Source organism: Pieris brassicae, chromosome 7 (genome assembly GCF_905147105.1).
Source record: "Pieris brassicae chromosome 7, ilPieBrab1.1, whole genome shotgun sequence".
NCBI classification, from domain to species: domain Eukaryota; kingdom Metazoa; phylum Arthropoda; class Insecta; order Lepidoptera; family Pieridae; genus Pieris; species Pieris brassicae.
In genome coordinates, this window is record NC_059671.1 from 10,070,390 (window position 1) to 10,214,568 (window position 144,179).

At 34.6% G+C, this 144,179-nt stretch overlaps 4 protein-coding genes across 4 annotated transcripts in view; 2 read left to right on the plus strand and 2 right to left on the minus strand.

Annotated features, from left to right (window-relative positions):
- Nucleotides 1–1,186, minus strand: part of LOC123712162 — a 90,424-nt gene extending 89,238 nt beyond the window's left edge. Inside the window, exon 1 of the mRNA XM_045665139.1 lies at nucleotides 1,083–1,186. The gene's annotated coding sequence lies outside the window, so the exon portion shown is untranslated. The remainder of the gene's footprint in view (nucleotides 1–1,082) is intronic.
- A 13,936-nt stretch (nucleotides 1,187–15,122) lies between these two features.
- On the minus strand, nucleotides 15,123–105,553 carry LOC123712637 (probable chitinase 10). The gene is made up of 19 exons (XM_045665862.1): nucleotides 105,404–105,553; nucleotides 57,235–57,313; nucleotides 55,414–55,616; nucleotides 47,147–47,384; nucleotides 44,286–44,465; nucleotides 33,474–33,597; nucleotides 32,199–32,380; nucleotides 30,517–30,644; nucleotides 28,879–29,003; nucleotides 28,380–28,493; nucleotides 22,707–22,906; nucleotides 20,926–21,143; nucleotides 19,544–19,698; nucleotides 19,042–19,213; nucleotides 18,037–18,153; nucleotides 17,265–17,400; nucleotides 16,768–16,940; nucleotides 15,966–16,167; nucleotides 15,123–15,571 (listed from the first exon to the last, which is right to left on the minus strand). The coding sequence occupies exons 1-19, from the start codon at nucleotides 105,404–105,406 to the stop codon at nucleotides 15,357–15,359; spliced, it is 2,964 nt and encodes a 987-aa protein (XP_045521818.1). The 5' UTR covers nucleotides 105,407–105,553; the 3' UTR covers nucleotides 15,123–15,356.
- Nucleotides 74,601–77,626, plus strand: LOC123712638. The gene is made up of 2 exons (XM_045665863.1): nucleotides 74,601–74,956; nucleotides 75,054–77,626. The coding sequence occupies exon 2, from the start codon at nucleotides 75,317–75,319 to the stop codon at nucleotides 77,432–77,434; it is 2,118 nt and encodes a 705-aa protein (XP_045521819.1). The 5' UTR covers nucleotides 74,601–74,956; nucleotides 75,054–75,316; the 3' UTR covers nucleotides 77,435–77,626.
- A 5,693-nt stretch (nucleotides 105,554–111,246) lies between the features above and the next one.
- Nucleotides 111,247–130,763, plus strand: LOC123711929 (androglobin-like). The gene is made up of 28 exons (XM_045664799.1): nucleotides 111,247–111,382; nucleotides 111,773–111,961; nucleotides 112,879–113,010; nucleotides 113,767–113,896; nucleotides 116,814–117,016; nucleotides 118,299–118,428; nucleotides 119,629–119,777; nucleotides 120,419–120,563; nucleotides 120,843–121,000; nucleotides 121,223–121,267; nucleotides 122,208–122,306; nucleotides 122,807–123,192; nucleotides 123,768–123,980; nucleotides 124,052–124,358; nucleotides 124,473–124,721; nucleotides 124,800–125,143; nucleotides 125,468–125,741; nucleotides 126,010–126,180; nucleotides 126,260–126,361; nucleotides 126,515–126,561; nucleotides 126,630–126,750; nucleotides 126,862–127,070; nucleotides 127,720–127,792; nucleotides 128,013–128,049; nucleotides 128,316–128,369; nucleotides 129,192–129,321; nucleotides 129,891–130,051; nucleotides 130,630–130,763. Exons 1-28 carry the CDS (start codon nucleotides 111,272–111,274, stop codon nucleotides 130,749–130,751), a joined length of 4,491 nt encoding a protein of 1,496 aa, XP_045520755.1. The 5' UTR covers nucleotides 111,247–111,271; the 3' UTR covers nucleotides 130,752–130,763.
- Nucleotides 130,764–144,179: the final 13,416 nt, after the last annotated feature.

Consider the following 144,179-nt stretch of genomic DNA (forward strand, 5'->3'; position numbering starts at 1 on the left):
GAGTAACAGTCAGTACAAGTGCTTATCATATGAAGACATGTTTGTATATAATTTTACTTTTTCCGGGATTGAACAGAAGACCTCCGTATCATTTTAATATATAATAATTAAAAAACGGGACACTGGTATTCAAAAGTTTAAAGAGTTGTAAGATTACCTGTGGTTAAATTTAATCATTAATGCAGTTATATAGTTAATATAAGTTAAGTAACATATATAAAGACACACACACACACATTTTTTTTTTATAGAACAGGAGGCAAACTGGCAGGAGGCTCACCTGATGTTAAGTGATACCGCCGCCCATGGACACACATATATATATATATAATAATAACATATATCATAAAAATACATAAATGGCGCTACAACCTTTTTAGGTCTGGGCCTCAGATTTCTGCATCTGTTTCATGATCATTTGTTAATCGAACAGACAAGTAGGTGATCAGCCTTCTGTGCCTGACGCACGCCGTCGACTTGTTGGATCTAAGCCAAGCCGGTTTCCTAACGATGTTTTCCTTCACCGTTCGAGCTTATTAAAATGCGCACATAGAAAGACAGTGCATTGGTGCACAGCCGAGGATTGAACCTACGACCTAGGGACGAGAGTCGCACGCTGAAGCCACTAGGCCAACACTGCTCTTAGTAACATATATATATTAGTTAATAATTAAAAGCGCAAACCAAATGTAAGCAATCATCGCATAGTTGAAGCCAAAATAAGCCCTTTACTTTTTCACACTCATAAATTGAGATAAAACTTTCTCATTTCCGAGGATATCCAATCGACTTCATATATTCTTTATTGGTAACAGATGTGTCACTTTTATTTCAGAATCCATAAAAAACTCAAGTTACAGTTGGCATCCCTAATTTCATGTTAGTTATGAACTCTTGTTGATTAAAGATAGTTGGCACTCAGCCTCAAAGAAAGTGTTTAATTTTTTTGATCATCCCTCCGTCAAACGATACTATCTATATACATACTTATATGTTTTGAAAATTCCAATTATAAAACTCAGAAGCTATTAACGCTAACAGGAAAAATAACAATATTATAAAAATAACTTTCTGTAACTTACCTGTGTTATTTTAATCCTTTTAATGAAATGGTTCACACAAAACACATAACACTCGTTTTGAAAACGAACGTCGTATATTATAAGACGCGCGCGCACGCATTGGAACACGCCAGAGTACTGATCAAATGGTTTGGCGCGTCTCAGGGATGTCAAGAAATAAATGATGTAATTATTGTATAAAGAACAAATTTTAACTTTGGACAAACACTTAAATGTCTTAATTAACTAAAAATATATATTATGTATATTAAATATATAAGGTATAAATATAGTAAGGTTGTAAATATTTCGTTATACATTATATATTCCTAGTTCAGATATTTTTTAAGATATTATTTGGATAAGCCTTAGCAGGGTGAACATAGGGGTTGCGATGCCCCGAGTCCTCCCTACGGTTCAAAGTTTGGATATTCATATTGTATGTATCTTTCAAGAAGAACAAAAATCAATTTCTTAAGGACAATTGAGTTTATTTTCAACACGCCCTTACAACTGACGCCCAACGTTAATAACAAAATATATAAATCAATGGCACTACAACCTTTTTAGGTCTGGGCCTCAGATTTCTGTATCTGTTTCATGATCATTTGATAATCCAATAGACAAATAGGTGGCCTTTTGTGTACACACGCCGTTGACTTTTTGGGTTTAAGGCCGGGTTCCTCATGATGTTATGCTTTACCGTTCGAGCTAATGTTAAATGCGCATATAGAAAGAAAATCTATTGGTGCACAGCCGGGGATCGAACCTTCTTACAAAGAAAAATGCGAATTGAGTATGGGATAATGATCAAATGCATTCAATTTACTACTGAAGAAGCATTAACTACTTCAATGATGAATCATTTACCTTAAAAATTGGTGCAAGTAACTGTAGTATTGGAGCAAATTTATTGCAGGGGACGGACAATAATGAACATGTTGTAGAATATGCTAGTAGAAAAGCGGAAAAGAACTACACTGTGATTGAAAAAGAAACTTTTGTCTTCTGGGCGGTATCTAAATTTAGAGGATATATTGAAGGAGCGAAGTTTTTAACTATAACAGACCGTCAACCATTAAAATGGCTTGTGAACTTAAAAACACTTACAGGCTGTTTAGCAAGATTGGCGCTGCAATTGCAACCATATGAATGGAAAATATAATATTCTACAAGGCGAACAAATTATTTTGCAGATATGCTATCTCGTCCTCGTCCTCAAGTAAGATTTCTTTAAATTTAGCAGAAATAGTACCCTACAGTAAAAAGCCCTATAACTTTATGGAGATGGGCCGTTATACAGATGACAGATGGACTGATCCAAAAGGAAAAAGAAACAGTGGCAGACCAATAGAGCGATGGGCCGACGGGATCGAAAGGGTAGGTGGAAAACATTGGAGGAGGTCTTTCGCCAGGATTTATTCATATCCATTTTTGTTAAAAATATGTCAATAAGATTTGGATGAATAAAGGCTTATTATTTATTTTATTTCCTAAGTATAAGTAACTAGTTAGCATTGTATCTCATCTTAGTATTTTCTGGAATGCGACGGGTGACAGCCCTAGCTCACCTGCATTAGAAACACGATCACTTTAGTGTTTACGTAGTATTTATTGGCTAAATTTATTTCCTGAAACCAGTCGGTCGTAAAATTTTTCTTACACTTTTTGCTCCTGCTTTTACAATGTTTATAAGGCATTTGGTTAATCTATTATTACTTTCATATGAAATGATTTTAAAGTAGATTTTTAAATCGATAAGCTCCTACTTTTTGCAACTAGTTTTTGGAATGTCTTACAGAATTCATTTGAAAGACGTTATTTTTCTAAACTATTTTTTATGATTATAACTCATTATTATTTTCTTGATTAAATAGTTAATAGTTGCAAAAATTCTAAATACCAATAAGCCGAAGACAGAGTTTTTTATCCTAGTTAATGTAACGTACTAGTCCCGGATTTGATTACTACAGAAATAATAATCGTTTCATATGATTAATCCCCTGTTGCAAACAGTCACGTAATTAAAACAATAATTTCTGAAATCTCAAACATACATCTTTGTAAAATCATAACATACATATACCATATATATATATATATATATACATATACCATATATATATATATATATATATATATATATATATATATATGGTATATGTATGCATATATATATATCAATTGAAACAACACAATTTAGCTTTGCCCCGCGTATTACCGTAAAATCCTACACGCATCTTGTTTTTAGATTTGTTAATTAGTCGTTATATTTGTTAAAATACTATCAACGCTTAAATCAAATCAAAACATTTATCAAAACAACTCCAACTTTACAATAGTGTAGATGATATTATTCAATTACTTCAACTAATATAAACATTTGTAAACGTATCTATAGAACAAGTAGGAGCTCTGTTAATCATCACCGAAACAACGACCACATTGTTTATGTAACCACAAGCGACCACAATTAGCGGAAAACCAAACAATATCTAGTATAGACAGATTTCTTACTCATGAGATAATTTATCGATAACAATCAAACATCCAATAATAATATTATTAAAAAAGATCTTTAAAGTTTTAGATTTTAGATATTCAAAGTATCAAAAGTCCACCGGAATAATCCCAATACAGTTACACGAACGTATCAAAATGTTTGACCTCCAGAAGTTTATGTCATCGTTCAAAAAGTAAAATGGAAAGAATAACCCGCAAACTACAAGTTAAAAAATAACTGTTCACTTTGCTTAAGCCCGGGTGAAAGAGTATACCAGGATCTCTTTCATTATCCCCAGGAATCCTTTATGTTGTCATCAGCTCATCCAATACAACAAAACAATCATTTTAATACATTTCATTCGGAATTACGCAACATCAATAACATTTTCAAATAGGGCAGACAAGTTAAGTCTCGACTCTAAATCTTACCTATAATCGAGGAGTTTTTCATCCAGTAAACTTGGTATAAATAATCACAATATCACAAACCATTCTTCTAAAATAAAATTACGTCATGTTAACATTATGTTGTTACGGTTATAATATGAATGTCGTATTGAAATTGCGTGGTGTTTAGATTTACGAAAGACTCAGGTACTGCGCCTGATGTTGTATACAAAAATAGTATTTCAAGTTATATATTATGTAAAATATTTAGTTACTGACTAGTGAGGGCTAAAATAAGTTTTTTTTTTAATGGACCTTTACAGCTCACCTCGGGCTGTTTTGGCAAGCATAGCACGGCTGAATGGGCGTTTTCTCGCAACTAGCGCAAGGGCGTTTCCTGACAGACTTGGCTTGGGTCGTCGTGGGGTGGTCAATCGCCTGAAGGGCAGGACGGAAGCTAGCTGGAGTTAGCGAAGTACGACGTCTTCCCTGGTGAAATATGTTTTTTTACCCTTATCTGATTTTGAATATTATTTGTCATCGACTTACTTGATTTAATGACCCCTGGATGAGGCTCCACGGTGACGCCACGTCTTTTTAGCTCTCTTGGCCTCATGTGTACGTCGCCAGGTTTACTTGCGCTTTGCTTGCAGGTTCCAATCAAGCGCCTGCTTTAGGATATGATTAGTATTTAATAGGCATATCCATTGTTCCATTCCTCCATCCTCTGGCTATTCGTGGTAAATTAGTATGAACGCGCTGTTACCTGTAGTTTTAACCCTAAATCGGTCGGTCTTAACCTATAAACTTTTTTACGTCTCTTTAAATGGTCTGTTTTGTTTTTTCTTATCTAGTTTTGCACTTCTTACGCTCACCTTATTTTATTTTCCGTACTTTAGATATCACTTAAACGCGATAAGCCCGTAACTTCAGTCATTATTTAAATATTGAATATATTAAAATCCCTATCTACTACTTTGTTCACCCATTTAACAGAATAAGCATTTTTAAATTCTTCAAACATTAACGAAATGCAAAAGTTATCGAACCTGGACAACAGATTTGGCGAAGTTTCCTATATATAGAATTAAATAAATTCTATCTACGTCTTTCAGGTTGTTTTCTTGTTAAGTTTAGAGATTTCTAGTTATTTAGATAAATAGCAATGTAATGGTGCCATTAATATCACGCATATCACCCAACCTAGCCGTTTTCTTCGTAATCACATTGCGCTTCCAAGACCTATCGTTACAAAGCGACACACATTTTATTTGCACAAACGTTGTAAAGTTCAAGATAATTTATAAAACATCTTGAGATAATAATGAATTGGTGTCAGGTTACGATATTTATAATTATAAAATATAACGGATTATTACACTGTCAAATTTCCATTGGGATCTTCTTTCAAATCGTTTTTCCCTTTATTCATAAAATTCACTTGGTACTTTAGTTATACGGTGCAATATTAAATATCTATTTGATATAATAATATAATGATCCAAACGATGTTATCTCTACATCGTTTTGATTAATTTGTTAGGTATATTTATTAATTTATTTCGTTATACTAACTATCTACTATAAATAAATATATCGTTTATACATTTATTTATAGTAGATACCTAAACATAACAATCAAATATACGGTATTTACAATTTCCTTAACACAGATAGTAATAAAAAATATTAAAAATGAATAAAAAGAAAATTATAACGTATTTAAAAAGTTTGGTATCTGTGGCAGTGTACTTTTAAGGCTGGCAGTATTTCCTCGTATTGCGATACTCTTTCGTTGAGCGAATAAAGGACCATTATTTATAATTAATGAATGTATATTAAAATAGACAGATTGTTTTAGTATATGTTACATCTCCCAAAAAGTTTCCAGTAATGTTTTATTTATGGTTCTAATCTACGTCTCAAACATCGTAAAAGCTCACAAATTATCGGAAAAACATGTATCAAAATATTTATTAAGGTTTTTATGACACTTCGAAAAGCCATTTACAGTCTGGTACATTAATAAATAGATAGTAACTTAGGTATATAAGAAACTGTATATAAACATAGAGATAGTTTAGTAGTTTGATTTTAGTGAAACACCAATTGTTAAAGGAATGCTTAGTTATTGTATGAAATATTTGACTAAGAATTATTTTTTAATTCACTTATGTTGCTGAATAAACAAAATCCAGTAGGTAGTAAAGCAAATAGTGCTAGTTAATGCTATATAAAACAAAAGAATAGCGGGGAATGATTGGAAAATGCTAACAGACACATGTGGAGGAATTTTGAGGATGCATTCACTCCGTTGAATGTCATGTAAAGTTAAACATAATGATATGGACTAAATGTAATCTGTAAAATATAATGAATAAAGGCTATTTAATTTTATTTTCGTAATATACAAATTTATTTAGTGTTTTGGGATAGTTGTGATTCTTAAAGACTAAGAAACTTATGATACGAACATTTTTATTCCCATATAAAAAAATCATATATATATTAGAAATTATCAACGTTTAACCTGAACAAATTTTTCAAACTGAAAAAAATGTATTCTAAAGTGAAACCCGTCTGAGTTTTTAGACTGCAATTAGATGATAGATAAGCAGAGATGGGAGAGTGGGTTCAGCGTGCGACTATATACCTCAGGTCATAGGTTCGATCTCCGGCTGTACACCGATGGACTTTCTTTCTATGTGCTCATTTAACATTCCCTCGAACGTTCGGAACAACATGAGGAAACCGACTTGCCTTAGACTCAAAAAGTCAAAGGCGTGTGTCTGGCGCAGGAGGCTGATCACCTACGTGTCTATACAAACTATGATCCAGAAACTAATACAGAAATCTGAGGCGCAGACTCAAAAAGGTTGTAGCGCCACTGTTTTTTGTTTGAGATAATGATACCGAAAACATGTTTATCAGAAGCCAGTACAGTACAAATCTGTAGAATCACTTTAAAAATTGTTATTAGCTTTATTTACCATTTCGCAGTTTCGCTCCACATCAAGATCTGATAAGAGATTCTTGCCAACGTGTACAAAAACACGTTCGTACCATGTTTTTATGCACTTCCGTATATGCGCTTTTTAATAACGCCATGTTCAAGATGAAAGCAAGTATTGTAGGTTGAGGAGTTAAAAATAAATTGTAGCAGATAAATTTGTAACATAACTTTGGTTAAGTTACTTATATTCTTTATAGCTAACTGAAATGGACCAGACATAGGCTGACGAGGATGTTCTTTATGACGATAAGTATTTATAACAAAGTTAATTCCGTATGTCAATATCATAAAATCAAAGTTAACGCGTTATACATTCTCAGAGTTAAACAATGCATAATCCAGTTAGGTTAGTGTGTGAGTATGTCAGCGCACTCATTAGTTAGAATTAGCGGTTCGTATACTGTCATTGAGATTCTATGCTACGATGTACAGTTTGCCGGTGTACAATATACTTACGTCTGCACCGCTTCTTTGTGATGCATACCAATATCGTCAACGGAATTACATACAAAATCGCTATTACTAAGACCTTCACGTCCGGCTGGATGCTGGATCATCTGTGCTTACTTAAAAAACTAGTAACGCTAGTTATGTAAATATGTAACCTAACGTAAGATACTTTTGGACATTAAATAAAATATAAACATGATCTTGTTGCCCCTTCCAGAAGGTAGTTTCGTGTGGAGAAGAATGCGCAAGAAACCACACACTTACGCTTTTAAAGTAGTTTTAATAATATTTTGTATACGTTAGTTAAATAATTATGTGTGAAGGCAATGTACTCCTAGAACTACTATATATTATTATTTACAAATTAAGCAATTATTGCATTGTTAGTATATATACACTAAACTAATTTCTATAGTATATGTCAATTACTATAGTATATATTTATATTGGTTAATAAAAAACAGCGTAAACGTAATGGCAACAATTATACACTTGTAGCCAGTAAAATCTAAAATTTTGGTAGTGATAAATTAGCCCTTTACATTCATAAATTGTAATATAACATCCTCACCGATATTGTTAATAGGTGACAGATCTGTTACCTATAGAACTTAGTTTTAGGAAACCATAAATAAAGTTACTGTTTTTGGTAGACCCCTTATTTATGGGATATCTTTCTAAAAAATTTAGGAAGCAACAGCTGATTAACAACTACCCGGACATGCTTCGATACCTGATTGCAAAAGGGTTTCTCAGCCCCAAATAATTGAGGGCGTAGCTGGTCTTACAGGAAGAGATCCTGTTTGTAATAAACAAATCTGTCAAGAAGCCTCGCCTATTGTTAGAGACAGTTATGATTGTCAAACAAAATAAGGGATTTAGATGCTTATCCGGGCAAGATAAAAACGTTCAACTTGATTGTCTATACGTTCCTATACCTGTTTTAGAACCCAAAACCGGCTGCAAAGTGATGAAATCACCGTTATCAATAAAATGCTGAAGGTCGCAATGCAAGAGAGTCTAATCATGAACTCTGCGCCAAGAAGCCAATAAAATTATTGTGGCTGTGCATTACGAGATATGAAATAAATTTTGCTCTTTTTTGGTAGTTGCTATATTACAGTAACCAATAAAAATATTTTTGTTCGTACGTTAGGTTAGATAAAAACCCCGTTTTGAGTAATGGCCTCGTACCACGATTATTTTTTCAGATCATCTTCCCAGTGGTCTAAGGGCCTCCCCTTCCGCCTCTTGCCTGGTGGTCCTTTCTATTGGGTAACTCATTTGGTCCACCTTCTGCTAAACATTTTCGCTACATGGCCAGCCCAAAACCATTTGACTTTTTGAGCAAAATGCGTATGTAACTTTAGTGACTCTTATCTTTGTGTCTCATTTTGACCATTTTGTTTATGTTTGACATGCTTCACTCTAAACCTCTTTGACATACATTGATTTTATTCACGTCTTGTGTAAATAATTTCCAGGTCTGGCTTCCATAAGTTAAGCTGGGTAGTAGATATGAGTACATAACTTAAGCTTTGAGAGTTAATCAGCTTCGAACGTAGTTAATCAATTCATAATCTAACTAAATCTGAATTCATAGTTCAGTTAAAACAGAACGCTGACTTTGTTCTCAAGTCAGGTTAAATTTGATACTACAAAGTATTTACGAATAAAAACCTTTCGTTTGGACATGTCAACAATTTGTATGGAATTTTTGTCGCACAAAGGACAACAGGGAAGTAATATTTCATACAACAACCATATGACAATGCAAAAAAATTAAAACAAACTGGCTTGATTCAATACATATACATTTTTAAAAGCTTTATGAATTATTATAGTACATTATTTAATTTAAATTTTATATATTTTTACAGTACAAATAACACTTTTAGATTAGATTATGACGAGCAGCGGGTTCAAGTCTACCTACCCACTAAATATTCCATCAGAACTACCCTGCGTTCCCTGAACGCACTGTCCAAAGTCAAGGTGGCGCAACAACTCCATTTCCTCAATCGTTAATTGAAAGAATCTCAATTATTAACGAAAGTAACAATAATAATCAACGGTCAATGATGGTGACTCGATCAGAACATTTCCTGATAATCCGAGCATTGTCCGACTTGATTATCCTAACTTCATTCAGTACCGTCCATCCAGTACTCCTTCACGGATAAGGGCCTCCTCCAGCTTTTTCCAAATATCTTTGTCCTTTCTGGCCTTGTTTCTCCATTCGCTTCCAGCTAACGCTTCTAATTGTTATATCCATCTTTTTTGGGGCGCCTTCTTCTTCTTCTTACATTTGGTCATTCCCATGTAAGGGATTGGTTAATAGGAATTCCTATTAAAATTAAACACTGACATACTGTTTTTTTCCTAAAATTATTGAAGGAAGTCGAAAAAAGCCTTATTTTTGAAGTAATTGTAAAACAAACATTTTTGTAACTTTAAATCCTCTTTTACAAGGAATTTACATAGCAATGTCAAGTTCTTCAACTTCAAGTTGAAGAAAATGGTTTAATAAATAAGTTGTAATATTAAATGAAGCAACTTTGCCAATAAAATATTCATAATAAGATAGATAATAAAATCTTGCGGGTGAATATTTCTGAAAATGAGCACAGTGTACTTAAAACAGTTGTATCTCTAAATATTTTTGTTTTACCTTATGTGTCCCGTTTTATTATTATAATAGCCTTTGTTTTCACATACTTGTACACTTAATCACATTTATATTACTATCTCATTATTTTTAGGTATCTGTAATAGTTATAAATATCAAAAATGGTTTATGTACCTCTTCCTACATATTTCATTTGCAATATCTTTTTGAACATTAGTGAAAAGACCGTCGTAAGCGATGTCATTGCCCACCGCCAAATCTAAGTATATCTTTCTAAGTCACATGGCGCACATGGACAAGAACCGACAAACCCACAGGCTCCTTGAGATGGAAATCTCGGCAGAGGAAAATCCCTTTTTTGGTAAAGGTCTTCTCTAAATCCCGTCATTCCTGTCACCGTACCACTCTCTACTCTCATTTGGTTTATCCACCTTCTAAGTTCTCTCCCTTCGTTACGTTGATTGTACCATGGGACCAGTTTGGTACTTTTTTGCTCTGTACTTATATTTCCCTCAAAATTTAATAAGCTTTAGTTATTGGAACTTTACTGTATAAGTTCAATATTTAATGTTTGTTCTTAGTTGTTAGTAGGAACTAATGACATGTGTGACTCCTGTATCAATAAACCTTTACGATTGGACATACGAAGGCCATACTTAGCGCTAAGTCACGGCCTGAATCAACTTACTGATAAATCGAATTAGCATACGAAGTTCCACTCGCATCACCTCGACGTCTGCCTTTCCACAACTGAGCGTTTTTAATGAAGTTGTACCGAACTGAAGCATATCCGAATTAATTCGACTTCCTTGAAAAAAAGGGCGTACCAATTCTTAAAAGGTATTGAGAGTGTTCATATGCGACGGTATATATGTCAAATATCCCCCTGTTGTATACCAAAACACTTGTTCTTTTCCTAAGTTTCTTAATTGCAAAAACTAAAACACATTCTTTAATCTTATATTTTGTATCTCTGACAACTTACGTTACGGTACGGGGACTGATGGGTTAATTTATAAATTACATTGCTTTGGGCGTTAAATACACTGCCTACTGTACATTTATCTGTGCACTCCGAGTCCGTAGAACTTTTTACAACGGTTCACGAAATATGAGATATCTTGAGGGATTTCTCTTTCTTGAACTCTTATAAAAGACCTTATTTGATTGTAAAAAAATTTGTCCGAATTATATTAAGGACTACAATTTTTATCAGCTATATATTATTATAAATCCTCTTAAATGTAAATAATGAAGTACTTAACATCAAAATATGATTTATTATTATTATTTAAGTTTATATTACAGAAACAGAAGAAGAAAGAGAACCGACGAAACTCTCCGTCACTTTATGAAATCGCCAAATTTTTACACTTGCAACCTTTACATCATGCTCATCATCACTTGTTAAAGCAGTTTATTTTAGTAATTAATTAAAAAAGAAAAAGACAACCAAACATTTCACCGCCATCATCAAGGCGCGGTGACTTACATTACTAAGGGACCAGTACCACACTTTTGTCTGTGTCAGAAAGTCTATTTACTAAAGAACGTTTTATGACGGCAATATAACGAATCGTCAAACTGCGTGGAATGAATGAATGAATGAATTTTTTTGAACAAACAAGTTCTCACACCTGATAAATAATCTATTGAATTTACATATTTGTATATTATATAACTAATCTTCCTCGGTGTTTGCTTGTCTTCCGACATATGCCTCCTTCAGATGTTTCCGCAGACTGACTGCGTGGATAGCCTTGTTGTGTGTATATACACATCTTATTAAAAAAACTAAATGGGGCTAATAACTCTGAACTAGTGTGATTACTAGTATTGTCTTTTGTTAAAATAGCTTTTACACATTAAGAAAAACACTTTTTGAACGGATTAAAGCTATGTATTATTATTAAAAACTTATGATTATTTACATAATTCTAGGTCACCGTGACCACGCACGCTGAGAAGCACGCAAAACGTCGGAAAAAATTATAAGTTTTTAATAATAATACATAGCTTTAATCCGTTCAAAAAGTGTTTTTCTTAATAGTGTGATTACTGTTAAGTGGTATATAAAAAATGCAATATTAGTATGGTTTGTTTGAGTAAGTAGTTTATAAATACTTATTGGTAGTGACATGAACAATTGCTCAAAGTAAATACTAAGCAAGAAAATCGTCGTAGCTTTGAATAATTGAATTCTGTTACGCCCGGAGGCTTTGTCAAAGAAATAATTTCATTACGAAAAATCTGTAATGAGCGAAGACTTACAATTTCCTTATAAATCATAATTTAAGATAGCTCAAGGCGATTCGTCAACCTCCGACGTTATTTTTTCATTATAACCCCGAAATATTGGGTTTGATTTTTCTGGAAACGCTGTTATGAAATTAAATATAATTTATTTTTATAGCATATGCTATATTCTTTTTATAGCATATATATGCGAAAATTTGTCACAAATTTTAAAACTACACACCGGGTTAACCCCAATTAAGGATGATTTCACAACTGACCTAAACATTTGATATCTCTGTATTTAGATTAATATATTACGTTAAATAAGTACAACTTGAACCTTTGCTTTGCTTGTTGTGTACCTTTAATGGCAGCATTTCCTCGCTGTATTGCGATACGTACTCGTCGAGCGAGAAAAGCTCCTGCTCTGGGGTTACCTGTACTATCCGGCATCAATTTAAATCTTTAAATAGCCCAGAGATATTGAACAGAGAGCAAACGGGCAGGATGCTCACCTGATGCTAAATGATACCGCCCGTCCATGGACACTCAATGCCAAAGGGTGTGCGCGAGTGTTCACGAGTGCGTTGCCGGCCTTTTAAGAATTGGTACTCTCTTTTCTTGAAGGACCCTAAATCAAATAGGTTCGGAAATACTCCAAAGGGAATAAAATCCCTTATTCTTGAGCATTAATTATTTCGACCGCGCCAGCTTTTGTGCAAGTAGATCAAAGACTATCCATCCGGCCGCTTGCAATCATTTCTAACGATGCCTCTGGGATCCAAACGAAAGAAAAATCGACATTCATATTTATGTATTATGCACGTTTAATTAATACAATGTGGACCTCCTGCTTTGGATTTTTCATTCGGTGAAAGAGGAAGTAGGTACACTCTTTGATTACGCATTTGACGCATATGAAATTTCATCATTATAATTTTTAAATTTACATGGAATGATAAACATCCATCTAATGATTTGGAAAAGTATTACGCTAAGTATACACTTATAGAATAATTGATTTCCAAAGCATTAAGATATTCGTAGCAGCTGTTCCGTCTAGGTCTGGTCACGCGCCGACAGTAAATTATGCGACATTTGCTGGCACTCACAATTATTATTGTTTTGTATTGAAATATGGAAAGGAGACTTCATTAAAAATATTTTCATTTATCAGCTAGCAAGAAATTTCGCACATGCGAAAAATCCATTGGTGTACAACAGGGAGATTCAAATGAGGGGTTATGTTGGAAGTTGAACGTTTTTATCAATAGAGGCCTAATCAGTACTCTATCTTTATGGTTGTTGTTATCTATTTCAGGAAAGTATAATTAGGTAAACGAGTATTACTAATATTGTACAAAATATTATCGCCGTAGAATGAAAACATCCTTGTGTGTCCAATAAAATGTGTTGCAAAAATTTTAAATAAATTACGTATTGGTTATACGAAGAAAGTCAAAAATTACAGAATATTAAAACAGTCGTAATAGTCCTTTACGACTTTGTTCCCCGGGGCAAGCGATATCGTAGATTTATATCCATAATTGATGACCAAAAGAAGCTAGGCGCGCAATTATCGGCCCTAGTGGATTTTTTATTTGCGCAATATATTCATAATCAACGAAGAAAATAATTAAGGAAATGTATACAGAAATCTACCACTAAGGGGGTGTAGTTCCGCTGGTTTTTATGATCAGCACCATCAATCTTAAAACGGATGACGTGGTAGTTTTGTCTTTGCAGCTTGGGATAGGATATTTGGAATAAAACAGAGGAAAATTTTAAATTTTTTATTTAAAATACGCTTACCTAAATACAATATTTACAAATCTTAGTTATTCGCCTACTTAGAATAATAATGTCGAGTCACTGTTATATTAGGTTAGGCAGTATTTTAGCTGATTCGAGTATTGAAATTCAACCCTAAAAGGAATTGTTTAGAAAACGTAAAATCTAACTTAAAGTAACGAGAAAATTTTATACACATATGCTTTAGTTTTATCGTTAAATCTCTAATTCTAAATAATTTACATATATACTTTAAAAGGAATATTTTTTCAACATATATTTTCGTGTAATAGGTTAATAAAACATAGAAAAACGTGTTAATCAAGTGGTCAACTGTGTTGGTGTTTATCAATAGGACAAATTAGTCAATATATTCAAATTAACTTTGACATCTCTATGTATAATTTCACGAATTATATAAAATAAAATTTTCTTACGTTATATATGTGGAAACACTATACATTACAATGTACTAACAGTAAACTTAATAGTCGAATTTGCCTAAGTTTACGATAGTATAAAAATAAGTACAAAACTCAAATAAAAATTTACATTATATCACACGAACTGTCATTAATAAATATTTAAGGTGGAAGAAAGGTGCATTTGTAGAAAGTGATGTAATCATTTTTTATGTATTAACTAGCTGACCTGGCAAACGTCGTTTTGCCATGTATATTATTTCCAGGAAACATTTTTTTTTGTTGAAAAGAAAAAGCTATCTGCTATAATAAAAATAGGGGTTGATTGTAGAGGGGTGACAATTGACGGTTGTATGTATTTTTGTATGTTGTAGTAAAAAAAATTAAAAACAAAAAATATTGTCTAAAGATAAAAAATAAATTTTTGGGGTAGTAGTAGCCGATTCTCAGACTTACTGAATATGTATAAAAAAATTCATATGCATCGGTCGATCCATTTCGGAGGAGTATGGGAACAAGCATTGTGTCACGAAAATTATATATATATGTATATAATTAATAATATATATATATATATATATATATATATATATATATATATATATATATATATATAGATATTTTGCATAACATCCGCCAGTACAGCGTAATAATACACTCAGATTTTTATAACAAAAGAAAAACCATCAGGTTTAAACCGCCCTAGTTAGGTTCCTATGACGTCTAAAACGAGTGTTAAAATACTTTGCCAAACCAAGCTTTGCACCAAATATTTTTCATTTGAATCAAGACATCTACTTTCTACAAATGACATTTAAATTCATGTTGTAAGTTCTACTTTCCTATTTCTACTAGTTTCCTTATCTCCTAGCAGCTGGCGCTTGTGTGTGGTGCTGGCAACCTTCGACATTTTCTGGCCAATCGCAGACGTTCTCGTTGGGATTGAACACAAGGTTAGAGGGGCATGGCATGTGGTGTTTCCTCTCTCCCTCGCACATGTAGTACATTGTACAATCTGCTTTGTCTGGGTGATATGAGATGTGGCCATCTTCTTCTTCGCAGGTCACTTCGTTGGCTGAGAATAAAGGTTAATGGAAATTGAGGCTTATAGCAGAGCAAGACTTGACTGTGTTAAGTCTAATTAAAAAGGAACTTAAACATAACATTATTTGAAGAATAGCTTCAGAAGTTTGTTAACAATATAAGTATAATTTTAAACTAAACCATACCTAATAAAATCTCATGATTACGAAAACTATTTTTTTTAATGAGTCAAACGAGGAGCCGCGCCAGTTCTCTTTGAAAGGGTAAAAAGCCGCCAACGGACACATGCAACGCCCCGGGCGGGATAGCGGGTGGGTTGCCGACCTTTCAGGCCCATGTCGTGTCGGTTTCAGAACGAGATTTATAATTGATTATAAATATGGCTATTCTGTCACCAAGTGACAATGCTCAAGTTAAAAACTTACGATTTTTAGTAGTGTACTGCCCGCTTCCCACTGAACTTTCATATGGTCCATCATACTCCAGTCTGACTTTGTATTCACCGAGTTCCTGTTTCATGGCTGTAATGAGAGGATACTTTCCGGTACCACATGACCCCCTGAAGTCGTCCATATCGATAGACCAGACCATGATTCCACCGAAGCCTTCTTCTTTAAGCCATGCCATCTAAAAACATCACGCATTATAGAATCGAACCATTTAAGTTCAAGTTTTGATATGTTCATCTCATTTATTAATCAGTACTTCATTGGGGCGCCACTGCATGATACATGTGACTTGGTCGATGCGTAATTAATATTTTCGTTAAACTGCGCCCTAGCAACTTATACGTAATACAAATTCAAATACATTAAAACTGATTAAGGGAGCGTTCAAGTTTTACGTCACGCAATTTTTAGAGATTCTTGACCCCCCCTCCATGAAACGGGCCGTATCGTTTCTACATCCAATATTAAAACGTTTCGTAACCAACCCCAGTAACTCTTTACACCTAAGACTTACCATTATGTGGTGTAAAGTACTGGAAAGTGGAAAATAATATAAACAATAACGCGTAATTCAATCCCCGCCCACCATCGTAACATTATACAAGAGGACCCCCCCCCCCGAAATTAATTAAGTAATACTTGAACGCTCTCTAACGTGAATAACAATTGTCTTTAAATTAAGGTAACTTTTCAAATATTTGACAATACATTTTGCTTAAAACTATAGAACATTTTGTTGTTTTAAATTCAATATCTGTTAATGAACAGTTTTTATTACCTTCGTCTTAAGTGATCTCTCGTCATCAAAACCCACCCACTGATCATCTCTGTAAGCGAATGGCACCATCTGTTCATTGTCCCAGACAAGAGTAGTATTATCCTCTCGAAGGAAGTCACAGATTTCGTAATAAGACATGAAGCCAGCTTCATTTGTGTATCTTCCGGTTTGACCTGTTTTACAATAAGCTTAGAAACTTCACGTAAATTTTTAAGTAACGTAGCAAAATAATTTTTTAAATTCATTCTCATTGCTTTGAGACGAGATTTTTAAACGGTTTAGTAACTGCAAATAGTGGTTCTCGGTTTGAAATACTTGGAAAACATGTTTAAAAGGTGAAAAACATTTTCTTGGTACAGTTTTCATGGTTTTTAGTCACAAAAATTGTAGTAATTCCAAATCTAATTTTCTAAAAAAGTCAAAAGTTTTTTTTTAAATCTTAGCTGCGGCTTGTTTATATACATGGCTAATATTATGGTAATTATTGGAAACCTTACCTCCACCAGACGCAGGCGCGCCGATATCGAATTGGGTGTCATTGATGAGAGTGAATGATCTTCCATACGTCGGCATACCAATCATAAGCTTCTCTTTTGGTGCACCTTGTCGGACCCACTCACGCGCAGAATAGTCCTATAATCAATCAATTATAGATTAAAATAGCCAAATATTATTTATAATGGCGTCAGAATGGTTCACGCTTAATCCTTGTAAGAAATAAGTTTAAACTAATGCATTTTGTTATCACATATTGAATGAAGGTGAAATGAATATAAAATTTATTTTTTTAGTTTTGCTCTACGACTCTTTCACCCGGTAGATAACATCTCTTATGTAGAAACATTTTGGTGAAGGAAAACATCGTGAGGAAATCGCCTTAGACCCAAAAAGTCGACGGCGTGTGTCAGGCACAGAAGGCCTACCTACAGAACCTACTTGCCTATTAGATTGACAAATTATTATGAAACCGATACAGAAATCTGAGACCCAGACCTATTTTATTTTATTTCAGATTTAAAATATTGTAAATATAATATCTTATTTGTTTAGTTATGTTAGAATGTCTTGGTTGGGTTTGTAATCCTTAATTTAAAGAGTTTTTAATTAAAAATCATAATGTAACTTTATAATTTCCGTAGCTTAGTATAAACGCACCTAACGTATCATGACCTGAGATTTCCGAAGAAACAAACACCCAGAAGTCTGATAAAAGACATTTGTCTACCCTATATCCTCGGACTTCATTTTTATGATATACCAAATAATTACCACAGTAAGTTTCTTCTGGTAGCTGGTAGCGCTCTCAAGAGGGAAGAGTGGACTATTGTGACCAACTTGTCGTTCCCACTGTCCATGGAAGTCATATGTCATAACGTTGATGAAATCCTGAAAATTTGGAATAGGATTATAGACATGATAGTTTTATTGTGAAATAAATGAAAAAAATGTATCTTTACTTCAGGCGGCAAACTGATAGGCTCATCTGATGTTAAGTGATATCGCCGCCCATGAACACTGACACTGCCAGAAGTACGCTCTTGTCTTGAATGATTATACTTGGCTTTTGTAGATGACACTTGCGAATTAAGTTTAGTTAGGTCTTTATACAAAAGTCCTGGGATTCATTGTCGCCGAAACAATAATTTGTTCGGCTTAGATTACTGAATCGATCCCATCTTAAATAAATGAAGCCCATTAGAGCTTTATATAGATAAGTAAACAATTTTCGTCAAATATACTTAAGGAACATTAAAAAGCTAACTTGGCAACATTCATGAAAATTGATTAGAAACGGAAGTTTTCGGGTTGCTTCTCAGAAGGTAATCCATTAATCATTTACTCAATTCGAAGAAATTATTGTAATGTACTGGCATCGAAATATTTACCGTGTAATAAAGTTGTAGGTAACATTTATTGTAATACAGCTAAGTAAGAAAAAATAATTCCATTCGACAGTTATGTAACCTAACATTAGTTAAGTTACATATATATTTTAGTTAATTAGAAGCGCAAACGAAATGTTAGCAATAATTTCACACTTATAAATTGTCACATAACATACTCGTCTCCGAGTATGTCCAAACTTGATTCTATAATTATTTTAAATTCGTCCCAATTTTGTATTTAATTTTTTTTTAAATTATTATTACTATGTAGGTTAAGAATTGTAAAAATTGTATATTTGTATGTGGGAAAAAATATATGTAACTGTTATAATATAGTACTTAATGACTCCCTAGTGTTAACAAAAATGAACGAAGATGAACAACTTACCAAGTATTTAGATATTTCCGGTACATCATAACCGGCTGCAATAGCTTCGAAAGAAGCTGGGACAGCTGCTGTTAGCAGAAGACGCGGTTGACCGGAAGATTTCGCTTCACCTTCGAATGCTAAACGTAGTTCTTTTAGGAGGGATACGAATGCTGCGCGGTCGTCGGCTCCTCTGCAATGAATAAATATAATATATATACAACCGTTGGCCCAGGAAATTAAAATAAAATATCTGGATAGGACCAACATTTGACAAGTTAACATATAATATTAAGTTAACTCACCTGATGTTAAGCGATACCGTTGCCTATTGACACATTGCCAGAGGGCTCGCAATTGCGTTGCCGATATATTTTATTTCAAAGTTAAGAAGTAAAGATTCACGTTTATTTATTGAGTCACCAGAAAATACTTTATTTCAATTTCTTTATATTGATAAATACAGTAAAAATTGCCCAAAACGTTAAAAAATAAATATTACGCTATTAAAATTTTTATATACCTTGGGTACTCCCAGTCGATATCAAGGCCGTTGAATTGGTAATCCCTAAGGAATTCAATAGCTTCATACACAAACTGGTTCATTCTGAATACGTTGGAGGTGAGTTCTTTGAAAGGTGTGGATCCGAACGCCCATCCTCCGATGGCTAGAAGGATCTGAAAATCGGGCAGACAATAAGCCACAAGCCCACCCAATGTTTAGTAAAATGCGGCCTATTCGAGGGCTGGCCATCCAGGAGAAATGTACCCATGTTAAACTGTCTATTTAATTTAACGCAATTCATAGATACCAAATCCCAGAGATTTTCTGACTCATCCTAGCATCGCAATACAACGAGGAGATGCTAAAATGCTGTATCCACTCTATAATACCGTTCACAGGTCGTTCTCGGTCAGATGAAATCTTCGTAAATAATTTGGATTCGAGCGGAACTGGATCGCTACCGATAGTATGCCTAAGTTGTTTTTCACTACATTTTTACCAGATCAAGAACAGACCATGAATCGTGAACGGCATTATAGTGTGGAGCTTTGAGAGTGCCACTAAGACCAAAATTCTTAAATTTAATTTACTGATTTTATGTATTTCTATCATTGTTTTAATGCACAGGTTAAGTTCAGGTTCGTATGGTATCCTAAATAGTCTTAAATATCATACAATAATTATTAACATTTCTTAGTATAAGTATTAGTTGTGTTACTATACTAGTATAGTTTAAATAATCCTAATCCTTGGGATTGATTTGCTCCAGTTCAAACCATTTGTATGACTCAAAACTTGGCGATTAAAAAGAGTGGCGGACGCCCTTGACATGCGAACTGGTAGTTAATGTCAATTTAACATCTTTTCTATTGATATGTTCATAAGTTGTCTTGTTTACCTATATTGATAAAATTATTTTGAGATACAAAATCGAAAAATTAAGGTTAGTTTTGTTACAGTTCTAGTATTTGTATTTGTATGGCCATTTGGGAGCCTTTTCCATATTTTTCATTATGTATCATTACATATATTAATTATTATTTAATTGCTAAAAAGTTACATAAAGGTGTAAAGGTATAACATATAACCAATTTGAATTGTGCAATGCGTGGTCAGTACATTTATATATTTAAATCATTTTTGCACGAAATTAGCAAAAGGATAACTTATGATGATGACTTGAAAAAACATAACTCTTAAAATTGTGTAACATTACCGATGAATGCCTGTTATTCCTATATTTATTTAAACTAAATATAAACAACTAGCGTAATCTATTTTTTAAATTTGAGAAGTTTGATACATATTTGTATTCAATTTAATAGATACAATAGAAATATGTTTCATTTAATAAATATAATTAAATATTAAAAGATTTTTGATGGACTAATTATGCTTACTTTCAAATTAGGATTTTTCTCTCTCAGTCCAACTACTTTGTCGTACATGTCAGCATCTTTTTCATCCCCTTCTGTCAGCTTATGATCTTTCAGAGTTGCGAAAGCATAGATAACGTGTGTACATAGAGTTGGGTCGACGTTCTCTGGCATAAAGCGTCCAGCGCTAGGTCGTTTTGATGACCATGAAGTGAGGTAACACAAAATTTGGGGGTCACGTTCTGAAAAAGGAAACATATTTAGAAATCACATTAAGAAAAGTTATATACTAAGATTGTTTATATTAAAGGGGGGCAAACGACGCTCATAAAGGGCAGTCATCGCAGCCCATGGACATCCATTTTTAGTGGGCGCATTGCCAGCTTTTGAGAGAGGAGTACTTACTCTAACTTTGAATAATAAAATAATGAAAAGCTGCCTACATATTAATATAATTAATTATATACACATTTGGTTCAATAGTATCCTATTGCAACTATATTTTTGACGCCTTTTCAAATTCGTTATAATAGATATCATAATCAATGGTAAAATAGGTTTATAAACGAAAAAAAGCTAATCAAAGATCACTATAAATCGAGGAAGATTTGAGATCACTCTCACAACTTTATGAAATTAGACTCATCAATCACGAAATTGGCATTTTCTTCTTCTTAATCTTTATTAAATTATTTTCGAAATAGAATAGACGTTAAGATTAATAAAAGGTTAACTCAGCAGTAACAGTTATTTGTTAATATTTGGTAAATATAATTGTAAATGTGTGTCGTAATGTAAAATATACAGAAAATTAACCAAAACACATCGTGTAATGTAAGCTCCAGTACTTAAACTCTTTGTTTCATAAACTTGACAAGCCTAAATCACAAAACATCAATTCTTAACGAACCAATCTGTGCTGGCCTATACGCCCTACAATTACCACGACAGCTGTAGACTTGGTTTTAAAACTGGAGCTCTTTAAATTCTGGTCGAGCATTCGAGTGTAAAAGCACTCGATGTTTGGAACTTTTAGCAACTATGTCGACAGACTTTGTTCGCCGAGAGTTTCTTGCCTGTTATGTACAAGTAAGTACTGAGAAGTGACCCTTGTGACACTCCGTACCACGGCATATCGCTCGTATTTTCAAGTATAATACGTAATATAAAACTTTTATAACACTGAACATTGTTGCTTCAGCTTGACTAATTTATATCGTGTTCCTTAACTTTATCACGTAAAAGGAAGTTTCTAATTGAATAATATGTTAATACTGTGTGGGGTCAAAGTAGTGTTTACTTTTCAATGTAAAATGATATCATCACTAGTTTCAATTTAGAAAGTTAATGATACATAAAGTGCAAATAATGATGTCCAATTGTGAGTGTAATTAGACAAATATTGCAAGTGAAAGTAAAAAAAATATTTGCACGATATAACTGTGTATGAAACTATATTCATTTTTTAATTCATGTAATGGGGATCACCTTTTTAGAAAGGATTTCAATATGGAAATCTACACCCACATATATTTTTACTAATAATGTAATATTAAACACTTATCTGTTTGCAATATTTACAACAACGCATATTTATTAGTAACTAGTAGTCACGGTCGGTTTCAATATAGCTAATTTGATTGTAGAACCTACGAGAGATTGTACTAGAATCTATTTTGATTCTGATAAAGTTTATTCCTTGAAAATAATAAAAAAAAACACCCTCAATTACGATGCAGATGTCACTTTTATCTGTCCTACAGGTTTATTTATATGTATATAGAAATACGGTAAGAATAACTTACTGTTTTTATCAAGGATCGCTGCATTGTTGTTCTTGATTCTGATAGCCTTAGTAGGCTTCTTCACCTTGCTAAGGACATCTGAGAGGCTAATCTTAATCGGTTCTGGTTTCTCTGTTTCTTCCTCGACGATACTGGCTGCTACAGTAGACCAGTCTACGTCTTTCGCGTCTTTACCACGGGAGATACCACGGAGTTCTTCCCTGAAAACCAATATGAATTCTATTAACAACCATGGTAATGCAGTATTATCACCATATCGGCAAATTGCCGATAGAAACGTTGGCCTTGCCTCCGATTTCTGTACCAGTTTCATGATCATTTGATTTTCTTACATGCTAGTAGATGATTAGCCTTATGTGCCCAACACAGTCAACTATCACACACCTTAGACCCAATGGTCTAAGGTGTGTTTGTTCTCCCACGATTTTTTGATAACGATGATTCCTTTTTTGTTTTTTTTTTAATGTAATAGCAGGCAAACGGGCAAGAGGCTCACCTGATGTGAAGCGATACCGCCGCCCATGGACACTCACATTGCCAGAAGGCTCGCAAGTGCGTTGCCGGCCTTTCAAGAATTGGTACGCTCTTTTCTTGAAGGACCCTGAGTCGAATTGGTTCGGAAATACTTCAGTGGGCAGCTGGTTCCACATAGTGGTGGTGCGCGGCAAAAACTGCCTTAGAAAACGCTCAGTTGTGGAACGACGGACGTCGAGGTGATACGGATGGTATTTTGTATTTTGCCTTGACGTCCGATAATGAAACTCAGCTGCGGGTATTAAACCGAACAACTCTTCTGAACACTCCCCATGGTAAATGCGGTAGAAGATGCAGAGAGACCCAACATCTCTACGCAACGCCAAGGGATCAAGCCGCACGGAAAGTGATTGGTCGTCGACGATTCGAACCGCTCTTCGTTGAATACGGTCAAGTGGAAGGAGCTGGTACTGGGGAGCTCCCGCCCAGAGGTGAGAACAGTATTCCATGTGGGGCCGAATTTGCGCTTTATAGAGTTGCAAGCGGTGGCCCGGAGTGAAGTACCGTCTCGCCTTGCTGAGCACACCAAGCTTTTTGGAGGCTAATTTAGCCTTCCCTTCCAAATGACCGCGAAACTGGACGTTATTCGATATGTCAACGCCCAATATTCCGATGTTAGCTGAGGCTTTAAGGAGAGTGCCTTCAAAGAGGGGAGTAGCGACAAAGGGAGTTTTTTTAGTGGAAAACGCGCATAATTGTGTCTTCTTGGGGTTAAATTGGACTAGATTTAGTCTACCCCAGTCCGAGACTCCACGTAAAAGAGTTTCGACTTCAGACACAAGTTTGTTCCGGCACTCATCAACAACAGCCCGTGAAATACCTGCCCGGCCCGTGTAAAAAGTATCCCCAGTGCTGTCGTCCGTATAGCAATGAAGGTTGCTAAGTTGCAACATATCATTAATATGCAGAATAAACAGGGTCGGGGATAGGACACAGCCTTGTGGGACACCAGCATTGACGGGTTTAAGGTCGGAGCATGCTCCGTCGATGACGACCTTAATGCTCCGATCAGCGAGAAAGCTGGAAATCCAGTTGCATAATTTCTCGGGGAGCCCATAGGCTGGAAGCTTCGAGAGCAGTGCTCTGTGCCACACCCGATCGAAGGCTTTCGCGATGTCCAAACTTACCGCCAGCGCCTCCCCCTTGGACTCAATTGCCTCTGCCCACCTATGTGTAAGGTATACAAGGAGGTCACCAGCTGAGCGACCACGACGAAAGCCGTACTGAGAATCGCTAATCAGCTGGCTGCCCTCTAGATACCTCAAGAGCTGGCCGTTAATAATGGTTTCCATTATTTTGGAGAACAAGGAGGTTATTGCGATTGGGCGATAGTTGGACGGATCAGAGCGATCGCATTTTTTAGGGATCGGGTGTATCAAAGCTGTCTTCCAGCACTTCGGAACAGTGTTGAGGGAGTACAGGTACCGGAAAAGGCGCTAGGACCGGAGCCAACTCAGGAGCACAAGTACGCAGCACAATTGGGGGATGCCATCAGGTCCGCTCGACTTATTTATTTATTTATTTATTTATTTATTTACACTTCGTTACACTACAAAATAAAAATAAAAATTAACATAATTAAATCAAAAGGAGGGCAACTGGCGGCCTTATCGCTTACGAGCGATCTCTTCCAGGCAACCACTGTGAGTAAAGAAAAAAATAAATGTATTAAATAAGATAGGCAAGTAGTGCAAAATACATGTAATACACAGTTATTAAACAAAACTAAACAGGAATAAAATATTAAAGATACATTAAAGAGTAAAAAGACACATAAATCACGATAACGACTTATGGATGTCCAGGGAAAATAAATGTTTACGGATAGCACGTTGCCGGAATGTAACTTCAGGCATCGTAGTATCACACCGCAATAATGTCGGTGGTTCCTTCCCCTGATCATCCAAAGTTGAGTTCGACGCAAAGAGACAGCCTAGAAGATCGGCCTTCTCTTTTGCAGTATGGGCCAGTGAGTCATCCTCCCTATGTAGTGGTGTAATAGAGGGCTGACAGAAATTCCCTTGGACAGCTTTGGCAAGAGACCAGAAGGCTCGAGTTCCCGAAGGATGGTGGGCCAATCTCTCACCAAACCTGGCAATATGCTCTGACTTTGCCTTAGCGATTTCCCGTTTGAAGGACCTAGAGGCTGAATTGTATGCTTTTTTACGTTCGCCGATAGCCGCATCACAGGATGTCGCCGCTTCTGCCCAGGCTTTAAAGCATTCACGCTTACGGCGTAAAGCCTCTTTGCACGAACGCCTGGGACTTGCCACCGACCGGCACCGCAGAGAATGGAATAAAAAGTTCCATGCCCTGCAGGACCAGCGACCAGCGAGTCAGCGACGGCATCCGGAGTACTCAACGAAAAGCAAATGGGCCTCCAAGGGTAGGACGCAAAAAAAGACCGCATCCCGTCCTAATCTGCTGACTTATAGTGCCACACACGGCGACAGCCCGCAAAGCTAGGCCGTAAAGGCACAATGCTCCGTACCACACAATGATCTGATGAACCCAATGGCGGGTCAACAGAGACTTGGTCGGTCTCCGGATGTGAAGTCAGCAGAAGGTCCAACAAAGAAGGTTTATGATCATCCACATCTGGTATTCGCGTAATCGCAGAGACCATTTGCGTCAAGTCGTAGGCTAAAGCAAAGTCGTGAAAGGATCTTCCCGCGTGATCGGTGGTTTCAGAGCCGAGCCAATCGGCATGGTGGGCGTTAAAATCGCCAAGTATCACGATTTCAGCGGTAGGAATCCTTTCGAGCAGGGAATCTGTAGCCATTTGGATGTGCTCAATGAGTCGGTCAGTTTCGGTATTTCCGCTATGGGACCTATACAGGAACGCGTAGAATCGCGGATGGTTATCGCAGTCTACGCGCAGCCAGAGGTTAGATAGGTCCCTTCCTTCAAGCGTCCCGAGGCGACGAGAACAGATATCCTCTCTGACGTACACGCAAACTCCAGCCCGCGGCACAAATGAATGTTCCAATTTGTACCCCGGGTAGGAGAGGTAAGAAGTATCAGCCGGGGAGGAAATCTGAGTCTCGGTAAGAAAGAGCAAGGCCGGCTTCGCAGTCTCTAAATGATAGTGGACAGCGTGGATGTTGGAGTTGAGCCCCCTAATATTTGTGAAGTCCACGGCGAGTGTGGATGGGGGTGCCTTTGTTGGATTGCTCCGTTTGCCCCGAGACCGATAATTATTTTTTTTAAAGAACGCAGAATTGCCCCCCCCCCCCAGAATACGAAGGGCAGCCTGTGCGTCCACCACCGGGTGCTGAGTGTCCCGGTGGTGGACGCCCAGAGGGGGATTCCCCACCGCAAGCGCGTGTGGTACCCCCCTGGGGTAGATTCTGATTATTCTGCACCTTCATATTTCTTGTAGGGGGGGGGGGGTGGGCTCCGGGAATCTTTCTCACCGCACGAAACGCGAGTACAAGAAGGCGAACCTTTTGTATCACTTTACGCCGGTTTTCTGAAAGACAGACGTTTGGCTGGAGGCAACAGCATGGCACTCCCAATAGGAAGGGATTGACTGATTGCGCTGGTGAAATAACCTCTGTCACAGGTTATTTCACCAGTGGGCGATGGGGTCGTCACGTCCCGACGCCTAAAATTTATCAAATGTTTAAGTGTTAAATGCGCTAGTAGTGTTCGGCTGGGGTTCGAATCTATGACATAAGAGATAGGTAGATAGTCTTACGCTAGGTAAACTATGTATTTATCTGTAATTCCAAGTATTTATTTTTAATGAATATCACACAATACTAAATAAAAAAATATTATTAATGGCCCCTACACTTAGGTATCAAATAATTATATGAAACACTGTGCCAGTTCTATTCCTACATATTGATTGAAGAATACAAACTTTAATTAAAAAACTATCCATTTCAGATTTCTTTATATTGTAGCCAGTTGAAAACTTTTAGAGGTAATAAATCGTGGAAAACTGCTGAGATCAGCAGTTAATAGAACGAGCACACTTTAAATTTCTAAAACGTACCAACTTTTCTCTTGTTAAAGTTCGTGGATTGAATAACATTTGGAGAATCGTTTATTACTTCCGCATTTCAGTTATTCTCGACTTAGCAATTACGGGTTGGAAAATAATTAATGAATTATTTGAAACAATAATTAAAATATATTGTGTATAAACATTAAAACAATTCCTTAAAAAAATTTGTATTTAAATAAATATGGAATTTCTTCTATACACGGTACTATGTAGATATAACATATAGCAGTGTTGGATAAGTAGCTTGAGCGTGCGATTCTCATTCCCGAGTACATAGTTTTGATCTCGGCATTACACACATATACAATACATTTTTAAGTGTGCATTAAGCTCTCGCTAGAAGAGTGAAGATAAACATCGTGAGGAAACGATAATAAGGCATCCAATGCCTTGCTTACAGAAAAAACAAATGATCCTGATACACATACGGAAGTGCTCATGCGCCATTATTATTGTAAAGAAATTGTATTATTATAAAGAATTTTTGTACAGTGTGAAACTAAACAACGAACTTATTCAAAATCCTGGGTGTATATTTATTCAATATTGGTATAAAAACATCTTAACGAAATATTAAATCGGATTTTCTTTTCTATTCGATGGATAGTTTGTCATAAAATATATATTATATTGTAACAGTCGAATACTCAAATGTTTTCTATTGAAAACGAATCACACGGTGCGGTGATCCTTCGAGAGATATCAGATAAATGTATATTTACGGAACATTAACTTTTCTTCGCACCATTTCATACAAAAACGAATTGTTATCATTTTATGCATTATTATTATGGCTAAACGTTGGTTTATGTATTTATCGAACTACCAAAATTTGCCAGACACAGAAGGCTGATCAACTATCTATAAAATAAATTCAATCGTCAGAAACAGATGGTTATGATTTAAGATGAGGTTATGAGGTTGGTACAAAATTATAATTACACGATTTTTTTTATATATTGTAATCTTTTATTCATACTTTCATTAAAAATAACAAAATGTATGTATGCATTTCTAAATAGAGTTAACAATTTATAAGCCAGGTGTCCAGGCTTTTAAATTTTTAGTAAGCGCTGTGACTAACTCAGAGAAGGACTAACTAACTCGGTAAGTGCATTACATACCTCATTGCTCCTATGAGAGGGTACTTGACATTACCACCGCAGACAGTTCCACTAAAGTCATCCATGTCAACAGTCCACACCATCGCTCCACCAAATCCATTGTCCTTGATCCATCTAGAACATAATTATTTTATTAGAGCTCTGTGATGACGAAGGTCGTTAGGGAATTTTATTTTTCTTTGAAGATAGTTTATACTAACACCATATGGAATTGTACATACATATAGTGGCGTGTAGCCGTGCATGAGATTTCTGTCTATGTGCGCATTTAACATTCCTCGAACGGTGAAGGAAAACATCGTGAGGAAACCAGCTTGCCTAGACCCAAATAGTCAACGGCATGTGTCAGGCACAGGAGGCTGATCACTTACTTGCCTATTAGATTGAACATGAACAGATACATAAATCTGATGATCAGACCTATAAAGATTGTAGCGCCACTCCTTTTTGATATTATTATATAAATGATAATATAATATTCAAATTAAAAAAAACTTACCTCATTTTATTTCTGATAGATTTTTCGTCGTCAAATCCAATCCATTGGTCACCGTGTACGGCATATGGCACTTTCATCTCGTCATCCCAAACGTATGCTCCACCGTTTTGTAGTATTTCACAAATCTATAAAGTTACTTTAAATAAATCAAAGTACACATATATAAGATGAAGCGCGTTGTTTAATTTATACACAGAATTATAAAAACAAATACCTATTCGTTTAGAGGAACCCAGAATGTTTTTGGCCCAGTTAGGTGTTGTTATTACCTGTTTTCTTATGAAGATTTAATTTATCAAAGAGGCATTAACCTAAATAATATTAGTTATATTTAGGCAGGTACTAGCTAGGCATCTTAAAAATATAGGCTTCGTGATTATTTACTGTCACATAATGTTAGAAATGGAAAAGGACGAAGTGTATCTTAATGTTTAAAAAAGCCACTCAATACAACTTTCGAGACAAAAATGGAGTCTCGGGAGGAAAATCGCAAATTCTCGCTCGTTTATAATCGTGTAAATTGCGAATTAGAAAAGAGTGCTTCTTTATCAAACCGTTAACCTTGGAGGAAACTGTGTTGGCAGGCGAAACAGCCGTTTTGTCTCAAAGAATGATAAATACGCGTTTACACTGAGACGTCACGATTTGTCGTATCGGATCTTAATTTATATTATTACCTAGAAAATATTCATAATTCAGAGAATGCTCGGAATATCGCAAAATATTCTGATCGAGCCAATTGACCGTTGATTTTTATTGTTGCTTTCATTAGTCATTGAGATTTCTCCTAATACTTTTAAGATTCATAATTAAATTTGATTTGTTTTGTTATTATTTAATTGTTTTATAGTTTGGAATTTTCATTACTTAACGAATACTGTTACGACCAATCAGAGAATAGTACATCAAGTGGAGGCACCCATCTTGACTTTTGATAGTGTCTCAACATCAGTACTGATGGAGGAGTCAGTAATCATTGTGGTCATTAGGGTTTGGATATAGTTGGGTTTCGTAAATTGTGATTAAAAGCGAGACGAACCAACTGCTCGGTATAATTTAAGCTAAAGTGTCATTTGTAATGTTAAAAGGAATCAATAATGATGTCAATATCGATGGAATGACGATATTTCTCCGGCACATATATATATATATATACATAACGTTTTGCGTGTAAAAAAGAAATCTCACCCGTTACTCGGTTTAGGAGCTACAATTCTAGCATACACAGATGCAGATAAGTCATATTAATAAATCGTTTTTACATCAAGCCTTAAAAATAAACTCTCGGGTTGGATCCAGTCTTTGTCATATTTCAAGAAGACAATATATGTTTTAAAATACTTAGCAGTAAAGTTACATATACTTTAATTTCGAACAAAATATGTTTTATTTAGCATTATGAACACCTGCGTATACTGGTCCCACTGGGTTGCTCTGATGATAGAGCACGAACGTTGTTTGCTCAAAATAATATTTTTTTTATTATTTGCTGATTAAATGGATTATTGATTGTTTACCTTTGACAGTTTTTTATTGTTTTTTGAAGACAGAAGTTTTTAATTTTACACATCCTGTCGAATCGACGTAATGCAAACGGTATAGAGCAAGATTCAAGCAATAATTTTTAATTAAAATCACCTCATAGTATGCGAGGAAGCCTCCTTCCTTTGTGTATTCGCCAGCCTTGCCTCCCCCACTCGCCGGAGAATTCACTTTGAAGTTGTTGACATTTGACAAAGTGAAAGTGCGCCCGTATGTTGGCATACCTGGAAGATGAGAAGACGTTTTACTTTATATTTACATGGTACTGTTTTAAGATCCAACTTTCCAATATTACATATACATTACTCACAAGTTTCATTACTATATACAGTTATTGTAATTTACTTTGTATTATAAAGGGCGTCTGTTATAAATGCCACTTAAGGCTAACTGCCAAAACTTCTACACAAGCGCACTTATACATTAAAGCTTTTAGGATTATTTTGGGTCTGGCTTCAGTGACCTAGCATTGCCCGCTCATATTGGTTTCTTAGCGTCAGTTGGAAAATATCGGCATTACTTTTATGCACTTATCGAGGCAGTAGGAACAGTATCCTCAGTACTTGTGACTGTACTTAGTCACAAATAGACAGACAGTACAGGCGTACTTTTCGTGTAGAGTATATATTTTTTAAAATAGTTGTAGTTGAAGGTACTATAATTAGTTTTTAAGTTGCATTGTTCAAAAGTGATCTTTGTCATCTAAAGTGAATAAAATGCTTTGTACTATATACTCTATATATCTACTATATACTCCATAATCTTCATGATTGTTATGGATCTTATCAGACAAAAACCTAAAGAGTAAACGGATGGCGAGACAGTTTACAATACTTAATTATTCTATACACATAATTAATAGTCAATGTATATTGTTAATAGATGCTTGCTAGAGTTTGGCTAACATTTTGGTATGCAGTTATGACTCGTCCTTCAAAGGCTCGGCGTAGGCTTTTCGACAAAGGCTTTGCATGACCTACACACCAAACTAAGATCCTTAAGGATCACATTCTGATATAATTGAATTACTGGGTGTAATTATTTATTTTCAATTAAGTTGTGTAGACGTGGACCTGTACAAAACGCGTATGGGTGATTTTATGTAATACATACTGGTATATTGGACATTCGACAAAGACCACGATTGTTAAATTGTATATTTAACCTGTACGTGTCATGTACAAGATTATTGAATTATTACTTTGCTTTGGTTAATGAGGAAACATATAGTTACAAGACATATAATTCGAAAAGATCCGATTAGTTTTCGAACTTTGTAATTCCTTCTCTCGTAAAATACAAGTATTAAGTTTATAGAAAATAAATCTAGTTAATGAACATAATAAATATGAAAAAAAAAAATTCAGGATATGAGGTTCAGTTTAAGCGACTTTTTAAATATTTTTTTATCAAAGTTCCTAGTCATAGTAAGTATACCAGTACATGTAAAGATATAATTTTTTTTTAAATAAGATTCTTTAGATTATAATCTATTATGTGTTAACTGATGTTCATTTATATTTGTTAATCTGTTAAAAAGCCGCTAGTTTTGGCTTGTCGTTTAAATTTTAATTAAAAAAAAAATCATTAGATTATAAAAGAAAAAGAACAAAAGTGATTGTTTTCAAATAAAATAGGAACGGTTGTTTCTTAAAATACATATTTCAGCACCACATTTGAGTTTAATTCATCATATGTATCTAAATGTTAAAATTCTCTATTTATATATCTTATTCCTCTAAAAACAACTTCTGTTTCTTACTAAATAGAAAACTAACCGATAATTAATTTTTCCTTAGGCGCTCCCAATTTGACCCATAGATGAGACGCGTGGTCCACAGAGAGCTGCTTCCTCCACTCAGAGTCTGATGATGGAGAATATAGTGGTGCGTTATGACCAGTCTCCTTCTCCCACTTGCCGTGGAAATCGTAAGCCATGACGTTGATGAAGTCCAGATAGCTAAAATTGGTTTCATTAATAATTATAACTATTTAAAATAAATATCCTTGCTACTGTTACTTCTTTGTTACTGAAATTATTAATTCATGATCAAATTCAAAATTTTCTTTTAATAAAATAAAGCGGTATAAACGTAGCAAAATATACAAAATTCGGAATAAAAAAAGATAAAATAAAAAAATCTTCTTGAACCAATGAAATCTGTTCGAAATTGTCGTTAGAATAGGAGAATCATTCTTGAAAGTATTATACAAAAAAAGTGAATTGTATGAATGAAGATATGATTGTCTACATAAACAATGATAGAAATACAATGTGTGTGAGAAATTTTAACGATTGAATGCTTAAATGATTTCACAATTATAATTATTATTATAGATAACAAAAAAAATCCCAAAAATTTGTGAAATGCATTTTATACTTGCCAGAAACAAATGAAAAAAACTATGAGCACGAGCTCCCGTACTAGGATCTAACTATTCTCTTCCTTATGACATGTTAACGGTACTTAACAATAATTTACTGATATATCTTGTTATCTAAATAAGCTTATATTTTCGCTATGATTAAATTATTACTATTTCTACGTTGAAGAATATGAAAAAGACTCTATCCGACTGCAACGGTCGTAATGACTCTGTAACTCCCAATAGAAAAATGATTTCACAATGTGAGCATTACTGAAGGCGAAAACCAAAAACTTGAACAAATTGAGAAGAAGTATTCTCAAAAATGCATTTAATATTTAAAACCCAAAATTGCCTTTTGAGAATTGGCCATAACATACATCGAGTTATGTAAATAATCTTACGCTTTCAAAAAATCGTATTTAAAAATACGAATCTGACTGTAGCCATTATCAATGATCGTAATGTAACTTCCAATACGGATCCCGACATTTTTGGATGTACCATTCTTCCATCAAGAGCGCTGACTCCGAAACTATCCAACCGCGCGGTACAAAAATTGAACATTGAATAGTAATTGGGAGTTACAGGGCACCGATGCCGATTCAAACAATTCACTCTCTCTCTTCTAGTGAAGAATTCCTATTGACGCCCACTTCTTGAAAAAATCATTAGCGTCATCTTACCTAGCAACAGCAGGGACATCATATCCACTCTTAATGTTGTCGGGGCCAACTGGTACAGCAGCTGTAAGCAGCAGTCGTGGCTTCTTCACCTCCTGAGCTTCAGCTTCGAAAGCTTCTCTAAGCTCTGAAATAACAGATAATTTATTAATAGGTTTCAGTGGTACATGACGTATAAACTGGGGCGGGTTTGATTCCCAGTTACATAATCATTTGGGTTAGTACTGACTACTTTCCGTCAAAACATAACTATGAAACATACTCATTTTTATTTTTGATCGTAGTTAAGGACGTCAATAAAACCCAAATATATTTTAAGAGATCTCAAACTATTTTTCTGGATGAAGTTTGACATAGGTATTTAATAGTGACAGCCACAGTTTACGGTGTAAACGCTACACAAGAACTGTATTTATGTACAAAGTGGTTCTCGATTATGGTAAATACAGTGATGTACAATACACATTATTTAGAGATATGAGACACGAGCGAGGCACAACTAGGTATTGTGTTTGCTGCTATTCCCACACGTGTGGAGCTTAGTGTGCGGCCATAAGTCTTGGTACCAAGGCGAGTTATTCAAAAGTTGCGAGGTAGCTTAAATACCAAACCTATTATCACCCATCATCCTTCAGACCCAGAGAGAACCGTGGGATTGTGAAACAAAAAAATAGTGTCATTTTATTGTGATTGGTCAACTCACAACAATGACAATCTCTACTCCCATCATGAAGCTTTTTATAAATTCGACGAAAATATAAATGATCCTAATCCTTGAGATTAGTTTGCTCCAGTTCAAACAATTTGTATGACTCAAAACCTAGCGATTAATATTTTTTTTATATAATAGGGAGGCAAACGAGCCTGCGGAACGCCCAAGGGCAATCATCGCAGCCCATAGACACCCATTTAGTGGGTGCGTTGCCGGCCTTTGAGGGTGGAGTACGCTCGAATTTTGAAGAGTTGGAGGTCGTATCTCTCAGGGAAGATCCCCACCGGGAGTCGATTCCACAGTTCGCTAGTTAGCAAAAGAAAATGCCTTCTTAAACGGACTGTGGAAGATTTCCAGCCATCAAGATGGAGAAAAGACAGAATAAACTTGCGAACTGGCAGTAAATGTAAATTTAACATTCTTTCTGTTGACGTTCATAAGTGTACTTGTTAACTTATATGAATAAAGTTATTTTGAGTTTGAGTTTAAATTCCAGAAAATCGTTGGACCAATCACAACTAAACGAACCACGCCGTAGTTTCATGCGTGTATTGTCCTTAGAATAAAAGCGAATTTGCTCAAATTGTAAATATGTTTTCAATAGAATATCTAAAACGCAACAGAACAATTAATGTTAATAATGAAATTTAAATTGAGATTAAAACGAAATAACAATTAAAGATTAAGCTAATAAATTATTTAAGTTGGCAGGTAGGTAGTACCGGTGACCGTAGAGCTGGTGCTTATCTCGCTCAACTTTAATACTATTACTATATTCATTAGGAATATTGTTAATATACAATATCCTCGTGTTGAAATTACGCTGGTTTATTTGCTCAATGCTGAAAGGATTAGTGAGAGGATCATCCAAATAAGTGAGCGGCGATAAATTCCGTTCGTTGTTAAAGCTGTTTTGTGATATTATACTTATAGATATGAAATTCACGACATATTTTGTCTATAATGTAAGAAATAGTTAATACTACTGGTATCATTTCAAAACTCAAGGAGCAACGTCACAAGAGATAAAATAGGCGAGTGGACAAGGAATGGACTCCTAGGCCGAAGGCTTATCTTAAAGTTGGAAGTAGCTCTAAATATGGCCGGATGATATATGAAGGGTACCTGGTCTGGATAAGAGTGGCGAGGGACAGATTAGATCAGAGTGCAAGAAACTGGAGGAGCCCTGTGTGCCGCGGTACCCGTGGCAATTACTTTTGATGGGGCCCTATCAGTAAAAATCGTCACGTTGTACTCAGTTTAATTTTGATAAACTTCGAGATTTTCAGTGTACTGAATTACACGTTGTATATGTCACAATAATAGCTCCTTAGGCGAGAGGGAATGGTTTGTAGTCCCCACGTTAGCAATGCGTATTGCATCCATCCATAGAACATAATATGTCAATGCATTCATCATCTATTCGCTAGCTTTTCGGTGAAGGAAACATGAGGAAACCTGCCTACATTTACTATTAAATAAAAATAACATTTTTTGTTAGTTCGTAGCCTCTAGGGTGGGGGGCCCCGTGGCATTTTGCCAGCCCTGCCCCTCTATTCCTACTCCACTGGACAGGTCAGTCAATTAAACCGTTATAAATAGCGTGGAAAAACTTCAGGTCGTATTGTTTACGTCCACATTCCAGGGATTCAATACCAAAGTACTTGCAGGAACGTATATAACTATAGTGTCGCAAATCCTAAAAACTTAAAACTTTCTTTGAATGTTCTCTATTGCTTCAATGTATTTCTTATAGATTGGGGTGTGTGCTTAACAGTGTATGCATATTCTAGTGTCCTCCTAACAAAAGCAAATTACAGCCATTTCATATTAAAACAAATCATTCACGATAGCCATGAATATTAATTTGTTGTAAATATAATAAAAATCTTCTAAAACAATAAAACATAAAGATGTGCAAAGTGATAATGTGGCCACGAAGTCGTGCAAAACAAAACAGTCTTCATCTCGCAAATGTCAGGGTCGATGTGATTTTGTATTGTTGCATATTTATTATAATCGTCAAATGTTAGTCATATTTGTGTTGCTTTTTATTTCGCAGATTAGTATGAGATATTATTCCGTTACAATAAAAATTAATCAATGCGCTGCAACCTTTTTAGGTCTTGGCCTCAGATTTCTGTATCTGTCATGATCATATGTTACACTAATAGGCTAGTAGGTGATCAGCCTTCTGTGCCTGACGCACGCCGTCGACTTTTTGGGTCTAAGCCAAGCCGGTTTCCTCACGATGTTTTCCTTCACTATTCGAGCTTATGATAATGCGCACATTGAAAGAATATCCACTGGTGTACAGCTGGGGATCGAACCTACGACCTCAGGGATGAGAGTCGCACGCTGAAGCCACTAGGCCAACATTGTTCTTACACTGCTCTTCGTTACACTTACGAAGAGGAAATTAAAATTTTAAATTGAAATATTTACATTCTATTAATGATTATTTGAGTGAAACATAATAATTAGTACTTTGATAACGTTATAACATATTTAATTAAATAAAAAAATGTGACGGAAATTTCTTTCCAACGCCGATAAAGACGTTTCACTTCAACAAATAATAAATAAATTGGTGGCGCTACAACCTTCTTAGGTGGTCTTCTGTGCCTCGGGTTTGTGAATCTGTTTCATGATCATATGTTACGATGATTTTTTATCGCAATGACAGATAATCGTGGTCCCATTTACTGTTAGAACTTAAGCGATTGATACGAATTGTTTGTGAAGACGTCAGCTTTGATCATAGAGAATAATTAAGCTTTTCGTATGTGCTGACTGTTTTAATGAGCCTCTACATTGTTGGACAACTGTGGCAAAGGATTTTTATGCTTCTTTATCGTTCATCGGAGGGCTGCTTTATAGTAGATAGAAAACAAATACACATTGCATATAACAAGTTAGACGATTACAGTCAAGATAAAAATGCTTGGAAACATGCTGGTCCTTCATAGGACAATCAAACTAGACAAAATCAACTGGTTGTTAATCTAGCCATATAGGTTAGGTTAACTTTGACGTAACTCACGTATTGTTTATGTATGTTAATTATTTAGTTTTTGCATTATTTGTAAATATTTGACCATGAATCTACATAATAATTTAGTTATCTGCTGCATTGTTTTTTATAACACCATGCGCCTGTTTTTGTCATAGATGTGCGCATTTAACATATATGGTCTTTACATATAATTTTCCAATCAATGTATACAAAATATTGTATAAACCATTTTGAACCATGAATCAGGTGAACATATAGAGTTAATACTATATAAGTAAGAGTGACATAGTATCCATATATTGCCATATAACCTTATATTGTTAAAAAAATATAATTGCAAATGTAAGTTACAGAGAATCATACAAATAAATTAATTTCAAGAAGTTAAAGTTCATACAATTTATATATTATTTAATTATTTTATATATTTAATTAATAAAAAGCCATTTCTAGAATAAGCAGCCTCAACAACTTGCAAGTGCAAAGCTTTAGACTCGTGTAGTCGAGCCCCAAATACTAGTTTCGAGAACTAAGTTCCGAACAAGGTATTAACTTAACTAGCTGTCTCATGATTAATTCTTTGTTAAACAAGGTTGTGTGAGGGAATGAGCGACTAGTTTTGGCCTCGGTGTCGCTTACTACTTTTAATACTTGATGATTAGCCCGTTTACACTGAACTAAATTTGCTTTTATGTAATAGGAGGCTCATCTGATGTTAAGTGAGACCGTCGTCCATGGACACATTGCCAGAAGGCTCGCAAGTGCGTTGCCGGCCTTTTAAGAGCTGGTTTCATATAGTGGTGGTGCGTGGATAAATCTGCCTTGAGAAACCACAACTGATTTGATTGGTTTAAGAAAATGACGAGACGTCGGTTTTTTACCAGTGATCTGTCTCGCGCTGCTCTTCTCCATTTGTAGCCAAAAGTTGATTTAATATCGCCGTCTCATCTCGTGGGTTCTCGTCAACTACTGCGTGCACAATACTTCTTTTTTTCAGTAGTTGTTAGAGAATAATAATGATGTTAATTGATTAAACCAATTACTGTAATTTTAAGATGACGCTGGTTCATTCCTGACTGAGAACCTGACACATTTCTGACAAGACTCTTACAGAAGTGTTAATTATTTTAAAAACATACATCAAAAGAAACTAATTGAACAATTTGAATAAAATTTTGATATAATTAGCTGGCAACAATGTATGTGTGTGTGGGAATGTATGTATATTATTTCACTTGAACATGATCACGAACATGTTCGTGGGAAATAAAAATAAAATATCTTGTGTATCTGCTCATTATCTGTTATATTTTTACGCCTTTTGTTATGTCAAAAGAGAATTGAAAAGTTAAAAGTATACAAGCCTTTTTTATCATATCTTGATAATTCCGGAGATTATAACCAGCGACTATGTCCAAGGCGGTAAGTAAATAATCCCCAGTTTTAAATTTGATTAATTATTAAGCATTTTTTAAAATTAATAAATACATGCCTGCCTGCATAGGGCACGCGAAAGATGACAACAATTTTATCTAAGTTCTAGTTAAATCAGAATTTTTTTGTATAATTATAATCTAAAGTGTTATAATATTTGCAGGTAATTATAGATCAAAATATATAAATAAGTTGCAAATTAATCAGATGTTTTAGCCTTATAACAAATATATTAAAATTAAATAGAACTTACAAAACCACAACTGAATATTCTCTAATCAAATTTTAGTTCTAGAAAAATATATTGCTGCTAGTTTTTGCCTGTTGCGCCATTGCGCAAGTTTTATACTAGGCGCAACTTTAAATAATCATTATAAGGTCGAGCGCCATCACTTAATAGTTTTATTTACCGGCCCGGTAAAGAATTAAAAATGAACAATTTTTCATGTCATTTATCCAAATGTCTAATTCTCTTAATAACAAAGTTTATAAGTAATGTCTCGTATCATGGCAATTATGCGTATTTCACGGATTAATAAAAAGCACAGTCAGTATACCTAATTAATAATACTGTTCGCGGAAAGCCATAATATTTGGTTATGATATGTATATAATATCCTAACGCGGCGTTACTGACATACATTACATATTTGTCATAATAAAGCTAGTTAGCCAGTGTTAAAGCTTGGCTATGCTAGGAAGGGAGGAGGCCTGAGTTGCAACTGTCTCCTTCTGTAAGCATGTAATGTTGAAGGAGGCTGCTGAGCGATTCACGGAGTGACTGACTACCCCTCTGAGTAGCATAAGGCTTTTAGTATAGATCCACAGTCCCCGCGTCAAGCTCGACAATCATGGCGCAGACCTGCGTACGCACACTTTTAACTCATTTAAACGATGGATTCTACGTTCATTTATGCGTGATAATTAAAATGTATAATATTGTTAATAATAGCCTTTTACTTCAGACACTTTTACACGTAAACATATTTATATTTTAATCTCATGGCTTTTGGGTATCTGTGTGCCCGTTTTTACGAAAGGTCCCCTCCAAATCCCGCCACTCCAGTCTGCACTGTACCACTCTCTGCCATGTATCACTTACTGTTATCTTAATTTGGTCAATCCTTGGTCCTAATATTGTTAATAATGTCAAATGACGCTACAACCCTTAATTTTGGCCGCAGATTGCATCGGTTTCTTCAATCATTTTTATTGCTTTTATGTATTTGTATTACACACTTTGTATGTTCCTGACGTAACCATTTTCATGACGTTTAACATGCATTCTCTACTAAGTGGTGGATTTTTTCAAAGTATGGACGACTCTCCAATCCGAGTGTACAATCCATGATTGCCTTGTATATCCTACTCAAACTGGTCAAACCACCTAAGCATTCCCTTTCGTCCCTTGTCATTAAGTTCTTTTTTAAGCGTACTTATTTTATGTTTATAGACAAGGTGATCATGAACCTTCTGTGTCAGATATGCCGTTTTCCTCACGGTGTTTGCCTGCGCCGTAGAAGCTTAATGCGCACAAAGAAAGTACATTTCATTCACTGTGTCTCGTCTGTCATGTCACTCGCTTAAGCCACTAGGCCTACACTGTTTTATATTGTTATAATGTATCTATTACATGTATGTAATTGTCTAAACTTAGATGTCACTTTACGCAATTAAAACAGTTTAAGACTAGCTAACATCTGGTTCAGACTGTGCGAGAAGGACGCCAGTTATGGCAGCATGAATAATAGTTTAAGACCACAGGTGTTTCATATATTATGACTATTTTGTATATTGAATTATATGTGGTTGGCGAAAGACAACATGCCGCAATAGCGATATATGCCAAATGCTCGCTTCTAGTACTCGTGAACGTTATTATTAATATGTATGTGCGTGGTGACATCCATAACTTGAAGGAAACCGGCTTATAAGTTAATTATAATATTTTTTTGTTTATCATTTATAAGGATTTGCACGGAAATACGATTAAGTATTTGAAATAAATTAATGAATCAGAATTCTAGCAATGGTATTGCGGGTTAAGTTAATTTAAGTTTTCACAACAATTCTGTAACGAGTTATAAATTCTTAATTGAAACAGCCAAAAACGCATCTTACTCAGAGTCGTTCATTTATACTTAAGTTATTAAAGATATTAAGAATTTCATAAGGTAAATTGTTAAAAATGTTCACGTTATTTTAAATTGGAATTAAAATTAATATAAACAAAGATTTAAATTTCATTATTGGATTTTTTTATTAATGTAATTACAGGTGTCTAATGAATTAAAAAGAATTTAAAAATAACGACATCCTTACACCTGTTTAACGAATGTATAATGATTAATTATGCATTTATACATTTACGGGGTTATAAATTGTTTGAATAATTAGAAATAATGTATAATAATTAGTGTGTAATCAGGTTCCCTATGTTTGTTGTCTTTCAAGTTTGTAATATGTTTCGAAATGACATAATTATGTTAAGGCATCGTTAGAATAGCTGCGTTAATATTGGCGAATTTGAAAATCACCGTCTAGAGATTTAGAAGACTTTTAAATGATAACAAACATTGTTGAAATACAGTGCTTAGAGCTTATATTAAAAGACTAATTAAAAAATAAATATTCTCCCCTATCATTATTACATATTAAAAAACAAAGTTCTGTTCTGCGGCGTCTGCCTGATCGTAATAAATAGACACGTGTGTATCCTTTATTATTTTTGTTTATTAATTTTTTGCGTATAGTGTTTATTATTATTATCATACCCACCCTTTGATACGGTTTTGTTGTGTAATCAAAAGAGAAATATAAAAAAATAAAAACCGTAGTAGATTTTCAGTAGTTTTTGGTTAAATAAAACTAATATGAAACGGGCTTTGGTATGAAATGCTACTTGTGTATATTTTTATTATTACTATGTAGGTTAAGCATATTGTAAATACTGTATATTTGATGGTTAAGGTTAGATTTTAATATGGGACGTTAACATTTACAAAAGTTTTTGTGAACCGATCTTTTGTTCATCTTAAAGCAATTGTGCAAAGTTTGAATGGTATGAATCTGATGATACATGAGCAAATACTTATAATGATGATTGTGGCATTCAAACTGCAAGTCATATGAAGAAACCTTACAGTACGAGGCTTCGTGACAGGACTTACGCAACGTGTGCTGTGTTTCGATAAGATTGACCCTTGTCTTTAACGAACACGCCTTGTGCAAATATACGAAAATTGACTACAGAATTACTGTAGAGGGTTTTAGATTTAATGGAAATGTGATATACACTACGATAATTAGTCTAAATTTAAATGAAATCTAAGTTAATATAGTGTAGTTATACATTTCAAAGGGGAAGGTCATTAAAATTTTAGGCAAAGTGCCTTTATTGCGTAGGCGAGTATTTGGACCATAGATTTGACACCGATTTTAAATAATTTAACTTGGAAATTATTTTATGTTCTTAATAAGACATTGTAAACATTTATATGACATTTGCATGCCTTATATGGCTGATTGTGCAAATTTTTGTAGTCGACTGATCTAACCACTGTACCACTATATTAGCAAATAAACGATTATTATTATTACTATAATCAGCAACACAGAGCTTGACAGTGGCTAATGGAAAGAAATGAGAAGCCTTCTGACAGTGTGAGTCTATGGGTGGCGGGCGATATCACGTATCAGATGAGGCTTATTTCCCCCAGTTATATATTTAAAAATAAGCGTCTATATATATATATATATAAACAGTATATATGTTTGTCTTTGTATTGCATCTGTTGACCAATTATTAGATAAAACATTAAAGAAATTTGCCAGGACCCAGTTTTTATTAAAACTAGAATGTTTCGTTATTACTTTGACTCATCGGGATTTAAAATTCTGCGTTTTTTGGTGGGTCAGGAGGTCAACTACCAGGCTGTTTACTTTAAATAAAGGGATTCATGGACACCTGCAACGCCGGGGGCTAGCAAGTGTTCACCTTTCAGGAAATGGTACGCTCTTTTCTTGAAAGCCCCTAAGTCGTATTCGGAAATACCTCTACTGGCAGCTGGTTCCACAAAGAGGTGGTCCAGAGAGTGCCTCAAAAAGTTTAGTAAGTTGCCTTTTTGTATGGTCATGAAAATATCATTTTAGCTTTGTGTATACTTTTAACATGTGTATAGACAAATTCTTATACTTCCTTTTGTAGTGAATTTTGTATTTAATTTATCGATATCGATGGATGGATGGATGGATGAAATGGATCACCACTAATGGCTGTGTCAGGTGAGCGCGACCCTTTTATCGATTTTACGATCGTTGCTTTTTGATCGGAAATAGAATTATGTAAGGAAGACGCAGTGCTGACGTCAGATGCAGCTATCGATAAAATATTTGATTAAGTCCGCTTTGACCCTCGCTAGTGATGTACACGTTGCAGATATAATCGAATACAGGTATGTAAAAATTAGGTTAGTTCGAACTAGAATTCTGTGTTGTAAATAATTTATCGATATATTATTGTGACATGAACAGAGGTAAGGTGTGCATATAATCATACATACAAAGCCAGTAGCTACCATGTGTAGGCCTCAGATTTCTGTATCTGTTTGATCTGTTAATTTTGAATAGGTAAGTGTGTGATGAGCCTGTGGCTGACACACGCTGTCGACTTCTGGTTTCCTTACAATATGCCTCGAGAAAGTGTTAAGTGCGCATTTATAAATAAAGTTTACTTTTATGGGAAACGAACGCACGATCGAAGGTTTCAGTCGAACGCTCGAGCCACTAGCCCAACACAGTTCGTAAAATTATAGCTTTTTTATAATAATAATAATAACACTTATTTACTTCACAATAACACAAATCAGGAGAATAATATAATTAGTTTCTTCTTTGCGTATACTCAAGATGACATATTAACATTATTTGACCTTTTTTCATTAACAAAAATACCAGGAATTAAATATGAAAAAACAATTACCAGGCCACACATTAAAGTTCTTAACGTACTAGTATTAAAAATAATGTTTAAGAAATAGAAACAATAAAAAAAATCAACAAATGTTTTGTCGATAAAAATAAACCCATCACTATGGCAGCAGGTGCAACCACTGGCAGTCTATCGATGTTGCAAGCGTGCAATATTTCTGTATAGTTATTTCAATAGAAAACTGTTATTTTAGCCTACAACTCTATTTTCTGGATACTAGTATACATTTATCAAGACATTTCAATAAATTATTAAGTTAGCCTGCATGACTTGACATTATTCCCCTCATAATGATTAATATTTATTTACCGTCAATATCAAGAAAAATATGTACCGTAAGTATAAGGCAAAGGAGATCTCGCGTTGTCATAAATGCACAACAATGCGTCATAATTGTCGTATTACTTCAAGTTCTTGTCTATTACGTAAATTATAAAGAAAAAACCTCACTATTAAAAAAATATTTAGTTAAAAAAGAAAGTACCCACACTAGGATTCCCTGTGTCGTGGGCAGCTAGTCTCAAACCTTTAACACATTGACGGTACTTGATAAAATAATTTCTACATAACACTTACAATTTCATATTATTGTTGCAATATATAAGAATATAACAGTTTAAAAAGATGAAGAACCCTTATACTTTGTTTTAGTATGAACCTTACCTTTCAAGAACAGCACAAAGTTCTTCTTATCATCACTACCCTTGGGGTACTCCCAGTCCACGTCCAGCCCATCGAAGTTCCTGTCCCGGAGGTACGGGATAGCTGAGTAGATGAACGTCTGTCTGGAGTACCGGGTCGCTGACATCTCCTTGAATTTCTGAGTACCGAAGGACCAGCCACCTGGGAAGAAAGGTTTTCTGTTAATTTAATGATAAATAAAGACATTTGTTGAAAATAATTACTCTTAAAGTACCAAAAGGAACTCAGGAGCCACAATTACGCGTCATCATACATGACGTTATCAATAACAGTATTGTATCTAATATTACAACCAGTTCTTTGAATTGAAGACGGAAATATTAAGGTAGTTATTACTGGTTAGTTAGTTACTGGATACCCAAACAGAGCAGTCATCGCAGCCTATGGACACTATTTCATTCAAAGCGTCATTGATGTCGTCGGTCTCGCTAACTCGCTTCGCAAACTTTTGCGTTTTCCTCATCGACATCTAGGCCTATGCCGGTTCGTTCATCACATGTCCTTGTTCTTCACTATGGAGACACTACTAAAATACAAACAACTACGGTGTTTTGAACTCGAATTCGACATATGTAGGGTAAGACATTTGTAGGTGAAGTATTTTTTACATGTAGGTAGCAGATATTGTCGAAATTTATTATTAATATCTTAGTTTATGTTGATTAAATTGGTAGACTATTTAAGAATACTTTAACACATTAAATTAATTTCGTGTAATTTTAAATATTATTGAAGTACAAAAGATTAATACGTACAACTGTCATAATGCCGCTCTACCCTCCTTTTATTTCTTTATTGTGAACTAAAAATAAATTGCCCATCTTTATTTTTAAAGTTAGTTTAGTCTGTTTAGAACGATTCTGTTATAAACAATATATCTGTAGATCTAACGAAATTTTTTATTTTTGCAAGATAATTTTGGTCAATTGAATCGATATCATTGCGACAACAGATGGCGTTAACTGATCATGACTGCTTTATAGCATTTGAAAAGTTAAATTTATGTGGATAACGTAATAAATTCGCTTTAATATCATATATAAGTTTTGACATAGTATATTTCTATGTTAAATATGTGATTAATAATTGAACCAAATATTCACATTGCAAAGGAATTTTTCCTACGCCTGAGAAAATTGATTAAGTATTAACAATACATTTTCACAATCTGATTACATAGTTCATATTGTTGCATACATAGTTTTTATTGATACTGTTAAATAAGTGAAATTGCTTGTTCGTGGGAACTGGGGTACTAGTGATGGAATTTTATATCATAGTTTTAGTATGTTTTTACTATGATTACGAGGCTCATCTGATACTAAGCGATACAGAAACACACCGTCGAGAGATGTATTAAAAAATTGCTAACCATGGTAACAGCAGTAATGTTGACCTAGTGGCGTCAACGAGCGACTCATCCCTGAGGTCGTAGGTTCAATGCGCGGCTGTACACCAATTGACTTTCTTACTGACCATTTCACACTTGCTTGTACGGTAAAGGAAACCATCGTGAGTAAACCGGCTTACCTTAGACCCAAAAAGTCGATGGCGTGTGTCAGGATAAAACCCAACATGGAAACCTAAAATGGTTGTAGCCATGTAACTATTGTAACTAATAAGGCCCACCGTGTATTTTAAAGCTTAAGTCAATAATTATGTAAACAGAATTTAAGTAAATAATAATAGTCACTATTAGTTTATTTCATTTCCCAAATATTTTATTATGACATATCTGTAATAATATGTCAGGAAGTGCTCTAGGGTTGCGGTAGAAAGTTTTTTATATAACGAGTGTGGTATGTCAAGCAATTAATCTTATGTAAGTGGAATTGTCAGGTTGTCTCGTTAAACAAAACATTGCGCATAATGTCACTTTCTACTTGGCGTATTCATGTCTATATTGTGATGTATTTATCTATTAAATTTGTAGATTTTGAATCTAATTTAGTAAAATTAATAGCCGATTAATATTTAGAATTACATTTCTCAACACAGCAAGACAATTGTATCACTGTCAATATTGTCAGTTGTTAAACTTGCAAATTAAAATACAGAGTATATTTTAGTTGAAGTGTTCTGTCATAAAATGTGTCAATCACTTTAGATTATCACGTTAAGAACGAAAATGTAACATACAAAAATATATCTGCTCATATTGGGCTATGGACTTTACATTTCCCTAAGATTACTTAATAAATATTATTTTAGAATCATATAAAAATATAATTAAAATATACAACACGTTTACGTAAATCGCGTGTTTGCAATAATTGCCTTTATTAAGCGTATTATCAGTCAAACAAAAACGGTATTGTGAATCAATTATTTTCATTTGAATTCGAGAGTTTCCGGAATATTTCCGGTCGGTTTTTGTACAAGGTGAATTATTTCTACATGGCTGGACAAGTGGAAGTGTTGATTCTAATTATTGTTTGATGTTGGCATGACGAAGTGATTATATATTTTATTATACTGTCAAGAATAAATGTTATGGCAGGTTTATTTGTATCGTCGTGAATATATGCTTTCCTGTACAAAGTAGTAGCTATTAGACTTTTAAAACTGGAGCTGGAGCTTCGTTTTACGGTTAAACAAAAGGCTCATCCACTATATAAAAAAGGTTCAAATTAATAAAATTCGTATTAGCTTTTTTGGGATATCACAGGACACCACAATATCCTTGTGTGGTTGCCTGGAAGAGATCCCTCGAAAGCGATAAGGCCGCCAGTTGCCCTCCTTTTGATTTAATTATGTTCAATTTTTTTATATTGTAATGTAACGAAGTGTTAATAAAATAAAATAATAACTAAGCAACTTACCAATAGCAAGCAAAGTCTTCAGTTTTGGATTGGCCTTCTTCAAAGCATTAATCCTATCATACAATCCAGTTTTTCCATCTTTAGTCTCATCGTTGGATTCGAAAGAACTGAGTTTCCCCTTCTTCATCCATCCGAAAGCAAAGATCATGTGGGTGCAGAGGTCTGGCTGAATGTCTTCTGGTGTAAATTTCCCGAGCTTCGTACGATACTGCGACCAGTTGGTGTAGTAACAAACCACCTATGGACATAAAATATATATATGAATGTAACTGTGGTGGAAGCATATTCTGCGTTTCCTGCAACCATAAGGTTCTTCCAAAAGTCTAACCACTGACTTTTGTATTTTCGAACAAATTTGACCCTATCCCACTTACGAGTCCGTTGGCAATGTGAGTGTCTATGGGCGGTATCACTTAAAAGCAGGAGAGCCTCCTGCCCCTTTGCCCCCTATTAAATAAAAGAAAGATTAACCCGAAGTCCGACTTCAACCTTTAGCTATATCGAGGTAATGGTTTAATGTAATTTGTCACCTACAAAGGCATTAAAAAGCCATAAGATGTTGAAGGTGCCGGAGACAGCATTCAGTAAGCGCAAAGTCTTTGACAAAAGACTGGTTCTGGCCCTTGGTATCGCAGATAACCTTGGCCTGGGTTGCTCACCACCCCCCACAAGACTTTCAGCACATATAAGACAACTGTAAGTCCAGTCTGGTTTGCAATTTATTGTACCATCCATAAGACAAATAATGTTCTGTACATTAAAAGATAATGGGGATAGACGCCATACAGTCTGTTGTTAAGGCATCGTGTAATTATATTCTGTATGCTCTTCAACATAAGGCAGTATTTAGCTTCATGCCCAAACAGACGAGTCACACTAACATACTTCTAACCAAAGCGTTGTACAAACTTTAGATGGCGTATTAGTAAACGTTGTAACCCCTCGAAGCACACATCCCATTCTTGCATATACTTTCTTGCAAATGTCCACTAGATGATCTCAAAAGTTGGGCATCCAATCGCACGTGTATGGCTCGTTATATTTGTTAAAATAACGCTTATGGTAGATATTATCTTGTTAGATATGTTTTAGACAAAATTTGTCAAAACAACATGATCAAATGTTTTAGATAATAAAATATATCCCTATACTATTATATATTCTTGTTACAGATGCGAGTGGATCCATACATATATTGTATGGATATATGAAAAAATAATGCCGCATCATATGGGTATCAACTTCCATATAATTACAACTTTGACATTCCTCCAATCTCTGTAGGATATCCTGACGGCAGTTTAAATATCTTACCCATATGTCTGACCTATCTACATATTCACGGTAATGGCGCTTCTATGTGCATGAATTACGGTTCGATTTACCATAAACAAAACTTGAAGGTAAGCAAGTATGCTTTCAAAAAGCTGTCCATATCCGCGTTGTAATCGTGTTAAAAGAGCTTTGGAAATTAGTGTGTATTGTAATGCAGTAGAGCTTAGATTCTCTTAAATGTGGTTGCAAGGTCCGCACAGGCTTTCTGACAGGTAAATACAGCCTTTCTTCCTAATGTTTTATTGAATAGGATTGTAAACAACTCTATATATTAAAATTTCGGAGGAATTGTTAACCCCAATTTTGTTTACTACTTTTTAAACCTAGTTTTTGTTATAACTACAATGTAATTACATTTAGGTTAGTAAAGTAAGCGGTCAAACTGAGCGTTAATTATGGAAGTTACACTATGTGGAACCAGCTGCCCACTGAGGCGTTTCCGAACTAATTCGACTTAGGGTCCTTCAATAAGAGCGTACCAATTCTTAATAGGAGGGCAACGCACTTGGCCCTCTGGCAATGTGAGTGTCCATGGGCGACATCACTTAACATCAGGTGAGCGTCCTGTCCGTTTGCCTCCTATTAATTAAAAAAGGTCACGTCTCTGGAGATACATTAGAACATACAGATCAAAAATAGTATGTTTCTTGCAGTTTATTTTACAATAGCTTGCCAACGCTTGGCACACTTATACATGGGCAAGAAAGAATTTAATGCGACTAGCACGTAAAGGCAAACAAAAGACACGAATAGATAAAAAAATATAAAGTTAGTCTTTATATTATATATATATTATAATTGAATTTAAAGTGTAAGGGGAGCAAGTATCGAGTTACCTAGCCGGTTTATCAGATTGCTCAATCTGGATAACGGTCAAATAAGGTGATGGGATTCCTGGGTATCTAAAGGTGGACAAACAATATAAATTTAGCTAAAAGCTTGGGGAAATCAACCTGATTCTTAAATATACTAAACGCAAACGAAATATTAATAGATTCTAATTCTAGATTTATTTCTATAACTTTCCCAATGACAATAGTTATAAAAAATAATATAGTGACTGAGAGTTTGAATTGACAAAAGGACTTCGAAATATGTCAGTCTTACAAAATCAAGCAGCTCGCCTGTTTATTGTGTTTAAAGTCCGTGATAAAGCAAACAAAATTATGGATAAATCGAACGTGCAATATCGTTTGATTTGCATCAGCCGTTGAGTTTGTGAAATCGGAGCGCAAATGAATTACAAGTCAGTTTTAGGGTTATCAACTTGTATTTTTTGACATTCCAATTTTTTTTTTTTTTTTTTATAAAATAGGGGGCAAACGGGCAGGAGGCTCACCTGATGTTAAGTGATACCGTCGCCCATGGACACTCTCAATGCCAGAGGGCTCGCGAGTGCGTTGCCGGCCTTTTAAGAATTTGTACGCTCTTTTCTTGAAGGACCCTAAGTCGAATTGGTTCGGAAATACTTCAGTGGGCAGCTGGTTCCACATAGCGGTGGTGCGCGGCAAAAATTGCCTTGAGAAACGCTCAGTCGTGGAACGTCGGACGTCGAGGTGATACGGGTGGAATTTTGTATTTTGCCTCGACGTCCGATGCTGAAACTCAGCTGCAGGTATTAATCCGAACAACTCCTCTGAACACTCTCCATGGTAAATGCGGTAGAAGATGCAGAGTGACCCCACATCTCTACGCAACGCCAAAGGATCGAGCCGCTCGGAGAGGGATTGGTCATCAACGATTCGAACCGCTCTTCGTTGGATACGGTCAAGTGGAAGGAGCTGGTACTGGGGAGCCCCCGCCCAGAGGTGAGAACAGTATTCCATGTGGGGCCGTATTTGCGCTTTATAGAGTTGCAAGCGGTGGCCCGGAGTGAAGTACCGTCTCGCCTTGCTGAGCACACCAAGCTTTTTGGAGGCTAATTTAGCCTTTCCCTCCAAATGACCGCGAAACTGAACGTCGTTCGATATGTCAACGCCAAGTATTCCGATGCTGGCTGTGGCTTCAAGAAGAGTGTTTTCGAAAAGAGGAGTAGCGACAAAGGGTATTTTTTCGCGGAAAACGCGCAAACTTGTGTCTACTTGGGGTTAAATTGGACTAGGTTTAGTCTACCCCAGTCCGAGACTCCACGTAAAAGAGTTTCGACTTCAGACACAAGTTTGTTCCGGTACTCATCGACAACTGCCCGATAAATACCTGCCCGGCCAGTGTAAAGAGTATCCCCAGTGCTGTCGTCCGCATAGCAATGAATGTTGCTAAGTTGCAACATGTCATTGATATGCAGAAGAAACAGGGTCGGGGACAGAACACAGCCTTGTGGGACCATTTCAGGGCATTCACGGGTTTAAGGTCGGAACATGCTCCGTCGACGACGACCTTGATGCTCCGATCGGCTAGAAAGCTGGAGATCCAGTCGCATAATTTCTCAGGAAGCCCGTAGGCTGGTAGCTTCGAGAGCAGTGCTTTGTGCCACACCCGATCGAAGGCTTTCGCTATGTCCAAACTAACCGCTAGTGCCTCCCCCTTGGACTCAATTGCCTCTGCCCATCTATGAGTAAGGTATACTAGAAGGTCACCAGCTGAACGACCACGACGAAAGCCGTACTGATAATCGCTAATCAGCTGGTGGCCCTCTAGATAACTCAAGAGCTGGCCATTAATAATGGATTCCATTATTTTGGAGAACAAGGAGGTTATTGCGATTGGGCGATAGTTGGATGGATCAGTGCGATCGCCTTTTTTAGGGATCGGATGTATCGAAGCGGTCTTCCAGCACTTCGGGACAGTGCCGAGCGAGTACAGGTACCGGAAAAGGCGCGTCAGGACCGGAGCCAACTCAGGAGCACATGTACGCAGCACAATTGGAGGGATACCATCCGGCCCGCTCGACTTATGAATGTCCAAGGAAGATAGTGCTCTGCGAACAGCACGTTGCTGGAATGTGATTTCCGGCATTGAGTTATCACACCGCGAAATCGCCGGTGGTGATCTCCCCCGGTCATCCAAAGTCGAGTTGGACGCAAAGAGACAGCCCAAGAGGTCGGCCTTCTCCTTCGCAGTGTGGGCGAGCGAGTCATCCTCTCTGTGCAGCGGTGGTATCGATGGCTGACAAAAATTCCCTTGTACAGCTTTGGCGAGAGACCAGAAGGCTCGGGTCCCAGAAGGGAGTTGGGCCAATCTCTCGCCAAATCTGGCGATGTGCTCTGACTTTGCCTTAGCGATTTCCCGTTTGAAGGAACTGGAAGCTGAGTTATATGCTTTTTTATGTTCGCTGGTATTGGCATCACGAGATATCGCCGCTTCCGCCCATGCATTAAAGCATTCTAGCTTTCGACGCGATGCCGCCTTGCAAGAACGCTTAAACCAGGGCTGTGACCTGCCACCGATCGGCACCGCAGAGAATGGAATAAAAAGTTCCATGCCCTGCAGAACCACTTCGGCGACAGAGGCAGCGACGGAATCTGGAGCTTCCGACGAAAAGCACATAGGCCCCCAAGGGTAGGACGCAAAGAAAGACCGCATCCCATCCCAATCTGCTGACCGATAGTGCCAAATACGACGACAACCCGAAAAACGGGGCCGAGGAGGGCGCGTAGTAGGCACAGTACTCCGGACCACACAATGATCCGATGAACCCAACGGGTCAACAGAGACTTGATAGGTCTCCGGATGTGAGGTCAGCAGAAGGTCCAACAAAGAGGGTTTATGACCATCCACATCTGGTATTCGCGTAATCGCAGGGACCATTTGTGACAGGTCGTAAGCTAAAGCAAAGTCGTGAAAGGATCTTCCCGCGTGATCGGTGGTTTCCGAACCGAGCCAATCGGCATGGTGAGCGTTAAAATCGCCAAGTATCACGATTTCAGCGGTAGGAACCCCTTCGAGCAGGGAATCTGTAGCCATTTGGATGTGCTCAATGAGTCGCTCAGTTTCGGTATTTCCGCTATGGGACCTATACAGGCATGCGTAGAATCGCGGATGGTCATCGCAGTCTACGCGCAGCCAGAGGCTAGATAGGTCCCTTCCTTCAAGCGACCCGAGGCGACGAGAACAGATATCCTCTCTGACGTACACGCAAACTCCCGCCCGCGGCACAAATGAATGTTCCAATTTGTACCCCGGGTAGGAGAGGTAGGAAGTATCAGCCGGGAAGGATATCTGAGTCTCAGTAAGGAAGAATAAGGCCGGCTTCGCAGTTTCGAGGTGAATGTGAACCGCGTTAAGATTAGAGTTGAGCCCCCTAACATTGGTAAAGTCCACTGAGAGCGTGGAAGGGGATGCCTTCGGTAAATTCTTCCGTTTGCCCCGAGATTGAAACTTATAGTTTTTTGAGCAGTTTTTGCCCACCCCAGAATACGAAGGGCAGCCTGTGCATCCACCACCGAATACTGATTGTTCCGATGATGGACGCTCAGAGGGGGATTCTCCACAGCGGAAACGTGTGGTACCCCCCTGGGTTAATCTCTGTTTAAACTGCATCTTCATATTCTGGGGGAGGGGGGAATTGATGGGCTCCGGGAGTCTCACTCACCGCACGAAACGCGAGTACAATAAGATGAACCTATTGCATCACTTCACGCCGGTTTTCTGTGAGACAGTGGTACTGCCCCGGTCGTGCCTGCCCGATTGGCTGAAGCCCGAAAGCAACAGCATGGCACTCCCACTAGGCCAATTGCCGATACAGTAGTATATTGGTTTATTAAAGTATAATTTACGGTATAATTTACAAGCTTTCTAAAATACGTGATAATAAACATAAAATTAATAAATAATTTTGATTTTTGACTTTCGTAGAAATTTTTTGCAGAGAGGAGAGACCATAACATTTTTTTAAAATTGATAATCCCACTACCGTATATGTCAAGCTTAAAGCTAAATTGTGTTTATTCGCAATAATTCGAAGTAGAGGTGCCTGAACTTCTAGGGATATATAAGGGACGATGTTAAAGTTCCGCAAGTGGTTACTCTTCTGTATTTGACCATTGAATAATTTCTATAAGAACACAACACCGGCAAGAGATCTCCAATCGTATAGTAACATAAAATAATAATACATAGATAGTGATAGTATAACATCATCAATAGGTCTTTGGTTCACGCCAGTGTAAATACAGTATCTCTATATCCTTTCTATAGCACAGTGGATTGGTTACTCGTTATAAGAGTATTATCGCATATAAGGTTAATAAAAGCGTTATTAACTTAAAATGGGAAAGTCACATTTTACAATTTATCTTAATTCTTCCTAATTCGCTGTTATGCTGGTAATTTTAGTGTGTGCTTATGTTATGTTTTATTATGTATTTATTAATTTCTTTTTTGAAACACTTGTTTTACTTCAATTGTCATACATTTTAGACGAAGATTTTTTAAAATATGCAGTAGATTTAGTACAATGTAGAATGTGGTAAACTTTAATAAATAAAGTAATAAAACTTATCCAACCGTTTACATAAAGCATGGTCAAAGGTCAAACCGTGACTTTTTGAAAATTAATGAATTGTCGACAACCTTACAATCAGCGAGTAGGCTGCGTTTGTAATTGAAATGTTTGATCGCTTCGATATACGGCAAATGAGATTAAAATATTGATCGGAAGTAGACAGTGGAACGATTCTGTATTGTGTTGGGAATTGGGATTTTAATACAACAATTTTTTTTTAAATCTTGTTTATTTAGTAAGCCATAAATGGAATGATTAAGTTGGCTTTAAACTAATAACAGTGTGACTTTAACAGTTGGGATTACTACTTAATGAGTATTTCTATAATGTTCAGATCTGAGGTTCAATGAGTCTATATATGTAAGTTTCTTTACAAATTTATCTCCATATTCGGCAGTGAACGTTATACTTAGGATTTGATGGAGAAAGAAGAGAAAACCAACAATAGAGCATCGAGTTTCCTTCAAAAAATGCAACCCATATTGTTCGTTGATTTTAAACTCGAAAACTAAGTAGTTTTCTCTCACATCGTGTACAAATGGGATCGTCTCTTTTTCATGATGAAGTTAAACTGGTTACATGGGATGTGGTACAACATCAATAATACAACATTACTCTATTACCAACTTCTTAAGCTTGCCCTGTATTCTAAAGTTATGTATCATTAGTATTATTGTGTATATTGTAGTAGATAATTAGAATCGCAAATGAAATGTTAGCAATCGTACACTTCAAGCACAACCTTAGGTTTTTCCCACACTCGTAAATTGTAATATAACATTCTCTTTCCAAAAATGTCGAATAGGTCGCCTACTATCATATCCATAAGTGTCACTTTTAAGCGTCACAAGTTAAGTTAGTCGTTACAACCCCACTACCCCTAATGTTATGATAGTTATAAGCACATGTTATACAACTTCAAATAAAGAGTTTCATTTAACATATATTTGAATATCCGTATAACAATCGCCACCGAACTTAACTCTCGTAAAATTATCTTAAATCGGACTTATGAAACGTGTAAAACGAAAATCTAAAAGTTCTAAAAGCATTTTTTTTTTAAAATTTGATAAGGGCGATTGAAACATCATACTTGCAATTATGTTTCGTATGGGCTATGCTAGACGTTTACCTTTTTGCCAATTTTATTGATTATTAGTTACATGTTTATAATTTCTTATTGAGTGTTGCGTAATTTGAACTTTTTCAAGGCAAAGTATTTCTTACTATATTATAACCTAGCCTAACTGTTCCCATATTAATTTCCTCCCTATGCTTGCCACTGACATTTGTGTCCCTTTCAAGTTAAGAATATATCCAAACGAGGTACTCAGGGCTTATTATTTTAATAAAAGATTATATGACAACCGTTTTTTGTCGTCATAAATGACGCTTCGACTAGTTTTTCATTACAGAAGTTAAAAATGAACGAAATCCAAATTTTCTGAGAGATACAGAACAATATAGATAATTATTTGTACACACATACCTTATAACCATCTTTATCACGATGGTCATCAGTGGCAACGGAGTTGTCGAGTGCGGCAGAAGACTTTCTGCTGGCGATGGTGGGTCTCCCACGGATCTTCGGTCTGTTTACACTAGCCGATATGACCTGGTCCGATGACCTGGAGACACTGCTGGTTACTGATGTGTTGACTTTGCTTGGCTTACGTAATCTTCTGCGGACATCTAAAAAGAAAATCTTGTTATTATCCGAAGAAAGTTGCAAGGTGTTTCGAATGGTTGCAAGGAGAGAAAAATAAAAAATAAATAGTATGGGAAAAATAATTTAAAATTTCATTTGGCCTATTTTGGTACAGTGTACTCAATAACCCGATCGAAAATACCGCTAGTGGCTCAGTATTAATGCTACTGACTTTGTTCTACTTGTCAAGTTAGTACAAATACTACTCTTTACTACTACTCAGAAGAAAATTGTAAAAAATAAACATAGTGCAAAAATCAACAACATTTAAAACCATTATTATAATGTTATGGGTTTTTAACATTAAATAAAATAAATTAGCACATATTAGGATATTTATAAAAGGAACCTCAAACAATTAAACTAGAAAAATACAAAACTAAAATATATTAAAGTAAATCTTATCATTAACTTAACTAAATAAATGTGTGCGCCAGGAGGATTTTGGTATATCCTACAAAACCTATTATATGTGGTAACGTTTACCACATAAACAATTTTTTTAATTCCTCATTCAATAATGAACATCTAAATTTGAGGGCGTTTCCCAAAGCTAAAAAGGAAGAAAACATTTCAGATAGCTTCACAACAAAATCAAATCAAGTCTTAAAATAATGATTAGACAAAACATATCCCTCAACACAGTTATTTCCGAAATAATTCAAAATTATACATCACACCAGATACAATATGTTTTTAAAGTGTCGAAAACACGGCAATCACCGCCCGTGCCTCTCGTTTTCTCCCTACCCTCATCCTATTATAATAAAAAAAATAAACAAAAGGACAGTTAATTATGTTTTCCAATAAATTGCCTACTGTAAATCTGTTGAAAATTTCAACGAACGAAAACAAACTTTTTTTCAAACATTACTTTCAGAAAATTTCTACAAAGAAAAGCCGATTGAGGGGTTTGAAGATACTCTTAATATATATTAATTATATATTGGTTATAAGAGGAACGATATTTTTTTTTGTTTATTATAAATTCAGCGACATCCCACTATATTTATTAATGTGTAAATCCATCTTTATAAGTACTTTGCCGTCTGTAAAACTATTGGTTATTGACATGACAACAAAGTGCGAGAACTTTAATCTATGAAGCTGCTAAACAAGTGATAATAAACACAAGATATCTAGCATTTAGCTTTCACAAGACGGAAGTGGGCCAGCTGGCACGCTCCAGATCACCTCAATGCCAGATATTCTCTTTGTCTTACTTAGATATTTACTTGACAGCATTTTAATATGAGCTTCCTGAGGTGGTGGAGGTACTTATTAATTGACGACTGTGACTTGTTTAGGAAAAAACATTATTTTAAGCACGAAACAAAAGACTGTCCTGATCCTTGTAAGATGTTTATTTTTTACACTCATGAATAATTACACCTGATGCGTCACCAAACGCCTCAGTGACACAGCTATTAGAGTGGGAATTTAAGGATTCGAAGTACATTTACACAGAATTATTTATGGCACATACTCCTGATCACTTTTCCTATTTAAATTTTAAGGAAATTACTTTATTTCGAAAATTATTTTTATCTATTTCATAAATTCTATTGCTTAAAATTACAAATATTTATCGAAAACACTTACTAGAAGAATCTGTGGTGGGTGCTATGATGGCAACTAGAAGTAGAAGGGTGACTGTCCACCGTAACAGTCTCGGTGGCCACTGAAACAAGAAAAAATAATTAGCGTCTGGTATAGGAGCCGTGATGATACGATTACATGAAGATATTTTTTATGCAACAGGAGGCGAACCGACAAAAAGGCTCACTTGATTTTAAGTGATAGCGTCATAGACACTGTGCCAGAAGTCTTGCAAGTGCGTTGCCGGTCTTTTAAAAGGAGATAAGACGATATATAGAGCAATGTACGCCTAGTGGCTTCAGCGAGCGGCCCTCATCCCTGAGCTCGTAGCTTTGATCTCCAGCTGTGCACTAATGCACTGTCTTTCTATGTGCTCATTTAACATTCGTTAGAACGGTGAAGGAAAACATCGTCAGGAAATCGGCTTGCCTTAGATTCAAAAAGTCGACGACGTGTGTCAGGCACAGAAGGCAGATCACCTACATGCCTTTTAGATTGACAAATAAATGATCATGAACAGATAACTGAGGCCTAGACTTAAAAAGGTTGCAGCGGCACTAATTTATTTATAAGAAGATAAACAGAAATTACTTCCAATTTAGTCAATCTTCTGAACCAACATAGTCGAATTCTACCACATGCTCTTTGCGTTCTATACGAACAAGTTTCAAGTTGATGCAAAGTTAACATCCACGCTTAATAAACCTAATATGTTTAATTCTGAAAATAATTGTCGACGTTTTCTTTCTGCCATAGGTCGCCTTATAACAATAGACCAATTCACATTAAAATCCTTACACAGCGTTCTTTAAGGCATTTTTTGCCACGCAACATTTTATAGAACCAGCTGCTAAGTATTTCCAAACGACCCAACTTAGGGGCTTTTAAGAAAAGTTCATCACATCCTTGACCGTCAGGCACTTGCGCTATCGGTGTATAGGGCGCCTTTCAATGGTCCCACAAAAACATATACCAAGGAAAATCTAGAAATAATTATGAGTATGAAACAGTTTTCAGCGTGTAAAGGCAAAGACGATATGTAAACACATGAGTAGAGACTCATGCATAATGTATTGGTGCTAGGAATATCGAGTTATTAGTGCGGCATCCTTGTACGTGCTAACACTGTTTTTGACCTATTTTACTCGTGTAGTCGGAATTTACATTTTAAGTTCTTAAAGCATTAGGGCTTTATGCGAAGAGCTTATAGTTGAATTTATCATACAAGCCTACAATCCATTTAATTATTTGTAAAATATTATCTAATAATTATAAATTAAAAACAAAACGCTCCAACTTACTTAACTTAACGATTTGTTATTGACTTCTCCGAGTGTATGTAACTTAATTTATTTATTTTCTTAATGGTTTTCATAGCTGATACCACTCTGAATAACTCTGAAGATTTCAAACTCAAAATCGATACTTAGAGCTATATTTGATGATGTCTAAGTCTAGTCTCGGAATCGAGTAGGTCTCGACAAGTAAGTACGTAATATGTTCAAGCATAAAAATACCAGTTTAATAAACTTATTCGTCACTAAAGTGCACTTTTGTCTTTTTCAGTCAAATTGCGTTTACGGTGAGATGAAAGGAGACTGGTGAGTTAAAAAACGGTAAAATTTGTTAAGAGAGAACATCATGGAGAATGTATTATTATACAGTGGTTAGTTTCCAAAATTACACGAAGTTACATATCTGTTTACATCGATGTCAAGATGAAATAAGTTAAGGTTTACGGTAAGTCACTCATATATAACTCTTTTTTTTATTTTCTCTGCAGTAAAACATCATTTAACATTTGGATCTAGCCTAACTTAATACTAATAAGTAATTTAAGTATAACCTAATTTACATAAAAGAAAGTGACCAATAAGACTACTTACAGTCTCTAGTAATACACTCTGTTCTTGTGTATTATTTTTACCACATACCACAGGAAAATTATGAAACTCGTATATGTATTTCCTCTATTGTTCCAATAATATTCGGCGAAATGAAATAAGCCATAGTAACGAGCAAACTTCGTAATGGACGAATATTCAGCAAAAACGTAATGGAAAAGTAACTGGCGGCTTGTTCTGAAAACACTACTATGGCAATTAAGTTATGACTTTTAACGCTTGTAGGTTTCGATTTAAGATGTGAATTGAATGTGAATTAAATTATCTTGTGTTGTGTTCTCCTGTGTGTCCTTAAAATCCTCTCGTAGGAATAGTCACTTAGAAATAATAATAAATTTTGTTACAAAAATTGGTTGCGACAAGAAATTCCATGTGCAGGAGGCACGAGCATAGATTATCTGTGTAATTCGCCAATGCTTCGGGTTTTAGCTAACTACTACAATACAATTTATGAAGATGTAGACATTTCCCACCTTACCAAGGAAGCTACGAGTATGAATTTAAGGAAGCGGGAAGACGTTGACTTTATTTAGAAGTCACAGTATTTTTCTTTAAAATATTAAGTTGTTGTTAATAACATGTATTTGTATAGATGTAAGATTACATATAAATTAAGAAATAAAAATTGATGGTAAAATAGTTCTCACAATAGCCCCTGAGTGGCTAATGAGACAACAATTATTCCGTAGTACCTACATGTATGCATGAAAAATTCGTCTTTTGTTTAAAATCAAACAAAAGTCATGTAAGACCTTACGAATAGTGAATGTATGATAATGCGAAAGAGTGTGTGCTATAATACACTCTGTATTTGGACCTTCTCTACAGAATATACACTAAATCACACTTATTAATTGTTAATGATTTGTCTCTTCATATAAATACGTTAGTTAGTCCATGGTTTGGGAATGAATTCATTTGCATTCGGGGAGATTATAGGAATTTTCTTTAACACAACAATTATCGTTTCACCTGGAATAGAATACAAAGCTTAGGGTATAAGTCACGCAGGATACTGTATGTCCTCGTTATTGTCCAATAACTTAATACTTGTTGTATAAACAAGTAAACAATGTGATATTAAAATGAGTATGTAGGGTATTATTATAACGTAGGCTTTTTTTACTTTGAACAAATTGTTTGTTCAAAGTAATTTTTACGGTACCATTAAAAATTCAAAGTCGTTATGAAACATACTAACCATGAAATAAGGACAAAGCCTTAGGCTATTTTAATTTAAAATCACTACTCGTTGTACAATAGAGCTGGAACGACTGCAAAAAAAGTAATTAAAAATTCTGAATGCATGAACTATGAATAACATCTTCTAAAGATTAAATTCCTGGCGTCTTTTCAGCAGTAGGTAGAATGAGATTTGAGGCTAGATCCTACAATTAAAGGGTATACGAAATATATATTTATTCTTAGAAATTTGAAATTTAAGTAATTTTCCAAATTTAAGTTATTTTCATTTACATTTTAAGTTTTTTTTATGTAATCGGAGGCAACTGGCAGGAGGAATACCTGATGTTAAGTGATACCGCCTATGGCCACTCACATTGCCAGATGGCTCGCAACTGCGTTGCCGGCCTTTTAAGAATTGGTACGCTCTTTTTTTACCTTGTCTTAAAGACACACTATTCTAAATTATTCAGTGTGAATATTTCGTCTTAGTTTAAATATTATTTTGAATAAATAAAATATTTTAAATTCTTTATTAATAATAATTTGAATAAAAACTATTTACTTAAGGTTTAAAAAACATGTAGTAGGTTCAGTACCAGATAATAATAACCTCGTTTTGGGTTATATATAAATAACAAAAGAACAAGCGCAGATTTATTTTGTATACAGAACTGAACAGACGGCAACAATCCCACCTGATGTTAAGTGAGATGTGGCCTTTTGGAGGGCACGCCTGTCCAGGAATTGCCTAATTAACCGTCATTTAAATGTACCCATATTATAATCTCTAAGGAAAAATGGAATGGGTTAGGAGTTTTCTCTCTTTGTTTATACAACGACGAACTAAATAGTGCAGTACGGCACCTGGGGATGTCAACAGAAATGTCCTTACATCCATTCCCAGTGAATCGCAATAGTTACTTTATACTAAACAATTTGATATGACTTTAAACAACAAAATATCTTAAATATTTTTAAAACTTAACATAAAACTTCTGTTGTCTTTGGTATAAAGTAAACATACGGAGTCATAGGTCAATGTTAGAATTAGAGAGAACATGTCATAGTCAAATTAATTGACCTTTAACAGATAATATCCGATATTTATTCTCTTACGGGGTTAAAATAACGTTCATTGATTTGATTTTTAATAGTTGATGCGTTTGATAAGACCTTCGGGAAAATAGGGGTTGATACTCAGCGCAATATACGTCTCATAAACTTAGGGCCGTTTAGTAACGATTTCTTGGCATATTTGAAAGCCATCAAGATGAAATTGTCACTTGAGGTATGAATTAGAATATGGACCTAAGTCTAAGTTCGTGAGAGTCTGAAACTTAGTATTACAAAGTTTGTGATGATTATCAATCAATATTATATATTTAACAGTTTATTGATAATCCAAATCCTTTTTTAAGATATATATAGAACATATAGATAGATATGAAGAACATTATGTTCACTAATTCAATATAACATCAATTTACTAATAATTTATTGGTTGAGGTGGGTGTGATTGTGCGATTTTATGTAATAATAAAATTCTATTGGATTTGCTTATCTCCTTCGAAAAGACGGGTTTGGAGATTATATCGAATGAGTTGACTCCTTACGAAACAATTTTATTTGGGCCGTTTGTACCAAGATAATGAATATGAAACAGCTCAGTATGCCGAGAGCTATAATCGTGTACATTATATTTGATTTAGGATATTTTAGTATTCAAAATTACTTTATACATCTTGAAGCAACCTCAAAGGTTTTAAACGTTAAAGGAACATTCAACAGACAAATATGTCTGCTATCAATGTACTTTAATCAAACATAGTTTCTAATTAATTTTTAGTGTGATTTAACTTACAGTAATATTTTAGTTCAATGTCATGCCAATAAAAACAATATCATCTTCAAAGTCAGACTAATTGAGGCTAAGGTTAGGTATCCTAGAAGTGAAGCCAAGTGATATTGGATTTTTATGTCCATAATGTAAGAATTATTGTATTAAATAAAGTCGGTTTAGACGTTTAGACGACTCGCGAAGTTACAAAGAAATACAATAAAAATATGTTTATTCATTTGACAACAATTCATTATAATGTGTATGATTTGTGGCTTTTTATAATTTAAAAGGATACACAATAAATTCAAATTTACTGTATCGATTTCAAACATTTATTATATCTTATCTCTTAGTGAAATGGGTAATATGTAAGAACGCTTCGATGGACACTGAATTAACACGTAATACTTCTAATACCAAGTTGATTTATTAAAGATAGGATCCCTTAATATCCACATTTATTTTTAATCAATCGCTACAAGCTTTTTAGGTCAGGGCCTCATATTTCTGTATCTATTTCATGATCATTTTGTCAACCTAATAGGAAAATAGGTGATCAGACTCCTGTGCATCAAGCATCGAATGTTTGGGTCTAAGGTTGTTGTTTGCGATGATTTCCTTCACCGTTGCAGCGAATGTTAAATGTTCACATAGAAAGTATGTATATTGCTGCACAGCCGGCAATCGAACCTACTAATGTTACACTACTATGAGAGTCACACGCTACAACCACTAGGCGAACACTGCTAAGAAAAATTGTACCACTGGAAAATATGTACTAAAAGTTAATTCAAAAAAATATTTCCGATCATTTTTACGGGTTAACCGCTGACGGTACCGCTAAATAATTTTCCATTCTTCGCTCTCAGCTTGTCAGATTGTCAGACAATTTGATGAAGGGTTGATACTCAGTATTTCAGCGCTAATGGCTACAGTAACCATAATACGTCATCAATATTATAAAGCTGTGTTAGACTAAACGCACTTATCTCAGGAACTAGTTTACTTTTATAGGACTGTGGGCAATCCTGCCCGAACCAGTTTATCAGAACCGTATTTTATTTTATATAAAGTTAATTATTATTATTATTAGTTACATAGTTGAAGGTACCTAGTCTGTTATTTCCAACAGTCCAGTTGTATTAAATTTAATGTTATTAACGCGTGTGCAAGGCCAAATGAAAGGAAAAGGAATGAGCTATAGAGCAGAGTAGTTGGATACAGAGACAGATGAAGATTAATGATGGTAAATTGTTATCATAGTACCCAAGTTTGACTACCAAAGATTGTGTGTTCGAATACCGGACTAATGATTTTTTCTTGTATATTTATCAAAAACAGTGGAAGGAATCGAGCACTCAGATATATTAGCGACAGTCACGATAATTCTTAGTTCTGGATCTTGCCCCCAAACTCAAATGTGGACGTGACAGGAAGAGAAGTTATAAAAAATGAAGGATTTAGACGCGAAAACTTATCTGCTCAATAGTTTTGAGATTTCATACGTATTGCATTAACTGTGAATACTAATAATTCACTATGGAGCAGTGTTGTAGTTGTGGCTTAAGTGTGTGCCTCTCAACCTATTCTACTACTTAATAATAATAAAATAATATAAAATGTTCAATCCTAAAACTCCTTTCTACCTCAAAAACGATTTCAAATTTTTGAGACTTTTAGAGCTTATTCGTTTCCGAAAACTATATCATTAAAAACCCATCACGTAGCTCTTCCTTTCTTGGCGAATCCTTAAGTCTCTGCAGTGAGGCTATGTAATTCACTTCCCGTCCCTCTTCACTGAGCTCCTTCTCTATCTTCCTTTAAATTTCTTCTGTAGAAACATTACCTGTCCACATCGTATCCCTAACTTTCGTACTAACTGATGTGAGACTGATCTTAAATTATCGTGATTCGTGTGCACTTTTTCTTTTTCATATTGTTTCCTTTTTAGTTTATTTTTTGTTCCTATTTTAGTTTTAACTTTATGTATTTTTACGCTTCTTGCTTACCTTATCTCATTTTTCTTTTTTAACAGTGATTGCATGGAAGAGATCGCTTGAAAGCGATTAGGCCACCAATTAATTATGTCAATTATATTATGTTAAGTATTAATATATAAACAAATAATAAAATTGTGTTTACTCATTATATCTATATAGTTAGTTCTACGTACGCCCCAAGGTCACTTTCTAATAAAGACTCTAGTAATGATTTATCTGTCACTGGACGTGTGCTGCCACCCAAGAAATATCACGTTCCTTTAGATTAAAGTGAACAACACAATCAAGACGAGCTATGGACCACACAGTTATTATTTTACTACGTACATAGGTATGTATTAAAAAAACTTGCTTATTTTATTGAATATAGAAAAAAATATATGTTTTACATATTTTTAAAACAATACGAACAGGAGAAATAGGAGCCTAAGACGAAACGAAAGGCAATGAATGCAAAATGATTTTTTTCTTACTTCTAAGTTTTACTTGATAAAATTAAAAAGACAAATTAATGAAGCTCAGAATAACAAAATTCATATTTTATTCTTTATTCATCCAGACTCTTAAGAGGGGTGAGTTTAATAACTCTGAAAAAATCCCCTTTATAAATAAAAAGTACATTAACTACTACACAAAAGCGATAAACATCATCAATCTCCATCACGCATGATGCTTATGACTCAGCAATTGAGTTTATGGATTCTATGTGAAAGCAACAGGTAAAAGCTTGTAGCACTTAGGGAAGAAAAAATAATGTTAATTTGTAATAAATAAACTCAAAATCTACTTAGTTGGTCCGAATTCTCTCACTTAAATTTTAAATTGTTCTTAAGTAACATAGGTAATGTCGAACGACGACGGTCGGATTGTCCGAAATAAAATGAAAAATACTTGCTTTACCTTATTTATCAGAAAATAAACAGAATCGTCACTTTAATATAATCAGAAAGAGACGATATAATTATTATATATATGTCATCCGCAAGTTTATAAATTTCATAGGAAATTTATAGGATAACTTTCATATGATTCTAAACAAGAGTTACATTGTATTATTTTACGACCACATTTTCGCAAATTGATAAACCGAACAAAGTGTAAAATAATAAGTAAGCAAACCGGCATGTGCGCTCTGATTGGTTGAATAAGTCACTAACCTTCCCGTAGAATCTTACGAATGGATATCCGTTAGTTTCGTTAGATTTAGTTACACTCCGGAGGCATATATATATATATATACATATATGATAGCAAACATGAAAACAAATTAGACAATACAATATTCATAAAATCATAGAACTAATTATAACAATGAACAAAACATACAAGATAATAAAATTAATAAGAAATAAATTAATGAAACGCAGAACAACAAGTTAACAATTATTACTTAAAAGAAATGAACTGAAGCAGAGGAGTGCGGAATTAGGTCAACATCTTTAGCAAGGTACACATTATAGAGAGCCTTATGAATCTAATATTGGTTCTGAAATGTAGATAGGTGAGACCTAGCATGAATATTCAATGATAAAACGAGAAGTTCGGAGCAATTTATTACTTATAGACAAATTTTTCTCAATAAAACAATCTATTAAAATGATGACTTTGGCCCAGTGAAAGTGCATTAACGTTTTAAAAAGTTAAATGTCTGACATTTAAAAGTACTAAACCTATATATAGCATGTCGCGATACGAGTGCTAAAATTATCTTTTAAGGAAGCCCTTTCAAGCCATTACCCCTGATTTCAGTGATTGCGCGGAGTTCGGATCTGCAATGCGTCACACTACGGACTATTTAGATCGCTGTTTCCTGGCTATTGACGCTTTATTGCGAAACTTAAAAGATACTGCAATTTAACTTAATGTAAATGAAAATTGAACAGCTGAAAATGAGCTTATTAGAAATTTTAATTTAATACCATCGGGCATAGATGATGTTTTAAAAGGATTATGATATTTTGTTTATTTATCTTTACGTATATAATTATAAATATTGTATAGAAATACAGATTTAACAGTAACAGATATATTAAAGCTATTTGTAAAAATTAATGTTATTTATAAAAATATCTTTACAAAACCTGAGAGATTAAAGCTCTTTCATTAAAAGCGAGAGGCTCAAGCGAATTCCTTTAGTTTTTCTCGTTCCCTTTCCAAGTACCAATAAATCAAAGTGAATGCTGCCTAGTTAAAAATTTCATTAGATACTGTACTGTAGGCAAAGCCGTTCAGGCAAATAAATATCTAATGAGGTGCTTTTTAGAACCGTAGCCGAAATTGGCCTAGTGTTGTTCCTAAAATATCGATATAATCTTTTGTCTACGAGTACTACACGTTTCAATATATTGATGATTGATTAATTTCTGTCATGTGATTAATTCCATTTTCTCTGTGTTAAAGAAGTTTTCTTTAATTTACCAAGCCTAACGAAAACTCACAAGCCTCAATGAAAGTGAATATAAGGTGACACTTGAGGTTACAACTGTCAATATGATAATCGAACTATATCGTTTCGAATTTAAAATTATTTAGTTTACCTTAATTGGATTATAATTAATGTTCGTCCTCGGAAAGTTTTTGCGAATTGTTTAATTCAATTGAAATAATACTTATGTAAACAAAATTTAATCACGATAGACATCTTACACAATTAGTAAATGCTTATATACCAGAGATTAATAAAAAAAATATTGACCTTATTGATTCTATTTTTTTTAATATGCATTAAATCTAATATAACCCAAGAATTTCGAAGCTCTTTATTTTATGTGAAAACACACTTTTATGGGTAGCTCTCTAAAATAGAAGACCACTCTATGTAATACAAATTCCTTAAAGAACTATTTTCCAAATCGAGTAGTGGTTGACTAGAATAGGCTTCCAGAAACTGTAATTAGTGAATCTTCTTTGAACTCATTCCAAAAAAGGTTGGTTAATTTCTTCAGATCCGTAAATACGCACGCATCAGCTTATTAAGCTGGTGTTAACTACATTATTTTATTTGTAACATAAGTTTGTTTCGTGTAATATTTTTATAGTTACAGACAATGTTAACTAAATCCATATAAAATTATCGATTTTATTCTGTGAACAATTCACATCACTATTAACAGCCGTTGAAAAGACATTAGCTCTGTGGCTAGTAATTTTACATTAGCTCATTTCTATTATTGTCTGTGGCATTTGTGCTAAGTGGGGTTGCTGGGGTTGGTAGTGCAGGTTGCAGAGATTTTTGATATATAAGATGACATTTATTCTAATTACACTGTAGAAAACAAATAAATCAGTAAGGATCTTTTAAATATATTTTTTGGGCAGTGTTTAGCTTAGGTTATCTTCGTATTATTTAGACAAATGGTAGATGATGTTCATTTTAACAGTTATTTAATCTTAAGTAAGGCAACAACATACACATACATATATGGAACAGTTTGAGTATATTAAGTTATCTTTAAATAGTATAGTATAGTGTAGTATACTAGACAAAATGCCAATGAACGGAATAGTTCTTCAGATAACCAGATCAGATGTTTTCGCGTGTGCGGAAATTTTTCGATACCGGTGTGATCTTGTTATTTAATTGATTAATGTAAAATCCAATGGCAAAACAAATTTTGGTTTTCTTGGTTTATTTTTCAACAATTAAGCACAAAATATTAATAATAAGTATCGCAATACAGCGAGGAAACGTTTTCCGTATTAAAGGATCCAACATTTTTATTACATTTAAGCTATAATAAAACATCGTTTTCGTACCGTAAACATAAAATAAATCAAAGAAGTCATAATATCTTCCAATCCGTTAGACTCTAGGAATACTGGAGCAAAAGTGACGGTGGACACAATAAATTTAAAACAATATAGTAACAGTATTTCGACCTCGATCCAATTTCCACTCACGACTTGTCGTGATACCACAGAACAGCACTTGAAGATGAGAAGGTATTTATTAATAAAACCGTCAAACTTAATTTGATATCAATGTACCTTTAGCTGATTTCTCAAATTAGGCCAAACCCTTGTTACATTCTAGACTCATATAGCGAAAATGAATTTAACTCAAACATTGAATAAATTATGTGAAGGGTCATGTTTCGTACTAAATCCTGAGTCACTGATTTGACTTCAATTATTTAGCTCATCAGTCTCTTTCATGGGTTTCCCTTTATGAAGTCAGTATCACTTCACACACAGACATGTATAAACTATCTCCGTAGCTTAGTTAGTAAAGCTTTGATTGAGTATGTTTTTGGTTTGATCCTCGGTGAAAAGCTATCTTAGTGGAAAAATGTTTTTTGTTAATTAAAGCACATCTTATTAAAGCTTGCCGGAGGCCTATTTAGGTTATTTACCAGAGAAACATTAAATTTATAAAACACAAAGGTAATTGTTTCTGAACGCAACAAATGATTTCGTTTTAGAAGGACCTGATATCGTAATTCGTTTTCGTGAAAAGTTATCATTGACTTTAGACGAAGAAATAATTTGGCCCCAGTATAAACCTAGACAAAGACATTACATACGCTTCAACTATTACGGACGTCCGTTACATATGAAATCAAAAGTATTATAAAACGATAGTGATTTCCTTTACTATTTTAACGTTTACTGTTAAATACATTACATGGCACATGATAAATACCTACGTTAAGGGCTGGTTTAAGGCTGTCTTACTCGAAAGGATAAGTAAACATAAGTCTTGTTAATCCTCAAGCCTTTAGTTAATCTCATGTTTATGGAAACGAGGATCTTGAATATTTTGAAAGGATTCTCACTTCACCTAATGTTGCTCTTAATTAGTACATTGTTCGTTCCTCTGATTGATTTATCTGCCTTTTTCTGAAGTGATAAGGTAAATATAAGTGTACGAGCCAAAGCTGTACATTTTGCTCACTCAGGCTATCTTAGAATTATAAGCGTGATGATCCCTATGTACGTGCCAAGGTTCGTACATTCTTGCTCGTTTACAAGCTTGACAAATTCCTATGTTTGTACGTGCCATGGATGTACATTTCGATCACTTATAAGCGTGACGATTTCCCAAATCGTCGGAGTTACACCCCGAGAGCATAGCCAGACGTAGGCACTCTCTTTGACTGTTAAATTGTATTCATTCGGTATATAGCAATTAGCACGTCATTATTTCGCTCATATTCTATTGTAACACGCGAGTGGTAAATATAGAGTAAATCAATAAATCTCTATTATTTGAAGCATCCCGTTGACCCAGGAACCGTACATTTTGGTCCTTCGAGCTATCCGGGAATAGCGGGTCTTTCGCGTTCAGTTGATCGCGTTCGCGTTTTACTCCGTTTTCCTGAAGATCGGCGCCGTGGAAAAACATCCCACTGCTGGTTCGTTGGGTCATCAAGCAAATCAAATACCATCATCCGCATCAATAGAAAAGAGGAGAGCAACGTTTTTAAGGATCCAGACTAGTCCAAATATATCGGCGTCCTTTCAACCTAGAACAAGGCGACGGACGTCAATCTTCAACGGAGAGAGGTAAACTGCAGTAAGCCCTCTCCCAACTTTTTCAAGAATCCAGACGGATCAATATATATCGGCGTCCTTTCAACCGAGAACAAGGCGACGGACGTCAAGCGCAACATAGAGAGGCAAGCGACAGCGGTCGGTACAGTAAGTCCTTTCCAATTGTTTGAGCGCATAAAATTTGATAAATATTAGATTTATAGCATAATAACTGCAATCCCTTTCGAATAGGGGCACGTTATACAGCACTTTTAAAACAACATTTATTGTTGACTGGGGCATCTTATTGGATACAATAAATCATTATGGATAAATTATACCAAGACCAACTAAGAGTATGGGGAGATATTCAGAAATTAACAAATAACTACAAAAAGGACGGAGCAGATAGAAAAAGAAATCCCGACTACTTTCAAAGTCGACTGTTGCATTTGGAGGAATTATGGAACAAATTTCAATGCAACCATGACCGTATGCTTATAGAATATAGCCAGGATCATAAGTACTTTCAGGAAATGGAATATGAACAAAGCCAGGGATCATACCACTCAATAAAGGAAACATTGAGTCAGGCCTACCAGGACATTTTACTAAGAATGGAAAAGCCTAAGGCCAGCACTAGCGTTAGCGAGTTCGAGGAGCAAGGAACGTCTGAAAGACAAGAATCGGCCCAGCAACAACAAGGGTTTGGTATTAATACTATCAAGCAGAAGGGGTATTCCCAAAGGATTAAGGATCTGCTCTGCAAGCAGGAGGCATTTTTTAGGTCCTCCGATCACCGTTCAATTGAATGTGATATAGACTCCATTACGGAAAAATGGGAACTCGTGGCAGAATTAGAGGAAATGAGGTCGCGTTGGGACGCGATTTATAATAATCACATAGAAATAGACGCCGAGCTCGCGGGAACTTTCCCCGAATATCAAGAAAAATATTACGAACAGGGAGCCATATATAGGCGCAAAAGGAAGGAGATAAATAACAAATTGCACTCTATCACTCCAAATGAAAAATTAACTCCCCGTATAGAAATACCTATATTTAACGGCAGTTTTGAAAAATGGGTATCATTCCGGGACTTATTTGAACAAGTTATCCACAAAAATTCAACCCTCTCTAACGCAGAAAAAATGCAATATTTAAAATCAAAATTAAGAGAGGAACCAGAGAGGCTTATAAATCAATTGCAAGTTAGCAACGAGAATTATGACGCATGTTGGAAAATTATCACAAATAGATATGACAACAAAAAACATATTTTAACATCGTATCTAAATAGTTTTATGCAGCTTCCAAAGATTGAAAAGGACAACCTGGGGCAAATTAAAAGACTTCACGATGTCACTTTGGAATGCTTGAATGGGCTCAAAAATTTGGGGATTTGTGTAGAGCATTGGGATACCATTATAGTTCATATTCTGTCTCAAAAACTAGATTACGACACCTATCAAGCATATATTGCATCACTAAAGCATCCAAAAGAGTTACCAGTGCTTAAAGATTTAATTGATTTCCTGGAAAAAACATTTACTGCCTTGGAAACAACAAGCAACAAACCTCAGCAGAGTCTTGTTACAAAACATCAATATCGGTCTAATAATAAGCCGATCAACAATAAATTCGTGTCATCGCAAGTGAGTAATCGAGGCCATGACAATATTGTTAAAAACACGTACTGTAAAATATGCAAAACAGCTAATCATGTCACGTTTAATTGTAAATCTTTTATAGCTATGAATCATAGAGAAAGGCTTGATACAGTTTTAGCATTACAGATATGTACTAATTGTTTATGTGACCACGATGTCAAGGATTGTGTTTCACAAATCAGATGCAGAGTTTGTTATCAGAAGCATAATACAAGGTTACATAATGCATTAAATAGTTCGAATTCACCTAATCGCCCGTCTACAAACAGGCTTCAATATCAAAATAGTAATTATACGAGGGAGCATTCAAAAAGGGTACATACGGCATCTAAGGATTTTTCAGAAGTCCTCTTAGCTACCGCAAAAATTAAAGTGTTAGGGGTTAATGGAAAGCCTTACCTCATGCGCGCACTTATTGACCAGGGGTCTCAAATATCAATAATTAGCGAAAAGGCAGCACAGTTGTTGAAACTAAAGAGGGAAGGCTGCAATGGTGTTATCTCAGGAGTGGGGGAAAACACACAACGAATCAAGGGTCAGGTTACATTGACCTGTACTTCTATCCATACTAACTATACACTAAAAACAAGAGTTTTTATCATGAATAATTTAGTACACAAATTGCCAAATAACTCCTTTAATATGCCGTCATGGCCATATATCAAAGACATCGAATTGGCAGATCCCGAATTTAACAGAAGTAGTCAAGTAGACATATTATTTGGGGCCGATGTCTACGCCCAAATTATGATGAGTGGAATATTAAGAGGGGAAAATCTTTCACAACCAATAGCACAACAGACACGATTTGGATGGATCTTATGTGGAAAACTTAAGTCATATCAATGCAACATAATACTAAATAACACTGAAGATTTACAGAAATTTTGGGAAATAGAAGACATTGAAGAGTCCCCATCCGTCGTGTCCTCTGAAGACCAATATTGTCTTGAGTTGTATAAGAAAACAACACTGCGCCAAGCAAATGGAAAGTACAAGGTTCGACTTCCGCTAAAAGATAATTTTAAGGAAAGTTTAGGTCTGTCCAAACCAATGGCGGTAGCACAATTTCACAGCCTGGAACGGAAATTAGCGAAACAGCCAAAAACTGCAAGGCAATATAAGGATTTTATAAATGAGTATAAAGACTTAGGGCATATGTCTTTCATAGAAAACAAGGGTCCGGAGATTGGGTATTACTTACCTCATCATTGTGTTACCCGGGAACATTCGGAAACTACAAAGCTGCGTGTTGTATTCAATGGATCAGCAAAGACATCAACGGGACTTAGTTTAAACGACGTAATGTATACAGGTCCCAACCTACAACAAGACTTACAATCCCTTATATTAAAGTGGAGAAGATTCCGATATGTATACACCGCAGACGTGGAGAAAATGTTTAGAAATATTGACATTTTTGAGTGCGATCGGAAAATGCAAAGAATTATTTGGCGAAATTCACAAGGTCGACCGTTACAGGAATATGAATTGACAACCGTAACGTATGGCACAAAAGCGGCGCCCTTTTTAGCCATGATGACTTTAAAACAGCTAGCTATGGATGAAAGACCTCGGTTTCCACGGGCAGCGGAAATCACAGAGCAGGCATTTTATACAGATGACTTAATATATGGGGCCCATTCTATAGAAGAAGGATGCAGCATGGTAACGGAGTTACAGGATTTGTTGCAGTCAGGGGGTTTTACTTTAAGAAAATGGGCTTCCAATGAACCAAGAATACTGAAAGAGATTTCGGAAAAAATTAACCGAGATCAAAACCAGCAAATATTTACGTTTAAAGGAGATCTTATTTCAAAAACATTAGGGGTATACTGGAACCCGAAAGAAGACTGCTTTATGTTTCAATCGTCATTTGATTTCTCGAATAAGACGACCAAAAGAGCGCTTCTATCAGATATATCGAAGCTGTTTGACCCACTGGGTTGGTTAGCTCCTGCAATTACAGCTATGAAAATAATTTTTCAAGAAGTATGGAAGCAAAACATTAAGTGGGATGATCAAATCCCTACTTCTATTTTGAAAAAATGGAAGCAATTTAAAGAAGAAATAGAACTAAGTATTTCTAAAATAAGGATCCCGAGGTGGTTGCAAACTAGTCCGGACAGCACATTAGAGCTACATGGATTTTGTGATGCATCAAATAAAGCATATGCCGCAGTTATTTACTGTCGAATAAACAACAAGGTTTCATTGGTGGCAGCCAAAACAAAATTGGTACCCGTTAAAGGAAAAATCTCTATTCCGAGAGGTGAATTATGTGGAGCGGTTTTATTAACAAAGCTGTTTAATAAAGTTAAAGCATGTTTAGGGTATAATAAAATTAAATGTTACGGTTGGACGGATTCCATGGTAACCTTGGGGTGGATACAGGGACAGCCTGAGAAATGGAAGCCATTTGTAAGCAACAGAGTCAAGCAAATTGTTCAAGATATGCCGTCAAACACGTGGCGCTATGTTAAATCAGAGGAAAACCCCGCAGACTGCGCCAGTCGTGGTATTTCCGTCAAACAACTTGAAATGCACTCTTTATGGTGGAATGGTCCATCATGGCTTCCTTTATATAGGAATGACAAGGAAACTCAGTCATATTTTACGAAGGAAGAAGAAAAAAATCAATATTTAGTTAATATAGTACAAGGTACAGATAACACAGTAAAGGGAATAATACAAAACTGCAGTAGTTTCTCACGGGCAATCAGGATAGTTGCTTGGATATTACGGCTTTTACCAAGAAATAAGGATAAAAGGGAACGATACCTTACATTAGCTGAAGTCAAGGAAGCGAAACGGAAGATAATTCGCAACGTACAAGAAGACGACTTCTTCTATGAGATAGAAAAGTTGAGAAGAAAGGAGAGCATTAATAAAAGTACACTAATTGCATTGAATCCATATCTTGGACAGGATGGCCTTCTTCGTGTGGGGGGAAGGTTGCGAAATGCCTTCATTAGTAAAGACATGCAACATCCCATTATAATTTCACATACTGGTAGGCTGACTGACTTAATAATAGACCAAGCGCATAAGCTTACCTTTCATGGCGGCCCTCGCCTAACATTATCACTTATCAGACAGAAGTACTGGATTGTGGGCGGTAATAGAGCAGTAAAGAGGCAATTGAGATTATGTGTAACATGTGTTAAAAACAACCCTCGGATGCAATATCAAATAATGGGCGACTTGCCCGAAGCTCGGTGTAATCCGGCGCGACCCTTTAAGCATACTGGAGTTGACTTCACGGGATATATCCTAATAAAAGGTAGCAAAGGACGAGGAATCAAGTGCACAAAAGGTTACATAGCCGTATTTATATGCATGGCTACAAAGGCAGTGCATTTAGAAGTAGTATCTGATTTAACCACCTCGGCCTTTCTAGCAGCATTGAAAAGAATGGCGGCCCGAAGAGGGACTCCGGAACATATTTATAGTGATAATGGCACAAATTTTATTGGTGCCAATCGTGTACTTGACTCCGGGTATGACGAATTAAAACGAGTATTCGCAGAAGAACAATTTGCCACCACAATTACGGATATGGAAATAAACTGGCATTTCAATGCACCTGCATGGCCCTCTGCTGGCGGATTATGGGAAGCAGCTGTTAAAAGCTTAAAGGCTCATACAAAGAAGGTAATCGGGGATCAAAAATTCACATATGAAGAACTTTCGACACTCGTAGCGCAGTTAGAAACCTGTTTAAATACTAGGCCTCTATGTCCAATTTCAGAAGATCCGGAGGATATTAATTTTCTAACACCAGCTCATTTCTTAACTGGGGGCCCTACACTTTCATTATTGCCCACCGAAAATGACTTAAGAACGAGATGGTACTTAGTGGAGAAAACTTTCCAAGACATATGGAAGAGGTGGCAATCGGAATACTTGCCTACATTGACATCTCGAAGTAAATGGCAAAAACCACGAGAAAACTTAAAATTACAAGACTTGGTCGCTATTCACGACGCGAATATTCCTCCCGGAAAATGGGCTATGGGCAGAGTTGTAGAATTACATCCAGGCACTGATAATATCGTCAGAGTAGTTTCGCTAAAGACAAAGAACGGAGTAATCAAACGGCCAATTGTCAAATTAAGTCCCTTGCCAGTGCAGAACAGCAGTAAAGAAGCAGCCGAAAACGAATCAAACATATCTGCAAAACCACGGCCCATACTACGAAAGGGTCTCGGTAACGTTTTAGCGATAATGCTTTCGTTTATATTTTTTTTAACATACGTATCAGCTACGCATCCGGAAAATTATAATATAAGTACATTCAACAATAATAAGGGGTTATACTTAGACAAAATAAGTAATATGCAATTAATTCAGGAAAAATGGAGAATCGTTGTCTACTATGACATGAAACCCTATTGGGAAGGTGAAAAGGCATTCGAACAATATTATAAAACTTTACAAGGCATGTGTTCTGCCCTCGATGAAAAAACACATTGCGAAATTACTATGAATCAATTACGTCATAGCTTCGAGGAACTCAAATACTACGATCAGGTGTTGCTTACGCAGCACCCGGGCACGCGCTCGAAGCGGCGTCGGCGCGGCCTTATCAACGGTGTCGGATACGCGGCACACTCCTTATTCGGAGTATTGGACGAATCATTCGCTGAACAATATCAAAAGGATATCTCTTTAGTTAAAGAGAATGAGCAGCATTTGGCAAACCTGTGGAAAAATCAGACATCAGTTCTGGAAGCGGAGTACAATCTCATGAAGCGGTCAGAGGAAGAAAATTATAATTTACGAAAATTAATAAATCGACACGCAAATGAAGTTAAGAAGGCAATTACTACTCAAGTCACTGAAATCAATAGACTAGAGCGCATTACTCAGTTTACTCTTGACAGCATTTCAGCAACAAACGTACTTGCTAATTTAAGGAATATGCAGGAGTATCTGATTGACACCATCACCGATATTTACCATGGTCGATTTAATTTTCACCTTATTTCGTCGGAACAATTACGCAGGGAATTAAATATAATATCCAATCATATTTCAACAGATCTTTCTTTGCCAATTAATAATAGTCAAAAACAATTTGGCAATATATATAAATTTTTAAGAGTTAAGGCAAGGATGCTTTATGAGCAATTAATATTGGAAATCTCGGTTCCGCTTGTCAGCCGAGATGGTTTTGAAATCTATAATGTGATTTCTGTTCCTTATAAGAGTGACGCACTTACGATGGTCAAAATTGTCCCTATTTCAGATCTCGTCGCAATAAACAAAGAAAAAAATTCATACATACAGATGTCAGAAAATGAATTGCTATCAAGTTGTGATTATTATTCCGATATTTATTATTGTAACCTACCTAAACTGTTTTATAATATGAAACCAGAAGATAGCTTATGTAAGACAGGAATGAAAAAGCAATGTCAGTTTGAGAAAATGCCATGCGATAACGAGTGGATTGACCTGAATAAAAAGAATACATATTTATACTTTTGTTGTGATCGGTGTCCATTACATATTATGTGTGGCGATCAAATTTCTGCAGAACAATTAAATACGACTGGATTAATAAGCATAGGTCATGGTTGCATGTTACGCAACAAGAAAGGTGTCATTTATGCTCATAACGAGTATCAGAATGTGCTCAAGACTGGACCAATGGTTTATTCGCCTTATATGGATTCAATTAATAATATGATAAATGTGTCCTTATCCTCGGATGTTATTGAAAATTCAAAAAACAACTACACAATTAATAGTCTTGATAAAATAGGCACGGATCTGGAAGATATGCGAAAGGAGGCTCCCATAATTAGTAGTGTGACATTTCACGACGTACATCAGTATATTGCCTTATACTCTATTTTGGGCATCTTCGTCGTGGTAGGAGCGATTCTATTGTTGCGGAGGTTTCGTCGAGCAGGTACGGTAGCACCTGTCCAGCAGATACCATCTGGCCAAGCAACAATTCCAATACAGAAAACAATTGATGGGCAGCAGGAGACGTCGATAGCGGCATTGGCAGCAGCAGTGGCAGCCAGTCTCGCAATGGGCTCTACAGAACCCACCCGGGACCGGACTCCGATAGGTCTTAGTGTTAGTGATAGTGCCGTGGATTGGTGTAGGAAGTGTTAGCATAAGTTTAGAGACTTTAAGTACCTCCTAGAGACTATTAAGCACGTAATGGATTCATCTTGTAAAGCACTACATATTCATCTTGCACTTTTTGCCTGGGGGAGTATGTACGAGCCAAAGCTGTACATTTTGCTCACTCAGGCTATCTTAGAATTATAAGCGTGATGATCCCTATGTACGTGCCAAGGTTCGTACATTCTTGCTCGTTTACAAGCTTGACAAATTCCTATGTTTGTACGTGCCATGGATGTACATTTCGATCACTTATAAGCGTGACGATTTCCCAAATCGTCGGAGTTACACCCCGAGAGCATAGCCAGACGTAGGCACTCTCTTTGACTGTTAAATTGTATTCATTCGGTATATAGCAATTAGCACGTCATTATTTCGCTCATATTCTATTGTAACACGCGAGTGGTAAATATAGAGTAAATCAATAAATCTCTATTATTTGAAGCATCCCGTTGACCCAGGAACCGTACAATAAGTTTAAATCCAAAATATTGGGTAATTATTTACAAAATAGAAAAAAATATATATTTGTAACAATGTACGTTTTTTTTTTATAAAAGCTTGCCAATCCTCTATACATTGGTATAAAAATAGTAAAATACAAAGTAAATGAATAACCAAACGTGAATATATTGTGTGGAACCAGCTGCCACTGAAGTATTTCCGAACCAATTCGACTTGGGGTCCTTCAAGAAAAGAGCGTACCAATTCTTGAAAGACTGGCAACGCACTTGCGAGCAATGTGAGTGTCCATGGGTGGCGGTATCACTTGAGATCAAAAGAGCCTCCTGCCTCCTATTACTTAAAAAAAATTAGATAGACAAGTTTAATTGTTTCCTTTCTTAAAGGCCCTTACACAAAGGCCAACATTGATATTCAATTGGTAAAGTCAATATAAAGGTGGAAAGTTTATAGGCATGTAAAATGTTTAAATCCGGAGAAATATTTCCTTAGAAATTGACAAGTGTATAAACGCAATCAGAGCGTGTTGGATGCCGTCACGCCGAGATTAACACGACAACTTTATTTATCTATATTGTTAATAGAAAAATATGCGACACTTTTAACTAAAAAAAATATAATTCCTGTTGTAAATTATACAATATCTAAACAATTACATTATACACTAAAGCTAAATACAGTATACACATTTAAACACAGAACTCCTACTTGTACAAAAAAATATAAAATGAATTATAAGATGCATGAAAGATACCATACTTTTTATATTATTTTGAAGCATTTTTTACTTACTCAAAATTTTCCAAATTCAAAAACGTCTGCACAAAGAAACCTAGGCGTTCAGTTTCAGGCAGCTCTCTTTCGAATTTTTCGCGATTATAACAGAGTGAACAGTACTTATCCGGAGCTGGATATATAGTAGTAGGCTGATCAATTTTAAAGAAAGCATTGTTAAGTGTCTATCTCGTACCTGATCCGTTGGGTTGCAAAAAATACTGGTATTTTTACTGTATTTTATCTTGGATGTATATTTATTGCACTTTTTATTATTTTTGTAACTTGATTGAGTAAATACATATACATATATATGTATTTACTATATATATATACTGCTAATTTGTCTTATAATCTGAAGGTATACTAAACATGACTGAGTTACGTAAATATTTAACTATAAAAATACAGAATAGAAAAAAATCTTGGTCTCTGTAGTGTTCTGAACCTGCACCATTTATTTATTAAATTTATATTACGAAGTTACCTTTAATTTAATTTGGTTGGTTTAAAAGAAATGTTTGCTGGAAATTGTTTTTAATATAGGATCTAAGCCGTGAAATTGTCTTAGGCGAGCTTTATTAAAGAGAAAATGATTCAAGACGGTGGTCTATCATAGCAGTTATATTAAAAACTGGTGTTATTATAATAAATGTTTAGGGTCTTCTGTAATTTTTCTCTATATAAAACTCAGAGTTGAAGTCATAAGTTTTTAATTAACAATTTAAAATTAAGGGTTATATTTTTTTTTTGTCTTAAAATTAAAAATATATTATTTTGTGGTGGACCACCCTCAACATTTAGGGGAATAAATCCGATTCCCAGACCTAACTACACATCGCACACAAAATTTCATAGTCGGTCGAACCGTTTCGGAAGAGACCGATCACAAAGACCGGGACACGACAATTTTATATATTACTTTGTAACAATCGTAATCAAATTAATAAATCACTCAGATTACTCCATTATTTAGAAATTGTTATTATATAAATTTTATATTCAGAGTGAAATGGACAACCAATAAGACATTTTTATAGAGATTCTAAAGATATTTTATATCGTATCTGTGTGTGTGTGTACTGGACACGTAGCTGGGACATGGGTATAGCTTTACACTATTGTCAATAAAGGCCATCTTCGTCATAGTACATTAAGTGGAGCCTCAACGTCAATAATAAAAAATACATCAATGGCGCTACAACTTTTGTAAGTCTTTTCCTCAGATTTCTGTATCTGTTTCATGATCATTTGTTAAACTAATAGGCAAGTAGGTGATCAGCCTTCGGTGCCTGACGCACGCCGTCGACTTTTTGGGTCTAAGGCAAGCCGGCTTCCTCACGGTTTTTTCCTTCACCGTTTGAGCTAATTTTAAATGCGCACATAAAAAGAAAATCGAACCTATGTCCTCAGGGATGAGAGTCGCACGCTGAAGCCACTAGGCCAACACTGCTCTCAGCGTCAATACAAGCAATTATTTCACTGATCCCCGTCAACTCGCGACTGTTTCGTAGGCAACACATTTAGCGCCTAACAGGTTTGTGTTCACACCAAATTTTGCTCATCATTGTGATCCATGAACATCTGGTGCTTACAGAGGATGTCCATAAGTGAAAAGAAATAACATATATTTTCGACATACTATTGAAGTGATTTTTGTAAATTGACTACAATCGTATATTTAGACAGAGAATCTAATTCTATCTAGACAAGAGTCTAACATTTAACTGAAAACAGTAATAGACTAAACGAAGCAGTCTATTTGAACTGTGAAAGTCTAGTTAAATTTAAACTGTGAAATGTCGTTGAGAAAATCTCTTTGAAACTTTCCAATTGTTGAAACGAATTGGCATCATTCCTGTGCAGCACTGAGATTACCCCGTTGAGATTTTCGCTAAATTTCATGCTATGCTCAAGAAATTACTTTGCACTATACTATCTTTACCAATATTAATTAATTGTTTCGTATACGACGAGTTTCTCTTTAATTGTTTACACTTCATTGCACACATTATATAATAAAACATAGTCAAAGAATAACGATTTCTTTATTTGAACGGCTTTATAGTGACTGTGTGTTTCGCGTAGGTTCGAATCCCAGCTGTACACCAATTTACTATCTGTTTAAGACGCCGGTATGCTTTTCAGATTAAAAGTCGATGGCGTGTTTCAGGTACAGTTTGGTAACCTGCTTGTCTATTGGAAAAAATAATGATGACAAAAGAGATACAGAAATCTGAGGTCCATTCGGTTTTTTGGAGCAGCATATGTAATGATATCTTTTGTAGAAATGCAATTACTTTTTTGGACTACAGCTTTGGACATTCCATTACACATATTATGAAGATCTATGGAGTATAAACATTACCGTTGTTTCGTGGAAATAACGAAAAGTAAACTCGTTTCTTGAACAAGAATGAATAATCCCAAATTGAAATTATAATTAATGGTAACGCGACCAATACAATACTAACCACAAAAAAATAATAAAGAGTATTCGTAGGTACGAAAACATAGATTTTCTAATTGTCTGAGCGTCCTAGCCAGCAAGGAAGCATCTGAAGCGGTCTATCCGTTTCCACTGTCCAGCGCCTCTCTTATGACAGTGTAGTTTTGAGGACAATGAGTCTTTCACTTGATCGGTCCATCTGATTGGTGACCTGCTGCGTGAACTTTTGCCTTCTGTGTTACCAAACTCGATCAGTTTCTCCAAGTTCTCATAGTTGTATAGCGGAAATAAGATACAATTCTCTGTAGGGATATGGTAGTATTTTAACTGTATTTTTTTGTAATTTCAGTTATATTAGCGTTTTAAAAGTTTTTAAAATCGTCCGATATTAATTAAGTTATGTAAACATTTCGTACATAGCACAGTTGAACAAGAATTTTTATATTTGGCAATTTACATACATTTAAACGTTAACTTATGTATATTACAAAACTCAGATATTATTACAATATTGTAAAGGCAGTAGTGAAGCTTACTTCGTGCATAAAAATGCATTGCCATTTCAGCGTTGTGGAATTTTACTCTAGCATCGGTAACTATTCACAAAACATTAATTAATTACTTGCAATAATCTAATATTTTTGAAAAACTTATAAACGTTTTGACTTCTTGACATTGAAATTAACTATAACTATAAACTATTAACTAAAAATTAAAAGATTTTGAGTAATATTATATAAAATTATTTATATTTATAAATTTTTAGTTATTATCATTATTATTAGTAAGCAGTACTTGACTCTTCAAATTAAGCTTACGATTGGAGATTTAGACTACGATTTAGAAACATTTGGTATTTTTTACTGGGTAACAAATAACAATTATTTTTATTTTTTTTATTACTAAATAATTATGATTTTAATAGAATGAATACCTGATTGTTGTCCATATAATTAATAAAGGTAATCATTATTTAAGGATTTCAATTAGGACTTAAATTAATTAAAAATTAATCATATACAATCAGAGATTTTTAAGTTCAACATTAAAAAGATTAAAACATTTTTTAAGTACGTTAATATTATTCTATGGTAAAGGAAGTTCAAATTATTACTAAAACGGTATTGATTCATAAGCTTCACTCTACCCTCTGCCCTGTTTACAATTTACAAAGAACAGTTATACAATGACCAGTCGTGGTTTTCATCATAAGTAAAAGCAGTAGGCTGGTTATTAGTGACGTAATTAAGTGACGTCACTTTAAAGCCTTTATTTCTGATTATGTAAAGTTAAATGTTCATTGGCAGTTAACTTCAACCAAAGGTTGAAATTTGTTTAAAACTAATTAAATTTTAAAACTATTGCCATAAAAAAAATATTAAATTAAACATAACCAATATAGATTGCCAAACGTCGTAAATAGTCAACGCGGACTGCAGACAGTCCAAAATGGCACTGCCAAAATGTTTATTTTTAAATACTATATAAGATGTATTTTGGTTTAGGTAAAAACAAATAAAGAACACAAAATTGCACAACGAAAATTTCAAAGTACGCTTTATGATGAAATTTGTTTAAAACTTATTATTAAATTTAAAAACAATTGCCTTAATTTTTTTTTATTAAATAAAAAATTACCAATATATTGCCAGCCATTGTAAATAGTGAAAAGCCCTGTGCGGTTGACGCAATCAGGTCGTACGTAAATGTCAACAAGATCGGCCGACCAGTCGTCAAACAAGATTGTAATTGTAAAATCAGTTCATTCAAATCTAGACTTTTAAGCTAGAATATTAAGTTCTCTTCTCTAAACTCAAAAACGATATCCTTAAAACACTATCAGACATGCCAGTTAATCAAGCCGATTTTAACACACAGGCTTTTGATCCACACATAAATACACACCCACGCATACACGAATTCTTATATTTCTGTCTAGTTTCCGTTTTTCCTTTTTAGCATCAAATACTGGGCAATACGAAAATATGACAGGAGAAGAGGTGCCTTGGAAATGTGGTGTTGCAAGCGGTTACTTAGGATTCACTAGACAGCTAAGGAAACCACACTTTGTTACCAACACATCCTGAGTTTTTTTGAACACGCAGAGATTCAGAAAGTTAAGAAAAACTGGCAATGTGGAGGGCACCAGACCTCGAGGCCGATATCCTGCTCGCTGGACCGGTCATACCATGATCCAGGCATAAAGGCTTGCCGAAACAGTGGAGAGTACAGGAAGCGGTGCCCCTTACAAGAGCTTCAGAAATGATGATCGCGGCTGAAGAAGATACATTAACCCCACTAGACTTGAGATCGTTTCTTTAATCTACGTTAAGTTTCGCGATCAATAGCTGTTAAATATTTAATAATATGTTAAATTATAGCTATAATCATATACGTTGACTTAATTTCGTACAATACTAGTGAATAAAGTATGGTAATGTTCATTAACAGTCTTAGTGAGTAGTTTGACACTATGTTCGTGTGTGACACCGCACTTACACTTATATTCACTACACTAGTTTTAGTTAAAAGATATACATAGTTCTCTTTGGGTGTTCCTGTTATATTCAGAAGTTGGATTGCCTCAAAATTCACATGGTTAAATGGTCACCTTTTCAAGTGAGCTGAGCTAAACCGTTTTACCGTATTTAGGACTGTATCCACATTAAGAACTTTGAGAATACTTTCCTTTTTAAATATACCACAGTGCATTGACAAAGTCCTGAACCACTTTGTTCTGGAACCGTTATTATTTCTGAATTTATCTTCGCTATACTGCCTCAAAAATGTGTAAAACGATTCGAATGCTTAAAGAAATCGTTATAGTACAACTTTACAGCAATAGATGGCGCTAATATTACTATTTCATTAGACTAATTAATCATATAAAATCTGCCAACTTGATGTGGTAATCTCTTGCTAGCCACAATTACTGAAACTCCTCGTCGAGTTAAGTAAATCAATTATGACATAGGATTTTTTTAAAAGAAATAAATATAGTATAATTGACATTTTAAAAGATTATTTCTAGACTAAAAAAAAATTAAAACCACACTGGTTTCATTCAATAATTTTAAGAATTGAAACCTAAACTTAAATTTAAATTTTTCCGAGTACTGGTCAGTGTTTAGCAAGATACGGAAGTAATTGAATGTAGGTGCAGTAACAACCAGTTGTGGGACAAGCTTGACTGAAGGTCGGTCGGTGCTTAATGCTAGCACTTTATTTGTACAAAACGATAGCAAAAAGTGTCATTTTTAGTATTGGTTGGCTCAAGTATTGGTGAATTATCCAAGTCAACAACCAAGAAATTAATGTATATGTACAAACCCATTAATGTATATGTACATGATGGAATAAAAGGGATCGCGGGTAAGACAAGAGGAAGAATGATGAGGAGGATTTCATTCCATCGGAGGTTGAATACTAATCGTAAACATAATGATATGGACTTAATGTAATCCTTTTGATTTTGATCCTATTTGATTTAATAAAGATGTATATACTATTAAGGTCCTGTAACCCCCACGTCTGGTCGGTATATCTAGACCATTAAATAGATGAATAAGCATAGGAAAGCTCGTGGTAGACACGTTGATACATTGCAAATTTATGACATTCTAATTTAACTTAATGATTTTTTACCTTTTTGTAATTGCTATATACACGAGAACATTATAACGCACTAAAAAAAATTCTACACCTTCTCAAAAACGTACTTAATGTTTCAACGGGATGCGAATCCAGAACCTCCGGCTTTTATGCTATATGCTTTTTATTAACCAAAAGCAGTCACTACTCCAATACCAAAATCTTTGCTCGATTGCGTACATGGGTCATTGCAATGGCCTGCATGAAACTGTTATTCGCCCCTGCAATCGCCCCCCATTTAATATGCTTTAAAGCTAACCTACTTATATAATATTAAGGACAATATTGCAACTAACACAATAATGGACTTATAAGTGTCTGCTTTAATAAATAAATTAAACTAAAAAATATTACTCACATCCGTCGTTAGGATTTAGAACTGGTTCCATTTACTACTTAATCCAATTTTAATAACCATAACACGAATACTATACCGTTATGCAGTAAGTAATCTGGAAACATACCTGAAAAGAACAGACAAAATTTAAAAAAATATTGAGTGCACACAAGAGAAAAAATTCAATAATTAAAAAAAAAAAACACGTCCTTGAGGCAATTAAGCGACCTTTATGTATGTGAATATGTCCTAACTTCGCGTGTTTAATACATATAAAGAATCCTTATCATTGTTATCACGAACAATGTAATAAAAAACGTTCACATTCTCGCCGCCGTCCTCGTCGGTAAACGGCGAGGCCGTTCGTTACTTTCCATGCCATTTAAAAACGCATAGAGCCTTTGTAGGAAAATTTCGCTTTTAGAGAATTCATACTTCGTCTACACTAATTAAAGGAAGTTCTTTGTTTGAACTGAGTTTAAAATTCGAACGCATTAATGGATTTAAAATTTATCGAAAGCAACTCGGATTGTCTATGGATATTTCTTTATTTTTAATAACAGTAAGGCTTTTGTTTCTAACTAACACAAGTTCCAGAAAAAATGGAGCCCAGATAATACAATGTGTCTCATACATTGAATTTCTTATCCCGTTACTCGGTTTGTGTATTCAAAGTCCTTTCTATTCTTTCACCGAGAATATAACGTAAAAAGTACGACAAATGTCCGTAACGGGTATACTTTCACTGTCCGACCCCGATATTATATCGGAACAAAAGTAGTGTAACTATACATTATAATTTAGTGATAGTAAATACGGTGTTTATTAGTTCTGATACACAAATAGAAATCATGTCTATTGCTTTGTCATACGTTGACGTTTTTTACCCTAGAGAAGATACATAATATAATTGATATGATAGATAATAATATTACAATAAATAACTACAAACAAACCTAGCCTATATATTATAAAGCACATATGACAATAGAACATTATAACACATTAATTATAGATCCCGAGATGATAGTTTACAGTCAAACTTTGCCACTTTGCAGTAGATTGTAGATCGATATGAATATGATTTATAGTAAAAATGTTATAGATTTTATGAATGCTCAAAATAGAGCATATACTCATACGTTTATTATATAAAATATCGGAGATGTAACAATAAGTTATTTGATTGAAAAATCTATTACTTAAATTACCATTCACCGTTTTTTTATTTTAGATATTTAATTAAGAACCTTTATTAAGGTGTCTTTATAGCGTGGACGAGTATTTAGACCATAAATTAGTTATTAATTATAAAGAACTTAACTTATAATTATGATATTAAGTTAATGTTCTTATTGTTATTTAGACAATTAATATGACATTTGCATGCCTTTTTTATATTGCTGATTGTTTGGAGTTTTATAATTGATCAATATAAGATGACTTTCTTTACAAATAAACGAGTTTTTATTATTATACAAATGTTCGTAATCTGTCAAGCAAGTCACAACAGTCGCGTCCGTTTATAAACAACATAGTACCAGTGATAAATAAATCGCCAGATGTAAAGGGTCGTAAAGGTGAATCCTTAAAAATAAGGCTTTGTGGCGTTACCTCGTGCATTGACCCTGTAACAGAACACTGACTCGACAATACTCGGGAGTATCTCAAGCTTTTCATTACTCAATGTTTATAATTTACGAGTTCCAATTCCAAGTTTGTACCTCAAACTTTAAAGCTTATTTTAAGAGAAAAGAAAAATATTTTCAGTGTGTGTATACATTTGTAAGGTGTTTATTTATCATAATTTTAAATACTTTGTTTAGTTTCATTTTTGTATTATACACACAGTGAACTGTTAAGGCTTGAAAGGGCAGTACAGTAACCTACTACAGAAAAGCTCCACAATAATTATTTTAAGGTCGGTACCTTCAAAATCATTGTAAGGTTTGGTTTTGGTTAGTTAGATCTTAAAGTCTTGGGTTCGATTGCTGTCTGATAGACTATCTAATGAGTTACCCATAGTACTACGAGTTATATGACACCTTTTAGCGGAGGAGGATTTTTGAAATTCTTGACCTACATATCAATAATTAAAACAGAAAGTAGTTCTATATTTGTTAAAAAACTGTCTTATTGCAACAAGTTACTACTAAACTTTCATCTCTTTCTGCCAAATTATGTTTACGCTGTAATAAAAAGGGACAGCTCAATACTTTTATCAAAACAGTGTAAATCGAGTCATTTATATTTTAACGTATAATCTTTTATATTAAAATAAATGTAAATATATCAGGGACATCCTAACAAAACTGTAATTACGCTATATAACTGACTTATAAGTGGAAAATCTGTTCTTCTCATCGTAAAAGTTTCGTAAAGATGGCCTTCACTCAGAGAGCTTATTATGTTAATTAACAGTAATTGTTTTCATGTTACTGCTTAAAACCTAATTGTCCGTTAAGCATTACATAATGGTCATTTTTCTTGCTTTGAGCCCAAGGCAAGTTGAGCGAAAGTTGATTAACATTTTAAATATAAGTATGCGATTTGGTTTATTGTGTTTTCATTACATTAGTGTATTAAAAGTATCTTATTTGAATGATACATCTTATTATAAACTTAAAATTCATAATAAAATTTTAGGGACTAAAGCCAAAATCTTTAACTATTTGTATACGAAGTTGGTCTAGTGGCTTCAGCAAGTGACCCTTGCCTCTGAGGTTGTAGGTTTGTATCCAGGTTGTGCACCAATGGGTTTTATATCTAGGCCCGGCTGAAATACTTGCGTATTAGAAAAAACAAATTATGACGAAACATAAACATAAATTTAAGGCCCAGATGTTTTTTTTTATTATTATTACAATTTTTTTTCCGAGCATCATACTTTGCTTAATTTTCACTGGTAAGTTACGCTTACTTCAAGCACTCTGGAAGCAAGTATTTGATCACAACTTAATAAATAAAAATACAAAACGCGGTTGAATCAAGCAAAAGTATTGTTAAATATACGCCATTGTCGAATATTTGTTTACACAACACAAATAATGTCCTTGAATCCAACTTTCATAGTTGTATGCCACTGGGCCAACCGGACCGTGGAGTCAATGACTTTAATGTAATTCTGTACAGCCTCTTGAATCATAGATCAAGATATAATTCTGATGAGGCTATGTCTCTAATATAAGGCTAAAGATTAGGACATATTTCTGTATATGTTTCTGGCATTTCATTTGTTTTACTAATATTTTTTACTTGGTTCTAGGATCGTGTAAATTATTGGGTCTAAGGCAAGGTTTCTTCTAGGTGTTGTCACTATCAAATATTAATTTCGTGTCGAAAGGCGGTTAACGGGCAGTCAACGGGACCTAATAGTTTTACCGATTTTAAAATGTAAAACTGACCTACTGTAAAACAATTATCATCCAGTTATTAATGTTATAATTTCACGTTATTTTTTTTTAAATTAAAATGTTGACAGATGCTAAGAAGCCTCAAATAAATCTTTTCCCAAGGGCAAGGCATATTTAAGGTGAAGAAATGTGTGTCTTAAGACCCGGTCAACAGAGTGTGCAATGTCCGCGGTTTTGTAATATGATTACTGCTACATGATGTGACACAACTCTGATATTTACTACATAAGAACTAGCGTAAGGCGCAGAATAAGATTTTATCAATATAAACCCATTTTGTACGCGCAGTATAAATATTAGGAATTACTTTCTTAAGTAAACGTATTTCGGCATATTTTCATTTCATAATTTATCTTTTAGTAATTATTTAATCACCCGTCTGTGCCTTACCATTTCGAAGTCTTGCCAAGTGCAACGCCTTAACAGAACGGAATAATATATTTTTAGGATAATTCTTTGCTACACCCAAATTAACGACCACATAGCGTTTTACGCTAAGAAAATATCCCATGTATGTAGTGTGGACTCAGTTTCCGCAGATAGAAGCCCATTTGGTTCGTTAAGTCCTGGCTAATTAAGCCCCTTCAAGAAGCTAAGAAGTTTTCTGGCCACTTCACGGACCTCACGGCTCCGAGGATTTCTGTTCGTTGGGAAGTCACAGCCACTATCTGTGGCGCCAAGTACCAAGATATATTTATTAAGAAGACAATGGTCCGTAATTATTTATTTTGAGATTAATTCTGTTGAGGCTTAGAAGTCGCTAACAAAATACTCAAAATCCGCTGTCAATCGTTCAAACAGAAAGTCACCGCTCGTTGTTGAGACAATGCTCGTCACTGAGACGTTGAAGAAAGTGGTAAAAGTAGTGATTCATACCGGTACCAATGTGAAAATGTGACATGAATCACAATTTAGCACATTCACTTTCAAATAAATTTAAAGCACCCCAAGAGGTTATTGGCCAGTCTGATTTCTATCAATATTTCAATTTCTTCTTTTACTATCTTAGTTCTGACGCTCATCCCTTTTATCTAAGTTATTATCATTTTATTTTATGCTATGAGCGGCCTCATAGTCATAATTTCGTATAGATAACCATCAAAATTGAATCAAACGAACTATATAAAAGTGTTGAGTAATAATTTAAATATGTAGTATATAATACATTTTATTTACCTGTAGATAAAGCTTTATGTATGAAAGTCGAATAATATCCATAATACTATCCACCCGATTAAACAACCCCCTCCTCCTCTGTTAAAATATGACCTCGTCCATTTATCAGCATCGTTTGATACTTCTCTGCGTTGTTTTTAAAATCGGTTAAAAATATATTTTACTGCTTTATACAGATAATTTAATAAATGGCTTCCCTTCGTCTCTAAGTCATCTTTTTATCCAAAATATGTCCGAATTTAAAACAAAAAAGAGCTTAAAAGATTCCTGTGTTTGAACGTACACAAAAAAATTGTATCACTTTCTAAATTCAGATACAAAAGCACAGTACAAAGACATAACATACCTACAATTTCCACGTATGGAAAACTGTTTGAACTTTTTTTAGCAATTGCTTTCGATAAATTGTTTGCGACCAATATCAAACTATCGGATGTTATACAAACAAATATTTAATTTGGAACTATTCGACGAATATTAATTGCCACCGTTGCATATTTATGAGGACAAACTAGATTCCCGGCTCTGTTTGTGTAATTTGCCAAACTATTGTCTGAATTTGTATTGAAAATTCGCAAACACGAGATGGGGTGCAATGTTAAGTAGATATCTAGGATTAGATTGTATATTTAGTTTCCTATATTCATGATAATAAACTCACTTTACACTTGTCAATTACGAGAGTAAAATGAACTTTATTAATCTTTATTAAGATTTAGATATAAATAAATTTCATTTATTAAAATGTACTTGTACTTGTACAAGTGTAATTGAAATTTATCAACTCTTGTTTAAGTTATAAGCTCATATTTTAAACCAATAAAATAGTTTTATTTGAACATTTCCATACAAAAATCGTCACCATACTTAATTCGTACATGATGCGACAAATTTACCCAATGTTTTCATGTTCTACCAAACTAGTTCTATAAAATATTATGTCTATATGTTGATAATTATGATATATGTTGATTTTTTATATATATTTTCTTCACTCGGCAATGGTGTACCATGCAATTATGTGGTGGCGAATGCTCTTTGACACAAAGAAATTAATAAAAAAAATACAAAAAACATTTTTTGCTTTAACCCTAACTAACGTGATCACAACCGCTACTAAAAATACCCTAACCTAATGTAATTCACTGGGAACCGAGACAATATCATTAACACCATGTAATTTAACTTGTAAACTTGTAACTTGTTTAAAATTGTAACCGGCAAATTTACCAAACAATTTGTCAATCAAGATGATGAACATATTATTAATGTCTATTTCTATGCATTTTAATAACACACTGCACCATAAATAATTAATGTATTTGAAGTACTAGACTTAGCAAATGTTTCACATAAGTTCTATTCGTAGCAACGCTTAAAACACCGAGCGTCCATTTGTCCTTACCACCTGGCCTTGTGTTTCGACATCGCTTGCACAATCCTACAACTAAATATTCATAATTTGTATCGACAAAACCTTAGGATTTTGGAACGTATTAACTATTACCTGTGTTATGTAAAATATTTGTAAGACGTGTTATAATGAAATACCGAGCAATATCTATGCTAATATCAAAGCTGACATTACATGTACCAAGATCTTCGGTCAAGAGAGAGTCTTCGGTCAAATCAGTACAAATAGGCTGATTTGTTTTGTATAATTTTGTTTCGCTCATTTATTAGATCGTAGGTTCGATCCCCGGCTGTGCACCAATGGACTGTCTTTGTATGTGAGCATTTAATATAAGCTCGAACGGTGAAGGAAAACATCGTGAGGAAATCGGCTTGCCTTAGACCCAAAACAGTCGACAGCGTATGTCGGGCACAGAAGGCTGATCACCTATTCGATTAACAAATGATCATGATCAGATACAGAAATCTGAAGAATTTGTAGCCATAGATTTAGTTTATTTTTATTGTTAATGTAACACACCGATGAAGTATGTTTTTTAAAAATAAATAAACAATAGTAAAAACAAAAAATGCAGGCTATGCAGGCTTGAGATATTTTTCGTTTTTATTCTTTTTCTACAATTTCTAAATGACTATGAGTGTTCTTGTAGGTTCTGATAACCTAACAGATTTAAATTGTTATATAAATATACATTGATACAGCTCCATGTATACACTACAGTTATGTGTAACATAGTATGTAAGTACTAAACAGTTTATAATTTACGAATGGAATCCAGGTCTTAATCAAAATAATAACCTTTTTACATTCCAAATATTGCTAAATGCATATGTATGCAATTTATTATGACATCTACGTGAAGGCTATTAAAACTTAGATCTGCTTGTAATTTTAGTCACGAACTAATGAACGTTGAAATTCAGGTTGTATTATTAAATGGGTGATTGACCAATGGCCATGACTTTTTTCGCTGCATACGTTTCTATTGTGCAAATCGTGGAGTAAATGTTGTGTTACATTGTTATATACAAAGTGTTAGCGTAGTGATTAAGCATGCGTCTCTCAGCGTGTCCACACGAGCCCTGGCCGAGAACACATAGATTTTCTCTATAGATATATCGTTCGTAGGATCGAATCCAATAGAATAAGACATCTTGCAGACATGTCCATTTACAAATGTAAGGATTTAGAACTATTTTGTTTCGAAGACGTTGTGGTAACTCCAATTGAAAATACCTGAATTTCTGAATATATCAGCTCGATCGTGATCAGCTTTCTGTGCCAGGCCGTTGACAACGACTTCTGTGTTTTGTTTATGTTTTCCTTCACCGTACTAGCAAGCGTAACGTACTTTCACATTGAGAAAATTCCATTGGTGCACAACTGGGGTACGAACGCATGACTTCAGGGCTGAGAGGCGCACATTCAAGCCATTAGGCCAACTTAGCAACAATCAAAGGCAATTATAAGAATTCGTTCGTTATTTTGAATTCTTGTATAAAAAAATATTTTTAATGTTTGAATCATATTTTTTTCATACCAATTTTTATTTATTAAGTTATTTTTAGAACTGGCTACCTAGGCACCTGCCTCTTCAAGTTGAGTAGATAAACAAATATTATATAAATTATGTAAGCGCGTTATGCTGTATAATTTTGTATTAAAATCTTAAGAAACTCAATTGCGAAGTGGTAGTTGCGCCATCGAAAGCTATTTACAATTACTTATTTAATAAAAATCTTTCACCACAATCAGGAAATAACTGTTAAAGAAATTGACCTTTATTGTATAATCTACCGCAAAAATTCTATCATGGTTTATTGTGTAAATCATAATTTGCTTTTAACGAGTTGGTAAGTTAATAAAATTAAAACAATATATAACCTCAAAACAAAGAAAATTAACAAGAATCTTATACAAAAAGTAGGGTTAGAGAGTGCAATTAGATTTCTACATTTTAATAAAACTCGACGATTCGAGTGCTTAAAGAAATCCGAGTTTCCAATTCACGGCAATAGATGGTGCTAATATGCTACTCTTTCTAGAATCTAATTAATAATAATATCAAATCTGCCAACTTGACGTAGCAGTCCACTTACCACGATTAAAATATTTAATCAATATAATATAGAGAGATTGTACCGGTGAAACCAGAGCTAGTACTTTCCTCGCTCAACGAATTAGTATCGCAATACAGCGAGGAAATGCTGCCAGCGTTAAAGTTACACTGCAACAGGGACCAAACTAACTTATTTTTATAATTAAGAATATTATAAATACTGTATATTTGTATATAAATTCAGTATATCAATTTTGAAAATAAAAAAATATACGTTACCAATAGCATTGTTTCTTTATCACTTGTCTTACCATAGGTGATACGCCGTCTTCTATGTTTGGGTCTAATATATATAATGTCTGCATATAGTCTTGCTTTCGCACAAGTAAGGAAGAAAGAATCTTCTTATATTCGTACTTAAAAGTTTAAATGTGACTTTATAATAAATATTTGTCACTCCATCCCGACTCTGAATCTTACCCGGAGACCTGGAGACTTGTGTTGTGGACGAGGATATTCCGTATGTTAAATCTATATATATTGTAATTGAGAAATGATGTTGAATGGTTATAAATTAATAAGATTTGCAATAGAGATTAGCTGACACGCAAATGAACTTTGTGAAAGTGAAATTATCGTGAAAGTTAATGTCAAATGGACAACTTGCTGTTATCTACTCACCTCACGGCATAATGCATACGTACGCATATATATACTTTTTTTTTATATTACACAAAACAAAATTACTTTTTGTTTAATTAATAACAAAGTTCTTAGAAATATACGTGGTAACTCTAGCCTATCTCGTGTTTAAAGAAATGTCGGTACAAATTGTTAAACCTAAACAAAACAATCAAATTAAAAATAAATTAAATTAAAACAAATTTCAAAAGTTTTAAAAGTGGCAGTGTACCTTTAACGCTGGCGACGTTTCGAGTGCTTTTCAGCGCGCGTGACCACGTATAAATAATTATAAGTTTTTAATAATAATACATAGCTCTAATCCGTTCAAAAAGTGTTTTCTTAATGTGTAAAAGCTATTTTAACAAAAGACAATACTATGAATTATTTTATCCAATGTACTGTTTTGTCTCTTTCCGTTATTTATTTTCAAAAGCCTGACATCGCTCGGCACACTGATACATTGGTACTTAAGAAAAATAAAATTCATCTATTCATAAATTATAAAAACTAATGAAAAATTGGCAAATTTGAGATTACGCTGTGTTAAAATTACTGATTTGAGTAATGTATTTATTTTATGATTAAGTACATTACGTTCCTCGTAAAAACAAATTATATATATTAAAGTCAAAGATACTTTGATATTTATTAATATGTACTATTATTAATATTCAAAAATTCGTTACATTACTTCTTTTAATATAATTAAAAGCACACATTAAGACCCTAGGAGACTAAATTACAAAACTGCTGTCCGATGGCGATGCATTTGGCATAATCATTAAGTATGGAATAGGCTTATAAGAGTATTTAGAATATACATAGCGCTAAATAACCTGCATCATGAGCCCACCCCACATACACACCCTTACGTACATACCCTCATCTTCACACCATCACACAACACACCCGAATTATACCAAAATAGTTCGTCTAGTGTAAAAACTTCATTATTTTTGTATTTCTACATAAAATATTAAGCTGTTCTAATATCACTTGTCGCGTTACTTATGGCATTTTTGAATTATGAACCGATAAACTATTTTAGCTTAAACTTATACATTTCCTGTTTTAAATTCGAAGAAATTATAAACAAAATAGTTCTTCTAATTGTTAATTGATGCAAAAGAGTTCTTCTATCGGTGAGTTAAAGAAGAATATTCCTTCTTTGCACAATTATGTTGCAATGAAAATTAATTTCTTTTTTTTAGTTTTCAAATAACAATGGATAGTGGCAACCCCACTACCTCTACATTCTATATATTACGCTTTGCACTACTTTCCATACTAGACGAACTATTTTGCATCGGAGCTCGTATAATTAACTAAAGATATAGTCAGTGCTGGCGAGCCAGATGGAAAGCCAGAGATATATACATATATCACATTTGAATCATTGTTATATATCATTTATGTTAGATTACGAAATAAATAAATAAAGCTATTTGGTTGAATTTGCGTAGAATCTAGCGAGGTATAAAATTAAGTGGGAAATGTTATTAATGACAACTTGTAAGCCCTGACATTTGAAACCAAAGACCGTATTGGGCATCTGCATACTGACCACAATAAGACATTGAGACTCTATTACAATTGCAATAAAGTTCATATTTGAATAAATATTTAATAAAGTTTTAACTTGACACTGATAAATCTTGTTTTGACGTGATGATGTCTTTATGCGGTTAATGATAATATGATCTGACGTATATTGTAATAAAAATTATAGAAACGTTAGAAAATAGGCAATACTAATGTAGAGAAATTGTTGACACGTAGACCGTATTTATGTTGAACATTTCAGTCACTGAAAAACAAGGACAGACCAGCTTATTTTTATAGAAAATTTGTCTTTTATTGTTTGTAATTAAACAATAAAAGACAAATTTTCTGTAACACACTCTACGGAAATTAATCTATTTTAAGCTAACAAAAGGCTTCCCGCGATCGTAGCTTTTAAGCTTCATTTAGTGGGCATTTAATAATCGTAGCTGTATTCTATTTTATATGAATGGAATAAACATTAAATTGAATATTGTAGTGATTAAAAATCGCTGTTCTCAGGTTTTAGCTTGAATATATATTTTGTTATGTGTCTTCTAAAATGATCTGGTCAATATATTCATGAAGTCTACAAAGTCGTAGTATGTACAAAAAAATATAAACGATTTTAAAACAAATGGTGACTTTCACCAGTATAATACGCGAAATAGAACTAAGTTGAGTGAAAGATCAACCACTCCTTATATGGAAATTGTATTCGTTTTTACAACAATCTCCCAAGGGAAATTAGAGAATTATCACTAAATAAATTCAAAGCCCTCGTTAATAGTAAATTAATCAATAAAGCATTTTATTAATGTGACGAATACTTAAATGATCCTAATCCTTGGGATTGATTTGCTCCAGTTCAAATAATTTGTATAACTCAATATTTGGCGATTAAAAAGAGTAGCGGAAAGTTTCTTGCCCGCTCTACGCCCTTGAATTACGAACTGGTAGTAAATGTAAATTTACAATTAATTTAACTCATTTTTAACGTCATAAGTTTACTTGTCTACCTATATGAATAAAGATATTTTGAGTTTGAGTTTTTGATAACAAATTTAAGTCTAACCTAATTTTCTAATAAGGATTTTTAACATAAGAAAGTGTCCCACTGCTTACAGTCTCTATTAATGGGAAGACCTTGATATCCTGTCGTATCCTGGATTCGATTCTTGGGAAAACAACAATTGTTTCGTGACTTGCACAATTAAACATCAGATCGTATGACGTTTCATCTATTATAAACCGTTTAAAAATATTATATTTTAAGTAGTTGTAACTTATATAACTCAACGTCTGTAATTAAATACATTAACTATAAAATTGTATCGATATTAAAATTGTAGGATAAATTAAATTATCAGCACGAATGCCTCCAATCAAACAATTCGATTATATAGGAAAACGAATAAAATATGACACATGAAAGAATACAATTACTCACTGTAAGTACAGTCGACACAAAAATTTGTACTTAAAATAACATACCTACTAAATTACTGCAATAACTAACGAATGTGGGTTCGCATATAGTTTATATTGTGTTTGCAACGATGGTGTTTGGCGTATTCGCTACAAAGAACTTTAGTATTTTTTTAATGTAATAGGAGGCAAACGCACTGCCTTTAGACACTCGCATTGCCAGAAGGCTCGCATGTCCATTGCCAGCATTTTAAAACTTGGTAGCCTCGTTTCTTGAAGGACCCTTAGTCGAATTGATTCGGAATACTTCAGTGGGCAGCTGGTTCTACATATCGGCGGTGCGCGGAAAAAAATGCATTAATACAACGCTCAGTTATGGAACGACGGATGCCGAGGTTATACGGATGGTATTATATATGACGAAACTCAGCTGCAAGTATTAGTCTGAACAATTCTCCTGAACTCTTCCAGGGTAAATGCGGTAAAAGATGCAGAGAGACGACACATCTCTACGCCAAGGGATCAAGCAAACATTTATAACATCCTTGACGATGTCAACATAGTCTATTTCATGAAATTTAACAGCCTCAAGACGGAAGAAGACATAACCCTAAGTCCCTTACTGAACTTATAACCAAATAATACCCGGTAGACCGAGGCTGGAGTTGTCATGGACCTTGAAATAATAGGTGTTCGAAGTTGGACGCAAGAAGCACGAAATAGATTGCGATGGCGAAATATACTTGAGGACATCATAGCCTTTGATGATGATATAGTTTATTTACGCCATTTTAATGGTGAACTCCTTACGAGCATCTTGTAAAACATTAAAGAAATTACGAATATTTGGGAAGATTAAATGTAAATATAAAGGCAATTACGTTTATCATTGAACAATTAGTTAGGATAAATATTATCATTGATTTTTACTTTGTAGTGTTTATATCTTCAAGCTGACTAACAACATTAAGAAAAGCTTTGAAGCCTTTTTATTTTAAAGTAATAAAATATTGTATTTATATGTACCCCTATCACAGGTAAAAGCTTCCTCCAATGTTTACACAATTTTCTATGTTTAGCTAGCTCCAGCCATGTTTCTCCCGCCACCATCGCAATTTCTTCTGTCCACCTTTCACATGGACCAGACCATTTCACCAGTCTGCGTGTCCACCTATTGTAGTTGTGACCTGGCCACAGGTGCATTTCCATTTTCCAGTGATTAGTGACCTTTTACATGATCTCAAAGTAACTTCTCTCCATTCTACTTTATATTTTGTTTTGTTTTTAAATAAAATTGATTTGATTTAGAATGTACCGCAATAAAATTTTGATACTTAGCCATGTAAACTTCGTTATGTTTCAACTAATTAAACTGGAATTTACTGCACGGTATTTTACGAACGGGTAATTGATAATTAATAACACATAATACGCAGCACTATTACATTTATTTAGCTAAGTATATACATTGGTTTTTTTATATGCAAATGAGCAGGATGTAAAGTGATACATGAACATGGAAACATGAACACCCATTTCCACAAGGCTTGCAGTTCTCACAAGATAGCAAACCAGGCCTGTAAGGCACGAAAGAATTTTTGAATCTCTCAATTTAAGAATTATTCATTTTTATTTATGATTTTAAGTCAACGCTTTTAAAGGTGTTACAACAAGGGATATTAAAATAAACATAAAAGTAATTAAATGTTGAAATTTCCAATAATAGATTTATTATTATTATTAAAAAACAATTCGGTTACAGCAAGGAGTAAGTATGAGTAGAATAAAAAAAATTAAATAGAAAAAAACATAATTGCATTTTTATGCTGACGTTTCTGACCTAATAATATAACACGTGTCTCGAACGTAACGCTTCAATGGACGCACAGACGAGTCGTGAATATTCATAATGAATATTGTGTTTTATTTGTTGACTCTACTTTTTATTAATAAAATTTCCATTAAAAGATTTAAACCTGGTCTCCTTTCTTCTTGCTTGCATGACCATAACATTTCCCGATATTTTTCTTACTTTTATATGTACTCCACATTACAAAAGAAAAGGCACTACCACTCTTTGCGGACCTTGCTGACGCATCTTTGTCACATACCTAACACCGTTCATCCATTTTTGGGTTTTATCGGTAGAAAATACGTGTACACTATATATGTTTACACACGAACCAAATATTGAAAACCTAACCAATTGGCTAACATTAAACAAATAATAAATATGAAGACCTTTTAAATGGCAATTTATTTCTCAGTTTATTTCATATCATCGAAATGTTGTCGAGTCTTTAAAATCTCGTCAAATTTTGTTTGCATTTCGTTCCACGATAAAGATCCAGGCTACGTCATAAAAACTTAATGTTTAACTAAAGTTTTTCGTCTTCATCCATATTCCGTATCCACATTGTAATAAAAAGCATGGACTATGCTTTTTAAAGACCATCAAGCAATCGAATTTCATACTTATTACTACAATTTTGTCACAGCAAAGTTGTTATGATTGCAATACAAATAATAGTTATCGTCTATTTCTATCTCTTAGGTAACTTGGGCAACTTCACTTGTTACGTCAACTTGCACAAGAGATTATCGCAACTGTTTTTCTATTTTAGGCTTAATATTTATTTCGATAGTATAGTATGGCGAACTTTCAAAGTGTAATTCGTACACTCTGAAAATCTTAGCATCGAATTTTATATCTATAAATAGTTCTAATGGAAAAGCACAAAAGGCATTTAATAGTTTTAAACGAACACGTGTTATTAAGATTATATGTTGTCAAAGACCATTTAACACAAAATATGCAACATCATTGAATAGTGGAATACGATTTATAATTATAATCTTTATCTTCTTCGTAGGTCTTCTATAGGTCGTGTCATGAAAAGCCCTAACCGATACGTTGACTTGCCTCCACACTACTATATCCTCAGCTTTTCTCAGTGTATTAGGAATCTTGAGATCCATAATTTTCTTCACTTGCGTGGCGATCGACCACAGCTTCTCCTGATAATCGACAGTCTAGTGATCTTTATTTGGTTGAGGATGGACATTCAACATTCTATATTATTTTCGGTCCGCTGCACGAACCACCACCAGGACTCTGACCCGTACAAAAATATGAAAACTATCAAAAGTCTGACGAGCCAGGTTCACTGTCCAAGCATGAAAGTGCGTTTGTAAGAAAAACACTGTGTGACACATTGTTTCATCTCACCTCAGTAGACAAAAAGTTTTACCGTATGTGTCTGTAATTTTTAAGTTCTCAGTGATATGTCCTGTCAAATCGGTGCCATATACGTAACTATACCGGTACGTCCACAACTCCAAAAATCTGGAAGTTGTACCTGCAAGCTGACCACATGTGGTCTGCGAACATGTAAGTTTTCCGTCTACAGACCTCATATTTACTGTGGACAGTGAACATGTTGATAATATTGCACATAATAATAATTCCTACCAATGTGATGTAATTAATTATGAAAGATACAAAACATTTAAAATTTATTTTGATATTAACAGTTGCTCAATTTTAAACGCAGTTTTGTAAAGGTCCACATTTGATCTGGATTCGGTGGAGACTTTAATGCATATTTCATCAATTACGTAACAAGTTATAGGTCAGTGCAGCTTTTAATATGCATTATATAACTCAGAGATTTTAAAATAAAATAAAAATAAAACAATATATAACCATATTGGGTCGGACCTTTGATTTCTGTTTCATGATCGTTTGTCAATCTAATTGGCAAGTAGATGATCAGCCTTCTGTGCCTCGACTTTTTGGGTCTAAGACAAGCCGGTTACTATACGATGTTTTCCTTCACTGTTCGAGCGAATGTTGAATGCGCACATGAAATTCCACACATTGATAGCACACCCTGGGATCGACCCTACGACCTCAGGGATGAGAGTCGCACGCTGAAGCCACTAGGCTAACACAGAGTTCAGAGGTTATATAGTAAGTTGGTTTTTATTTTCAGAATCGTTACTGTCACGAAGTGGTGCAGTGCAATTACTCGAAACCCAAGACATATTTTTCGTCACCAGCGGTTGCCATAGATATTAAATATGACAGATACATCACATATATAAAATATGTAAAAAAATAATATAAAGTAATCCAACAGCTAACATTAATTACCTTAACAAAAAACAATAATTAACCTTAAAATATAATAACTAAAATATACTATTAAAAGGAGTCCCTTTCGGCAAGGTTCTGAAGATACTGGCAACGTTCCTCCTTCGAATAGCTAGACTAATTCTTTGTCCAAGGTAGCTGCCAGCGACCTGATCATCTACTTGCATCCTTTTTGCTAATGATATTACACTTTTTGAACGGATTAAAGCTATGTATTATTATTAAAACTTATAGTTATTCACATAATTCTAATTTAAAAAAAAATCCGACGTTTCGCGTACTGGTTACCGTGACCACGCACGCTGAAATGCTTTCATTAAAGCTGAAACGCTTTAATGATATTACATGCAAACTCAAACTCAAAATATATTTATTCATTTAGGTAAGCAAGTACACTTATGAACATCAAAAAGAAGTTAAATTAATTGTAAATTTACATTTACTACCAGTTCGCAAGTCAAGGGCGTAGAGCGGGTAGGGCATGGAGAACGCATATGAACAGTGACACATTTAAAAATTTACAGCTGTTTAACCATAGACTATTTTGTCCATAAATAAAAAACTAAGTTTGTTAGTACCTATGGCAAATAAATTGCTTTGAAAGCGTTATAATTTTAATTTAGTGACAAAAATCGTTCGTAATAACTTTGTAATGCAATAACTTTAAAGATTAACCAACGTGTGCACAATTAAATATATTAAAGTTGGTTAAGTTTATAATCTGTAAGATGTTGGTTAGAGAAAAGATGGATCTAACCTTAATTCAAACTGTAATAAGGTTATTTCCTAGTCTGTGTATGATATAATAAATCCTTAGTTGTATTTAATCGCGAAAAAGCGGTTAGTTATTACAGCAATAACAAGGCTACGTTTCATAATTTTAGTTTTAACCGCCATATTAACTGACTAAAATTGTTCGGATATATTGATATAGGAGGCATTGCAAGTGGGTTTTCTTAAGATCAATTGAATCCAGGCGAGGTACAGTTCCTTGATTAACTTCTGGAATACATTTTTATTCTAATAGTTCTTTCGCTTTTTAACGATTGGCGATTATCATGGTTTTGATTTAGGATGACGCGCTCTGAACAATGCTTTGGTGCTTTGACAAAACTATTGGCGAAAATTCTTCATTCAACACGTTCTACCATAAAACTTAGCCGTAAAAACGTCCGTATATCACACATCATATCTTTATTTATGCTCTTCTTATAGTCTTGTTATCTATTATTTATAAAGTTAAAATTAGTCTAATTATACTCTTTTAACATTTATCTTGATGACGGTGTTTTCATGTCTTTCTGACAATTGTATTAACGTTCTAAGTCAGTAACAGCCTCTAACACTTTAATATTTTACAACTAAAATAACTAATTTAAATGAAGATTTAAGTTGGCACCTGGTAGATAGTCCCCGTGACCCCAGAGCTGGTAATTTCCTCGCTCAACGAATAAGTATCGCAATACAGAGAGGAAATGCTGCCGGCGTTAAATGTACACTTGCCTCAGGGACCAAACTTTTTAAATTTATTTTAATAAATTTTAATTATTACTATGTAGTTTAAGATAATTGTAAATACTGTATTGTTAGGTTTTTTAAATGTTTTAAAAAATGTTATGCGTGATACAATTTATTTTGTCAACTTGCAGGAGCTAATGCTCCTTTAGATATATTAATAATTAATAATAATTTAGATATATTTTTAATAAAATATACAGTTGGAGTCTAGGTATAATTGATTCACATAAAATTTGCAAGTTTTATGACAGATAAAAAATAAACTTAAAGATAATATATGTGACCAGTCCAACGATATATCGTAAAAGCCAATGGCATCATAAAGTACGGTCACAGACACGTTTGTTATTCCTAGAAATATTACGAAGAATATGCATATTTTGTTTTGACTTCGAAAAAGGAGGTTTTTATTCGTTGGAATCTTTTTCATGTCCTCACCATTTCGTGCGAAACTAAAAACCATGTCAATCACATTCCAAATCTTGCTTTTTCAGCGAAGATAAATGCATATCCACCGCGGCGCATCTCACGTTGGGGCTGTTACTGTCTATCCATAGAAACCCTACGGTGCCTAACTATTTATTAGTTCTTAATATGATAACTATACATGGTTCTTACACACTGGTTTTAGTCTTCGAAGATTCAGGTGAGACCAAAAAACCACATCAGCGATCTTAATTTTCAAGAGGGATTCTAATTTCAATATTGAGTTTATCTACCAACTAACCTAACCTAACCTTACTAAAAGTGGTACCTAAGTGATATAATAATATATACAAAATATATGTTATATACTGTTTTATGGAATATAAAATTAATTAGATTCTTACAATTAACGTTTTGAACATAGTTTGGCCTTTACATATACTATTTCGTGACCTTTATCACGTTATGAACGGATATTTCGATACAGCCTTTTTTAATCTCGGTTGAGGTTGTTAAGAGCTGTATTAAAATCGTAATTCAAATTGGCGGATTTCTTTTGTGCTTACTAATATGTAGCAATATCTAGGTTAAAGGTAGTTTTTTTTGGTTATAATTTACCTTACAAATGTCTTCTTATATATCTTTAGTTATCATATAAAAGGTAATTTTTGTTCGCGTTAATAGTGTCAACATAAATTTTACAACATGGTATGAACATACTTAATAAAGCTGACCTCTTTTATCTATAATTATAAATGTAGTAACTTTTGTATTACATTTCACTAACTAACTAATCATATACGATGTCATGGAGCAGAAAAAAAAATATGTCCCATTCTTGCAAGTCTTGCGGCCATCAGCTCGTGAGTAAAAAAGCTAAACAACATAGAACAATCATGAAAAGCTCCGAGTATTTTAAAAAAGAAAAAGTCATATGTAAAAGACATTATAACAAGCAATTAAAATTCATATTTCAATAACATTAGAGTCGAAATTTGCATAGAGCACTGCGTTCGCGATTTCTACGTTTAGACCGCCACTTTCTCTAAGAGAAACTGTGTTTTTACCCATTGTAACGTTCTAGTGCCGATGTATTTAGAATACCTATATCAGTTTTCATAAGTTAAAAATTATTTTAAAAGTAAAAGTGTAGTTCAATATCAAACCCATTACTGGACCACTCATCTTGAATAGGTACTCTCGATATATAATATTAATAAATGGTAAAAATAATTTTCATATAAACACTTCATAAGTTTACTTAATAAGATGTTTAAAAATATTCAATTGTAAGAACGTTCTTACTATTATATGCACGCATATCCCTTATACGATAATAACGAGCGACATCTTTGCTCTATTAACGTTGTTTGTTAACCTTGTGATACTCCTTTAATTATTTTTAAAGGGTGACTGAACCTACCATCAGAAGGATGTTACCGTGTCCTATAGTCGACCAACAATTGACATACTCTCCTATCTTAGAGTTAGACAAAACCGGATTGTCGACTTCAAAATAATTTTGTTTAAGGTAATTCTTGGATTTCGTGGGCCTTTGAAGAAGTACTTCCTTTTAATAAATTTAGTAAATAAGTGGGTATTATTCAGTGGTTAAACTGTTATATACACGTCTAAGGTTAACAGCCAATATTATTTATTTCTACATACACAGAATATAGTATTTAAAACCTGAATCTTTATATATATATAAATACTTAAAAACTAGTTCCAGTCCAGTTGTCTTAAAATGTGAAGGTTAGACGCAGGTAATATCGCACAACAGATAATGAAAAGTTTCGTGATATTTCACAGAATATAAACACTACAAGATAAAAAAATATTTGCATGTACAAAACAAGTCATATGGGAAAATGCGTTTTAGTAAAGTCATCATATATACGTTGAACCAGTACGTTTTGCAATTATAATTTTGAGACTTTAGCTAAAAGCTTTGTTTAAAGTTGAAGACTATAAAAACTGTACTAATTATTTTGATAGTCCCGTTTATTTCGAGTATATTCTTTATAAATTGTTGAACTAAACAATTTACTCCGCCCTTTAAAAGGTAAAGTAGAAATACCCTCAATACATCAAAATACTTGTAAACAACGAAAAGCTTTCCAAACTCGCGAAACAAAGGTTTTTAGGACTCGAAAACTAAACTTTGAAAACCGTTTCACATGACATACCTTTTAAAAATTTTTTTAAAAGGTAAATTTCTGATTTTTACTCTAAAAGCTTGCTGCTCGATTTCTACTCTGTTCAACAAACCACTCATTTTTGCATTAAAATATCTAAAAATAATATAATCAAGTTCTAGAATAAAAAATCGAATACATTCAAGGATACGATCGATTCATTAAAACGATTTATTACCAAATCGAAATAACAAGGTCGACGTGTTTTAAAACAACCCGTTTTGACAATTTAATTTTAACATAAGCGTTCGACATAAAGCACAAACTTACCATTATGATTTCCGCGAATGTACACTCAAAACACAAAGCACTCAATAAAGTACCGCACAGACAGTCGTCAAGAAAATCACGATCACAATTACACTAACCCGAAGGTGTATATTTATATAGTGTTCATGGCTGTCCGTCTGTCACAGAGGAGAGACAGTCGTGGACTGAATATTCGCCCGAAAGTACGCTTTGCCCCGTGCGTCGTTACCGATTCAAAATGTGTGCGTGTGCGACGATCGGACCTAACTGTCTTGATACTTGCTTTGAATATTAAATGTGCTAAAAATGAAAGTGGTTTTTAATTAATTTTAATTGCAACTTTTTATTGCTTCCTATGGTGTGGATGTCTGGATTACTTTCAATCTTGAGCATGAAATCAGCATCAGCGGATGACCGGTACTTTACCTACTAAAAATTAGGTTTATTAATTAATTACTATAAAAATATCTGGTCTTGCTGCCTCTAAGGCATGCTGATTTCCTAGCGTACGAGTGTAAAATGCTCACAGCTGCGGTTGGAACCTACGACTTCAGGAATGATCGTTGCACGCTGAAGGTACTAGAACAACAGTGGTCTTTATTTATTTCCTTACAAATTGTATTGTATTTGATTTATTTTTTAGTTCATACAAAGCAACAAAACATAAATAATTTTAACATAAATTTATTATACCGTAATGTAAACCACAAATTGGAAAATGATAGCAAAATTGTATTCCGAAGATATTTCAATTAGGCCTTATCATTTCTGGCAGATAATTAAGTAATGACATTAATAATAAACGAGCATAAGCTCATAGTTGAAGGGTTTTATATAGACGCCAATATCTCTAATTAAATCAAACAGTAGAATATTTTTTTTACTTACAAACCATCGCATTCAAAATGCTCACGTTTGATATGTGTGCAATTTACAAATGACATTAAAATCACCAATAACTAATGGACAGTCTTAGTTATACATACATTTCCCATATATATTTGTACTGTAAACATTGAAATATAAAAAAAATCGCATATAATACATTCGCCTCCACTTATTAATTTATGTAAAAAAAACGTAGTTGTGCTAATAATGCGATGGTGCAAATAATGTAAGTCTAAGAACGCTCGATGAGAAAAACAAGCCAAGAAACTCACCTTCTTCTCCTGCAATAACTTATTTTCCAAATTTCAGATAAAACATTAATGGTTTTGGTCAAAAGGAATGGTTTTCTTTATTAATTAATTATATGAACTTTTATTCATTAACCAGACAACGGATTTTAATTTAATCTAATGGTCTGTTGTGATATCAATTAATTACTAAATAGTATTTTGTTGTATGTGAAAACTACAACAAGATAAGGATAGATAAAATATTATTACATATTAATTGGATATCAGGAATTAAATTATAATGATAACAGAAGTTTTAAGCCATAAGTACCAATATAGGCCCAGAAAAATCACAATAGGGGGATATTTAGCAGCATATGTAATGTATGTTTGCGATAAGCAGCTATTCTATAAAAAGCTTTTCGGTTAAAGGAAGGTGGTGGGTATATTAGTTTTGTATGCCAGCTACCCTCATTTTGCTGCTATGCTGGAGTAGCGTACGGGTGGTACGGGACTGGTCATTAATAAGTGTAGTGAGATCATATTTAAGATGTTATGGAGTACTGCCAATTATATTCATTGTTCGTTAAGATACTGGTGCTAACGGGAGGTAGTTTTTAAATTGATGAATTAAATATTGTATTTGGAAATTAGAACAAAATCCAGATTTTTTCTACTTTAATAAATTATTTTATTTGAGGAAAGTATTAAAAACATATATCCATCAATCATTTAGATTCAATACATTTTTACATGATTCCTTTCACCCTGTGAATGTCACTGTGTGACAAGGATGGATAATTATTTATCTCTTTTACGCTTCATTAAAGACCACTTCCTACATAAAATCATTTCCATTGCATTGGTGATTAATGTAAACATTTGAATGAGATTTTTAGCGAGACAATATCAACGCGCCCTTAAAGTTATCGTTAGCTTAGGCGTTACACAGCTCTCGTATTTACTGTTACATATAATCATTTGAACTTTGTTACCATAGATGCCACAATTTTTAATAAAAATGGCATCTCACTTAACATTAGGTGGAATTGTTCCAGTTACAGAACACAATTCAATAATAATTCATCATTTGAATGTACAAGGTACCGGATAGAAAATATCGAAAACTCTGTACTGATTGAGTACAGGTCTTAACGGATCCGGATGATCCAATAACAATAGCTAATGTAACAAATTAAATGCTTCCTGCGTGGAAAAGCACAATCAAAGTATAACCAGAGTAAAAATCCGCCGGGGAAGACGGGGTCTTTTACATACTTCGCTCACTCCAAAGAGGTTCCATCCTACCCTTCAGGCGATTGACAACCCCGTGGACGCCCAAGCCGACGTCCGAGTCTTGCAGAAGACGCCCTTGTGCTAGTCGCGAGAAAATCCCATTCCGACCGAGCTACGCTCGCGAGAACAGCCCGAGCTGAGCTGTCAAGGCCCTTGGCCAACAGCTGGAAAATACTGACTGAGAGCTATGTCTTTCTTACATGGATTGAAATCGGGTACAAGAAATAACTGTTTCGAAAATAGCTGACATTCCAAGCCAGCTAACCATTTTATTTATGGAGAAAGATTTGCAGCTTATAACTAACTTACTTACGAAATATAAAGTTCTTTTTACGCTACTAAACAAATGTTTACATAAAAATAAGTACTAAATAATTCACATACCATTGTAACGTATTTTTATTTTTCAATAAAAATACGTTATATATATAAACGTATATAAAGTAAAATAATACAGGTTTGTCAACATCACAGGAGACCGAAGAGCTGGCAGCTACCTCGGACAAAGAATTAGTCTAGCTATTCAAAGGGAAAACGCTGCCAGTATCTTTTGAACCTTGCCTAAAGGGACTCTTTTTAATAATATATTTTAAGGTTAGTTATTGTTTTTTTGTTATATTAATTTTAGTGCTTTATAATTGAGTGGATGAAACAACAAAATCATTTTAATCCAACTATCTATCTCTATCAAAGAAAGCAATACACTAACTAAAAATTAGTTGCAAACACTTAGGATAGTATAAATAGTATACTTTTAAAAACTTATGATACACTATATATTTTACTGAGGAACTCAGATGTAAGAGCTCTTCTTGCCGAAACCACACTTGTGTCGAACAGGTCATCAACAGTTATATTGTAAAACTTACACTCTGTCCCAACCATAAGCTGTTCCTAAATAATGTTAATAAACTATCGTGTCATTACAAGATTTTGCAAAAATTACTTTCATTATTAATGTCATTATACTGTTACAAAACGTAGTGAAAGTATTAACCGAAAATGGTAGCAAAATTCCCGACATACCTTATAACTAGTTTTAATTGACATTTACGAGTTCGTTCCGTAATATGTGCTTTATGTTTAACACAAGCTGTATTGAATGTTGCTATAAATTTTGCGTCTCAGTTTGGCTCGAATAAATAAACATTTTGTTCATCAATCTTTGCCCTTAATGCCACAAACAGTCCCTTGTCCCGAAGTTGTTTCTGGGCAGAGGAACCGTCACACACGTAGTCCTGGAATGTGGCTGTGGCTTCTCAACGAGCACTCCGAGTATTGTGTCCGATCCGTGAAACCTTATTTAATGTGACAAGCACTCATAGCCAAACATAACATAAACGAACAGATAAAAATTAAATTGTAAAAACTAAATTAAAATCGATTTCAATGTGTTAGGGTAGCAACTATTGATAAGCCAAATGAAATCTGAAAGGAGGGACGAAATGTCAATGTCATGACATAATGAAATAAAAATAACGTAATAAGTAATTAATTTGATTATACAATTTTATGTTAAAAAAATATACAATCTATGGCTATAGGTTACCGTTTATATCCGAAGTTAATTAGAGTTTAAAATATATTTCAATTAGATTACATCCACGCCTGACATGGGTAAATGTGTGAACTTAACTGTATCAATTTATCTTTAAAACCACATAATCCCTTTATCTAACAATTGTATCAATAACTGCCAAGTTACCTCGTACAGCCAGACGACCAGTTTACCAGGATCTGTCACTTTGCTTCAGTATCCCCTTCACAGTCCATTAAAACTACAGCGGAGGCGGAGGCATGGCTCAGCGAGTCTGGTCATACTAAACTACTTTCACTCGACTTGGTAAATTTTGCAACTGACCTTAATACTGGTTGCATGTAACTTTGAAACAATTATTTTACATCTTAATTGATACGTTAATTTTAAGGTTTTTATGAGTTTAGAGATAATTTAGATAGAAGGTCGCCAGTTATATAGCTGTTTGTTACCAAAATTGTTATCTAAATATTTTTTTTATCCCGAATAGTTTACAATTTTTATTTTTTTTGAGTAAAAATGAATCTTATCAACTCTCTTTGGATATGTTTTCTACGCATCTTCAAAATATGTTTTTTTAGTTATGTTCTGATGTATTGTGGACATAGTATGTTATATGAATGTCGTTATTACCGCTCCCCTTCACCATGCACCGGTTTGAAGTATGGACCAATAATGGGTACAAAATGGAACAAAACGTAAAAGGATTTTTCTCGTCATACTTGAACGATGCCATATGTAGTAAATAAATTAATTATTAAATATACTTAAGAGATCTGAATTTTTAAAAATAATTGTGGGGCAAACGAGCCTACGAGACGGCCATAAAGGGCAGTCATCGCAGCATAGTGGGTGCGTTTCCGTCCTATTAAGTAGTACATTCAAAGAAATATAAGAATTACCCAGGCTCATACTTGACTTAATTTCCTATAAATAGATAGGGCAGTTTCCGACCATAGACGGATATTCACCCAAATTAACCGAAAGTCAGGATGAAAGGAGTTTGTTTCCTAGTATCAAATACGTACGAACACCAACCAGATACAATTTAATTATATTGATAGAAACGTAACAAGAATTCAAAGATAATTAAGGCTTTCACGGCAAACCAGCTTGCTTCCTGTCCTCTAAATGTTGTTACATATCCGTTTGACACTAATTTGGCTAGGTTTTAATACAATAACTCTAGATAGAAGGTCTTTTGTAACGAATTGAGAATTACTTAGAAACTTGTACTGTATTTAGTTTAGTGAATGTGTAGGCAGGCAGAATGTAAACTCCTTTACTCTTCATACACATAATCTTTAATTTACGCGAAAACTACACATTTAAATAAAAGTCGTGAGTCACCACACGTTACTGACAAGATATTCTCTAGTCTGAATGTGGTGAGTCACTAATTCCACGAATGGTTTCGCTGCTTAATCGTTTGCTCGGTGCACCAGTACTGGATGTAATTCAGCTTTGAGAAAATTGAGATTATTTAGTTTAAGGTACAATGTAGGTTAGTCTAACAATTATTATTTGTCTTCTGCTGGAAATAAATCTGGAGAAGAAAATTTGGAGAGGCTTCTACTGACTAAGTAGTTTTCTTTGATTGACGTGAAAATGCGCTTACGCAGATTTTCCCTACAGATGTCGGACTAGTTGCGAGGAGAATGGGGCTGGGCTGGGAATACTCTGGATGTAGAGCCCTCTGCTATTCGGAAAAGTAGCGAGGCTGACCCCCCTTTGTCCCGTAATTGACACTAATTTCTAATAGGGAAGTAGGTCATCCACCATCTATGCCTGACACACACCGTTGACATTTTGAACCTATACAACCTCAATAAAACACAAATACCCAAAATTAAAAATCAATTTAAACAACCGTCAAACACGCTTGGCATTAAATCTGCCAAATTTACCTATTAGTTATACGAATACAATTTATAAATAATGTCTAAAAAGAGTGAAATAAAACAGCTGGTTACATACACTGTGGACCCCACAGAATGTCCGTTCAGGGAGTTCCGAGATAATGAATTATCCATTGATTCTTGGGGATTGGTATTTTTTCATATTTTTTATTGTATCGTCCTTCCTTATTAGTATAGTCAAGATAAATTAATTAATTTTAATGTAAATTTCATAGTTTAAAATCAAATTACTGAAAGGAGGATTAATTGGTTTCATATAATCATTAAGTACCATTGAACACATACTACGGATATGTCATAGACTTCGTGTAGAGCCGAGTATATAGATGATATTTTTTTCTTCTAAGTTTTATCACATTTACAAGGCTACATGTAACCACTTTGTATTTTTTTTCGTTTAGTTAGAAAAAAGTCTAAAATCTTTCTGATACGTCCTAATCTTTCAGTCTATATATAATTTACATATGTTAAAGCTTCCTTAAATTTTAAAGTGTACTTAGAAAAAAACAATTTGCCATAGGGTCCGGCAGCACTTCGTGCAAGTCATGTGATGAGTAAGATCCCAGTAAGTAAATCTCATGCTGATCTATCCTGGGGAGATGATCAGACACAACCGTTGCCTCGCTCTGTGCGGCAGTTCCTGCATGGATGGATCAGAGCTGAGGATTTGGCTTTTAGTAGATGGGAGGCGGAAGTAGCTGTGTTTGAGGTAATCAATACCATACGATACGGTTTATTGTATTAATCAATTACTGAAATTATTATGTATTAAATTATAATAATGAATTGATGCTAGAAATATATCTTACATAAATGTTATTTAACATATAGGAGTGACAGATGGTTCGACTCTTTTCTTTATATTAAAAAAGCGATAAGTCTTCTGTGCCTGAGTATACAATTATCTAATCAAACCTACGGGTAATATGTTGAAGTAACCTATTATACAATATGCAAAAACAATTTAACATAATCTGTGCACACCCCTGAGTCGCGTCTGATACTCTTGTTACCGAGGACGACGACGTTGCTCTACTACGTATGAGTTTCTTTGACTAGCCTCTAAAGACACCAGTATCTGTACCACAAAGAACGGTTCGGTGGCCGTCGATACACAATCTTATACTAAGATAATAAGTCCTGAGTACATACCTCATTACAATATCTTCTTACCAGGAAGAAAGGCACACAATATTATCAGCCGTAAGGATTTGGAGAAATTTCACTTAGTTTGGGAACAAAGAGAGGTTAGACTGATGCTATTACCTTGCCTCAAGATAGTTCTCAAAAACACACTAAACACTCACTATAAAATTCTTAATAGTGGACGTAACTATAATCAATTATAATTAACAAAAAGTATATATCAAAATAAAAACGCGTCTAACGTAACCCGAGTAAATCTCAACAATAATTCAACTAATAAATGTGACGATCGGCCGAGAAAAAAATTATTTGGGATCACCCTCATCAAAAATTATTAAATTAAAATTATGTATTTCGAACAGTATCATAACCTGCGTATAGAGCGGGAAGCACTCCCAATACGATAGACGACACAACGCGTAGCGCTTCAGAAAATAGTTATCATACCTAATTTATAAATTTCTTTGACTACCCTCTTAGGACGCCAGTGACATCGCGAAAATGAATATCATCGATATACAATTGAGTCACGCCCAAGTTATACTGAGATCCTCTTTCTGCAGATCTGTGCTCTCTATGTGTTTCATTCTCGAACGCGTTGACAATATTACTGTAAGTATATATTTAAATTAATATAGTTCTTGAGAATCGAATCAAAGCGATCAAAAAATGTTTACTGTAAAATAAACGTAAATATCGTGAAGATATCTTCCGCCTATACAGTTTCAAGAGACGAGACAGAATGCCTCTGATGGTTTCGATATTTGTAAATATGTGATACATGTAGTATACACTAACAATGCAATAATTGACCTGTATAGTAGTTTTATTCTAGGAGTAAACTGTCTTCATACATATAATTATTTAACTAATGTTTGCAAATATTGTAAATCCTATTTTAAAAGTTTCGAGTTTCATGCCCATTCTTTTGCATAGGAAACTACCTTCTAGATTGGTCAACTAGAATCATCTTTATATTTTATTAAACGTTCAACAGTGTCATTTTATGTGGTCAATTCAGACCTCAATAAATTATTTGACTTTTGACTTTTTTGACTCCCGTATGTAAATATTTATTAGTTCTTAAAATATGGAAGCTACGCTTAGTGTAGACTTTGAATCTTATCCATAATTTACCCTTTGAGCGCTCGCTCCAGGTCTTTAGTCCAGAAACGAGGGGCCGAGAAGCCGCAGAGTACCGTCTGCGAACGATAAAACAAATTCATCACATTTTTTTTATTTAACACTCATTATTGCAGCTTTCTACCGGTGAATGATTTTTTTAAATCAGTCACGAAAAAGATTACTTTCTACAAACGTACATCTTTTAATAGTTAAATTTCACGTTAAACAAACTTTAATGGTCAGGTGGAACATCAATGGGAAAACTTCGTATTTAGCCTTCCACCGGAAGGCTGGAGGGCTCGATATCACATCTATTCGCCAGGCCTTAAACCAGGAGGAGGAACACAGCATAGGCCAGGATTGTCGAAAAATGGTAAAAATTTTAAATGTATTAAGGTAGTATTGACGATTGTGAATACCAACCCAAAGATTATCCCGCCTACGCCACTGAGACATAATTTGTAATAGCTACTATTTTATATCGTTATTTTATACTTAGTAAGCATTTTGATATTGTTTTTTGTTCAGGTAATATTTTGTAGGTTATCTACATGTCCATTGATAGGTTAAAAATATAAGTTGTGAAACTTAATAAGGCAATACTAAAGATAACAACTTGGCACTTTTTAACTTAGATTCCGAAACTAGATTTGAAAGTGGCAAGTATTGTTTATTATGAGCATGTTAGATAATGTGTATTGTTGAAAATTCTCAGGGACTGATGCGGAAATAGACAAGTGTCTAGAAATTATCACTTAAGGAAATCTAGTTATCTTTAAACTGTTAGATTGTTTGTTGCAATGTATGTATGATAATAATAATAATACCGTAGTAGAACGTATTCTTGCCTGCTTGTTACCTCATATTGCGTTAGATTTTTTTATCACATTTCTTTCATCGGCGTTCCAGCCTGCTGTGCCCGACACATATCATAGATTTTTGGGATTATTACCTATTAGTGTTAATGTTAATTAGCACATAGAAAGAGAAATAAATTAATGCGCTTCCATGATTTAAGCCCATGAAGTCTTGAGAGTCTTGATGTAAGCATAAAATAATCATGAGGCAAATTAAATAAAATAGAAATTAATGTTCAAACGATAGCTTTCTTACAATAATCATGATATGTACGCGAAAACATTTGGTTACATTAATCACTATGTATTTACGTTTTAGTGTTTTCATCCATGTAACATCAAAGTAAATATAATACAAAAATAGCCTGTATTCGAGTACGGATAAGGATTACATTGTTTATGTCATTATTTAATACTAACGGACCCGACAGTCGTTGTTCTATTCTGTTGTTTCGAATTGGTATAATCAACTAAAATTGATTGCGGATTTTCAAGATTAATGGCGACTGTAATTATTTTATGTGACTGTGTATTTTATCAATATAATAACTCCGATCGGAGGATTTATTTTAAACGATATTAATTTTATATCGTTTTATACTTTTATATCGTAATTTTATGATAAAAACGCAATCTGTCAATGTTAAAACGTTATAAGGATACATGAAAAACGTTTCAATTGTAAAGGCATTATGCACTCATAAAAAACTTTGCTATCGCAACAAAAGTATTCTTCAATTTTCTAATTTTCCGCGCAATTTTCTTATTTTTTCTTTCATAAGAACCTTCTACTGACAATAACAAACACAACAAATAAAGAATTAGCAAAATCGGTGCAGCCGTTCACGTGTGATGGCGTAACCAAGGAAATAGTAATTCATTTATATATATATATAGATTATTACACAACCTCTGACGGTGTGAAAGCCTCAAAATTTATCCCTCATCTATTCTATTTTCTTTTCCCGCTATCTCTTTTATTTCATCTTCCGAGGATTCTTTTGGGTATCTTCTCTTTTTTTAAAGTGTACGCAAACTGGTATGTTGTTTAATTCCCGTGGTGTGAATATTTCCAAACAGATTCGCATGTAATATGTTTCTTATATTGCAATGTCAGAATAGCCTTCATTGTCCGTGTTCGCATCATATCGGTTACACAGGTGCGAGGTGAGACCCCGTGCTAGATAATAGCGACGATCTCGGACGAACCTTGTTAACGACACAATACATCCTATCAATGGAGAGTGTTGGTACACTGTAACTAAAGACAAACTAAACAATTGTCTTCGGTACCGCTTCTGCCGCGACTTAGGGATCGCGCAGTGTACTGCGTTAAGTCGGGGTATCAATCACTATCGTTATTGAAAGGTACCGGTGCAGATTACCAATTTTTAAAAAGCCGGCAACGCACTCGCGAGCCCTCTGACATTGAGAGTGTCCTTGGGCGGCGACATCACTTAAGGACAGATGAGCTTCATGACTTCCCTGTTCTATAAAAAATTATATAACGACAATGGCAGCTGACACTACCGCCATTGCTCCGACATTATTAATAATGACAATGAAGGTACTATTACTGCAGACTAACAAATAGTCTGTTAATTTGTTGATCTAGTAATATAATCAAATCGAATAAGCCACAAATATTAAAGGTTATAAGCCTTTGACGTAATTAATTGATTAACGTGCCTTGTGACTTAATGAAAATGACAACTGACACTAATGCCATTGCTCTGACATTAATAATAATGACCATGAAGTTACTATACTGCAACTGCAGATTAAATAAGTTACTAGCCCTGTGTCATAATGAAAATGACAACTGACACGCCATTGCTCCAACATATAATACAATATTGTCTAGTCTTTAAGATGAGCTTATTTTTACAAAGATGTATGTGGCGGTACTCAACGCGCCTTACGCGAACCTACCGCGCTTGATATATTTTTTACTAAAGTTTGATAAGTATTTCTAGCCATGAAACATATTAAAATTAGCCTTAAATTCTATTAAGTCTAGTCACCTGGCTTAATAACCAAAGGTTACAATAACTCTGATGTCCCATTCAGTTATTTATATGTATTTAAAAAATTTAGCAGTGGTGGTATAGTGGCTTTAGGTAAGAATTTCCTAAGTATCTCTTTCTATCTGCGCATTTAACAGTCGCTCGAACGGTTAAGGAAAGCATCGTGAGGAAATCCGCTTGTGGCGTAAGACGACGGCTTGTTTCGAGCACAAGTGATCAACCACAGGCCTATTAGATTGGCAAATGATCATGAAATAGATAGAGAAATCTGAGGCCCAGCCCTAAAATGGTTGTAGATATCAAGACGAGATATTATTGCTGTATTATAATGGTATAACTTCAATTAACTGAATTATTATTTATAGTGTATAAATATTTATATAACAATTAAATAAAAACATTTTAGGCTGTTATCTCGTTCGCCTGTACTATTTGGGAGCCTGGCGTTGCGTGTGGGTCAGTGACCTGGTGCCTATAGACGCAACAGAGTCTCCCCTACTTCCGTTCTCTCCCATCATTTGTCACTCGCCCCCGAGACCAGGGGCTAAGATGGCAGCGCCTGCAGTTACAGCACCAATTGTTCATTTATGGCCGCTGCTTATTTGTAAGGTATATATTATTTACATATAGTTATGTAAAAGATTATAAAATATGTAAGAGTTACACAATGATAGGCTATCGTTTCGTATCGCCTAGTTTTTCCTATTTATTAACGGACTTTCTCACATACATACAATAAACTCGAGAGCAGTGTTGGCGTAGTGACATGCACGTGCGACTCTCAACCCTGGCATCATCTGTTCAAATTACATCTTAGCATTTATAGACTCGCCATTCGTGAAAAGACCGTAAGCGACGAAATAAGGGCTGCTACAACATCTAAGTGGAAGTGGGCAGGCGACATAGCGCTCATGGTCAAGAACCAGCAGCTTCCATGAATGGAGACCTCGGCAGAACCAAAGACAGCGCGGCCGCATACCGAATAGGTGAACTGACGATATCGTCAAGGAGGTTAACTCCCAGTAGAAACAGTAATACTAGTGCATGGCGTACGGGAGGAAAATGGAGGAGGCCTACGTCCAGAAATGAACCAAATAAAGGCTGATGATGATGAGAATTTAATGGCTTAAATGAGTTGTAATTAATATACATAAGTAGCTAACAACGGAGCAGAATAAAATTCCAATTGAAGATATGTTTTACCTGGGATTAATTAATCTAGTATACTAATAAATTGGTACTATTCCGTATAATTTTTTAATTAAAAAATATAGAAAGTTGATATTGATGATAACATATTACATATTCCACTATTACCTAATTCATATATTTCATAGACTCTTAATGTTATTGAGTAATGCGATACCACATAAAGATCATAATTTAGTTTTTGAATTGGTATTGGAATTTGATATTGGTATCTATTTAAATTTTATTTTTTTATTTCCATAAGTATTTATTAAAGCGATGAGAACGGTATGGAGAAGAGGATATCGTGAGAGTGTATAGTGAGACGGTTCACCTACATTGAAGCATTCGTCAGATTCATCCTATCATTTCATTTCTGAACTCGCTCTACGACATTTCTACAACAGACGAAGTCATAATCAACTACGAGTAGTGATCTTAGGAGAAGAGTATGTAAAACATAAGACACGACGATGATCTGATTTGTTTTATCTTTGTTCAAGTCTACCACAAACAATCGACATGATCCGGGTTGGAACAAATCCCAGTTACAGAACGTTATATATTATAGCAAGAGAGGTTTTCGCTTTATTACAAATGTTTTTCTAAAAAATGCTGTAAACAAATTGTTGGATTTTTTTTAATATTCCTGATAAATATGCAAGACGCGTAAAATGCATAATTGCTAATCAAAATTGCCCAGGCGCTGCTTAAGTTGGCTGCTCCCGACATGAGTTCGGACGAGGGTGCAGACTTTGAAGATGAATCGATGCCAGAGTTTGATATATTACACGCTCTAACTGGCGCAATGAACCTGAATTATTGGATCACTGGTGAGTTTCCCTGACGTTTAATTTTACTTTTGTTATTAAGTTTTAACCTCCGTAGCAAAAGTAATAGAGTAGATATAATATATACCATAAGCTTCACGTTCAGTTGTGATCTTAAAAATACGTTTGCAGTTATTAGTAGAACCGTCACCCAATGCCAGTAGACTATAAAAATAATTCTAATTGTCAAAATAAAAGTGTTTTAATGGTTCTTATTTTTAACTTATTTTTTCAAAAATATCCTAATTAATCAAAATATCTTTAAGTGTTGTTTGAAAAGTAAATTTTTAAAAGTATATAAACATAAGTTGCTAAAATAAATTCCGGTCTTTAAATGTATATTTAAATACAAAATAATACTGTTATTAAAGAGTTTTCCCCGCAATTACCAAGTTGGAAGTCTGCGAGAAATAGTTTGAACTTTAAATTGTGGTCAGTACGTCAGTTAGCGAGTGATTAACGACTACAAAATTCATAAAATCTTCCCTTTCAAATTCCCAAACGCCAGACTATGAATAAACTTTATATTACATTCACCGAATAAAATGGCACCAGTGGCGATACAACTGTATGAAGATTTCTAGAAACTTCCACTCCAATTTTGCCCCTGGAATGTCTGTATCGGTTTTATTAACACATCTCATCATTTTTTCGTGTTCGCTATTCGCTTCGTGCGTAATACGTTTTGGTTCTGAGCTTTACTCATAAGTCAGGGATTGAACGCAAGCTTGTTATATTCGGTAGCAAGCTGATCTTTAAAAAAAGCATTGTTAAGTTTATCTGATACCTAAACCAATATTTTACTCGTATTTTTTGCTTATTGTTATTTGCAATATCTATAATTGTAAGTGTAATATTTGCATTGGATTTTATAATTTAAATGTTTTTGAAAAACTTATGTTTACCATAATTTCCATGTATTTTAGAAAATAGCTTGTAACATATTATATTGTAGATATAGAATTATATATGACTTTAATAAAATAAATTTAAAAAAAACCCGTCTCAGACGAAAGACGCGCCTCTAAAACTGAATTCAATCGCTTACTTATATTGTGCTGGAAACATTTTTCATCATCCATGTCACATTACCAACAGTCTTCATTGGTTACCGTGCTACCTTCGAGCGTCGAGTTTCTCGAGCTGCACTTTCCTAATCCAGGTTTTATTCTGCCTTCTTCAATGCACTAATCTCATTTTCAGGTGATTTGGCAGATCCCCAGAATCTATGGGAGCTGGTAACGTCCGAGGTACCTGTTTTCTCTTGGGATGACGACAGTGACACCATGCTGAGCACTATCAAGTCAAAGAGTACAAAAAAACCTACAACCAAAGAAACTTCTTCTGTAAGGGTAAGTGTTATATGAATTTTGATGTATTTCGTACGTCTAAATGATAATAGGAGTATGTAAAGAAACAACTTTTATGAATTTTCTATACACAGGTGGCAAACGGGCAGGATTTATTTATAGTTATACGTTTTAAAACAACGTGTATGTATAAATTATACGAGGAACTATGACATCACAAATTTTATACACATACACATAAATTATATTAAAACATGAGCAAGCTATCAAAGGACAAAATTAAACAAGCAACCACAATTAAATAAAAAAAAACTAACAATAACTAAAACTAAATAGAAACTTAATCCCATCAAACCCATGGTATTCTGGAATAAGTATGGGAATGATGGCACGCGAGTACGTTCAATAATTCCAATTGCACATGGGACAGACAGATTTATGTCCAACTGGTTTACTATATGGTTAACATTCTTGTCAATCGTATTTCCGCGTTAAAAATATTATATAAAAATGTTTAAACAACTATGATAGTAAAAACAAACACTATATAAATAACGATTGTAATAGTTTATCTATTGTAATATTTAATAAATTTGTGAAACTAAACTTTAACTTGAAAAAATAATTCTTATATGTTGCAATAGGTGTCACCTTAAAGAAATAAATAAATAATAAATTTACAGCGTAATACAATTACAACAATTTTATTGGAGGACACAAGGAGCCAACCTCCGTACGCTCTACCTGGAATCACGCCTGGTCACCAAATGACTTTGCTTCTTAATATGGCAAGGGATCTTCCCCTGAAGAAACCTTTACCAGAGCCAGGTAATGATGGGTTATTATATATTTTAGTCTCATTTTGTAAATTATATATTCGTAAATGTTATTTGGCAAGATTAATTTTGTGGGGTATTTTACTACAAATAAAATATAAATTTGGAATAAAGTTGACAAACAGATTAAAAGGGTCAATCTATTGGGGTTTTACCCTCCTATTACATTAACTACCCTCCCTGGAAAACCTACATGTTGAATGTATAAGTTAAATTTGTATATGAAATGAAAAAGGATTTTTTTATAATAGAAGTATTTTTATGTCTTCAGAGGTACCTCAATGGAAAACCTATAGATGGGTGGACTGGGCTCGTCATCACGGCTTGTACGAAGCCTTCGCTTGTCCTCGCACCAAGTTCTTGAAGGTTAATGGTTTGCTAAAGCAGTCACACGCTCCGCATTTACTGGACGTGCAGAGTACGGAATCTGTAAGTGTTAATTACGAATAATCTATAGTCGTAACGACATTTTTTTCCTTATATTTATTTTGTATGGCTAGTAATTACACAAGTTAGTTTTAATATAGAAAAATTGAGATGAAATTTTTTGAGGATTCTGATTCATATTAAAAATGATTCGGAAATAAGAATTTTAATCTTCAAGATTTTGTTGATTTATTCCATGTAATGTCAAAAGTTTTTTCTTTTTAGGTAACGTTTCAGTTTAGAGAGGACCACGATAGAACTAACCCTCCGGTAAGTTTTCATGTTCTTGAGAAATAAATTTGAAGAAGCCATCAGCACTTATTCTGAATATGTAGCAGCTAGTCTTTAGTCTTTTTTGGTTCTGTCATTGTGATGGGGTCCATGCGCCATAACATAAACAAAACGCACACACAGAAACACATAAAATAACAATAATCAAAAATAAAAATAAAAATGAATAAAAAGTAATAATAATATAGAGATAACATTTTTTTTAAAGAAAAAGGTTTAATTGTGTAATGCGTGTGGACTGTGGTAGGAATTGGCCCTGGCTCAGCATAATGCTGAGGAGAAGAGTTGTTCCACAGCGCTGGTCATTCTGCCAGAGACCACAGCAGCACTCCCACTCCCTGCAATATGAACATATTAAGGGGACGATGGCCATGCGTCATGTTCGTCAACGGGTCCTGCTAGTGACTGATCGTGTTTGAACTCGCATTCGCTGTGTTACTATTTATAATTTAAACAGCCACATAAACTGTTTTATCCTTGATCTACAACAAGTTTGTGTTTTGTTCTTACTATAATGGTAATGACTAAGGGTTATACTAAGGGTAATGACTAAGGGTTATACTTTATTATTACATGTTATTTCAATATCTAAGGCCACGGCATGGGAGAGTCTTGCCATTTCTTTCCGCCCACTCTATGATTGGCCGGATTTGGGAAAGGGTAGTAAATGAAAATTTACATCCTATTTTTTTTAATGACGTTCATAAGTGTACATAGTTACGAGTATGATTTTAATTATAATGCAAGTTTGACTTAAATATTCACTATATGCTGGTTTCCTGACAATGTTTTCCTTCAGCTTGCTGTTCGAAATTTCGTGTAAAAGGAAAATCAATGGTACATCGACGGTCTTTAAACCAACCATCGTTTTTAACAAAAAGGTTTGATAATAATTTCTGCGTGCATTAATTAATTTCAGGGTAGAAAGGGGGGAAAAGAACTAAATCGTTCAGGCAATATCAATAGCTCTAATCAACAAATGAAAGAGGAGCTTCGGGAGTGGATCCAGTTTGATGGAGTAAGTCGACCATCGAGTAGAATTCAAATTCTGAATTGCCTGATGATCTATCATAGTATTTTATATTCCTCATTCTTTGAGTACAAATTGATATACAATAAAAAGAAAGATAATTGACATAGAATAAAATTTAATCATTATTTAAAACGATCCGTAACTGCCATGGATCGGGCATACTTTTTGTGCTCGTACATTTAAAGTTAAGTAGATAGATATTAAGTTGTTCGTCCATACTGAACCAGAACATAACTTCTGTCTGGAGTTTAATCTAAGACCTCCTAAGTCACAGAGATAAGCAATAATTATAAATGTATTAATACTACTTGAGACAATAATTCTTTTTCGTCTTCTTTGTGCGGGTTGGTTTAGTGGGACTTGCTATTGCATACCGACTAAAACTCCAAGGTGTCACCAACAATTGCCCTAGGCGGGATGCAGTAACAGCAGAGCCTTATCCGCTTGTCTTTTAGACACGCTTTAACATAATATAATGATTACAGATACGTGAATACGTTAAAAACGTCAATATTTTATTTTTCCCATCCATGTATCAATATACCACAGCGGCCAGTAGTCCCCCATTGAGGATAACAAAGGCTCCACCAAATAAAAACCTGGATATCCCCGCTCCAAAGTCAGCTCCTCTCTACCTTCAAATAGACGGACCTGACGAAAACATTCTTAAAATATCCTTGGCAATGCTTCATCCAAGAGTTCTTTTCAACTGTGGTATACCTGTGATGGACCACATAGAACCAGCATACTTGTTTCTGGAAATTTTTGAGTGGTTTGTTGATTGTGAACTACCAAAAGCTAAAGCTTATATTGCGACAAGAGGATATGATTGTATTGAAATCACTTTAGAACCGGGACGACATTTTTGCAGGTATATAATATTTATAGGCAGAAATGTTTTTGGCCATATTTTAGACAAGTATTATGGTGCTTTTACCTGTTTGTCGACAATATTTTTTATGCTATTGGATATCTAGTTCTTATTTACTTAGTATACATTTACCACGGAGTGTTCAGAGGAGTTGTTCGAATAACTACCTGTTGCTGTAATACCACCTCAGTTCAACATCGGACGTCAAGGCAGAATACAAAATACCATCCGTATCACCTTGATGTTTGTCGTTTCACAACTGAGCTTATCTTAAGGAAGTTTATGCCGCGCATCACAACTATGTGGAACCAGGTGCCCAGTGAAGTTTTTCCGAACCAATTCGACTTAAGAAAAGAGCGTACCAATTCTTAAAAGGCCGTCATTGCACTTATGGAAATGTAAGTGTCCATGGGCGTGGGTATTATTAAACATCAGATGAACCTCCTGTCCATTTGCGTCCTGTTACATACGAAAAAGGTCTTTATAGTACAATTATTAATTATTTTATAATAATATATACATTATACAATTTTATAAATCATTGGATCAGTCTGATGTTATGAAATTATTTTAAGAGTTTGGGTGCATTCTCGAATGAATTGGACGGCCATGATGCTCAGTGATTCTACACTAGTTCTGGGCAGTAGAGATGTTATTCAATCGGCAGCTGTCCGTGAGTGTCCATGGGCGTCTAGATTCCTTAATAATCTCAGTGTAGCCTTTACAAATTGGTTACGAGCTACCCGTTCTAGCGCGACTTTAAGTTATAATGATAGAGAGTTTTACAAGTAAGTTTCTAATTGTTATAACAGCTGTACCCTATGAACCGATAGTGTCTATAAAACTATAAAATTTTCAGTTCATATCAGCCAGATTTATTGTGGGAACCAAAAATAGTTGGATATGAAAAAAGACTTTTGCATTGGATGTTTCGTCAGGCATTGCAAGCGCTTTTGATTCGTAAACTGCTGCCGAATGAATACAATGCCGTGTGCTCGACGCTAAGAACGTTTTTCCATGACCCTGATTTTGGTTTACCACCGAAACCAAAGCCACCAACATCGTTGCGGGATATTGCTTTGATGGACCCATGTGATTGTGTACTCCCAGAAGCTGAGGAATTAGAAATTACGGAGCAATTGGAGGAAGAGCAGGAAGTGGAAACTGTAATCATCTCTTATCATAAGAGATTAATGAAAATTATAACAATTATAATTAGCATTTAAGCTGATAGCTTCTTTTGTATTTATGATCGACTCAATATATTTTTTTGATTCCAGGTTGATGAGAGGCCCATAGTAGATAAAGAAACAATGGACCGGCTTTTAAGTCCGCCAAAATTTCCAATAACTTCCAATGTATGTGAACTTGCAACTGAAGAAATACCTTGTGGAGTTTTAAAAGAAGAACGGGAGAAAGTAATAAGAAAGCATGAGGCAGCTAGGGTTATCCAAGCTCATTGGCGTGGTGCGTGGGCTAGGAAATGTCTGAAAGCACCACTTGCTGTATCGCCAGAAATTACAAAACTTGTTAGTTTTTTACGAAACATTAAATGATAGTTAGTAATCAATGTATTAACATTTAATTTTTGATTTTAATGATTGTAGTTGATGGATTATGTTTTTGGAACGTTAGAGACTTTGTCAGCACTGATGAATATGTTCTTTGGCATGTTTCCTGGTACACGCTATGCTTATTCGGTTGCATCTGCCCTCAGCGGTGTGTATGGCTTGCAGCAGCATAGCGGCGTTTCTCCTGTAACACCGAAATGCAAATGGATTCCATATTTCCAAGGAGTGTTCTATTGTCATAATCCTGTTAAGGTTCACTTTGACGTTCAGAGCACGTTACAATACAGGACTTTTGCGGTGTATAATAACGACACAGGAATTCAAATGCCTCAGGCTTATAATTCTCATATAACATTTGACTTTCGCCCCAATGAGCATGGGTTAGTTAACTTAACAATAATGTCTTAAATGTTAATGCATACTATGAGAGTAGTGTTTGCCTAGTGGCGTGCGACTCCAATGTTTGAGGTCGTAGGTTCGATCCCCACTGTGCACTTTCTGTCTGTGTACATTTAACATTCATTCGAACGGCAAAGGAAAACATCGTAAGGAAATCGGTTCGCCGTAGACACAAAATGTCAACGGCGTGTGTCCAGCACAGGAGACTGATCATCTACTTGTCTATTAGATTGACAAATGATCATACAGAAATTTGAGGTCCAGACCTAAAAATGATTGCTTTTTTATGCATATGACATTTTCAGTTACACAGTCATGGGACATGGAACTATTACTGAAGGACCTGGACCAACTTCCGATGTTCACTGGCAGTTAACAGTGCTAACCAGTTTATCAGATGTCTTCCATGTTTGTGATAATGATGAGACCAGCTGTAAGGATCTTCCTCTTCCACCTGCAAGCAAACTGCATATTGATGAGATATTCATACCGAACCGTAGAAACATTTTGGGAGGGATTCAAATATCAGTGTCAAAACATGAAGCTATTAGTTTCAGAGCGGCTGCTACTTCGCCCGAAGTAAGTGAAGTCAAGACTCCAAAACACAAGTTAGGTTAAACACCTAGTAAAGGTCAATGACTCAGGTATTGAGGTACTTAAAGGTATCGCTGACCAAGACTTCTTTAATCTATTCGAAACATCAATCTAAGAAAAAGTTATTTTTTTTTTGCATTTTATATCAAATTTTTTGTACGTATGTATTTTACTTTGTTTGTGATAGTTGCGATCAGAGACATTAACTTCGTTATTTTATAACTGTTCTTGATATTAATGATATACAATTTAGTTGGAGATGCAGGCAATACTGAAAATGAAGGGACCTGATGGTGAGATAGAAGAAATTGACAGGTGTTCAGGAACGGGAGAGCTATTCTGGCCGTACATCCGACTACAGCCGACACCTCCTAGTTTGTTGACGTCTCCAGCGCATAAGCGCTCAATGTCCAACTCAAATGCGGTACTATAATGGATATGTTACGTTATATATCAATTATATATCAATCTATGCTACGTAAGTATGTGAATTTTTTTTTCAGATTGATTCCAAGTCCATATTTTCAAGTGAGCGACCACGCTCATCAAGAATACCTAAACAGAAACCCTCATCAGCTGGACCTAAAATTAGGTCATCGACTAAGGTTATTTTCTTCTTAATCTATTTATTTTATGGAATGACAATTATTCTAAATTTAAAAGTACCGGTAGTCACAGATTTATCAAATTATTTTCTAGAGTTGGGATTTCTTTTTTCTTAAAAAAATATTTCAGTTTCTTTAACGATTTTATTCTAGCTCAAAGACACCAAGATCACTGTAGAACCAAGACAGTACACAATTGAGTAAGTCATCGCATTAGTGATCAATATAATGTATACGTAAATATATATTAATATCATATATATTTTAGAGTGATAGCCCCCAAAGGCTGGCCCCTGACTCTACAACAATGGATACGAGTGGACGAGGTCAGAAACTCCCAGGAGTTCACTAAAATCGACACCACACCCAAAAAAACTGGCAAGGAAAAGGTAATAATTCATTTCACACGTGTTTATATCTTGTAAAACCAGACTGAAAAATAACCGCCTTTGAAATAAACGCTTATTGGACGGATTCACAGCCTTATAATAATTCGTCAGCCAGGCTCTGCTAAAGAACGGGATAAATCGCCTATACCACAACGGCAGCCGCAGCCAGGTGACGCGTACGTCGAATTGGAATGCTCACTCTCCATCGGTGGCGGCGCCACTGCACGACGTGATGATGAAAGAGATCAACTGTTTGTGGCAGCACGGAAAGCCTGGGATGCAAAAGAACATGGACGAAATTCTAGGGGTGCTCATATCAGGTACAAACAGCATTACGACTGTAGAAGTAGGTAGTCGAATAACAATCTCTTCTAGACAATCAGATTTAAGTTAATGTAATTAAAGAGCATCTGTTTTATTTTCATATCCTACGATACGGTTCCTAGGTCATCGGAGTGCTTTAAATAATAGAGGATTTTATTTTTACTCTATATTAACCACTCGCGTACAACAATATAATATAAGTGAAATAATGAAATGTTAATTGCTATGAAACGAATGGCTGCAATGTAACTGTTGAAGAGAGACCTTGCTATAATCTCGGGGCGTAACTCTGACGATTTAGGAGATCGCCACGCTTATAAAACTAAGAAAGCCTGAGTGAGCAAAATGTACAACCTTGGCTCGTACTTAATCAACACAAGGAATGTTCACTAAAAATGATAATGACTATGATTCAATTATCTTTTATTAATTTTCATTTTTTTTAATACGTTCCGACCCGGAAAAAATCACTCCTATTTAAAAAACAAGGGTAAATTGATTGCTCTTTGCCCGGCAGTATTTTTTTCTTTGCAAGGAAAATGTATCGAATTATCTCTATTAGAATATTAAAATATAAATATTACTCGGCTATGCGTAATTAATCTCTTTTATTAATAAATAAAGAGGAACTATTTTTATCACCAGGAAGGAATTCCGAGGAGAATTCTTGGAAGCTTTGCCACCTCCTCCATCGGAAAGTACTATGTCCATGAAAGAGGTAATAACTTTATACTAAATAATTAAAAAAAAACAAAAGGATATATTTGCCTATAAAATAAAATAAAATGTTTAACGTGGTCACTATACTAATATCAGACTTTTAAGTAGGTACGCTGCCACATTGACCAAACTTTTCATTTATTTATCCATCGAAAATAATAATAAAATTATGAATGTCATTGAATGTTATATTTTCGTATTTATTATCTGCTTCATAGGAACAGTATCTTGAAGAAGTAGAAGGTGAACAAAAAAGTAAGTTATATAAGAATTAGTAATAATAACTTATTAATAATATCGCCAATAGAAAATAGGAGCTCAATGCCATTATAAAAAATATGCACAAAATTTTTCACTAAACTTACAGGAAACATTTCGTTTTTATATGACTTGCAAGACTTGATCTTGAAGATTGAGTATCTTACATAATTATATTTGTTAAGTCACAGAATGCAATAAAAAGGAATGTCTCAACGCAACGCAATTTATTAATGTTTTATTTTATTCCTTAACATTATTAGAGGAAGCGGAGCCAACGCAACAACAAGGTCCATCACCAGTGACGGACAGTGCCGGTAAAACTATTTATTATTCGTACACACAACCAAACAAATATCTGGGTCATCGTTTTATCTAAAAAGTAATATCGACTGACAGTTATGACCCATTTTTACAATAAATAATCGATTAAAAACAAATGACGATTGAAGATTGTCAAGAACTGTTTATTAGACATTGTAGTTCTTGTATAATTTGAACTAGGCTTAAAAATAATTTTATTTTAAATGTCAATAAATTAATATAAACACAAATCTTAAAACAACACGTTAGTATCTACACATTGTCTCATGAAAGGGCAAATAGGCGTATGGGTACTATGGGTAGTATGACTATTTTGTTTTTTTTCTTATAAAAGTAAAAATAAAATAATAAAACTAATGTACAGTGAAATTTTTTAGTTCATTTTATTATTTTTAGACTGGTGATTCTATAATTTTTATTTTATAAGATTTGGTTATGCATTTTTTTTATTTTTATACTTAAATTTTTTATGTATGTTATTTGTTTTATAACTGTAACGAAGTGTAAACAAATAAATACATCAAAAAACTAGTAAGGGTTTTTAGGGAGGTACACTACAAGATAAATTTGAAAATCCTTAGAAACTAAAGAGACTTCTTAAAACCTTATTTTTCTAAAAATGATTTGACTTTACAGAATGTTTAACAAAAGGCTTTTATTATCATAGACATGAATACAAATAATACAATTATTTCATTTTACCTTATTACTATCATTGTTATCGAATCAACCGTGGGTAGGGATAAGAAAAAGATGGCGCGTAACTCGTAGATCGGATAGCAGTCCCATTTAAAAATATAATCTTTCCTTTGTAGCAGAATTAGAAGTTGAGGAGGAAAGTGAAGAAGAATCTCTATATTTAACAATGCCTGACCAGCTTAAAGATAAATTTATACCGTTGTACTTTGTGCCGTTTTGTACCAAAGAAGAGATTGAGGAAGAGAAGTGAGTTTATGTTTAGTTACTTTTTTTAGTATTAAAATTATTAGCACACAGTAAGTTTTGTATTTGGACACACAAAAGAAACCTTACTTTTATTATTATGAAGGAAAAGTCAACAAAAGAGTGCAGGCGTGAGCCGACTAGCATTGTTAGCTAGCTAGCTAGGAGGCAATTTTTATTCGATTTAACATCTGACGAGCTCCCGTTGCTTCAAACAGAAAACTTAGCTTGCATTGTTATTATTCCGCATATCACAAAATACTTTTTTATATATACATAGGTATATATTTTTCCGGCAACACACTCGCGAGCCGTATGGAATTGATTGTCCATAGGCGGTATCACTTAACATCAAGTGTGCCTTCTGCCTGTTTAAAAATATTTGTATGTAAATAATTTATGTACAAAACATATATGTAGATATTATTTTAATGCGATTATCCAGGTGGCCTGATTCTTAAGACACATAAGATCTCCTAATCGCGTTATTCACTTTACACTAAAACGTAGACATGTCTGCAACACTCGAAATATTTGGCCACATTGGGACTTATAGTTCAATTTGTCAACAGAACATTACTAACACCTGAAATAGCTGATACGATACAGAAGATTCGTCAGGAGAGATTAGAAGCAGAGTTGGATCGAATGAATGAGCTGCAGTACTATAATAAAGTTCATGTTCTGGGACGGCAGAAGAAGAGAGGACGGCTGTTGGAAAGATTATTCATTGGTATGTGCTTGTAAATTAATTGTATGCGCAGGATCATACGATATGAACCTGCGTACATGTTTTCGCCTTAAAAAATATATTTTTTTAAAATGGTAGTAATTTCAAATGTCGGAGTGATATGGTCACTCCATCGATATGGACATCGTCATTAGCGGGCGATCGGGTGTGGCACAGTGCACTGCTCTCGACGCTTCCAGCCTACGGGTTTCCCGAGAAATTATGCGACAGGATGTCCAGCTTTCTGGCCGATCGGAGCATTAATGTCGTCATCGACGGAGCCTGTTCCGACCTTAAACCCGTGGACGCTGGGGTCCCACAAGGCTGTGTTCTATCCCCGGCCCTGTTTCTTCTGCATATCAAGAATTATGTTATATTCGTACTTTTTATCATTAAATAATGATTCTAAATTATTAAAATAGTTAAATAATAACATAAACCTTTAAAGTAATAAGTAAGTAAGTTAAGTATATATATATATATATATATATATATATATATATAAGTTAAGTATATATAGTAAGTTAAGTATATATTTGTATATCTCTTTTCAAATTTATCTAAAGTTTAAAAATCTTCAGATTCCCAATGGAGTCCAGATTTAGCAGAAGTATTAGAAGAAAGAGATGACGCGATCGCTCAAGAGGCTCTTAATCGAACTCTTTCAGCGAATAAGAAGAAACTAGATGCAAAGAAGAAATAACACAAGGCGTAGTTAATAAAAATAAGATTTAGTAAAATATTATTCCATAATATTTTAGGTTATTTATGCGTATAGTAAATAAATGTCTAAAATATATTTATTTAATTTAATCAATCCTAAAACATTCATTCGAGCCACGCAGGCTCTCAATATCTAAAAAAAAAGACGAAAACTTGGAATGTTTCTCTAAAAAGGATGATTATGATTTTAGTTAACGAGAGATCTGTGGACAAAAATTAGTAACGAAAATTTGCTCACGTGCTTGTATGCCTGGAGAGATACTCAAATATGACATCCAAGAACAAACTCAGTTGGATTTACGCTTTTACCTTCAATCGACGATCCAAATAAGTCCATGGATGTGAAACCTTACAAATGCCAAGCCACTGTCAATGAACTATAATCCTAAAACCGATTAATCTAAGTAACGAGAAATTTAAAATTAAAATATAATTACGCACATTAAATCGTAAAAAATCCGCCTTGAAACAACAACTTACGAAAATCATTCATTATCCTGATGTTATGCAAAAGATGCAGTACTGATATAGTAGCTTCAGCATTCGATTATTATTCCTGTATAGGGTGATAGGTACGAACCTCCCTTTTTTCTGTGCCTCAAACCCGAAACGTTTAATCTAATAATACAGCCTCTTAACTGATTGGGTTAATTAAGTAACAGTATTTTAGCAGAGATATCAGTGCAGTCGGGGTCTTGGGTCGGAGTTGTTGGAAGGATAGGATGGAAGGATTGTTTCATAGGCGGAAGTGATGAAGATATTTCTTCTCGGATAGTCAAAGATCTTACGTCCCGCGAAGAGATGGATCGAACACACTCTACGAAGGGTCTCCACGTCCCCAAATAGGAATCAAACGACTCAACAAGGAAAAAGGAAACATGGCCATCCTGACCTCAGAAGGCAAAAGATCACGTGGCCATTCACCAACCAGATGGACCGATCAAGTGGTACTCATCGTACACTGTCATAAGAGAGGCGCTGGATAGAAACCGATGGAAATAAATAGTCCGCTCTAGATTCTACCTCGCCGACCATGACGCTTACACATGAGCTGCTGATTAAAGAGAGAATGGCCATCCTAAACCATTCTGGCGACGCACAGTTGCAGCCACAGCACGAACCGTTGCCTAGGCAAGAAATTAAGTGCCTGGTCTAGGATATAACGCAATGACGAGCATTATTTACGCTCTACGCCTTACATGATCGATATAGAACAAGAAAGTGCCCAGGTCTGAAGAAAATTTAAAACTCTTTAAATAAACAGTTATTTAATTCACAAAACAGCGAGCGTTTTGACAAAATCAAATTTCATAGCCGTCCCAAATAATTATTTGCATTTAACTGCAACGAAGTGAAATAATTAGATTTTCTTGAATTTTCCCAAAATCAGTGTTCATTCGAGTGCCCTCTGATTATTTGCTATTTGACTTCTGTTATTTAATTTATAAACTTTGAGACTTAATTTTCCGTATAATTATTGTAAGGGGTAATTCTACATTAAGATACGATATTGATATTTTTTAGAAATCTTGCCTTATTAATTGTTTGCTATTATTATTTTTTCCTTTATTTCTACATAACAATGTTTTTACAGTGTTTATCCGCGGATGCTTGGCGTACCCATGCGACTTCTTCTATACAAAGAGTCCCCTCGTGAGTTATGCGATATTACGGCCTACTCTATTGTGAGGTTCTCGTGTCAATTTTACACATGTATATCCCTTCTATAACATATTTTCATTAGTAACTGATCGTCCTCTTGTAACAGCAAAGAAATAAAATAAATAATATAAAGTTAAACCAAATCATTCGCTTGAAATTAAATTTTTTTTAATGCTTTTGTTTCAATTATCGTAGTATTCCTGTTTTAACATTAATTTCGTACCGTTGACTTAATGTCCTATATCGATAAAGTGAGGCATAGATTGTCCTAGTGATTTGCCATAGCGTGATGTCCTAAGCTTTTATGCCGAGTCTACGGCTCGTGCTATAGCTAGAACTAAGTGTCATCGAAATTTTTCTGTGTAAATGTTATATGAATGAAAAATACCGAACTATATTGCAATAAAGGACTAGGTACTGCTAGTTATATAAATGCGCACATTAAAAAAAGTGGTGCAACAATCATTTTAGGCCTGGGCCTCAGATTTATGTATCTGTTTCATGAACATTTGTCAATCTAATAGGCAAGCCGGTTTTCTTACAATGTTTTCCTTCACCGTTCGAGCAGATATTTATAGATGTATGAGAGAAATATATATAGAAAGTTCATTGGCGCACAGCCGGAGATCGCACCTACGACCTTGGGGATGAGAGTTACACGCTGAAGCCACTAGGCTAACACTACTGCTGAGGCCAAATGTGCACGTACAATGTGTTATTAAGCACATACATATATGCATATTGCATGAGTCGGTCGTCTTTAGTTTTTTGTATGGCAATATCCAATACATCTTTGACAAACGGGAGTCATACCTGCTTGATCACTCTTAGCACGGCTTATTATCTTAGTATTACCGTTTATATTTTACGTATAGGTGGACAAGAGCCTTATGGTAAGTGTGCTCACTCATTCATTATTTCTAAGTTGGTGTAATATTTAACCTACTTTAGGAGTGGCCACTCGTTTTCATGTTTTGCACTTTAAGTATAAACAGAAACCCTTTTACAACTTTTCACTTAAAATAAGTGTAAGCGAATTCTGTGTTAAAGAAAACTTTGCAAATATTAATATGAAAAAACGAATCCCTTATAAAAAATTGCCTATATTGAGTATATGTTTAATTTAATTTTTTGTAACCTTTTTAGTTTGTTTTATGGTTTATAAGGTATACTTTACTAATAAGACCTTACCAATGGTTGAAATAGAACAAATTTGTATGAAGAAACTCGAAGTATTTTATGAAATCGTCTGTAACAGAAAGCCAATAAAACTGTATTTGTTCCGATGTTGGTCGGAGATAATAAAAATAGACTTATAAGCGTAGAGTATCATTCAAAGTTTAATTATGTTTTTTGTAATAGTTGAGGAAAACCGGGCAGGATGCAATCCGGAAGTTGTGCATACCAAATGCTACGAATGTAATCTAAGAGTGATCAAGCAATCCTATCTTCTTTTGGTGCCTCTCCATTACTGGATGTTGGCCAACAGTTGCATAAAGAGTATGCTATCTTGTGCCAGATGCAACAACTCTTCCTCAGTAATACCTGTCCACACCCTAACGTTGCAATGCCATGATTTTTTCTACCAACACGCCGTTTACCGTGGATTTTATTCATGTTATTTTTTCTTACTTACCATAATTTCAATAATTCTTTTGTAAGAATCATACAAATTTGTGTCTTCTAAGTTCTGATTTAGAAAGTTGATCGTAAAAAACAGCCCAACCCCTCTTCTTATGTCAAGACCCGTAAATATGTTTACTTTACTTACAATACGTCTTACTTTCAAAACGATAGGTCCCAGTAATATGTTTTATGTACTGATTTGAACGAAATTTATCATTAGGATTGTTCCCTAAGGAAAACACCTAATTAAATTAAAATTACTTTGATGTGTTTTGTTGTTGAGGAATTTGTGGACACAGCCTATGTTTATCTACTATTATAATATAATAATAATAGTTTTTAAATATCATTTTAAAAGACGTGAACTTCAACCTAAACTCATCTCAGAATATGATAAAGCTACGTCCAATATTACTGTCATGTACCCATTTTGATGCAGTATAGATTACTGTTTTTGACAGATATGCCATATTTTTAGCAGTTTTTAGTATCAGTATTATAATGTCTATAAAAACAAGCTGCCACGAAAAAAACCTTTCGTTTATCTATGGTCATAAGTTCCAAGTCCCACTGTGCGTCATTCGATTTACCTACAAATGAAATTTGCCAGATGAGATACATATACAAGGGGGTAAGTCCGGTCATGGAGAGTCCACCGAATAAAATAGTTGTTTGCTCAACCCAACATTATAGACGAATATAAGGCCTATCGACTACGTTGGCTGGATCACCTTGAGCGCATGGGCCAACATCGAAGTGAAGGAAGCTGAGCCGGCCTGGACCTGCTACAGCTGAAAGCTAGTAATTGGTGGGAGGTAGCACAGGACAGGGAGCGCTGAAAGATTGTCATTTCAGAGTCCAAGGCAGTTTTTGGGTGGTAAGTACTTAAGTAAGCGGAGAAACATTGTTAGTAATCGTCTTGAAATTATAACGAAAAAATATTGATAACGTGTGTCATCCTAAATAGGCTGACCGTACTTGTCTACAAAGAAATACTATCAACAAAAATGGTCAAAAAATTTGAGAATTTTTAACTGTTTAAACACACTTAAATATCTAGGTATTACGTTTTGTAATTAGTCTTGCACATCTGCCTCTTAATCTTGGCCTGTATGATGCAATAGCCCAGTTATTGGCGCGTTCATTCAGTTCCCACATACTCATAGACTATTGACTAACCTCGCAGAGCCGACGAGAAATTTGATAGAACTATGTTCTTTGATGTGGGCGTATTTGCTTGACCGTTTATATTAACGCTTTTGCATTTCGAAAAATATGAGAAAATATTCAGATTTGTTGGTTGCTCTGATTTTTTAAAAATATTTACTGGTTTTTATAATGATTAACACCTCAAGCTTTCTGTGCCTGACAAACGCCGTCGACTTTTTGGGCCTAAGGCAAGCCGGTTTCCTCACGATGTTTTCCTTCATCGTTGGAGCAAATGTTAAATATGCACAAGGAAAGAAAGTCCATTGATGCACAGCCAGGGAACGCTACGTTCTCAGGATGAGAGACGCCTGCTAAAGCCACTAGGCCAACACTGCTGTAGAATTTAATATGATGCTAGATGAGGAATTATGGCTGAAGACAGCTGATGATAGGAAATTCTGAAACCCCTGGCTTACCCGTGATATGTCCAAATAAATATAAATAGATGTTTACATATTATTAATGTTTTGTGTTTATAGTAATTATAAAACTCGTAAATTATTTTCTTTGTTTGTATTTAAATAAGGTTTTGCTGTTATTATATGAACTGTTTCATTTGTCTAGTGATGAGTATATTTAGGGGTCAGACCTGCGTGGAAAAAATAGCTAATTTATTCTTCTCTATAAAGTGCAAATTCCGACCCAAATGGAGTACTATTGTCACCTCTTGGCGGGAGCTCTCCACTATCAGCTCCTTCAACTTGACTGCAATCAACGAAGAACGATTCCAATGGTCGACGACCAGTCACTTTATGGGCGGTTAGATCCTTTGGCGTTGTGTAGAGATGCGGGGTCTCTCTGCATCTTGTACCGCATTTACAATGTAGAGGGTTCAGAGGAGTTATTCGAATAAATACCTGCAGATTAGTTTTATCATCTCACGTCGTGGCAGAATTCAAGATACCATCCGTATCACCTCGACATCCATCGTTCCACATCTGAGAGTTCTTTCTCTCTCTTTCTTCTCTCTCTCTCTCTTCTTTCTCACTTTTTGCCGCGCACCAAAACTATGTGGAATATATATATGTGCCTACGAAAAGTCTCACCAATTCTGAAAAAGATGGCAACGCACTTGCGGGCCTTCTGGCATTGTATATGGGCGGCGTTATTACTTAGCATCCGGTGAGCTTCCTGCCCATTAGCCTCCTGTTACAAAAACTCCACTTAAGTATTTCCAAACCCTGGACTCCTGATCCTCCAACAAAAAAGCATAAGAATTCTTGAAAGGCCAGAAAAGCACTTGCGAGCCTTCTAATGTGAATCTGCATGGTATCACTCAACATCAGGTTAGCCTCCTTCCCGTTTGCCTCCAGTTACATTTAAAAAAAACATCACTATTGAATGTTGAAGGTATAAAATTAAACACTGTACAATATATAATGGCCCATTGTAAAATGTCAAAAAATATTTCAAAAAGTTCCGAACTTGTAAAGTTCAAGCCACCTAAAGGGGTTTGATTCAAAAGAGGCCCATAATGACATCGACTTTATAGCGAACTTTCGCTACAAGTAATTTAATAGGTATTGGCATTCTCAACATTAATGGCGCTGATAATATTACTTAATGGTCTTTTGTCAGAAATGAATGAATTTTCACATTCAGGCCTAAGTGGGTCTTAAATGCTTTTAGACTCATCAAGTTTTGATTGGTCGGGTTTGCGCGTTGAAGGTAGGCAAATTTAATGCTTCGTGTTGTGGCTTTAGGTCCATATCACATTATTTACCGGCGATAATTGATTAGGGCTTCAAACTTTTATAGATAGTTTAGCAGCTTCTTCTACTGGTACCACTTTATTGCTAAAGGCTGTTAACAACTTGAATTACCCGGTATCTTGCGCTAATTGTCGTACAGTATTCTACTGTGGGGTACTGCTGCAGAGATTAAATCCATATTTTTGCTGCAGAAGCGGGCTGTTCGGGATATTTGTTGTATTTCCCCAAGGGTACGGAATAAGTTACAGGAATTAATTATTATGGCACTATCTGGTCAATATATTCTTGAACCCTTGTTTTATGTACGAAATAATAAAAACGATTTAAAAAAATGTCTTTCACCAGTAAAATACTCGAAACATGTCTCTCAGTCGTACGACCAACCAGGCTCCAGAAAATAAACCATTCCTTATATGAATATTGTATTCGTTTTTACAACAAACTCGCTGTTGACGATGCTGACGTTGATGTCTATAAATCACTATTTTTAGAGGACAGCACATAAATTAAAGCATTTTATGCCTGTAGCCGGTAGTCATTCTATACAAAAAATGCTCCCTTGCAATTTCAGAGCGTCTACAATTGTGCAGGTGTGGACTCTTTTACGCCTCGATGCGCATTCGAGCTGTATCTCTTGCATGGCGCGTGCGGGAAAACCCTAACAGCGTGCTGGCGGTAATAGCGGAAAGGATTGTCCTTACATGGGTCTTGTAATGGACTACGTGTGCCCTTTTTAATTTTATGACCTAATATACTTTAAGGCTAACCTACTTATATAATATTTAAAACAATATTGTAACTAACACAATAATACCCATATGTACTTATGATTCATTAATAAATAATTATTATTATAGAATGCTATTATTTATATTGGTGTAACCTGCGACAGAGGCTATTATATATATATTTGTATTATAGTTATTCCATCCGTATCACGTCGACGTCCGTCGTTCCACAACTAACCGTTTCTTAAGGCAGTTTTTGCCGCGCACCACCCTTATATGGAACCACCTGCCCACCAATATATTTCCAAACCAACCTCGACTTAGGGACCAGAAAAGAGTGTACCAATTCTTAAAAGGCCGGCAACGCTCTCGCGAGCACTGTAGCATTGAGAGGCGGTATTACTTAACATCAGATGAGCCTCCTGCACGTTTACCCCTGTTGTATAAAAATTATAAGAAATATTGCTCTAACAATTTGACGTTTATTTTTGTTTCTTCTTACAGTTCTTAACTTCAATCAATGAAGTCTTTTTACTGACATCTTTTTGCCCCCAAACTGTGTCAGCAAAGCTATACAATATATTGTTACTTGAAATGTGCCTTAAAATACCGTTTAAACTTTTTCTTCCCCTTAACGCCACGTTGAGTTGTCAATTTGAAGAGCTGTTGAAGAAGTTACATCGTTACACTAGAAGTTAAGAATGACAAGCAACTTGAGAATTTCGTATTTTTCACCCGACAGCGGCTTTGTGATAAAAATAAATTGCCACGTCTCATATTTTTCAAGAGAAATTGGCCAGTTCGTAGCTTGAGCTAAACGGCTTTTGCGTTACTTTAAAAAATAATTTTTACAACGTTTTTGTTAGGATATAATTTGTATTCACAGTAAGATATACATATTTATATACGTATATATACAATTCGAATTTTAACATTTGTTTATGTACCTACAAACAACAAAAAACAATTTTCTAAAACTACATAGTAATTATTACAAACTAGCTGACCCGGCGAACTTCGTACCGCCTAACAGTCAATGAATGTCGTGTTACTTTTTAGCTGAACTAATTTAGGCTTTGATGAACGTAAAACAAACAATTTATTATGATGAATGATGATGAAAACAAACATACAGAATGAGAATAATAATAATAATAATTAAGTACTTCAAACTCATGTCAGAAAAAAATGATGAGAACTATGTTGTGCATATTGGGAAAAAAAACTCGGATTAATTCATTAATAAGATTTTCATTCAAGCACTTTGTGGTAAACGACATTCTTTGTTTTTTGGTCAGGCGCAAGAACAAATAAAGCGGATGGTTTGCCGACACGTGAGCATGCCACGTACAATTGACCATGAGAAAAACGTGCATTTTCTAGATTGAGGCCACAAATAGTCAAGGATTGGCCCTGTGATTTGTTGATCGTCATGGCGAAGGCAAGACGAATCGGGGATTGAATTCGTTTAAACTCAAAGGGCATATCCGTTGGGATCATCGGAATCCTTGGAATAAGAACTTCCTCATCTTTAAGTATCGGCGCGTGAATCACATTGCTCATCACCAAACGCGTTCCATTACACAGTTTTGGTTGGTTTAAATTTCTAAGCATGATGACTACATGAATCATATTCGTGACTACAACATCATGTAGGTCTGGATCGGTTTCAGGAGCAGGAATCTCCGCACATATGATGTCATCTATTTGATCTGGCCGAATTCTTTCGACTAACCAAATCAGAATGTGAGTATGCGGTAGGCCTCGTTTTTGCCATTCGATTGAATATATCCAGCATCGAGTATTCCCAAAGACGTGTTGCTTAACAATGTAATTCTTTAGTGACCGAATTTTTTGCCTTAAAACACGTGCGGTGATGTCGTGTCGATCACTTGATGTTTGTCCGGGAAGCAGCAATTGAATAATTTCTATCCATTTCGGATTACATGTAAATGTAATGAATAGATCTGGCCGAGCATAATGACGAACATATGTCATTGCATCTTGCGCATATTCATGCAAATGTCGCGGGCTACCTATGTATGTCGCCGGTAAAATAGTCAATCGACCAACATTTTCTGAATCTCCTTCTATGCTAATTGCATCGCGTAAATGGATATATACGAATCATCAAACGATATGCGTAATAATTCATCGAACTAACCTTCTTGGTAGTTTCCTCACCTGAAACAAATGCAGTAAAAATTGTATTTTAGAACCCGTAATAGTTTAACGACTCTTACAAATTTTTTTGAGTACTAAAAGCAAACAGAATAAAATATATATCAAGTTAAAATGAAAACAACAATTGATCTTACCATTCAATGGATTAATCATTTTGATATTAAAGTGATATCCATCGTCTCCTTGCCAAAACATCAGCGGGTATTGTAACGCGTCATATGAACGCAGTATTGAACAGCCTGGCCAATGCATGATGTTCATGAAGCATTTGCTGCAGATCTTGGAGAATTGCTCTTTTCGTAGCTGTATTGATCCCTTGACGCCGGTCAAGTTGTTCTTCCATATTGCCCATGAAGTATATTTGCAAGGATTTATGCTGTGCATCTTCTATAGGTTGCAATGATCCAATGCGATGGCAAATCTGGCCTTGAATCTGTAAAGTCAAAACCATTACTCAGTCAAACTATAACTTAGTTAGATTTACAAACCCTTTTTTACAAACACTTTTTTTACATATACAAATAATAACATGCCATTTTTATTTCAGAGACAAATACAGAAATCTAACAAACTACATTCCTGATTTTTTTTACAATGATAGAAAATAAAGTTTTTAACGTAAATTACCTTAAATGTCGGATTATATCGTCGTGTCGTGTTCTTCGATAATTTCCGCCCCAAATGAAGTCATTTGGAAACAGACATTGTATTTTTGAGTGTTCGCTAGAAAATGTCGTGATTCTAGTGTTTCGCCATAAAGCACAATGGCTCTGGTGGCGGGACCAATAATGGCAATTTCACTTTACCACTAAGGCAGCACAAACCAGACGTTTCACCAGCAAACTTCAATGCTCCACAATGCTGGCAAACAACGTCCATTGGACCAATGCAAACTAAACGATGCAAGCTGTAGTCGATGGTGCAATCATACAGAAACGCTGCTCGATTCAAATCAGTACTTTCCATTTCCAAACCATTTCTTCTTGCACTTCGAAGATTATTCCTCTGTTCATCTGTACGATAAGCTCGACGATTTCTCGTTTCTACCCTAGCCGTTTCACGGGCTGCCTCTCTTTGCTCTTGTGTTTGAGAAGCACGAATTAAGGCCCTTCTTTGCTCCATACTAACGCGGCGCTGTTCTCGTTCTCTATCAGATAATTGACTCGCGATATTCCGTTGCCTAATTGCATAACGGCTTCGCTGGGAAAGATTAGATCTTCTAGGACACGGCATTGTTATTAAAATGTGCACTCGCATAAAACCGCCAAATATAATAACAGTGCCTGAACTTTCGAGACATAGACAATAGCTCAAAGAGTATATAACCACTACGTATGAATAGCTTATCAAGAAAAATCATAGACAACCTATAAAAAGACATTTACACTTTTGTTAACCTGTAGATTTTTTTTCCTTAATCTTATAACCTTTACCAACTGATTTTTATTCCCTAAATTCCGTTCCTTTCCGATGATTTTATGTTTTTACTGTAGAATAAATCTTAGGTATTATTTTCGGGAATTAAAAATTAAATAATTAATAAATAATTTTCGAAAATTCATTAATTTTCTAAAACAAACAAATATAACAATACCTGAACTTTGTAGACATTTTACAAAAAATAAATTTCTGAACGCACACATGATGTCTTCAGAAAAAAATAAGTTGTGGCTTAAAGGTCTCAGCAACCACGCCATAAGCTCAAAAAAAATGGTTACACTATTTGACAGGATTGGACAACAAATGTTTGACATGTAATAAACAAATAAGCATCTATTGAAATGATTAAGTATTCATTACACATATCGAGCTTTCATTGTTTTTAAGATGTATTCTGCTATTCGGGACGGAAACAAATCCAACAAATCAAAAACCATGGCAATCGGTCCAGCCGTTCTCGAGTTATAAGTGTTGTAACAAACACGACTTTCTTTTATATATATAGATTAATAGATTAATAACAAGGCGATTTTGACTTCATCAAAATGATGAAGTCAATTTGAAGTGTTGACTACTTTTTAAGTGAAAATTATTCTGACTTTGATCAACTGTGCTCTGGAGGGTAAGACCTTTTTTAATTTAGAATAACGTGTACCAATTAATAGATGGAACAAGTACGGAATATATATTATACTCATAACTCCAGGATAACTGATAACTAAAAAAATCAAAGACTTTTACTGCTTACAATAAAAGATAAACACAGAGTAAACAGGCAGGAGCCGCATCTAATGTTAAGTAATATGAACACACATGGATGTCATACAGAGGTCTTGCAACTGCGTTAATGGCTTTTTATGGTTACGTTCTTTTCTTGAAGAACCTTTAGCGGAAGTAGTGCCACATAATGGTGGTTCACTGCAAGAAATGCCTTATAACCGCTCAGTTGTGAAATGACAGATTCCAAGGTACCAAACTATAGCAATATATATAGGACCATCAAGAAAAATTAAAAGAATAAAGGCCTCTTTTTCCTTAAGACACTTTCCCGTAAAATACCTTCTTTAAACAGTCACGAAAACGGGGAAAGTTTTTCGACAAAGGACGTCCCGAAGTGTCGATATATCGAACCTTTAGTTAATTAAAAGCAAAAATAGGGTAACGTTACAGCGGAGCGGGGATAATTAATGTGTAAGGTGAACTGAGATTGCAAAAATTAACCCAACGATACACGCTTACACATACACAACTCCATCACTCTCACAAACACGCACACACTCTTGCCTGTACTCGATTTGTTATTCAATTAGATTTAACTATCAAAGACGTTGCGCCTACTGAATGCTGTCTCCGACACTATCGACATATTTATATGTTCGCAGAGTGAATTCACAGTAGTGAGATTGTTTTAATTTTCCTCGACATTATTGGCATAGTCTGTGAGGATAATGCACGTATTTCTGTAATAAATAATTTTAAATCTTTTAACTTATTATAAATGTATCATGGAATAGATATGGAGCCCATTTTTGTGTTGCAATCTAAGCGGTCTCGTAGTAAAAAAACTCAAGTAAGATTTTTAGCCACCGACAAACCAGAAGTTTTCTAAGTGATTGAACGATTTTGTAACAACAATGTTAAATATATATTAATATTTTTAAAAATGCCAACAATCGTCTCACTAAAACATCAATCTTAAAGATAAACCACACAATAACTATGCAGCCCTTTAAAAGAATATGGTTTTAATCGATATGGCTTACCTTGTGGGTCCAGCGGAAATTATCGCTAGACTCCTAGTTTAAGTGTCGAAAACATGACAATGTATTTAAAATTATCTAGTAAAAACATGACATTATGTATACTATTGACTTAAACGGATACTTAACGAACTCTCGTTAATTACCTGGTCATGGTTACCAACAATCAAACAAATAATAAAAATATTGTGTCAATTCCACATGTATGTATTCCACACAGATTTGAACGAACATCGTATGATTAACCAACACCGCAATTTAATTCAATATTTCATTAATGAAACGAAGTATTTACAATTAAATCAAGTTACGACAAATACGTCCATTGTGGAGCCAGCGTTGAAGCCTATTTTATGAGCTCTCAACTTAATTGATATTGTTCACGCGTTGATTAATATTTACTGAATACCTGTCTTCTATTACAATGTTATTAACCTCGGGGTAATCAGACGGAATTTAATCGTAATATCTAATTATAACTATGGTTTTGATAAGGTAAATATCCATGTTTAAGCAAGCATTATATGGGCAAAATAACTTACTTGACATACAGGCACAAAACATTAGTTCTGTTACCATTTTTTAACTAACTTTGCGGCTGGTGTAGATTTACATTTTTTTAAACAAACAAACGGGCAGGTGTCTCATCTGATGTTAAGGGGTTACCACCGCCTATGGACACTCACATTGCCAAACGGCTCACAAGTGCGTTATCGGCCTTTTAGAGATTGGTACGCACTTTTCTTGAGTCGAATTAGTTTGGAAATACTTCAGTGGCCAGTTCAATACAATGCTGGCAAAACGGCCCTGAAAAACGCTTAGTTGGGAAACTTTTCACGGGAATCGAAGTCATAAATAAGATAGGTTGCTGCAGTGGTTTTATCGGCAAAAGTACCTAACCATAAACCGAACTTTACTTTTAACATTACATAATAATAGTTTCGGTAAGTGAATAAATAGAAAACAAGAGTCTTCCCCTTAATAGAGACTGTAAGAAGTGCTATTGGACACTTTCTTATGTTAAATATCATCATTAGTAAATAAGGTTAGACTTAAGTTACTTATTAGTCTTAATTTAGGTTAGATC

Excerpts from the sequence above, each read along its gene's own strand:
- LOC123712637 (XM_045665862.1), bottom strand. Across the intron at positions 22,907-28,379 it reads CCTCTCATAGGAGCAATGAG|GGAAGAACTCCGTGGTATCT; the intron begins GTATGTAATGCA and ends ATTGGTTTTCAG. Across the intron at positions 19,699-20,925 it reads AGAAAAATCCTAATTTGAAA|ATCCTTCTAGCCATCGGAGG; the intron begins GTAAGCATAATT and ends CCCGATTTTCAG.
- LOC123712638 (XM_045665863.1), top strand. The coding sequence starts at position 75,317 with ATGGGCAGAGTTGTAGAATTACATCCAGGCACTGATAATATCGTCAGA.
- LOC123711929 (XM_045664799.1), top strand. The coding sequence starts at position 111,272 with ATGTCTAAAAAGAGTGAAATAAAACAGCTGGTTACATACACTGTGGAC. Across the intron at positions 124,359-124,472 it reads AAGAGCAGGAAGTGGAAACT|GTTGATGAGAGGCCCATAGT; the intron begins GTAATCATCTCT and ends TTTTGATTCCAG. Across the intron at positions 127,793-128,012 it reads GTACTATGTCCATGAAAGAG|GAACAGTATCTTGAAGAAGT; the intron begins GTAATAACTTTA and ends TCTGCTTCATAG.